Genomic DNA, 144,179 nt, shown 5'->3' on the forward strand with positions numbered 1-144,179 from the left:
TTTTATATTACATTTTTATTATGATACCGGTGCAAATGTAATGGCTCCGATAACAGACAAGTGCTTGCTAGTTGTACTTGTAGAAATAAATGATCCCCAGATCCACGAGGCTTGCCAACTGACTGCCACCAAGTTTGCACCCTCATAGGTATCTAGTACTTTTGCTGCTTTTTATTAGCCGGTGTTAGTTGCTATGAAGTATAGCTAACTGTAGCCAAAACTGGATGCTTAGCCTCTAGTTATAAGGATTACCTGCTGCTGCTTTTGCTACCTCTTATGCTCCCTGAATGAAAGGTTATGCTTCTATCTAGCATTTGGCTTCTGTTTCTCGATTTCTTGGACAATGTTTTTCTCTCTTTTGAGAATCATCAAATTTCACAAAGGTTGCTTGTGTTGTCAAATATGAACTATTTATTAGGATCCATTTCTGTACTACTAATGTCTATTGCCTTCTCCATGCATCCAGCAGTGTACAGGACGTCCTCCTCCTCAAAGCGTCCATCCATGACGAGCTCCCTTCGCTGCAGGAGGAGCAGCAAGTCCAGCACCTGCTTGTCTCCTGTGTCCTATAGCGCGTGGACAAGCTCACCAATGGATGCGTCTTCCTTCCCTCCTACCGTGGTGAGCTTATCCCCTCTCCCCACTTTAACCCTAAATCTGGATGACACTTGCAATCTGAATACAAATCATGTTTTGCTTCAGTTTAGAGGTGGATTCAGTTTCTGAGATGAACGTCTGAGCTTGATTAGTTGTGATGGTTTTGTGGGTCTGATTCTCTTGCACTATTACACATAATTTAATTAGGGCAAGCTAATGCTAATCCAGATAATATGACGTTACACTCACAGGAGCTCTACTCTCGTGATTTTTATTTCCTTTGATGTGATCCTGCAGAAAAAGAATGCATCTATGCATAGTAAATATTCAGTATGATTTTTTAAAGCCTTGGATGTATAACAGGCCAAAGCAAGGAGTGTGCCGGATTGAGCAGTGTAATGGAATCGTAACTCCAAGCTGTTGACTGTTGTGGCATGTCATCTGCCTTCAAACCAATATTATGTGAGCATGCCTTGTTCCACACAGTCCTCTTAATCTGCACTGATTTGATTCAACTGTGTGTATAAAAAATAGACCTTGTTGTTTTCCTGACTATTTTTGTTTCAAATTTGCTAGACTAAATACGTGCGCAAATATCAATGCTAGACTTGCCCAGATTGTTTTATGATAACTGCATACCAATAGATTATGATCTTGAGCTGTTAGTTATTTGTTAAAGGTCGGGGCAATCACATCTGTAACTTACTATGAGCACTAGCGGCTCACCGCAGGTAACCAGGCTGCATTCTTGGCCTTAGTTACTTGCAGAATATGTGGTGCAGTGATCTTAGTTATGAGGTTGTGAGATGTTAAACAAGATTAGCAACATCAGCCGTGAGTATCGCTGCATTTGCGATAAATTGGCTCTGTCATGTAAAATAATACACCCTACTCTTGTAACTTTCAATAGAATGGAAACTATATAAGAACTACATAAAGTGTTTTCAATTCAGAGTGCTCTAATGACAATGTTTCTCCTAATTCAATCTGTGGATATGAAGAAGAATAATGATTTATCAGTAAAAAAAAGTTGGCAATGCTCCTAAAATGTATTTGTCCCCGTTGCAACACATGTGCAATTACCTAGTTAAGATGAAAAAGAGTTTATTTCCTTTCTGTTTTGATGTTTGCCTTCATTACCAGAATAAAAAGTATTGCTTATGTTATTTATTTCTTATAGTGGGTACAAAAGCGCCTTCTCTTGACTTTCCTTTCATACTTTTCCAGAGTTTCACATACTTTATATTTCGCAGCACCTGAGAGACTGCATCGTAGGAAATTTCAGAATGTTTTCATAGCATGATTCAGATTTAGTGTAGTGATAGCCTGGAACTTCATGTCAAATAAGCACAGTGGAGTATACTACCAACTCCATTGACATATGTATGCTCATCATTCCTTTTTGTTACCATCAGTTGTTTCTTTTCACACGATTGATTTTGTTGCACTATTGCATCGTGGGAGTGAAAAAAAAATATAGGACTTGATAATGTGTACTCCCTTCCTTCCTAAATGTAAGGCTTTTTAGAAATTTTTATATGGACCACATACGGAGCAAAATGAGTGAATCTACACTTTAAAATACAGCTATATTCGTTCGTATGTAGTCCATATTCGAATCTCTAAAAAGACTTATATTTAGGAACGAAGGGAGTAGTAAGTTACTTCTAGTTTAACCTACTGGCTGTAATATTTTATATCGTGACATATTTTTCATCATGTGGCAGATATTGTTTTATGGCAGCATCTTCAACAACGAAGACATGTGTTCTAAAGACTTTGGTGTGGATGGGTGGATCTAACGGCCAGGAATGTGGGATGACCCGTGATTCATGTCCGACGAGCATTGGGCCTTGCTTGATGGGGGCGGTGCTGATTATAGAGTAGCATAGTGTTCTTCGAGATATGCTTGTAAAATAAAAAAATTTGTCATTTTTGTTTTGCTCATGCACATGTATTTTCTAGTGTGTTTACGTATTTTTGTTTTGAATGACATGAGTATATATTTTCTATCAAATTATTATTTGCTTAAATTTTCATGGACAAGAGAAACGTTAGGTGGACTAATCTCCTGGATTGAAATTAGTGGGTTGTACCTAAATGGGCCTAAATTCTCATAATTGGGTTAATTATTATATGTGCCAACACTCTTGGACGGGGCAGAAGTTTAATGGGCCAACAAATTTGATGGGCTGATTACTACATGGGCTGCCACGTCGGTTCCATGTTAGATTATGATGTGGTAGACAAGTTAACGCCGTCATGTGCAAGTCAGTTAACTGCCATCCATGACGGCTAAGAACCGTCATGGGTCGTGATGGTTTAGGATGGTCTGTCATGGAGCGTGCAGTGGTCAAATTATGACGCGATATACATGACGGATTTCAATTCCGTCACGTATGCCTCTGCATGATAGTTTTGTGCAGGTCGGTGACGGATTGGAACTGTCACGTATTAACAGATTTCTTGTAGTGCATATTGGCTCCTACATATTCTACGAAGATCTTTATCGGTCAGACCGCATAACAACATACGTTGTTCCCTTTGTCATCGATATGTTACTTGCCCGAGATTCGATCGTCGGTATCCAATACCTAGTTCAATCTCGTTACCGGAAAGTCTCTTTACTCGTTCCGTAATACATCATCCCGCAACTAACTCATTAGTTGCAATGCTTGCAAGGCTTAAGTGATGTGCATTACCGAGAGGGCCCTGAGATACCTCTCCGACGATCGGAGTGACAAATCCTAATCTCGAAATACGTCAACCCAACATGTACCTTTGGAGACACCTGTAGAGCACCTTTATAATCACCCAGTTACGTTGTGACGTTTGGGTGCACACAAAGTGTTCCTCCGGCACACGGGAGTTACATAATCTCATAGTCATAGGAACATGTATAAGTCATGAAGAAAGCAATAGCAACATACTAAACGATCGGGTGCTAAGCTAATGGAATGGGTCATGTCAATCAGATCATTCAACTAATGATGTGATCCCATTAATCAAATGACAACTCTTTGTCCATGGTTAGGAAACATAACCATCTTTGATTAACGAGCTAGTCAAGTAGAGGCATACTAGTGACACTCTGTTTGTCTATGTATTCACACATGTATTATGTTTTCGGTTAATACAATTCTAGCATGAATAATAAACTTTTATCATGATATAAGGAAATAAATAATAACTTTATTATTGCCTCTAGGGCATATTTCCTTCAGTCTCCCACTTGCACTAGAGTCAATAATCTAGATTACATAGTAATGATTATAACACCCATGGAGCTTTGGTGTTGATCATGTTTTGCCCGTGGAAGAGGCTTAGTCAACGGGTCTGCTACATTCAGCTCCGTATGTATCTTGCAAATCTCTATGTCTCCCACCTGGACTAGATCCCGGATGGAATTGAAGCGTCTTTTGATGTGCTTGGTTCTTTTATGAAACCTGGAGTCCTTCGCCAAGGCAATTGCACCAGTATTGTCACAAAAGATTTTCATTGGACCCGATGCACTAGGTATGACACCTAGATTGGATATGAACTCCTTCATCCAGACTCCTTCGTTTGCTGCTTTCGAAGCAGCTATGTACTCCGCTTCACATGTAGATCCCGCCACGATGCTTTGTTTAGAACTGCACCAACTGACAGCTCCACCGTTTAATGTAAACACGTATTCGGTTTGCGATTTAGAATCGTCCGGATCAGTGTCAAAGCTTGCATCAACGTAACCGTTTACGATGAGCTCTTTGTCACCTCCATATACGAGAAACATATCCTTAGTCCTTTTCAGGTACTTCGGGATGTTCTTGACCGCTGTCCAGTGATCCACTCCTGGATTACTTTGGTACCTCCCTGCTAAACTTATAGCAAGGCACACATCAGGTCTGGTACACAGCATTGCATACATGATAGAGCCTATGGCTGAAGCATAGGGAACATCTTTCATTTTCTCTCTATCTTCTGTAGTGGTCGGGCATTGAGTCTGACTCAACTTCACACCTTGTAACACAGGCAAGAACCCTTTCTTTGCTTGATCCATTTTGAACTTCTTCAAAATCTTGTCAAGGTATGTGCTTTGTGAAAGTCCAATTAAGCGTCTTGATCTATCTCTATAGATCTTTATGCCTAATATGTAAGCAGCTTCACCGAGGTCTTTCATTGAAAAACTCTTATTCAAGTATCCTTTTATGCTATCCAGAAATTATATATTATTTCCAATTAGTAATATGTCATCCACATATAATATCAGAAATGCTACAGAGCTCCCACTCACTTTCTTGTAAATACAGGCTTCTCTGAAAGTCTGTATAAAACCAAATGCTTTGATCACACTATCAAAGCATTTATTCCAACTCCGAGAGGCTTGCACCATTCCATAAATGGATCGCTGGAGCTTGCACACTTTATTAGCTCCCTTTGGATCGACAAAACCTTCCGGTTGCATCATATACAACTCTTCTTCCAGAAATCCATTCAGGAATGTAGTTTTGACATCCATCTGCCAAATTTCATAATCATAAAATGCGGCAATTGCTAACATGATTCGGACAGACTTAAGCATCGCTACGGGTGAGAAGGTCTCATCGTAGTCAACCCCTTGAACTTGCCGAAACCCTTTTGCGACAAGTCGAGCTTTGTAGACAGTAATATTACCGTCAGCGTTAGTCTTCTTCTTGAAGATCCATTTATTCTCAATTGCTTGCCGATCATCGGGCAAGTCAACCAAAGTCCATACTTTGTTCTCATACATGGATCCCATCTCAGATTTCATGGCTTCAAGCCATTTTGCGGAATCTGGGCTCACCATCGCTTCTTCATAGTTCGTAGGTTCATCATGATCTAGCAGCATGACCTCCAGAAGAGGATTACCGTACCACTCTGGCGCGGATCTCACTCTGGTTGATCTACGAGGTTCAGTAGTATCTTGTCCTGAAGTTTCATGATCATTATCATTAGCTTCCTCACTAATTGGTGTAGGTGTCTCGGAAACAGGTTTCTATGATGTACTACTTTCCAATAAGGGAGCAGGTACAGTTACCTCGTCAAGTTCTACTTTCCTCCCACTCACATCTTTCGAGAGAAACTCCTTCTCCAGAAAGTTTCCGAACTTAGCAACAAAAGTCTTGCCTTCGGATCTGTGATAGAAGGTGTATCCAATAGTTTCCTTTGGATATCCTATGAAGACACATTTCTCCGATTTGGGTTCGAGCTTATCAGGTTGAAGCTTTTTCACATAAGCATCGCAGCCCCAAACTTTCAGAAATGACAACTTTGGTTTCTTGCCAAACCATAGTTCATAAGGCGTCGTCTCAACGGATTTTGATGGTGTCCTATTTAACGTGAATGCGGCCGTCTCTAAAGCATAACCCCAAAACGATAGCGGTAAATCAGTAAGAGACATCATAGATCGCACCATATCTAGTAAAGTACGATTACGACGTTCAGACACACCATTATGCTGTGGTGTTCTGGGTGGCGTGAGTTGCGAAACTATTCCACATTGTTTCAAATGTACACCAAACTCGTAACTCAAATATTCTCCTCCACGATCAGATCATAGAAACTTTATTTTCTTGTTACGATGATTTTCAACTTCACTCTGAAATTCTTTGAACTTTTCAAATGTTTCAGACTTATGTTTCATTAAGTAGATATACCTATATCTGCTTAAGTCATCTGTGAAGGTGAGAAAATAACGATATCCGCCACGAGCCTCAATATTCATCGGACCACATACATCTGTATGTATGATTTCCAACAAATCTGTTGCTCTCTCCATAGTACCGGAGTACGGTGTTTTAGTCATCTTGCCCATGAGGCACGGTTCGCAAGTACCAAGTGATTCATAATCAAGTGGTTCCAAAAGTCCATCAGTATGGAGTTTCTTCATGCGCTTTACACCAATATGACCTAAACGGCAGTGCTACAAATAAGTTGCACCATCATTATCAACTCTGCATCTTTTGGCTTCAACATTATGAATATGTGTGTCACTACTATCGAGATTCAATAAGAATAGACCACTCTTCAAGGGTGCATGACCATAAAAGATATTACTCATATAAATAGAACAACCATTATTCTCTGATTTAAATGAATAACCGTCTCGCATTAAACAAGATCCAGATATAATGTTCATGCTCAACGCTGGCACCAAATAACAATTATTTAGGTCTAATACTAATCCCGAAGGTAGATGTAGAGGTAGCGTGCCGACCGCGATCACATCGACTTTGGAACCGTTTCCCACGCGCATCGTCACCTCGTCCTTAGCCAATCTTCGCTTAATCCGTAGTCCCTGTTTCGAGTTGCAAATATTAGCAACAGAACCAGTATCAAATACCCAGGTGCTACTGCGAGCATTAGTAAGGTACACATCAATAACATGTATATCACATATACCTTTATTCACCTTGCCATCCTTCTTATCCGCCAAATACTTGGGGCAGTTCCGCTTCCAGTGACCAGTCTGCTTGCAGTAGAAGCACTCAGTTTCAGGCTTAGGTCCAGACTTGGGTTTCTTCTCTTGAGCAACAACTTGCTTGTTGTTCTTCTTGAAGTTCCCCTTCTTCTTCCCTTTGCCCTTTTTCTTGAAACTAGTGGTCTTGTTAACCATCAACACTTGATGCTCCTTTTTGATTTCTACCTCCGCAGCTTTCAGCATTGCGAAGAGCTCGGGAATAGTCTTATTCATCCCTTGCATATTATAGTTCATCACGAAGATCTTGTAGCTTGGTGGCAGTGATTGGAGAATTCTGTCAATGACGCAATCATCTGGAAGATTAACTCCCATCTGAATCAAGTGATTATTATACCCAGACATTTTGAGTATATGCTCACTGACAGAACTGTTCTCCTCCATCTTGCAGCTATAGAACTTATTGGAGACTTCATATCTCTCAATCCGGGCATTTGCTTGAAATATTAACTTCAACTCCTGGAACATCTCATATGCTCCATGACGTTCAAAACGTCGTTGAAGTCCCGATTCTAAGCCGTAAATCATGGCACACTGAACTATCGAGTAGTCATCAGCTTTGCTCTGCCAGACGTTCATAACATCTGGTGTTGCTCCAGCAGCAGGCCTGGCACCCAGCGGTGCTTCCAGGACGTAATTCTTCTGTGCAGCAATGAGGATAATCCTCAAGTTATGGACCCAGTCCGTGTAATTGCTACCATCATCTTTCAACTTTGCTTTCTCAAGGAACGCATTAAAATTCAACGGAACAACAGCACGGGCCATCTATCTACAATCAAACATACATAAGCAAGATACTATCAGGTACTAAGTTCATGATAACTTTAAGTTCAATTAATCAAATTACTTAAAGAACTCCCACTTAGATAGACATCCCTCTAATCCTCTAAGTGATCATGTGATCCAAATCAACTAAAACATGTCCGATCATCACGTGAGATGGAGTAGTTTCATTGGTGAACATCACTATGTTGATCATATCTACTATATGATTCACGCTCGACCTTTCGGTCTCCGTGTTCCGAGGCCATATCTGCATATGCTTGGCTCGTCAAGTATAACCTGAGTATTCCGCGTGTGCAACTGTTTTGCACCCGTTGTATTTGAATGTAGAGCCTATCACACCCGATCATCACGTGGTGTCTCAGCACGAAGAACTTTTGCAACGGTGCATACTCAGGGAGAACACTTCTTGATAATTAGTGAGAGATCATCTTAAAATGCTACCGTCAATCAAAGTAAGATAAGATGCATAAAAGATAAACATCACATGCAATCAATATAAGTGATATGATATGGCCATCATCATCTTGTGCTTGTGATCTCCATCTCCGAAGCACCGTCGTGATCACCATCGTCACCGGTGCGACACCTTGATCTCCATCGTAGCATCGTTGTCGTCTCGCCAATCTTATGCTTCCACGACTATCGCTACCGCTTAGTGATAAAGTAAAGCATTACAGCGCGATTGCATTGCATACAATAAAGCGACAACCATATGGCTCCTGCCAGTTGCCGATAACTCGGTTGCAAAACATGATCATCTCATACAATAAAATTTAGCATCATGTCTTGACCATATCACATCACAACATGCCCTGCAAAAACAAGTTAGACGTCCTCTACTTTGTTGTTGCAAGTTTTACGTGGTTGCTATGGGCTTAAGCAAGAACCAATCTTACCTACGCATCAAAACCACAACGATAGTTTGTCAAGTTGGTGTTGTTTTAACCTTCGCAAGGACCGGGCGTAGTCACACTCGGTTCAACTAAAGTTGGAGCAACTGTCACCCGCAAGCCACCTATGTGCAAAGCACATCGGGAGAACCGGTCTCGCGCAAGCATACGCGTAATGTCGGTCCGGGCCGCTTCGTCCAACAATACCGCCGAACCAAAGTATGACATGCTGGTAAGCAGTATGACTTATATTGCCCACAACTCACTTGTGTTCTACTCGTGCATATAACATCAACACATAAAACCAAGGCTCTGATACCACTGTTGGGGAACGTAGTAATTTCAAAAAAATTCCTACGCACACGCAAGATCATGGTGATGTATAGCAACGAGAGGGGAGAGTGTGATCTACGTACCCTTGTAGATCGACAACGGAAGCGTTTGGTTGATGTAGTCGTACGTCTCCATGGCCCGACCGATCAAGCACCAAAACTACGACACCTCCGAGTTCTAGCACACGTTCAGCTTGATGACGATCGCCGGACTCCGATCTAGCAAAGTGTCAGGGAAGAGTTCCGTCAGCACGACGGCGTGGTGACGATCTTGATGTACCACCGTTGCAGGGCTTCGCCTAAGCACCGCTACAATATTATCGAGGACTATGGTGGAAGGGGGCGCCGCACACGGCTAAGAATATGATCACGTGGATCAACTTGTATGTCTCTGGGGTGCCCCTGCCTCCATATATAAAGGTTCAAGGGGGGAGGCCGGCCGGCCATCATAGGGCGCGCCAGGAGGAGTCCTACTCCCTCCGGGAGTAGGACTTCTCCCCCAATCCTAGTTGGAATAGGATTCGCGAGGTGGAAAAGAGAGAGAGAGAAGGAGGGGGGCGCCGGCCCCCTCTCTCCTTGTCCTATTCGGACTAGGGGGGAGGGGCGCGCGGCCCAGCCCTAGCCGCCTCTCCTCTTCTTCCATTAAGGCCCACTAAGGCCCATATAGCTCCCGGGGGGTTCCGGTAACCTCCCGGTACTTCGGTAAAATCCCGATTTCACCCGGAACACTTCCGATATCCAAACATAGGCTTCCAATATATCAATCTTTATGTCTCGACCATTTCGAGACTCCTCATCATGTCCGTGATCTCATCCGGGACTCCGAACAACCTTCGGTACATCAAAACATATAAACTCATAATATAACTATCATCGAAACCTTAAGCGTGCGGACCCTACGGGTTCGAGAACAATGTAGACATGACCGAGATACGTCTCCGGTCAATAACGAATAGCGGGACCTAGATGCCCATATTGGCTCCTACATATTCTACGAAGATCTTTATCGATCAGACCGCATAACAACATACGTTGTTCCCTTTGTCATCGGTATGTTACTGGCCCGAGATTCGATCGTCGGTATCCAATACCTAGTTCAATCTCGTTACCGGCAAGTCCCTTTACTCGTTCTGTAATACATCATCCCGCAACTAACTCATTAGTTGCAATGCTTGCAAGGCTTAAGTGATGTGCATTACCGAGAGGGCCCAGAGATACCTCTCCGACGATCGGAGTGACAGACCCTAATCTCGAAATATGTCAACCCAACATGTACCTTTGGAGACACCTGTAGAGCACCTTTATAATCACCCAGTTACATTGTGAAGTTTGGTTGCACACAAAGTGTTCCTCCGGCACACGGGAGGTACATAATCTCATAGTCATAGGAACATGTATAAGTCATGAAGAAAGCAATAGCAACATACTAAACGATCGGGTGCTAAGCTAATGGAATGGGTCATGTCAATCAGATCATTCAACTAATGATGTGATCCCGTTAATCAAATGACAACTCTTTGTCCATGGTTAGGAAACATAACCATCTTTGATTAACGAGCTAGTCAAGTAGAGGCATACCAGTGACACTCTATTTGTCTATGTATTCACACATGTATTATGTTTCCGATTAATACAATTCTAGCATGAATAATAAACTTTTATCATGATATAAGGAAATAAATAATAACTTTATTATTGCCTCTAGGGCATATTTCCTTCAGTCTTCACGCCGATCGCGGACATCGTCCTCTCCGCCGTCGCCATAGGTGTCCTTCGTCGCCAAGTTAGGGCACGGAAGATCGAACTGCTCGGCCTCCTCTTCCACTCCGTCTAGCAGTTCTTAGTGTGGTAAATAAAACCTCCTTTTTACGGCCCCTTTGATCCTATGGCTTTGTCACTTTCTACCACAAGCAGTTTCTATTCACACAAGTTGGATCTCTTTCATACTGCATCTCATAACATGCCTAGTATATTCACTTATGCTTCACAAAGTAGTTAGATTCCTCACTTGTACTGATCTCTGGATTCGTACAAATCTGGAACCAACTCCTTGTCTATGAGTGAATGTCTTCGCACGATGAGGTCAATGTCTTCTAAACTGATTTATCTTCAAAATCTTCTGAGAATGCATATGACCTCTTCCCCTTCCCTCGCACCTTAATGCTGTCACAGGTACATGTCCATGGGAGAATCCCTTGGTTCTCATAGTCTGCATTCATTTGCAGAATTCTTACAGCATCATATAAATTGTCCCGAAGCCAGTTCCTGTTTGTCCAGCAAGCGAAAACCTTTGAAGCCTTTGGACATGTTGAAGCCATTCAGTTTGAAGTTCATGGCTGCAGAGAAATCAGTAAGGAGGGGTGGCAGACAGCGTCATGGGGGAACATCAAGAGATTTGCCTGATGACCTCTCAGAGCTTTACAAGACAGATCCTGAAGAGGATTACAATCAGCGCAAGACCCGAATCCAATGGATTCGAAGATATTGGGCAGAACAATGGTTCAAATACCGGTTTGTGACCCAGGAATATGCTGAGAAAAATGCCATCAAGCGACCGTGGGGAGACATCCTATACAAGAATCTTCAACCCAGGTCCAGAGAAGAAGCCATTGAACAAGGCTTCTATCCCTGCATGGTCCGTGGGCCACAGCCTGCAGATGCACACCCATCGTCACTAGTATGGTGTCGTGACGACAATCTGTTCAAGTGCAACTTCTAGTTTGCCAATAACTCAGCGAAGCAGAACAAGAAGTCTTTGGGATTAGACTTCAACCCTGGTCCTTCTGCTCCAAGGGCTGATGGCACACACGATGCAGAACCCAATGTCGTCGGTCCTTTCTACAACCTTGAAGGTCTCATCACCCATATCTTGGTTCAAGGGACAGCCGTGAATGAGCCTGCAGCTGACACTGAGTCAGATGAAGCGCCTGCAGTGTCGAAGCCAAAGAAGTTGAAGTAGCCTAAAGCTTCAAAGCCTGCCTCTTCACCAAAAATCTCACGGGCGAAGACAGTGTGCAGTCTGAAGATTTGTCACGCATCTCCAAGCCCCAGAAGGTCAAGATGCCTCTGCCACACACCGGCCAAGAGCTAACAGCTGCTGCCATTCTGCGCAATGATGCCATTGATCTGTCAAGTGATGAAGATCTTGCAGATGATGCTCTTGAGCAACTAATCAAGAGCAAAGAAGAAGCAGAAATCTTCAATGATTTGCCTCTCTTTGATGTAACAATCATCCACAACTTCATTGATGAGTGGTTTGACACACCAAACATCAGCTTTGAAGATCTACAACTACCCATTGGCCTTAGTGTCGCCTTCCATGGCGCCATTGCCTCAGAGTTAGCTATCGCCCAACGCATTGTTGAACTGAAGCAGAAGATTGACTTTGAGAAATCTCAGTTCAAGAAGCATATGGCCAAGCTCAGCATGCAAGACGTGAAGAACTTCAAGGTTATGCTGCACGAGCTCAAGGAAGCCTTTCTCCAGAAACATGCCAAAGCTCAGGGTTCTCGTGAGCGCATGAAGGTCCTGGCTGACAGATGTGTGCAAGCCTACAATGAGGCTGAGAAGCGCAAGGCCCTTGGGCGTCCTGGCATCGACCCCAGGATGGCTGCCAAGAAGAAGAAGAAGCCCGCTATGGCTGAACCCGACGCACCAAGGAAGGAAGCAGATCCCATTGTCTTCCCAACTAGCATAACTGGCCCGAAGCCAAAGGCCAGGTCAACCGCTTCAGAACTGAAGAAGACCAGGACTGCTGAGGCTAAAGCAAGGAAGAGGAAACATCCTGAAGCCTCTGCTACTGCCCCCTCCAAGAAGAAAAGAAAGACCAAGAAGGAACGGGCTGCTCCCACAAAGCCCTTGATTGTTGAACCCATTTCCATGATTCACCCTGACGCTGAACCACAAGAACGTCAACTGACTGTCCATGAGCCTGCTTTCACAGAGGCTCATGAAGCTGAAGACTTTCCACCAGCTGATCCCATCGCTGCTGAAGACATTGGTCACAATGACCATGTTGAAGATGATGCAGTCCTTCCTCAGCTAGAGCACCAACAGGTATCATCGCCAGTGCTAACGCACAGCGAACTCATCAGCATTGGTCGTCCACTGACGCCAATTGCTCAGGATGCTTCATGGGCTGATCGCCCACAAGAGGAAGAAGACTTTGAGGCCCAGCCAACACCAACTCCACAGGCGTCGCCCGCGTTGCGTAGGCTTCGCAAAGGTCCAAGGCCTCAAGTCTCTGCGTCTGAAGCTAAAACTGCTAAAGACATTCCGGCTGCATCAACCGATGAAGAAGAAGTCCCACAAGCTGCTACTCCCCTGTCCCACCAAGAAGCGGTTCTCGAGGAGAACGTGATTGTGACCGACCCTCTAGCTCGTCAAGTGGAGGTTGAAAATCTTGAGGTTGCCACCACCAACACCACTGAAGCCACTGATGCTGTCATGGCTGAAGCTAATGTGGAGCCCTCACCAACAAAAGCACCAGAAGTCAGCGAAGCCACTGATCCCGCTGCTTCTGTTCCTACGTCTGTTGCCGGTCCTCAGTTCGACTATCATGTTGAGCACATGCCTCAGGTCTATCCCAAGATTGCCCAGGTTCCCAGGTCCGGCATCAGCACCTGGCTCCTTCAATATCAATGGCTTCAGAGCAGACAACACATTCTTCAATAGCTCCAGGAACCCCTACTCAAGGGAAAGAATATCATCTGATCGGTTCTGGAGCTATCCGCAGCGAAGCTATTACTCCTGCATTCTTTACAACCAAGGTCGCATTTTCCCACACAAGCGTCTTGACATTGAAGCAATAGCTGGTCTGCCCTGTCTGGAAGAAGCTCTGGATTGCTTCAAAGAGGTTGGACTGCTGCCGTTCGTCACCGATCAAGAGCATTGGAATGAAGAGTTGCTGCTCCAATTCTATGCCACACTTCACATCCGCGGGTATAACAGAGATCCGAAGACTTGGGTCCTGGAGTGGATGACAGGAAACGTTCATCATGAAGCCAAAGCCTTTGACATCATTGAGCTCACTGGTTTGCCCACTCTTGGCGATCTCTACGAACATGGCTGTCAGCTTCATAGTGAAGCTGTTGAGAGCATCTTTCAGAAGACTGAACCTAACCTGAGTCAGATGCTCAGTATGATGAAGCCATTGCCCCAAGATGCTGCATATCCCACGGAGTTCTTCGTTGACGACCTAGAGTATCTGCCAAGGACTATTTATCACATCATAAGGTGAACTCTCTGGCCCATCAAAGGGCACTCTCCACATGCCAAGCTGGAAGGTGCAATGAAGACTTTGGTCTTCTATATTCTTCATGGAAAATGCTTCAATACACAGGATTTCTTCATTCGCCAACTTGCTGCATCAGGCTCTGATCTGTTTGGCTTGAAGTTCTATGCCCCTTGGGTGATGCGGCTGATCAAACTTCACTCTGCTATCTCATATCAGCCATCTGCCCGCAATCATCGGATCTTTTTGCCTGATGTGGATATGTCTATTGAAGCCATCTATCCTAAGCCTGCCAAGGAACCTCTAAGTCTTCAGAATGCAGAGCATCAAAGTTTTTATCAGAATGTTGAAGGTGTTGAAGCAGTAACTCATGTGTATCCTTTGGTTGACACTACACGTGCACCGCATCCTGCTCTCACTGAAGCCACTGATAGCACCATTGCCCAATGACCCAAGAAGCGCACTCGTGTTCTCAATGACTGAGAGCTTCTGGTGGCTCTTCATCAGAAACATGATAGGCATCATGACTGGCTGAAGCGTCAAATGCAAAGCCTCTTGGTGGATGTTAATCGCATTCGCAATCTTGCCACCAAGAATGCCTTTGTTGCTCATGAAACCTCTCGACGCACATGGAAAGGGCTGACGCTGCTGTGTTCTGAAGATGATCTTCAAGAGGATGGCTTCTCTGAGCGCTTCAAGTTTGACTCCACACCTCCTCGAAGGGCAGTGCTGCAACGAACGCCATCTCTTGAAGACTCTGAGTTCTCTTCCTCTGCTGCAACTATGAATGCCAGAGTGATCGAGGATGAGGACGATGCTACTTCGCCACCACCTCCGTCAGCACGCTTCGACACTGCTCCAAGTTCCTCTGCACCGCCGAACACCAATGACGACCCTACTGCTTCACCTACTCTTCATGGGAACGAGTAGAGGCTCTATGTCTTCGAACCTTTTTGGTCCTTACTGACAAAAGGGGGAGAAGCATACGAGTTTGATAGTCTTCAAGCGGGTCCATATGGGCGGGTGCTTTATATTTTGCTTCGTGTTTACAACTCTCATTTTGATACATTTGGTTCTTTGCGGGTGCATGTCATTATCCATTTTGACCCATATGGACGTCCATTTTCCATTATGCATGTCATTATCTTCACATACCTTCACATGCATAGTGGATTGTCATCATAAGTTGAAGTGGATCTCCACAAGCGCAACCTGCCATGTGCATTTGCATTCCAAAAGCAAATTACTTATATGCACATCTTCAGGGGGAGCCCTTGCAACTTATAAAGACAATTCCTTATCCTTTACAATTTCACATATTATATTCCCCGTTGAAAACTTCAACTAGTTTGTCATCAATCACCAAAAGGGGGAGATTGTAAGTGCATCTAGTGCCACCCCTGGTTGGTTTTGGAGTATTGACGACAAACCTAGTTGAGGGACTAATGTGTTTGTGAGAATTGCAGGATAACACAGGTAGAAGTCCCTCAGTGATTCGGTTTTCCTACCAGAGATGACCCCTAAAAATGTATGAAGACATTGATGTCAAAGGTGGTATATGAAGATATTCACATTGAAGAGTATGACAAGAGAAGACACCGCATGAAGCCTATGGAGCTCGAAGACTTAGATCTTTCGTAGTTCTTTTTCTTCTTTGATTGAGTCATAGGAACCACCGTACTGTTAAGTGGGGTCCAAGAGAACTAGTCAGAATGACTGAAGTGATGCTTAAACAAAACCTATGTCTTCGAGTGAAGACTATGAGAGCGAATCTTGTCCAGAGTCGGACAAGTCAGCTTTGCTTGTAGCCCAAGTAAAGTTGTCGTGTGAGTTTGAAATCTGACCGTTGGAACACGTGTCAGTTCCTTAGTGACCCAGGGTCATTTCAGACAAATCAGGTCGGGTTGCCTAGTGGCTATAAATAGCCCACCCCCTACAACCATAAATGGTTGGCTGCTCAGATTCAGAGTACGGCTTTTGTTGTTTGAGAGCAACCCACCTCGAAGCCTTTGAGAGAGAATTCCTTGCGAGGATAAAGCCCTAACCACCCAGAGCCAAAGAGAATTAGGCATCACTTAAGTCTTCTTGTCTGTGTGATCTGAAGACTTATTACACTTGAGGACTGTGCATCCTCCAGCCGGTTAGGCGTCGCGTTCTGAGCATCCAAGAGACATTGTGGATTGCCGGTGAACGAAGTCTGTGAAGGTTTGGGAGTCTACCTTGAAGACTTACCAGAGTGATTGGGCGAGGTTTGTGTGACCTTAGCTCAAGGGGAATATGGTGAGGACTGGGTGTCCTGAGCTGCGTGTTCAGGACTGGGTGTCCGGGACTGTGTGTCCTAAGGTTTAAATACCTAGCCGCCCTAACCAGACGTATAGTTGTCACAGCAACTGGAACTGGTCCAACAAATCATTGTCTTCAATGAGTCACTAGTTTCATCCTTCCCTTCCCTTTACTTACTGTTACTCCTTGTGAAGTCATTGTATGTTTGCACTATCTTTTGTCTTCACTGAGTGACTGCAAGTTCTGTGTGGCTTCATAATATCTTCCTACCTGATCCTTACTACATTGCTGCTATTACTCATTATGCTCTCACTTCATTGAATACTTGACTATGGTTTGCCTAGTGTAGTCTATCTTCCGCTGCATGGTAATAGGTTTATTTCTATCGCTTGTCTTTGAAACTTCCACATTTTGAAGTCTTTCATAAAAATCGCCTATTCACCCCCCCCTCTAGTCGATATAACGCACTTTCACCTCAAGTGGATGACCTAAGGTTTATAAATCCGTAGGAGGCGTAGGATGAAGGTGGTCTCTCTCAAGCAACCCTACAACCAAATAACAAAGAGTCTCTTGTGTCCCCAACACACCCAATACAATGGTAAATTGTATAGGTGCACTAGTTCGGCGAAGAGATGGTGATACAAGTGGTATATGGATGGTAGATAAAGGTATTTGTAATCTGAAAATATAAAAACAGCAAGATAACTAATGATAAAAGTGAGCGTAAACGGTATTGCAATGATAGGAAATAAGGCCTAGGGTTCATACTTTCACTAGTGCAAGTTCTCTCAACAATAATAACATAGATAGAACATATGACAAGCCCTCAACATGCGACAAAGAGTCACTCCAAAGCCACTAATAGCGGAGAACAAACATAGAGATTATGGTCGGGTACGAAACCACCTCAAAGTTATTGTTTCAAATCAATCCGTTGGGCTATTCCTATAAGTGTCACAAACAACCCTGGAGTTTTTACTAGAATAACACCTTAAGATACAAATCAACCAAAACCCTAATGCCACCTAGATACTCCATTGTCACCTCAAGTGTCCGTGGGCATGATTATATGATATGCATCACACAATCTCAGATTTATCCAACCAACATAAAAGTACTTCAAAGAGCGCCCCAAAGTTTGTACCGGAGAATCAAGAATGTGTGTCAACCCCTATGCATAGGTTCCCAATGTCACAAACCCGCAAGTTGATCACGAAGACATACATCAAGTGTTCTCATAAAGACTCAATCCGATAAGATAACTTCAAAAGGGGAAACTCAATTCATCACAAAGGAGTAGAGGGGGAGAAACATCATAAGATCCAACTACAATAGCAAAGCTTGGGATACATCAAGATCGTGCCATAGAGGAACACGAGAGAGAGAGAGAGAGAGAGAGAGATCAAACACATAGCTACTGGTACATACCCTCAGCCCCGAGGGAAAACTACTCCCTCCTCGTCATGGAGAGCGCCAGGATGATGAAGATGGCCACCGGTGATGGATCCCCCCTCCGGCAGGGTACCGGAAAGGGGTCCCGATTGGTTTTTGGTGGTTCTGCAGGCTTGCGGCGGCGGAACTCCCGATCTATGTTGCTCTCTGATGTTTTTAGGGTATATGGAGATATATAGGCGGAAGAAGCACGTCGGTGGAGCTCCGAGGGGCCCACGAGGCAGGGGGCGCGCCCAGGGGGGGCGCGCCCTGCACCCTCGTGACCTCCCCGGAAACTTCTTGGAGTAGGGTCCAAGTCTCCTGGATCATGTTCGGTGAGAAGATCACGTTCCCGAAGGTTTCATTCCGTTTGGACTCCGTTTGATATTCTGTTTCCTCGAAATACTGAAATAGGCAAAAAACAACAATTTTGGGCTGGGCCTCCGTTTAATAGGTTAGTCCCGAAAATAATATGAAAGTGGAAAATAAAGCCCAATATAGTCCAAAACAGTAGATAAAGTAACATGGAGCAATCAAAAATTATAGATACGTTGAAGACGTATCAGTCTTGGACGCCACCTTTGCTACGGATAGACGAGCTGCGCGTTTCTCGCGAGTTTTGATAGACGGGGGCAGCAGCATTAATATCCTGTACAAGGACACCATGGAGAAATTAGGAATCAAGCAAAGACAACTTCAGAACAGCCGGACTGTGTTCCACGACATTGTTCCTGGGCTTTCCTGCTCGCCGATCGACAAGATCCTGATGGACATTCTCTTTGGAGACAAAGATCACTTCCACCGAGAGTCTGTTTGGTTTGAGGTGGTGGACCTCGAGAGCCCATACCATGCGCTACTCGGTCGACCCGCCTTGGCCAAGTTCATGGCGGTCCCCCACTACGCCTACCTCAAGATGAAGATGCCCAGTTCCAGGGGAATTCTGACTGTGGCCGGCGACTACCGAAAGTCGTCTGCCTGCGCGGCTGAGAGCAGCCGGCTGGCCGAGTCCCTGGTAATCGCGGCCGAGAAGCGACTCCTTGAGCGAGTTGTGGCGATGGCCAGCAAGCAGCCAGAGGTATCGCCCAACCCGAAGGAGTCGGAGGCTGAAGGTTCGTTCAAACCGGCCAAAGAGACAAAGAAGATACCCTTGGACCCGGAGCACCCAGAGAGGTACGCTGTCGTAGGTGCAAACCTCGACAGCAAATAGGAAGGCGAGCTCGTCGATTTCCTCCGTGAGAATTGGGACATCTTCGCATAGTCCCCCAAAGACATGCCAGGTGTACCGACGGAATTCGCCGAGCACAAGTTACACGTCCGATCTGACACAAAGCCGGTCAGGCAGCCCCTGATCCGCCTATCAGAAGAGAAGAGAAGAGTTGTCAGAGAAGAGATAGCCCAACTCCTCGCAGCCGGCTTCATTATGGAAGTATTTTTTCCGGAATGGCTAGCGAATCCAGTCCTGGTGCTGAAGAAGAACAAGCAGTGGCGAATGTGTATTGACTACACGAACCTCAACAAAGCCTGCCCCAAGGACCCATTTGCTCTACCAAGAATCGACCAGGTGATAGACTCCACAGCCGGATGCGAGTTGTTGAGTTTTTTGGATGCATACTCAGGATATCACCAGATCAAGCTGAACCCGGATGACAGACTGAAGACCGCCTTCATCATGCCGTTTGGAGCCTTCTGCTACCTCACCATGACGTTCGGCTTAAGGAATCCCGGCGCCACCTTTCAGCGTTGCATGCAGAAGTGCCTCCTCAAGCAGCTCGGCAGGAACGCCCACGTCTACGTGGACGACGTGGTGGTGAAGACGGAAAAGCATGGAACACTGCTGGAAGACCTTAAGGAGACTTTTGAGAACCTGCGCCGATTCCAGATCAAGCTCAACCCTGAGAAGTGTGTCTTCGGAGTACCAGCCGGCCAGCTCCTTGGCTTCCTGGTCTCTGAACGCGGCATAGAATGCAACCCAGTAAAGATCAAGGCCATTGAGAGAATGGAGGTACCCAGCAGACTGCTAGATGTGCAAAAGTTCACCGGCTGCTTGGCGTCCATCAGCCGATTCATCAGTCGGCTGGGTGAGAAGGCTCTCCCCTTATACCAACTCATGAAGAAGACCACTTTTTTGAGTGGAACCATAAGGCGGACGAAGCTTTTCTCCAGTTGAAGAAGATGCTGACTACTCCACCCGTCCTGGCGGCTCCGACTCCCAAGGAACCTATGCTCCTGTACATCGCCGCCACCAGCCGGGTAGTCAGCACGGTCATTGTAGTGGAACGCAAGGAGGAAGGCAAGGCGCTACCTATCCAGAGACCGGCATATTACCTGAGTGAGGTACTGCCGACCTCCAAGTAGAACTACCCCCACTACCAGAAGATGTGCTATGGCGTACACTTTGCTGCCAAGAAATTGAAGCCTTACTTTCAAGAGCATCCAATCACGGTGGTCTGCACGGCCCCACTTGCCGAGATCATTGGTAGCCGAGATGCTTCTGGCCGAGTGGCCAAGTGGGCCATAGAGCTGGCTCCCTACACCATCCATTACCAGCCCCGCACCGCTATCAAGTCACAAGCACTGGCCGACTTCCTCGTCGACTGGGCCGAGACCCAGTACCTACCTCCAGCGCCTGACTCCACCCATTGGCGGATGCATTTCGATGGCTCCAATATGCGCACCGGCTTGGGAGCCGGCGTCGTCCTCATCTCTCCTAAAGGCGACAAGATCAAATACACACTGCAAATCCATTTTGCCGCCTCCAACAATGTCGCCGAGTACGAGGCGCTCATTCACGGGCTCCGGCTTGCCAAAGAACTTGGCATCCGCCGGATCTTGTGTTATGGCGACTCGGACTTAGTGGTCCAGCAGTCATCTAGCGACTGGGACACGAAAGATGCAAACATGGCGAGTTACCGTTTCCTCGTGCAGCAACTCAGCGGGTATTTCGAAGGGTGCGAGTTCCTCCATGTGCCAAGAAACGACAATGACCAGACAGACGCCTTGGCACGAATCGGCTCTACTCGCCAAGCAATACCATCTGGCGTCGCCCTTCAACGCCTCCTCAAGCCGTCCGTCAAGCCCTCACCAGAATCAGACTCCATCTTTGTGCCGGCTCCTCCCGAAGACGTCGGATCCGACTCCAGAGCCCTGGCAGACGGTACGGGGATTTTGGCAGTTGGCTCTAAAGCTGCCACAATCGGACCCGGCCCGGAGACTGCGGTGGCGGACTCGAAGACTCCAGAACTTGGCCCAAGGGCCGCGCCAGTCGTCCTGGGGACTTCATTAACCCAGCAAGCGGTTGTTGACTCCAACCCGCCGCCTCCCAGCCCAACCGCCCTCGTCCAAGTCGCAGTTCTGGCAGTCGAAGAAATAGCAGCACCCTCATGGGCCCAGCCCATCCTCAAATTCCTAGTGAGCAAAGAGCTGCCGACTGATGAGACCTCAGCTCGGCAAATACAACGTCGGGCGGCAGCCTACACCATAGTCAACAGAGAGCTGGTCAGGCGCAGCGTCACTGGTGTCTACCAGCGCTGCGTAGAGCCAGAGCAAGGCCAAGCGATTCTCAAAGACATCCATCAAGGCGAGTGCGGCCACCATGCGGCTTCAAGAGCACTCGTCGCCAAAGACTTTCGACACGGTTTCTTCTAGCCAACTGCCTTGGAAGAGGCCAAGGAGTTGGTCCAAAAATGCAAAGGGTGCCAGAAGTTCAGCTCCAAGCCGCACCAGCCGGCTTCTGCAATCAAGACCATCCCCATTGCGTGGCCTCTCGCAGTTTGGGGTCTAGACATGGTGGGACCATTCAAGACAACACGAGGTGGCTTAACTCACTTACTTGTCACAGTGGACAAGTTCACCAAGTGGATAGAAGCGAAGCCAATCAAGAAGCTGAACGGTCCGACTGCCGTGACTTTCATCTCCGATATCACAATTCGGTACGGCATACCACACAACATCATCACCGACAACGGCACAAATTTCTCCAAAGGCGCCTTGGCCTGTTTCTGCGCAACACAGGGCATCCGACTGGACCTAGCGTCCGTCGCCCATCCACAGTCAAACGGCCAGGTGGAGCGAGCAAACAGCCTCATCCTGTCTGGCATCAAGCCCTGGCTGATCGAGCCTCTGGAGTGCTCGGCTGGCTGCTGGCTCGATGAGCTACCAGCCGTCCTCTGGAGTCTGCGCACGACTCCAAACAAGTCAACCGGCTTCACGCCTTTCTTCCTCGTCTACAGTGCCGAAGCCGTCATCCTAACAGACATAGAGTTTGACTCCCCACGAGTCACCATGTACATCGAGGAGGAAGCGGAAGAAGCACGACAAGACGGCGTTGATCTGCTGGAAGAGGTACGGCTGTTGGCACTCAGCCGGTCTAGCATCTACCAGCAAAGCCTGCGCCGGTACCACAACAGGAAGGTCAAGCCAAGATCTTTCCAAGAAGGCGACCTTGTGCTTCGGCTGATCCAGCGAACAGCTGGCCAGCACAAGCTGTCAGCGCCTTGGGAAGGCCCTTTCATCATCAGCAAAGTACTGGGCAACGACTCCTACTACCTGATTGATGCTCAGAAGCCCCGAGCACGCAAGAGGGACGACTCTCGCAAGGAGACAGAGCGGCCATGGAATGCAAATCTCCTCCGAAGATTTTACAGTTAATGCAGTATGTACCACGTTACCTTTTATATTAAAGTACCAAGACTTCGGGCCCCCCGAGACGAGCTCGGGGACTGCCCTCTTTTGTCTGTATGATAAAAGTTATGCCTACAAGTATGTTGCTCTTTGTCATGCCGCTTGGCACCGGGCTCGATAAGTCGGCCCGGGGACTTGCCGCCTTGCACTATGAAATGCTTCTTGCAGTCGGACAAGTAGTGTGTAACACCTAAACCGTCTTCTGTCAGAAGCCGCAGCTCGCAGAGCGACTGTACGGTGGGCAGAGGTAAGGTAGAATGGGCGTTCGCATGAAAAATGGTTAAGGACTCAAAGCATGAAACATAGCTCAAGACGGTTTCCAGTCTTTTTCGCAAACCGACTCTCGAATAGTCGGATTGCCGCCTTCTATTCAACTTGCTCAAAAACTCTTAAAAACGGCTAAGTACTTGCCTTCCCAAAGTAGCCAAGCATTTGATCCAGCGACAGTCCGTAGAGCGGCTGTCCGATTGGCAAGGCAGGCAACTAAGAGAAAGCGACAAAGGAAAAAAGCCAAAAGAGCAATGAGCAAGAAAAGATAGAACTCGGATAAATATATTTACATAACATAGGCCCTTGGCCGAATCTTCGAGCAGAAGTTCAAAATACACCCCGCAGGTGGAATTGTGCGAATTAACAAGTTCTTCAAAGACTACTGAAGCGGATAAAATAAAGATAAAGCGGCAGCTTAGGAAGCAGAAGATGGATTCGGAGGGTCGGAGGAGGCGACATCGTCAGGCGTCGGGGCGGCCGGCTAGGTAGTCTCGGCTTGATCGCCTCCGGCGGCAGTCGACTCGGTCGCACGCGGCTTGTTGCTAGAGGCGCGGTCGAGCTGAGGTTGGCCGTCTGCTCCGTCTTCTGGTGCCTCCGCCTTGCCTCCGTCCTCCGCCTCGCCCTCCTCCTCGATGCTGGAGCCAAACCACTCCGTCGAGTCCTTGCCGTAGTCTGGGTTCATCCCAAACCACTCCGGCGGTACCTCCTCGCCGTCTTCAGACCGCTCAGGGACGAAGATGCTGGTGTCGGTGTACTCGGCGATCGCCGCAGCATGCTTGACAAGGGCGTCTTCCGCAGCTGCCAGCTCCGGCTAGGCCTCCGACCGAAGCGTGGCCAGCCGGTCTAGATCCAGCCCCGGATACCATGCCTTGACGAACTCCAAGGCCCGGCGCGCTCCAGCACGGGCCGAAGAGCCCTTCCAGGCCTCAAGACGACTAGCCGCGACCTCTAGCCAGTTGGCCATCAGGCTGGGGGTGCGTGGAGCCTGCATGTCCGGCCACAGGGCGGCAATCGCCTGGGCACCAACACGCTAAAGCCGGCGCAGCATCTGATGAGCCGGCCGAAGGCGAGCCTCGATGCTTAGGATGTGCTCGTCAAGAGTTCGGGGGGTGTCGGCGGCAATCTCTGCGCCCTCCAACCTCCGACCTTCACGGTCGGCCTTGATGGCTTGGATGGCGGCCTGCGAGTGCCTAGGAAAGAAGTCTGCCAAGATGGTAGAAACGAAGAAGCAAGTCAAAAACCAGGAGTCGGCACGACTTAAATCGGCAACTCGAAGAAAGAAAGTAAAGAAACTCACCATCAACGATGTCTTCAATCTCATGGAAGCCGGAGGCCAGCATCGCCTCCTTGTCAGACCAGGAGGAGCGCTCGCTCGCGAACTCGGCCAGGAGGGCGGTTTCCGTCTCCTCCGCCTCCCTCTGCGTCTTCGCAAGCAGCTCCTTCTGCTCTGCCAATTGAGTGGCCAGCAGATCGTGCTCCGCGGCGAGCTTGCTGCACTCCTCCTCTTTGGCGCGCAAAGCAGAGTTGGCGTCGCTCAGCTGCTGTTGAAGAGCAGCGTTGGGTCCTGAAAAGAAGGAAGAAAGAAGGCGTTAAGTCATCAGGTAAAGAAGGTCGCCGGGGAGATCCGGCCCGACTGCTCAGCAGTCAGCCCGAATCTCAGGGACTACAGCCCGCGGGTGCGCCAGCGCGCCCCCGTAAAGAAGGAAAAGGACTTACTCCGGCTCTCCGACAAATCGGCGGTCCGCTTGCCCAGCTCTTCAACATTACGGTTGAAGGCAGTAACACGGAGGTTGTGGTAGTCCTACGACAAACGTTTCAGACAAAAAGTTAATACCCAGAGTTCATCAATTGGAGTTCCGGGCCGCCTGCTCAGCAGCCAGTCCGAAACTCGGGGACTACACCCAGTGGGTGCGCTGGCGCGCCCCCACAGAGAGGAACAAGAAAACAAAGACCAAAGGAAAAAACATACCCGGACGGCTGCCCGCGACGCCAGGAACGCCTTGGTGCAACTCTGGAGAGTGTTGCCCTCAGCACGAAGCTTCGCCTGGACGTCCAGGAGCGCCTGGTTCAGCGGCCCTGTGCCGCCTCCTCGCACCCACCCAATGGGCGCGGCGCTCATCGCTTTGGCGTCTGGGATCGCCGAGCTGGTGGTGCCGGCTTCCAGGGGGCGGGGTGCCGAAGTCGCCTTCTCCAGACGGCGGCGTGTTGGCGAGCCGACTTGGAGGAGTAGCCTCGCCACAGCCTCGTCTTCGGTCGGCGGCACCAGAGGGCCCGTTGGCTGCTTGCCTTGCGCACTCTCAGACGGCGGCGGAGGCGGCGGCAGAATGATCACGTCCGGCGTAGAGGGGTCGCCGCCTTCCCTCTCCACTACGGGGTTCTCCCTGCCGGTTTCTCCAGTCTGCCCCGTGAACTCCGGAGGCGGCGGCGCAGAGTTGAACGGGGTGACGAACACCGTCGATTGGCGGTGCGCGGCTTCCTCAGCTTGCCGCTTCGTCGCGGCGGCGGCTTCGGCCTCCGCCAGTTTTTTCTTGGCGGAGGCCTCCGCCCTATCGGCCTCCGCCTTCTCCAGGCGAACGGCCTCTTCTTCGTTGCGCTTCTCCTGCGCATTCCGCTCTGTCGCCTCCCGGAGGTCAGTAGCGGGGTCAATCCGCCGAGTGGTGGCGGACGTCTCCGCTGACCCCATGACGGAGGCGGCGGTGACCCTCTCAAGAGTGAGGGGAGCCCTGAAACAAGGGGAGCAAACAAAGACTCAGACAAAGCCACAAAGAAAGAATAAAGCATTGAGACAGAATACTCACGCGGAGACCAATGGCGTCTTCTTCACTTCCTTACGGAAGCGGATGGCCTTCGCAGCCGCCTCGTCCCGCCGGGTCACCGCAGCCGAACCCTTGGGTTTCTTCGGCCGACTGCCGAACAAGGTCGGCACGGCCCTGCGCTTCTTCCCTCCGCCTGGAGCACCCGGCGCGGCAGAAGAGGACGATGGCGGGGGGCGACTTCCCCCTCGGCGTTGTCGTCAGGCCAGTCGGCGAAAGTGGCCGAAGGCCTGAACTCGCCTGCTATTCCTCCTCCTCCCTCGGCGTCGTCCTCCAGAGCCGCCGCCCCCAGATCGGGGTCGTCGACGTCGCTCTCCGCCCGGTCGGCAAGGAACTCGCGGGCCGGCCCCGAGGTGCCTGCTGGCGGGTGAAGGAGGGGACTCTGACCAAAGCCGACTGGTCAAAACAAATTCGGCGAGAAAGAAGACAATCCAAAGAAAGAGAGGAAAGGCAACTCACCACGGGCGGGGGGTTGGCGCGGGAGTACGGCTCCTTGCCGAACCGCCAATCCTCCAGGAGCTTGCTGTCCGAGAGGTAGTTCACCATGAAGGCCACCTCTTCGTGAGGCATGTCCTTGGTGCACATCCGACTCGGGTCGCGGTGCCCGCTCATCTGGCATATCATATGGGGGAGGCCTTGGAGTGGGAGAACTCGGCGCGCCACGAAGGCGGCCAGCAGGTCTGGACCAGTCAAACCCTCCAACTGCGTCAGCACTTGGAGTCGCGCGATGGTGCCAGCTCTCGCGGGCATCGGCGACTTGGCCCGGTACGACCAGTTGGGCAGTCTCCCAGCCGGCGGGCCGACTTCAAAGGCCGGCAGGTTGACCCAGTCCCCCCTCGCGGAGACGCTCCTGACGTAAAAGTAGGATCTCTGCCATATCTTCACCGACTTTATCAGCGAGATGGAGGGGAAACATTGCAAAGAGTCTAAAAGAGGTGAAAGAGCTATAAAGAACTAAGGAAGAAGCCGGCAATCCATTCCACTTAAAAACATTATCCATGAAAGCATGAGAGACTGATTGTACTGTATAAGGGTGAGCAAGGGGAATGAAATGAGAATATTTAGTGAACCTGTCCACCACAAAGTCGGGGTAGCTAGTCACTCCGTTACTGAGGAAAGAGAGGATGGCATTTCCATAAGTCCAGGCGGTAATGATAGTATCTTGTACCTGAACCGGTGGCTCACTTTTTCTAAGTAATGGGGAAGAGGACTGAAACATGCCACTGAAAGACTCTACTGAGACAAAAAGATGGGCTGTCAAAAAGGTAGAGGAGGTAGGAGGGGTTGTCGGCCCCCGACCTTCGCACGGCGATGATAGCGCCGCATTGAGCCGGCACGCCTGCGGCCTGGGTGCCGAGCTTGGAGAAGAAGAACTCCCCCCAGAGCTCGAGGGTGGGGAGGACTCCGAGGAAGCCTTCACACAAGGCCACGAAGGCGGACAGCGGCACCACTATGTTGGGGGTGAGGTGGTGCGGCTGGAGGCCGTAGAACTCTAGGAAGGATCAGAAGAAACTGCTCGCCGGCAGCCCCAACCCGCGCAAGCACTGCGAGCGGAAGATGACCCGCTCGCCCTCCTGCGGCGCGGGGGAAATCTCCCCCTTCGGCGCAAGGCGCACCCACACGTGATCCTCGCCGGGGAGCCGACGAGTCATGCGGAGGAACTCGATGTGGTCGTCGTGAACTTCGGAACCGTCCCAAGTGCCGGAGCGCACCGGGGGAGGCGCGGCGGCAGAGCAAGAACTCATCGCGAGCTGATCGCAGCGGCGTTCGCCGGAGCTTGGGCGCGCGGCGGAGCGGAGAAGAAGAAGAAGAAGGAGGAGAGCGAGGAGCAGTGAGAAGTAGGAGAGCGAGGAGCGGTGAGAAGGAAGAGAGCGAGGAGTGGTGGGAAGGAGGGGCGCGCGTGCCCCCCTCTTCCCCCTACTTATAGCCTCGTGGGCTGCGAAGCCGAGGGGGCGGTCATGGGGATTTACTGCGCCCACGGCCCCATGACCCCCACGTTCCACGATAAAGTTACTACGCAGTAACTCCACGGGAATCCCAACCGTCCGCCGGGGCCACGGCGGATCCGCTCGGGCGCCGAGGCGCAGTAGTGGCGGGCCTCGCCTATGGGCCTGTCCCGTCGCGCGCGTAGGCTGGCAGGACGGCCCAGCCACGTGTCATCGCATGACAGGCCTAGAACGGGCAGCGGCCTGGAGGCTTAGCTAGCACGCTACTTGGATCCCGCCGCGACGTTTGAAATATTGTGCGAGTCGGAATTGAGTGAGTCCGAATTAAGCGAGTCCGACTCCTTCTAGTCGGCCCGACAGAAGTCAATCAAAGACCATGTGTTGAGCACCCGGAAAGAGAAACTGTTGAGGCTTCTCGGCCGAACGCCCGCGGCGCCTCACCAGCTTCGGGGACTACTGCCGGAGTAATGGGCCACGGGTAGGCCAACTCGAGCCCCAGAACCTTTCAAGACATCGGGGCAGGTTGCGCCCCTCAAGACCCCAGGACGAAGAGCTGCCTTCAAGAAGTCAACGACAAGATGGCCGACTGACCACTCACGGCCGAGTCCTAGGGACGACTTCAGGGAAAGCCGACTCCTGATTGGCGACTTCCAGAGAAGCCGGCTTTGGGGAGTCGGCCTGCGAATCCAACACCCCCCACGACCTCATCAAGTGGGACAGGGCAGGGGAGTGGCAACAATGAAGCCCGCTCCTGCCCCTTACCAAGGGCAGGCATGGCCACAGCACGTCGTACCCCGGAAGATCTCCGTGCGGCGTGGCACTGTTGCCATGCCGGCCCTGACATCAGCACCGCAGGACCGAATCCTGCACCCATGACGGCTTGTCTATACGGCCCAGAGGCAGCGGGACCCACCAGTCAGTGAGACCCCAGGAGACGGCAAGAGGACCACCAGTCAGGCCCGTCAGGAGTCGGCCCCTGGGAGTCGGCCGAGCCCTCCCCCGGGGCCCACGCGCCATTAATCAAGATGTGATGGAGAGTGGCAACAGTGGTCGCCCGCCATGCGGCGGGGCTGTTGCCACGACCTCATGATCAAGCCCGCGTCATCAGAAGCACGACTATAGTAATCAGTAGCCAGCAAGACCCGCCCGCGGCAGACGCGGCCTGTCGGCTCCATACCAGGCCAGTCGGCGGGGCCCGCCAGTCGGCGGGCCCCAGCGGTCGGCAGGGAAGACGGAGGTCAGAGGCGCTGACGGCTGGGCCCGCGTCCAGCCGGATTACCATTGTACCCCTGGGGGGTAGGCCTATATAAACCCCCCAGGGCACCCATGCAAAGGGTTGGAACCCATTAGCTCTAGACCAGATCATATAGGAGGGAGAGAGCCAGCCTCGCCCTCTCCTACCTCCAGGAAACAGCTCAAGGAGCAACCGTGTAGACACTTTGCCATAGTGATCATGCGGAGACCCCGCAGAGCAGCAGTAGGGGTATTATCTCCTCGGAGAGCCCTGAAGCTGGGTAAGATTCGCCGGTGTGCATGTCTTTGCCTCATCCCGTTTCCAGGCACCGGCGACGTTCTACTCGCCCCCACCATGATAAGCCATCCTTTGGCATATGTCGCACCTAACCCCCGACAGACACCGAAAACGCATTTTTCCGGATTGAGCTTAATGTTATACACGCGAAGGTTGTCGAATGTGAGACGTAAATCGTCTATTAGTGTTTCAACGTGCCTAGTTTTGATGATGATGTCGTCCACATAAGCTTCAACTGTTTTGCCAATCTGTTTCTCTAGGCATGTTTGAATCATGCGTTGGTATGTGGCGCCAGCGTTCTTGAGCCCGAAGGGCATGGTGTTGAAGCAGAATGGCCCATATGGGGTGACGAATGCTGTCGCAGCTTGGTCGGATTCCTTCATTTTGATTTGATGGTATCCGGAATATGCGTAAAGCAAACATAGTGAGTCGTGTCCTACGGTGGCGTCAATGATTTGATCGATGCAGGGGAGGGGGAAGGGATCCTTGGGGCATGCCTTGTTGAGGTCTTTGAAATCGACGCACAGGCGCCAGGATTTGTCCTTCTTTGGTACCATCACCAAATTTGCTAGCTAGTCTGGATGTTTTATTTCTCTAATGAATCCGGCCTCGATTAACTTGGCTAGATCTTCCCCCATAGCTTGGTGTTTGGGTTCAGAAAAGCGCCACAATGTTTGCTTGACCGGCTTGTGTCCCTTCAATGTATTGAGGCTATGTTTGGCCAACTCGCATGGGATTCCTGGCATATCGGAAGGGTGCCAGGCGAATATATCCCAATTCTCATGCAGGAACTCTCGTAGAGCGGCGTCAACCGTCGGGTCTAGTTGTGCTCTGATGGATGCTGTCTTCTTGGGGTCCGTTGGATGGACTTGGAATTTGACTATTTCTTCTCCGGTTTGAATGAGGTGGCTTTGGGTCGTTTGTCTAGGACCACATCATATTTTTCCACCGTGGAGCGCAGCGTGGTTAACTCTTCGGCCGCGAGGGCTTTAGATAATGCCTCGAGGGCCAGGAACGCGGTTTTATTCTCGGTGCAGAGTGCTATGTCCGCATCACTAACTAGAGTGATTATACCGTTGGGCCCGGGCATCTTAAGCTTCATCTACCCGTAATGGGGTATTGCTTGAAAGCGTGTAAATGCATCTCGCCCTAAGAGGGCGTGATATCCGCTGTTGAAGGGGACCACCTGGAAGGTTATCTCTTCGGACCGATAGTTCTCCGACGTGTCGAATACCACGTCGAGCGTGATTTTTCCCGCACACCGTGCCTCCCGACTGGGAATGATTCCTCGGAAGGTCGTGCTGCTTTGCTCGATGCGGCTCCTATCTATTTCCATTTTTTGTATTGTATCCTCATAGATGAGGTTTAGTCCGCTGCCGATGTCCATGAGAACCTTGGTGAGCCGAAAGCCATCCACAATTGGGCTGAGGACCAAGGCGGCTGGTGTTCGGACTGTCCTATGTTTTGGTTCATCGCCAGCATTAAAGATTATCGATGTGTCGTTCCAAGAGTTTATTGTTGCGATCTGGCAGACTTCGGCGAGTTCGCGGAGTGCTCTTTTGCGCCTATTTTTGAAGTGAATGTCTCAAAGACTGTCAGGACTCTGGGTTTGTCGTCTTCTGGAGGGTGTTTCTCTGGGGTGTCTTTGGTGAGGATGTCCTCGTCGTTTTTGGCTACCTGCCAGAGTATCCAACATGCTCTAAGGTTGTGGGTTGGTATGGTATCCGGTGTGGTGTGTATTTTGCATGGGACATCAAGCCATCCCTCCAGAATGGTTCTGCGCCGCGTAATGGGTTCACATTTTTTGGCTATTGGTCTGGGCGCGTTATAGGGGTGCACGCTTTTTGCCTGGACCAGTGGTTGAGTTGGGACCGATAGCCCACAGATTGTCTGATCTCTCCAGGCACTCTCCATTGCGTTGACTTCTATACAATAGTTGCCAAGTCGGTGAAGTGTAGTATGCGATGGTGATTAATGGTGTTAAGGATTCCTTCGTTCGTGCAATTGTTGCGGAATGCTGCTATTGCGTCCTTGTCGCGGCAATCTTTGACCTTGTCCTTGACAAGAAGGAATCTGGCCCAAAAGTGGTGGACCGTTTCCTGGGGCTGCTGTTGGATGCTCGTGAGAGCACTTATGCCTGGGTGGGTGGGTGGAGTTGGATCCGAACCCTGACCCGATCGATGATCCGGAGCCTGAGGTTTTTCCGGACTGAACAGTCCAGGCTCCGGAGTATCTTCTGATTTTTGAAGCCCGCCGTCCGACTCCAAGTTTGGAGGATGAGGCATGTCTTTCTGCCGGTAGGTGTCTGGCTTCTCGAGCTCGGAGATCCAAACGTAATTCGGCCTCGGTATAGAGGAAGGGTTATCTTGCTCCTTGACTACCGCTATTTAGTGGGTGATCGGTGGAGAATTAATCTCTCTCTGGTCGGGTTTAAGCCCAATCCGATCGTAGTCTAGCGACTCCCAAGGCGCCGATGCGATCTAGGAGTTCATTCAAAGACGATAACTCCTTCGGATCCATTCGTTCGGTGTATTCAGAATCAACGCAGATGCGTTTTTCGATGACTCGGGAGGTCATCCTCGTCGGCTTAGAGGCCGAGCGGTCGATCATGGTAAAACCGCCCAGCCGGAGGGTTTGGCCCGAGGCCAGATCTCCTCCTGAGGTGATATTTTCCTTGACGGTAAGTCGGGCCATCAAACTCAGCAACAGCAACACAGCAGAACTCTCAATGAAAGCACCAATGCCGGTGTCAAAACCGGCAGATCTCGGGTAGGGGGTCCCGAACTGTGCGTCTAAGGTTGATGGTAACAGGAGACGGGGGACATGAAGTTTTACCCAGGTTCAGGCCCTCTTGATGGAGGTAATACCCTACGTCCTGCTTGATTGATATTGATGAATATGAGTATTACAAGAGTTGATCTACCACGAGATCGTAATGGCTAAACCCTAGAAGTCTAGCCTGTATGACTAAGGTATTGAGTATATCCTTTCTGGACTACACCCTCCAATTTATATAGACACTGGGGGGATCTAGGGTTACATAAAGTCAGTTACATAAGAGCGCCAAGCTTGCCTTCCACGTCAAGGAGAGTCTCATCCGGACACGGGTACAGTCTTCGGTCTTCATATCTTCACAGCCCATCAGCCTAGCCCATAGATAACAGGCCGAACGCCCGAGGACCCCTTAGTCCAGGACTCCCTCAGTGGCACCTGTGGAAGTCCAGTTTTGTCCAAAGGAGAATCCCGGGGTATCCATGTGATTTTTCCTATGGTCCGCCACCCAGGCTCAAAGGGATCACTATGTTATTCATGCTGGAAACTTCCGCGTGCAGCCACAGGCCACTATGGGCTCTGGCATAGTTGAGTAAGTTGTGGGAAACCTTTCCATGATGGGCTAGCAGATGTAGGGGATTGTAGGTGTACCGGCCTATCTATCGGTTAAGGGGACCTCTTCGGAAAGACTGTGTCTTGGTCATCCTTTCTCAAACCTCATGCAGTGCGAGAAATTCAATGGAGGAGATTGAGTCTTGTGGGGAAAAGTGCGCAAACCTCTACAGAGTGTATAAACTAATCATGGTTAGCCGTGTCCCCGGTTATGGACATCTTGAGTATCTAGTGCTTGAATTACAATGTCGATCTCATCACTTTACTTAATTAATATGTGGGGTCAATGATTATTAATTTGGTATTGAGATGGGGTTACCATTCTCAATGTTTTTCAACAAAGTTTGTAGTTAAATAAAATATATTCCTTTGTTGTAGGGAAAAACTAGCTTTCTGCAAAAATAACCATAGAGCCTCCACCAGCCATATATGCATATAGTTATAGTTGTTACTTGTTCATTGCTCTTTTGTGTTATCTTGACAGCGTATTCCACGTGCTAACCTACACAGTCTGCAATGTATTATGTTGCAAAATTTTCAGACGAAGAGTAAGGTGCGCTAGGTCGTTGTCATGCACTCAGCTATGCTGTTGGAGTTGATGGACTCATTTACCTTTGAAGCTTCCGTTGTTATCTTTTTAGATGGCCTTCAGCCATATTATTGTAATAAGTACTCTCTTTTGAGGCATTCGATGTAATAAGTGTGTGATTGAACTCTATTATAAATCCTCGAGTACTGTGTGTGTCAGCATTACCGATCTAGGGATGACACTTATACACAGAGATTTGACCGTTTGAGGTCGGATCGCTACATGATTTGAGTGGAAAACAACTTGGGGAAGGCTAGAGATCAAGATTCTTGTGGTTGGAATGGTATATCTTGGTCTCAACACATGAGTAGGTGGTTCTTTCTCAGAAAATGTATGCTGGAAGTGTACGCACATTCTGATGGCTTTCACCATGAATGGAGGATGGGTGGAGGGGTATATATAGCCACCACACAAAATCTAGCCATTACACACAATTTACCAAACTCGGTGGGACCGAATTATGAAACCCGGTCAGACCGCTTTAGTTCAAAATGTGAATGTTAGGATTTTTGGTGGGACCGATATGATCAACTCGGTCGGACCGATGTGCTAGGGTTAGGGTAAAACCTCAACTCGGTTTGACCGATTACACAAACTCGGTGGGACCGATTTTGGTAATAAGAAAAACAGAGAGTTGGTCAAGTAAACTCGGTGGGACCAATTGCATATCTCGGTGTGACCGAGATAATTGCAATAGAAAACATAGTGTTTGCAAGCCCATCTCGGTGAAACCGAGATCCCATCAGTGAGACTGAACTGATTAGGGTTTCTGGCAGTGGCTATGTCAAGTGAACTTGGTGGCGCTGGATAGATCAAATCAGTGGGGCCAAGTTTGACTTTTGGTTTGGGACATATGTGGAAATGAGAAAGTGGTTGAGGGATTTGGATCATATCACTAAGCACTTTGAGCAAGCAAGACATTAAGCAACACCTCATCCCCTTTAATAGTATTGGCTTTCCTATGGACTAAATGTGATATTGGATCACTAAAATAAAAATATAGAGTTTTGAGCTTTTGAGCTTTTGCCAATCTTCTGTCCTTAGAATTTTGAAGGGGTTCCACATCCTCTTGTCCAAGCCACTCCACTGTTGAACGCATCTGAAATATACTAGATAGAAGTATTAGTCCAACAAGAGATATGTTGACATTAATTACCAAAATCACCCAGGGAGCACTTGTGCTTTCAGTTATCACAACCCAATTTTATTTTTGTTTTTACTTTCTTGTTCCTGTTTTTCAATAAATTTTTCATCTAGCCTGTGGTTAGATGTGTTTCTATGTTTAATTTAGTGTTTGGGCCAAGTAAGACCTTTGGGATGGCTTACGGTGATAGTTGATTTGATCTTGCTGAAAAACAGAAACTTTTGCACCCAGTAAAGTATTTTTCATTTTTAACAGAAGCACGCTAAAATATTGATTCCTTTTTGGAGAGATTTATATAAAAATTTCCTCTGTTGTCCTAAGTTTTCAGAATTTTTTGAGTTACAGAAGTATTCGAAGTTTACAGATTACTACAGATTGTTCTGTTTCTGACAGATTCTGTTTTCTATGTGTTGTTTGCTTATTTTGATGAATCTATGGGTAGTATCTGGGGGTATGAACCATGGAGAAGTTGGAATGCAGTAGATATTACACCAATATAAATAAAGAATGAGTTCACAATAGTACAAAAGTGATGATTTTATTTTCTTATACTAATGGATCTCATGAGTTTTCTGTTGAGTTTTGTGTTGTGAAGTTTTCAAACTTTGGGTAAAGATTTGATGGACTATGGAATAAGGAGTGGCAAGAGCCTAAGCTTGGGGATGCCCAAGGCACCCCAAGGTAATATTCAAGGACAACCAATTGCCTAAGCTAGAGGGTCTTCAATCCATCGGTAAATTTACTTGAGGCTATATTTTTATTCACCACATGATATGTTTTTTGCTTGGAGCATCTTGTATGATATGATTCTTTGATTTTTAATTTGCCACAATCATCCTTGCTGTACACACCTTTTGATAGGGACACACATGAATCGTGATTTATTAGAATACTCTATGTGCTTCACTTACATCTTTTGAGCTAGGCAATTTTGCTCTAGTGCTTCACTTATATCTTTTTAGAGCACGACGGTGGTTTTATTTTATAGAAATTGTTGAACTCTCTTGCTTCACTTATATTATTTTGAGAGTCTCTCTAAACAGCATGGCAAATTGCATTGGTTATGAATTTAGTCCTAGTATGATGGGCATCCAAGAGGGATATAATAAAAACTTTCATATAAAGTGCATTGAATACCATGAGAAGTTTGATTCCTTATGATTGTTTTGAGATATAAAGATGGTAGTATTAGAGTCATGCTAGTGAGTAATTGTGGATTGGTAGAAATACTTGTGTTAAAGTTTGTGATTCCCGTAGCATGCACGTATGGTGAACCGTTATGTGATGAAGTCGGAGCATAACTTATTTATTGATTGTCTTCCTTACGAGTGGCGGTTGGGGACGAGTGATGGTCTTTTCCTACCGATATATCCCCCTAGGAGCATGCGTCTATTACTTCGTTTCGATAACTAATAAATTTTTGCAATAAGTATGTGAGTTCTTTATGACTAATGTTGAGTCCATGGATTATACACACTCTCACACTTCCACCATTGCAAACAATATGTACATCATCAAGAGATCATCATGCACATGAGTGTGATGCATATAGTTACCTTGTGGTCTTGAGCTGGCTTTGGAAGAGATGAACCGGAGTAAACAAGGTTAGATAACACAGAAACATCTACTAAACAGAGCAAGAACAGCAAATCACAAGAGTACCAAGATTGGGATGACATGTAGAGAATGAGTACTAGGTACTCTATTGGATATAGACATGTCCCCAAAGAGTAAAGATGTGCAATGAATTCGAAGATTTCCTCCCCTCAGATGTCTTTCTCCCCCTGAATCTTATAAGGAAAAGGGGAGAAGATAGGGAAAAGAAAATCAGAGCAAAACATAACAACACAGTCATAACACATACTAACATGCCTTTCCCCCTCTTAAAGACATGTGACTTCTCTCCTCTTTGAATACCAAGCATCTGGGGTCTCTCTCCCTTTGATGTGATTAAGCACTCTTCCCCTTTGATGTGATTAAGCTTTGATGTGATCTCTCTCTCCCCCTTTGACATCAATTTCCAAGAAGGGATCTTCTGGAGTGTGAGTCGAAAAGGTTTGGTACTTGAGTCACATGACAGAGCAACATATAGAATATGATGCAAGTAGAGGACAAGAATCATTGAGTGGAGCTGGAATGAGTATGCAGGATGCAAATGGCAAATTGTTTTCTCAGCATTGAAATCGGTAACACCGAGTTGTTTTCTTCGGTGGCACCGAAGTAGTTCGATTAGACTGAAAAAGACAAACCGGTGAGGCTGAGTTCAATATAGAGAGAAAACAATTGTCATCTCAGCTCACTTGGCAAATAAGATCTCACAAAGATTTGCAAGGAATTAACTAAAGATTTGCAATGAATTGGATGCAGGGAATGCCGAAACGAACGGAGAAATTAAAGAAATCTAGATGAAGTTTTCTTTATTAAATAAGGGGAACAAATATGCAAGAGACAAATGCAAGAACTCAGAGAAACACTAGAGAACTTCATCTAGAATTGGTCGGCGACAAAGTCACCTATGTTAGAGTATATTGACTGAGGAGTCAAGTGAGAACACTTGATCGTAGGTCATACTCATCGTTTTAAGCTCAAAATGGGATTACCATTTTTGTTTAAGCATTTTGATGTATTCACATCTTGTTGAGGCTTTGACCCATGACTTGGGGTAAAGCTTCTCTAAGATGGAATAACATACCTTGGGTGGTGGTGTTGATCTTGATCATGTAGTTGAACTTGTGTGGGATGCTCAAGGTTGATGTAGCTCATCAAGAGTTGGCGGCACCACTTGTAGTTTTAAGTTCATCTACCTATATGGGTTAGTATTGCAAGGAAGAGCACTTGTGTATCCAAAATGACAATCATGAAATTTGATATATAAAAAAATATCAAAGGATATGTTGAAGGATTTCATGCTTCCTTGTCTTCAACCACCATATTGTAGAGACTTGGTGATGTAGAGATTGCTCAAGATGTGAGTGTTTTGCAATCTTATAGATTTAGATTCATCCAAGTACCTACAAGGGTTAGATAGCATGCAAGGGTGCAAATATATCCAAGACATATGATCATCATCATAAGAGAAATATCAGGGATTGGTCAAAGGCTCATGCCTTGCATGTATCCACATGGAGTTTCTACTCCAAGTTTAAGGCATCAATGATGTTCAATTCACCTCTCAAATGGCAAAATACATTCTCATCAAGCGGTTTGGTGAATATATTCGCCAATTGCTTATCGGTACGAACATGCTTAAGGTCAATGTCCCCTTTGGCAACATGATCTCGAATGAAATGATGACGAACTTCAATATGCTCAGTTCAAGAATGTTGCACGGGATTATGAGCAATCTTAATAGAACTTTCATTCTCACAAAGCAATGGAACATGTTTCACATAGATGACATAATCTTTAAGAGTTTCGGTCATCCAAAGTAATTGAGCACAACATGAACCAGCAGCAATGTATTCCGCTTCGGCGGTAGATAAGGATACCGGGTTTTGTTTCCTGGAGAACCAAGACACAAGAGATCTACCAAGAAATTGACAAGTAATCGAAGTGGACTTTCTATCAACCTTGTCTCCGGCATAGTCCGAGTTGGAATAGCCAACAAGATCAAAAGAAGACCTCTTAGGATACCAAATGCCAAAATTTGGTGTATGAATTAAGTATCTCACTATCCTTTTTACAGCCTTAAGATGACATTCTTTGGGGGCCGCTTGATATCGTGCACACATGCATACACTTAGCATAATAGCGGGACGGGAGGCACATAGATATAACAATGAACCAATCATAGAGCGATAAACCTTTTGGTCAACCGGCTCGCCATCCTTGGTCAAGTTAAGATGTCCACTAGTAGGCATGGGTGTATTCATACCTTTGCATTCTTGCATGTTGAACTTCTTGAATAAGTACTTGGTATACTTTGTTTGAGAAACAAAGGTACCCTCCTTAGTTTGCTTGATTTGCAAACCAAGAAAGAACTTGAGTTCACTCATAATAGACATCTCAAGCTTCTCCGACATTAGCGTTCCAAACTTTCACTAAAATGAGGGTTAGTTGAACCAAATATGATATCATCAACATAAATTTGGCACACAAATAATTCACCATTAACCCTTTTAGTAAAAAGAGTAGAATCTATCCTTCCAATCTCAAAGCCTTTTTCAATAAGGAACTTGGTCAAGCATTTATACCATGCTCTAGGAGCTTGTTTAAGACCATAAAGAGCTTTGTGAAGTTTGTAAACATGGTCGGATTTCTTAGGATTAACAAAGCCGGGAGGTTGTTTATCATAAACTTCCTCCTCAATTTCACCATTTAGAAAAGCACTTTTAATGTCCATTTGGTACAAGGTAATATCATGGTGATTAGCATAGGCAAGTAAGATGTGGATGGACTCAAGTCTACCAACGGGGGCATATGTCTCGCCATAGTCCATACCTTCGACTTGAGTGTAGCCTTGGGTAACGAGACGTGCTTTGTTGTGAACGACTTGTCCATCTTCGTCTTGCTTGTTGTGAAACACCCATTTGGTACCGATGATGTTGTGGTTGTTGTCGGGCTTCTCGACCAATGTCCACACTTGGTTCCTCTCAAAGTTGTGTAGCTCTTCATGCATGGCATTTATCCCATTCGGATCATCCAATGCTTCTTCAACCTTCATAGGTTCAATGCTAGAGATGAATGAATAATGTTCACAAAAATTTTCCAAACGAGTTTTAGAGCGAGTGATTCTCCCGGTTTGGATATCATTGAAGATTTGCTCGACGGGATGGTCTCGTGAAACTCGTGGGAGCTTTTGTTTGGGTCGGGTTGGAACATGTTCTTCATCATCTTGTTCTTCTTCTTGGCCTTCTTCATTGTTGACGTTGTCGTTCTCTTGTTGAGGTGGAGAAGGATGTTGATGAGGTTCACTTGGTGTACTTCCTTGTTTTCTTCATCTTGGTGTGTCCCACTTGTAGATGCTTCCATGTCAACTCTTGGTTCACCTTGTCATGAGGTAGAAGCTTCACTTGGATGGAAGAGGTACTCTCCTTCACCTCCGTTGGACAAATCTTGCCAATAGATAAGTCTTGGATTGCTTCCGAGGGGTCTTTGTCTCCTAAATCAATTGGCAATTGCTCTACTTGTGAGCCGTTAGATTCATCAAACTTCACATCTACCGTCTCTTCAACCTTTCGGGTGAAATTGTTGTAGACACGATAAGTGTGAGAGTTTGAGACATAACCAAGTAGGAAACCCTCATGAGATTTAGGAACAAATTTAGAACGATGATGCTTATCAAGAATATAGCACTTTGAGCCGAATACTCGAAAGTATCCAACTTGGGGTTTGTTACCAGTGAGATGCTCGTATGCCGTCTTGCCGAGTATCTTGTGAAGATATAAGCGATTTGTTGCATGACAAGCTGTCTCAACTGCTTCCGGCCAAAAGTGTTTTGGCATCTTGTACTCATCAAGCATCGTTCTTGCCATCTCAATAAGAGTCCGGTTCTTCCTCTCAACAACTCCATTTTGTTGAGGCGTGTACATAGCCGAGAACTCATGTGAAATCCCTTCTTCGTCAAGAAAGGTATCCGCATTTGCATTCTTGAACTCCATTATGTTGTCGCTGCGAGCCTTCTTGATCTTCACTACAAATTCATTTTGGGCCTTCCTAGTGAAGTTCTTGAAGATCTTTTGGACTTGTGATTTATCATCAAGAAAGAACACCCACGTAAATCCTAAAAAACCATCTACTATGACTAGACCAAACGAGTTTCCACCGAGACTTTTATAGGCATTGGGACCGAAGAGATACATATGAAGTAGCTCGAGTGATCTTCTCGTGGTCATGATGTTCTTCACGAGGTGACTTCCTCCAACCTATTTTCCTGCTTGACAAGCACTGCACAATCTATCCTTGTCAAATATAACATCTTTCACTCCAAGGATATGATCACATTTAATAAGCTTATCTAGATTTTGCATGCCCACATGACCTAACCTTCTATGCCACAACCAACCTTTAGAAGATTTAGCAATTAAGCAAGTTCAAGGTTGAGCCCTTTTAGTGAAATCAACAATGTATAGATCACCTCTATGTATACCAATAAACACCATATTATGGTTATCTCTACGAAACACTTGGCAATCTACTTCAGTAAATAGGACATTGAAACCAAAATCAGCAAGTCTAGATACGGAAAGTAGATTATAGCCAAGAGATTCGTGAGCATAACATTTTGTATGGAGCTATCATGTGAGATGGCCACCTTACCAAGGCCAACCACCTTACCCTTTGAGTTATCACCAAAGGTGACATACTTTTGAGGGTCGTCGTTTTCAGCTAGCTCACGGAACATATCCTTGCCTCCGGTCATGTGATCGGTACATCCACTATCAAGAACCCATTGCTTTCCTCCAACCATGTAGCCACAAAGATTAGCCATAAGACCAAAGTGTCTCATAGACTCATCGAGATCAAAGTCACTATCATCATCCTTGTCGGTGTCAAAACCGGCGGATCTCGGGTAGGGGGTCCCGAACTGTGCGTCTAGGATCGATGGTAACAGGAGGCAGGGGACACGATGTTTTACCCAGGTTCGGGCCCTCTTGATGGAGGTAAAACCCTACGTCCTTCTTGATTAATATTGATGATATGGGTAGTACAAGAGTAGATCTACCACGAGATTAGAGAGGCTAAACCCTAGAAGCTAGCCTATGGTATGATTGTTTGTATATATGATCTATCGACTAGCCTGGCCCTGGTTTATATAATGCACCAGAGGCCTAGGTTAACAAGAGTCCTAGCCGAATACGTCGGTGGGGAGAAGTCCTTATCTTGATCGCCAAGTCTTGTGGAATCTTCCTTGTATGCGGCAGTTGTCCGAACTGGCCCATGAGTATACGGCCACGGGGGTCCTCGGCCCAATCTATCAGATTGGGGAGATGACGTGTTGAGTACCCCCTAGTCCAGGACACCGTCAGTAGCCCCCTGAACCGGTCTTCAAGTTAGGGACGCTCCTCGATTCTTCCGAACTGTTCTTCATCTTCAGTCGTCGGTCTTGAAAACTGGTTCAACAAATCTTCTTTATCTTCGATCTTGAGGATCACCGAAATGCATTCGACGGGTTTACACGTCGGGTATCCGAGGAGCCCCTTTAAGTTTCCGGCCTTTATCAATGCCTTGTTATTTTTATGCCACACCTCGGGTTTGAAGTTGTTCCCGGGAGGCAGTGTCCTCTTGCGTTCGAGCTCCAACGCTGGACTCCATTAGAGGTATCTTTTGCAGCCGAGCACCAACGCCGGACTGCTTTCCGAGCTCCAACGCCGGAATGTATCCGAGCTCCAACGTCGGACTGTGTCCAAGCTCCAACGCCGGACTATATCCGAGGCGTCATATCACCTTGGTTCAAAAAAGTTGAAGGAGTTTAGCCGAGCTTAATGCCGTAAATGCCCTCTATGGAGCCAGCCACTAGCGCCCGAGCTTTATGCCGGACTGCTTCCGAGGTGGTGCACCACCCCGACTATGGGCCGATTTTTTGTCAATATTTTTTATTGCTGCAATTTATTCTCTGCCGAGATATATAGCCAGTAGCCCTCAAGGTGTGTATCGGTCTAAAACCCGAGATGCACATGAAGGATGACGTAAGACCGCTGATCCCAGTAGCCGCTGAGACTCAGGCTGGTTTGCAAAATCGGCCTGAGGATCAAGTCCTAGCTCGGCAGAATACTTCAGGACACTAAAAGCGGCGTGCTCAGTCCTCGAGACTCAGGTTGGGTGCGGCCGACCAACCTGAGGATCAAAATCTCCTTGGAAACTATATTGCACATAAAATTTTCTGCATTGGACAAGCAATGCAGTAGCCCCCGAGACACTGGTCGGGTGGCAACACCAGATCAGGGGATCGATGTGCCCCTTTAATATTTGTAAATAATAAGCCTGAAGCCCAGTAGCCCCCGAGCCTTAATGCGGGCACGGGTGGCCGAATTAAGGATCAATATTCATAGTAAAATCACAAATTATGTGTAATGACTCTATGTATCCAAGTACTTTACGTCATTAATGCTCGGATCCGCATTGTACAAAACTTTGTTGACCGACCATCGGCTTCCACCTCCTCGGCCAGTAGCCGAGGAGTGTTTGTCCTACTTTATAAAGCCTTTATGAGGGCAAAGATTTACAACAAGCAAGGCAATCTGGCCATACGGTTTTATAAACAAAGGTACGCAGAGAGATATGTTATATTACTATTTAACAGAAGAAATGTCTTCCAAAGAAAATAGTCCTGCTATCGGTTCCTTTCTTTGGCTTGTCATGCTAAGCATGATCATTAAACCTCAGCTCTAATGTAAGAGCAAAATATCGAGGATTTAGTTTGGGAGGCCAGTTAATAGCCCCTGGTAGTGTTCGGCGACAGTCGGGGTCAAGCCGTAAACACTTCGTCCAATGTTATGAACGGCCCGTCTTTTAACATAGTCATCGGATCGCTGACCAGTTTACGCTTATTGTGATAGTCAGTTTTCGGCTTTCTCCACTAAGGTGCTTAACCATGTGAGCTGGAAGCACAATCGCAGTGGTTCTCCCTTTGCACGCCTAGCCGAACAAAACGGAACGTAGGAAGCAAGTGCAGGAGCCGGGCAACCCAACTATTGACCGAAGACACAATTCGAAACCGATGCATATATAGCAATATCTGAGAATGTTTTTGCCGAATCCCTAAAGGTGTCCGGCGTTGCACCGCGAGACTAATGCTGGAAAAGCACAAATAGTTTAAAAGTGCCAAAAAGCTTGGAAAACCAAGAAACGTCAGTAAAAGCATGACGTCCGAACAAGATCAAGTGTTCGGTGCCAATCCGAAAATTGGTCTTAAAAAGGAAGTGCTTCTGTCGTGCTTTAACATGATACATCCTATCTCAAGACTTCAAGCGGGTCAGCCTACGGCTTCAACCTCCTATCCCGAGGGCGGAGTACTTCTCATTAGGCCAGTTTAGCAAACTAAACTCTAGCGGCTTTGAGAGAGAAATTAGGCTCCCCGGCTAGTGATCGCACACTCACGTCGAAAAAGGAGTGATAAATAATAATAATAAAACTTTGCAACGACTAAGAAGAAGAACACTTATTATAAAACGGCTCAAATAAACTTAAGAGCCCCCAAGTGACTTGGGTAGAAGAATGATTGCATGTACCGAAGTACTTATATCATATCTATGTTCAACCGAACTTTAAACGCGTCTTAACCGACCGTCGGCTTCTCCCTCTTCGGTCAAGGACCGAAAAGTGTTATGTACTCCATCTGTCGAGAGTATTGACGGTGTTTCCAACAACCAGGCAATCAGGTCATAAGGCTGTAACAGACAAAGCGCGCTCAAGGAACTTATGCTATATTACCGCGAAGTGTAAGAAGCATCTTCGAAGAAAATAGTACCCCCACCGATACCTTTCTTCGGTGCTCATTGTTATTATGAGACTTGCAATAGATTTTTTGTACTCATGAGTTCCGTTGTGTGCCGACCATCATTGAAAACTATAAGAGCGCTAGCTTTCGGCTTCACCCAGTCTAAGGTCCGGCTCGGGCGACCCGATCGTGACAATCGTAGAGGTGCTCCCTTTACTCCCTAGCCGAACAATCGGGAATGTAGGGGCAAACACAGGAGCGAGGCAACCCAACTTGCAAATCGCTTAAGTCAATATGGTGCATATTGTGGCGTAATACACGAACAAGGAATGAAGTCGTACAAGTATAATCATATGCAACAGGGAAAGCTTCATAAAGGAAGCCCCCAAGTAAACGGGGTATTTGAATTTATGCGTCACAAACAAAGTTTGGACACGGAAATTTTTTACAAGCAACTTTTTTCCAAAAAAGTATAATGCTTGGTCGAACCGAACACAAGTTAGAAATTAAAGCTTTGAGCGTGAAAGCGACTTAGCTGGTTAATGTGTTCGGTATTGATGACGCGGTCCGAGCTTGATGCGGGGCAAGGTTCCATCCCCCAAGCTGGTCCCGAGGTGGCGGAGCGGAGAGCTCGACACGCCGAAGTTGTGACATAGCACGGTCGATGCAGACCGGCAGAGTGACGCCGAAGTCCCCGGATCATTTTCCTGTGCACAAAAATAGTGCAAACGGGAGATAATAGTAATGATGATAATTAAAAAAATCGTTGCATAATAAAAAATTTATGCAAAGTGAGTAATAAAAGAAATATGGCCTGGTGTCAAAGTCAATGTCCATGCAGGGTGTCGGCGTGATGCGGTAAAGGCGTGGCAAAGCCTGAATTCGCAGGTCGGTCCGAGCTCCGGATGCGGCGTTCGCCGGACTATGTACGGAAACTGACGGAACAACCATGCGACTGTCGTTAATGCGGCCACCATTTGATAGACCTGTGTACATATGATGGACAAACCAGAGTAATAATTCCTTGGGAAAAATGAACCCAAACAAGCAAAAAATACTAGGATTAATATCACCTGGTTTATTTGTTGTAGCAATCCGAAGGAAGGTGATTCCCAAAATTGGGACTCGCTCGGCACACCCATTGCCTGATGGGCGATAAAACGACGGCATGGCAATGCTGGTAAAGGTTGGCTCGCCGAGGCAAAGCTCTCGGCCCAGCTAACGTGACGGAGCTGGATGGCTAGTGACGCCGAAGTGTCCGGAGTAGGTTGATGAAGAGATGGCGAAGCCCCCGGTCCAGCCGAGATGTTGAAGCCTCGATGTCAGTCGATGAGTCGAAGTAGGTCGGCATGATGGACACCAGCTTGAAGAAGCAATAGTGCGGCCCTGTCGATGCAGGTCGTGACGTGGTCGATGCCGGCTTGATGAAGCGACCGTGCGGCGATGCCGGTATGCCCGCTACGTGTAATCCGTGGGGCGGCGATGTTGGTGATGATTTATCCTTCGCGATGGCGGACTCTTGTTCGGCTTGCCGAGATGATGATCCGAAGAAGTTGAGCTCGGATCAACAAAGTGACGCCGCGTCTAGCGCAGGTCGGCAGCCGTGGAGTAATATTACCGGACCGGTTTGACACCAGCATGATGTTGAAGATCATGTTCAAAAGATCTTAAAGTTCGTGGGATGTGTTTGGGAACAAAACACAATACCCCATACAAAACTTCCTTCAAAAGGGGTGCCCGAAACCCCGTTCATAAAAAAAGATGAACTCGGGTCGGATTCGTTTTCGCGCAGAAAACAGATCCGAAAAGTGATGCACTAATCGGAAGGTTCCCGGAGTTTGGACGGTCGGATCGAGCTGAAATTTTGAGAGGAGGTAGATATAGGAATTCCGCAGCCGATCAACAGTTGGATCTTCCAAAGGACGTCCGAGCTAGAAGCTGGACACCACGCCCTAAACTCATCCAAATTCCCGTCCAGATTTGACAGGGCTTCGGTATATCGTGGATTGCCAGAGATTCCTCCTTCAGAACTCGACGAAATTTTCCAGGGTTGTTATAGACTCAATTCCGCACAATTCCACCAAAGCGATACTCGAGGAGGTGGTGGCGGCAGATACGAGTTCGCTGTCCAAAAAAATAGCACGGTCGCTTGAGGGCAATGTTGGCGTTGAGCCCCCGAGCTCCATAGATGATTCCTCCGTGATCTTGCTAGAGATCGGAGTTGATGTTTGATGAAGGCCCTCGTCCGAACATGGTGATCCAAACACGGGGCGCAATTCTTGGTCGAACCAAGGTGACCAGTCGAGCTGGTGACGAAGATGCCGAAGTCGTAGTTGATCTACAGACGAGCCATCGATCCTTTTGTCGATCACATAGCGGAACTCTCAATGAAAGCACCAATGTCAGTGTCAAAACCGGCGGATCTCGGGTAGGGGGTCCTGAACTGTGCGTCTAGGATCGATGGTAACAGGAGGCAGGGGACATGATGTTTTACCCAGGTTCGGGCCCTCTTGATGGAGGTAAAAACCTACGTCTTGCTTGATTAATATTGATGATATGGGTAGTACAAGAGTAGATCTACCACGAGATCAGAGAGGCTAAACCCTAGAAGCTAGCCTATGGTATGATTGTTTGTATATATGATCTATCGACTAGCCTGGCCCTGGTTTATATAATGCACAAGAGGCCTAGGTTAACAAGAGTCCTAGCCGAATACGCCGGTGGGGAGAAGTCCTTGTCTTGATCGCCAAGTCTTGTGGAATCTTCCTTGTATGCGGCAGTTGTCCGAACTGGCCCATGAGTATACGGCCACGGGGGTCCTCGGCCCAATCTATCAGATTGGGAGATGACGTGTTGAGTACCCCCTAGTCCAGGACACCGTCAATCCTCATCATAGTATCCATGTTCAAGATCGTCTTGTGATTGATCAATTCCTAGAGAGAGTGATTCATTAGATAGGTCATCATCACAATGTTCATCTTTATGAATTCTAATGGCTTCGGAGAAGATATTGCTAATGATTCCAACATCTCCTTTGGCATGCATGAGGTTACTAAGCTCAAATAAACAATCACCAAACTTAGGATCATTGGAATTCATCTTACTCAAAGCAATAGACTTATGAAGAATCTCATCTAAGTTTTACAAGGAATAGTTTGGAAATCGTTCCTCAAGAAATCTCCATATGGTGTAAGCACAATCAAGAGCAGTCAAGCTAGCAATCAAGTTTCTAGGTAATCTTCTAGTGATTAAGTTGACAGTTCCAAGATTACGAATCATGTCAATAGACTCATCAAGGGTAGGATGAAAGGGGTCAACAAGGCGCGCACAAGGAATAGTAATGTACTTGTTCAAGTGACATTCATTGAAAATCTCAACCATCTCAATTTTCCACTCATGAAAGTACTCTCCATCAAGTATAGGTACTCTACGTCTAAGACTCCCCAACGTAGACTCATCCATCTTCCTCCAATGGTGATTAAACCAAAGCAATGGAGACCAATGCTCTGATACAAATTGTAGGATCGAGAAGAGGTGTCTAGAGGGGGGCTGATTAGACCCTCAACAAAGAAAAGTAGCAGTTTTTAAACTTTTTAAATTAAGATGGAGTTTTAGCACAAGTTTAAACATTCACAATACATTTCAAGCAATCATGGCAAGAGTATATGAGTAGCAGAAAGTAAAGCATGCAACTTGCAAGAAAGTAAAGGGATGGGATTGGAGTGTGCAAACTCAATTGGAGGCACGAACATTTTTGACGTGGTTAGCTGGTGCTATCGTACATCCACATTGATGGAGACTTCAACCCACGAAGGGTCATGGTTGCGCGAGTCCATGGAGGGCTCCACCCACGAAGGGTCCACGAAGAAGCAACCTTGTCTATCCCACCATGGCCATTGCCCACGAAAGACTTGCCTCACTTGGGTATATCTTCACGAAGTAGGCGATCTCCTTGCCCTTACAAACTCCTTGGTACAACTCCACAATCATGTCGGAGGCTCCCAAGTGACACCTAACCAATCTAGGAGACAAGACTCTCCAAAAGGTAATAGATGGTGTGTTGGTGATGAACTCCTTGCTCTTGTGCTTCAAATGATCGTCTCCCCAACACTCAAATCTCTTTCACAGATTTGGATTTGGTGGAAAGATGATTTGAGTGGAAAGCAACTTGGGGAAGGCTAGAGATCAAGATTCTTGTGGTTGGAATGGTATATCTTGGTCTCAACACATGAGTAGGTGGTTCTTTCTCAAAAAATGTATGCTGGAAGTGTAGGCACGTTCTTATGGCTTTCACCATGAATGGAGGATGGGTGGAGGGGTATATATAGCCTCCACAAAAAATCTAGCTGTTACACACAATTTGCCAAACTTGGTGGGACCAAAATATGAAACTCGGTCGGACCGATTTAGTTCAAAATGTGAACGTTAGGATTTTCGGTGGGACCGATATGATCAACTCGGTGGGACCGATGTGCTAGGGTTAGGGTAAAACCTCAACTCGATTTGACCGATTATACAAACTCGGTGGGACCGACTTTGGTAATAAGCAAAACAGAGAGTTGGTCAAGCAAACTCGGTGGGACTGATTGCATATCTCGGTGTGACCGAGATAATTGCAATAGACAATAGAGTGTTTGCAAGCCCATCTCAGTGAGACCGAGATCCCATCGGTGAGACCGAACTGATTAGGGTTTCTGGCAGTGGCTCTGTCAAGTGAACTCGGTGGCGCCAGATAGATCAAATCAGTGGGGCCGAGTTTGACTTTTGGTTTGGGACATATATGGAAATGAGAAAGTGGTTGAGGGCTTTGGAGCATATCACTAAGAACTTTGAGCAAGCAAGCCATTAAGCAACACCTCATCCCCTTCTAATAGTATTGGCTTTCCTATGGACTCAATGTGATCTTGGATCACTAAAATGAAAATGTAGAGTCTTGAGATTTTTAGATTTTGCCAATCTTCTGTCCTTAGAATTTTGAAGGGGTTCCACATCCTCTTGTCCAAGCCACTCCACTGTTGAACTCATCTGAAATATACTAGATAGAAGTATTAGTCCAACAAGAGATATGTTGACATTAGTTACCAAAATCACCCAGGGAGCACTTGTGCTTTCAGTTATCACAACCCAATTTTATTTTTGTTTTTACTTTCTTGTTCCTGTTTTTCAATAAATTATTCTTCTAGTCTCTGGTTAGATGTGTTTCTATGTTTAATTTAGTGTTTGGGCCAAGTAAGACCTTTGGGATGGCTTACGGTGATAGTTGATTTGATCTTGCTAAAAAACAGAAACTTTTGCACCCAATAAAGTAATTTTCATTTTTAACAGAAGCACGCTAAAATACGGATTCCTTTTGGGAAAGATTGATATAAAAATTGCCTCTATTGCCCTAATGTTTCAGAATTTTTTGAGTTACAGAAGTATTCGAAGTTTACAGATTACTACAGATTGTTCTGTTTTTGACAGATTCTGTTTTCTATGTGTTGTTTGCTTATTTTGATGAATCTATGGGTAGTATCGGGGGGTATGAACCATGGAGAAATTGGAATGCAGTAGATATTACACCAACATAAATAAAGAATGAGTTCACAATAGTACCAAAAGTGCTGATTTTATTTTCTTATACTAACGGATCTGATGAGTTTTTTGTTGAGTTTTGTGTTGTGAAGTTTTCAAATTTTGGGTAAAGATTTGATTGACTATGGAATAAGGAGTGGCAAGAGCCTAAGCTTGGGGATACCCAAGGCACCCAAAGGTAATTGTAGCGACCCGACCTTAAACGGTCAAGTCTCTGTGCTTCAGTGTCATCCCTGGATCGATAATGCTGACACACACAGTACTCGAAGGATTTATAACAGAGTAGCAATCACAGACTTACTACATAGTATGTCTCAAAAGAGGACTTATTACAATAAATATGGCTTAAGGCCATCTAATACGATAACAGCGGAAGGCTTGGAAGATGAAGTGAGTCCATCAACTCCAACAGCATAGCTGAGCTGCACGACAACGACATAACGAACCTTACTCCTTGTCTGAAAAGTCTGCAACATAATACGTTGCAGCCCGAAAATGGGTCAGCACATGGAATATGCTGGCAAAATAACACAGTAGAGCAAGAACAGAATAATGCTATCACTACATGCATATTTGGCTGGTGGAAAGCTCTATGGTTACAGTTTTTCGAAAAGCCAATTTTTCCTACAACAAAGGAATAGATTTTATTTAACTATCATGGTAGTTGAAACACCATTGAGAAGGTTCCTCCAACTCAATCCCAATTAAAAGTAGTTATCAACCCCACAATATTAATTTAGAGTGATGATATACATATGATAATCTAAGTAATAGATACTCAAGATGTCCATAACCGGGGACACGGCTACTCCAGTTCCCCTTGAGCCTGGGTGGCGGACCTTAGGATTATCACACGGGTACTCCGGGATATCCTAGGACAACACCGGATTCTCTAGGTGCCCGACAAGCAATCCACCCAGATGTGTATTAAAGTTGCCACCTTAAGTTGAACTGTTAATTAACAATCTCACATCTGTCATGGATTCACTCACCCAAACCACGTCTACGAGCATAGCATGGCAATATAAGCAATAGGTAGAAGTAACTCCCAAGGGTTTGATAATAACAGGGCAATAGGTTCTACCTCATCAACTACTTCCCAATCCCACATGTTATCAAGTCCTAACCATGCAATGTTTGAGAGTTGAAACTAATGCATAAAAATTGGGTGATAAAGGGATATGATCAAAGTGTTACTTGCCTTGCTGATGATCCACAAAACCTAGAGACTCGTAGTAGCACGCTTCGCACTCCGGGTGTTCTATCGCAAACAAACAATAGCATACATAAGCAATCAAGCAAATACACACGGGTAAAACACGAATAAGAAGATCTAACCAGAAAGTTCAACTTAAGAACTCCGGTTTGCAAAAAAGAATCAAATCAAACGGAGCAACGAAACTCAAACTGCGAAAGAAACAAGATCTGATTACTAATCTGGACTAAAGTCAAATTTTACTGTATCAAAATCTCGTTCAAGTTGGTTAAATGGGAAGAGGGCTTCGAGACAAAGATCTAGGCGCTTGAATCACCTGATTCTGATAAACGAGCGAAAAGATAAACTAAAACGAAAATCGGATTAGAAATCGCGATCGAAAATAATCACGAAAAAATCCAAAAAAAGAAAAAACTGACGAACAGGCTAACGAACGAACGTTCGCTGTCTGTGGCTAACGAGTGAACATCGTTCATTAAAATGAACATACGGACGAACGTCCGCTAAGTAACTAAACCGAGAAAACCAGCGAACCGTTCTAAAAAAACGAAACTAGGGTTTTTAAAAAAACAAGGATTTTTATCTAAACCGGAAAAGAACCGAACGGCGAGATCGTGAACTCCGGCGCGGCTTAGGCGGCTTCCGGCGAGCGGGGCGGTGGCGCGGGCGATGGCGGGGTGCGGCTTGGGGCGGCGGTGGGCGGCGCGGGGCGGCTCGGCGGCGGCGCAGCAGCAGCGGCGAGCGGCGGTGTGCGGTGGCAGCAGCGGCGAGCGGCGGCGGGGCGGCTTGCGGCGACGGCGGGTGCGGCTTGGGGCTCCAAGGGGCCCGGGTCGGCTTTTAAAGGGGGGAGGGGTGGCTTGCGGGAGGGGGCAGGGAGGCGTGGCCGACTTGGCCACGGAGAGCGGCGGCGGCTCGGGCGCGGTCTCCGCGAGGGAGACGGCGGCGCGGCGGTGGCTGGGCCGACTGGGCCTCGGCCCAGTTCGGTGCGACGGGCTTCTCCTTTAAAAAAAATGTTCGATGATAATAAATTCTAGAAAAATAAATAAAAATCTAAAAATGCCAAAACAAATTTTCACCGTCTAAATAAAATATTTAGAACAAGATGAACATTTTCTTGGCCCTAAAATGCAATTTTGAAAATATGCAATTTTTCTAATGCAACTAAAATTGCAATAAAATCCGAATAAAAGCAAATATTTGATTTCAATATTTTTCCTCCAATATTTCATTTCTTTTGGAGAAGTCATATTATCTCCTCTCATATATTTTAACATGAAATATTTTCGGAGAGAAAAATAATTAAAACCAAAAATCCATGTTTCAATATTTGATAAAATTCAAATTTGAAAACTGTGAAATCCCCAACTCTCTCTCTGATGGTCCTTGAGTTGCTTAGGATTTCGAGGATCAAGCCAAAATGCAATAGAATATGATATGCAATGATGACCTAATGTATAACATTCCAAATTGAAAATTTGGGATGTTACAAACCTACCCACCTTAAGATGAATCTCGCCCTCGAGATTCGGGTTGGCTAGAAAATAGGTGTGGGTGGTCTTTGCGAAGATCATCCTCTCGTTCCGAGGTGGCTTCGTCCTCGGTATGGTGGCTCCACTGAACCTTGCAAAACTTAATAACCTTGCCACGGGTAACCCGACTGGCAAACTCGAGAATCTTGACTGGTTTCTCCTCATAAGTCAAATCATTGTCCAACTGAATCGCTTCCAGCGGTACTGTATCTCTTAGAGGAATGTCAGCCATCTCTGCGTGGCACTTCTTCAACTGAGAAACGTGGAACACATTGTGAACTCCTGACAATCCTTCGGGTAATTCCAACTTATAAGCAACTTCTCCCATACGTTCCAAAACTCTGTATGGTCCCACAAAACTTGGCGCTAACTTTCCCTTAACTCCAAAGTGCTTAACTCCTCGGAGTGGTGATACTCGTAGATACACTCTGTCTCCAATTTGATAGACTACCTCCTTGCGTTTTGAATCTGCATAACTCTTCTGTCGGGACTGAGCTACTTTCAGTCTATCTCTAATCAATTTAACCTTCTCTTCTGATTCCTTAATCAAATCTGGTCCAAACAACTGATGGTCTCCAACTTCATCCCACAACAACGGTGTCCTACACCTCCTTCCGTACAAGGCTTCGAAAGGTGCCATCTTCAAACTGGCCTGGTAACTATTGTTGTATGAGAACTCTGTGTAGGGCAAGTTGTCATCCCAACTAGATCCATAATCTAGTGCACAAGCTCTCAACATATCCCCTAGAATTTGGTTGACTCTCTCGGTGTGTCCATCTGTTTGTGGGTGAAAAGTTGTACTGAACTCCAGTCTAGTTCCCAAAGTTTCATGCAACTGATTCCAAAACTTTGAGGTAAACTGGGTTCCTCTATCTGATACAATGGTCCTTGGAACTCCATGCAAACATACGATCCTAGTCATGTATATCTTGGCCAACTTGGCACTTGTATAGGTGGTTTTCACTGGGATAAAGTGAGCTACTTTGGTCAAGCGATCAACTACTACCCATATAATCCATGCCAAGCTTATCCCACTTCCATTCGGGTATCGGCATAGGCTGTAACAATCCGGCTGGCTTTTGATGTTCTGCCTTCACTCTCTGACATACATCACATATGGCTACATACTCGGCAATATCCTTCTTCATACCAGTCCACAAGAAACATTCTTTTAAATCCACATACATCTTGGTGTTTCCGGGGTGTATCGAGTATGGTGAGTCATGAGCCTCCTGAAGTATTAACTTCCTGATCTCTGTGTTATTGGGCACATAAACACGGTCCTCAAACCACAAGGTGTCGTGTTCATCCTCACGAAAACCTTTGGCCTTTCCTTTGCTCATTCTCTCTTTTATCTCGGCGATCTCTTTGTCATCCTTCTGAGCTTCTCGAATCTTTCCTAACAATGTATACTGAACTTCCATTGTTTCAACAAACCTCTAGGGACAATCTCCAATCGAAGTTCCCTGAGATCCTCTGCCAACTCCTTTGGCAACCCTACGCTTATGAGTGTGTTGGCATAACTCTTCCGGCTCAAAGCGTCTGCTACGACGTTGGCCTTGCCTGGATGATAGTGAAGCTTCATGTCATAATCCTCTATAAGCTCCAACCATCTCCTCTGCCTAAGGTTCAGCTCTTTCTGTGTGAAAATGTACTTCAAACTCTTATGGTCAGTGTACACATCGCAATGGTTTCCAATAAGATAATGTCTCCAAGTCTTCAACGCATGCACTACGGCAGCCAACTCCAAATCATGCATGGCATAATTTAACTCGTGCAGTTTTAGTTGTCGCGAGGCATACGAAACAACTCTTCCGTCCTACATCAGTACTCCTCCAAGTCCTAAGCGAGAGGCGTCGCAATACACTTGGAAAACCTTGCGTATATCCGGCAGAATCAGTACGGGGGCTGTAGTCAGATGTTTCTTTAACTCCTGAAAACTCGCTTCACATTCTTCCGTCCATTTAAATTTGGTATCCTTCTTCAATAGCTCTGTCATTGGCTTCGCAATCTTGGAAAAATTCTCAACGAATCTCGCTAATTGAAGTGGGTGCCAACCATTCAGTGACTGACTGAACCTTGGTGGGGTCTACTGCTATACCTTCTCCTGATATAACATGTCCAAGGAACCCAACTTCTTTCAACCAAAACTCACATTTGCTGAACTTGGCATACAACTGATGTTCCCTGAGTTTCTCGAGAACTAAACGCAAATGCTCCTTGTGCTCCTCTTCATTCTTCGAGTATACCATTATATCATCAATGAACACCGCAACAAACTTATCCAAATATTCCATGAACACCTTGTTCATCATGCTCATGAAATAGGCAGGGGCGTTAGTCAGTCCAAATGACATGACTGTATACTCATATAACCGGTAACTTGTGGTAAATGCGGTTTTAGGTATATCCTTCTCCCGAATCTTTAGGTGGTGATATCCTTAGATCGATCTTCGAAAACACCTTAGCTCCTTGCAACTGGTCAAACAAATCATTGATCATCGGCAGTGGGTATTTGTTCTTGATTGTCACCTCACTCAATGCATGATAATCAACACCTATCCTTAGAGACTTATCCTTCTTCTCAACCAAAAGCACGGGGGCTCCCCATGGTGATGAACTCCGTCGGATGTAACCTTTCTCCAATAACTACTTGATCTGCTTCTTAATCTCCTCCAGATCATTTGCGGGCATCCGGTAGGGTCTCTTTGATATTGGCCATGTACCTGGCAATAGCTCTATCAAAAACTTGATGTCCCAATCCGGTGGTATGCCTGATAACTCCTCTGGAAAAACATCTGGGTAATCCTTCACTATAGGCACTTCCTCCTGAACAACTCCCGTGAGGGTATTTACTTGGCTCCTCCTAGGCGCATGCCTAGATACATAATTGATCCTTTTTCCCTCCGGGGTGGTGAGATAAATCGACTTACCAGCACAGGCAATGCTTCATCCATACTTTGACATCCAGTCCATGCCTAATATCACATCCAATCCTTGTGACTCCAAAATTATCAGGTCTGACAGAAAAACATGGCTACCAATGGTTAAGGGTATCCGGTCGCACCATCGGCTAGCCATATACTCTGCTCCAGGTGAACTTACTAACAGAGGGGTCCTAAGGGCTTGGGTTGGTAGTTTAAACTTATCCATGAATCTCCTTGATATGTATGAATGTGATGCACCAGTATCAAAAAGAACAAGGGCGGTAAAAGACTTAACCAAAAACTTACCGATAACTGCGTCTGGCTGCCCTTCAACCTCCTCCACGTTAACGTGGTTCACTTGTCCTTTGTTGAATGGATTGGGCTTCTTCCCAGCGCTCCCATTACCGTTTCCATTCTTCGCTTCAGGGCACTCCGTGGCATAGTGTCCAGTCTTCCCGCACTTGAAGCAAGTAATGTGACTTAGGTCTCTCTTGGCGGGTGTGGCTGGATTGGTGCGGTTCTGATTGTTGCTTACTTTGTTCCTAGTCCCATTCTTGGAACCATTGTGGTTATGCGAACTTCCTCCATTGTGGTTATGACCTCCATGGTTATGAACAAGTCCTCCCGAGTTTGGGGTTAGACGAGGCTTCTGCTGAACTCCTGAGTTGTACCTTCCTTGTCCATACTTCCTTTTGCGGCTCTTAATTTGTTGCTGCTTCCCTTCAATCATAAGAGCCTTGTCTACCAACTCCTGGTAGTTGTTAAAGGTTGACACCATCAATTGCATGCTCATCTCATCGTTCGGCCCTTCCATAAACTTCTCCTACTTCGCAGCATCTGTGGCCACATCGTCAAGGGCATAACGAGACAGCTTACTAAATTCATCCACGTACTGCCCCACAGTATGGTTCCCTTGGTGCAAGTTACGAAACTCACGCTTCTTCATGCTCATAGCTCCCGTTGAGACATGGGCGGTGCGGAATGCTTGCTGAAACTTATCCCATGTAACAGTGGCTATAGGGTAGGTGACTGTGTAATTCTCCCACCATGAGGCTGCTGGTCCATCCAACTGATGTGCGGCAGAACGCACTTTCTCAGCATATGTACATCCTGTAGTGGTTAACTCCCTTCCAATCCTGCAGAGCCAATCATCTGCCACTATCAGCTCGGTGCTACTGGAAAACACCGGCGGCTGCAACCTCAGAAAGCGGGCTAAGTTGTCAACTGGTGGTGATGGTGGGTTGTTGTTGCCTTGGTTCTAAACTAACAACTGCATTAGTGTATTCTGCTGTTGTATCAACTGAGTGAGCTCCGGTGGGAAGGTAAATCCGGGGTCACGTCTCAGAGGCATCTGAGGGGTTAGAGGGAAGAGAATAGAATAGAATGAGGTCTAGTGAGAAAAACACTACCCATATGCACATGAGACAAACACAATCATATCACTCACTCAATCAAGCAAGGGCATACAATCGATCTAACTATCGTTACAGAAGTGCTCGGACTATACTATATACATGGTGGAATACTACTACTGATGTGGTGGTCTACTAGAAATATTGATCGGTCGAAGACTCCATGATGTCCGCTCCAGCTTCATCAACATAGTCCTCATCGCTATTGTTGGGGTCCGAGTCGGTGTCGTCGATGAAAGCTGTGATTGATCTATCCTTCCTGGTGCTGATCATCTCGCATTGCTCAACTCGGCGCCCACAAATCTGATAGATAGTATCCTTAAGCTCCTTATGGTAAACTTCTCCAATGCGTCCCATGGTAATGTGAGCTGCCATACTCTTTTCTAGACTCCAGGTTGGTGCATCAAAGGAAAACTCTATGGGTTTAGTGACTGGCGCGAATGTCCTTCCTGGAACTTGAACTTGAATCATCCATCGATCTTCTTCTGGTAAAGTGGCGTTGTATGTCCCGGTGAAGCTTGGTATTCCAATGTTCAGGTACTTAGTGACTTCCTTCAAGTGTCGTCCAAAAGGTGCTTCTTCATCCGGTTGTGCAAACTTGTTCCATGCGTCCGCCATCCTAAAGAGTAGAAAATGGAGAGGAGTCAGAAGTGAGAAGAGAGTAGTGATCTAGGGCTTTAGCTTAGTGGTTGTGTCCTACACTCAGCGTGTCCTCTGATACCCTCTTGTAGCGACCCGACCTCAAACGGTCAAGTCTCTGTGCTTCAGTGTCATCCCTGGATCGGTAATGCTGACACACACAATACTCGAAGGATTTATAACAGAGTAGCAATCACAGACTTATTACATAGTATGTCTCAAAAGAGAACTTATTACAATAAATATGGCTTAAGGCCATCTAATACGATAACAACGGAAGGCTTGGAAGATAAAGTGAGTCCATCAACTCCAATGGCATAGCTGAGCTGCACGGCAACGACCTAACGAACCTTACTCCTCGTCTGAAAAGTCTGCAACATAATATGTTGCAGCCCGAAAACGGGCCAGCACATGAAATATGCTGGCAAAATAACACAGTAGAGCAAGAACAGAATAATGCTATCACTACATGCATATTTGGCTGGTGGAAAGCTCTATGGTTACAGTTTTGCGAAAAGCCAATTTTTTCCTACAACAAAGGAATAGATTTTATTTCACTATCATGGTAGTTGAAACACCATTGAGAAGGTTCCTCCAACTCAATCCCAATTAAAGTAATTATCAACCCCACAATATTAATTTAGAGTGATGATATACATATGATAATCCAAGTACTAGATACTCAAGATGTCCATAACCGGGGACACGGCTAACCATGATTAGTTTGTACACTCTTCAGATGTTTGTGCACTTTTCCCCACAAGACTCGATCTCCTCCGTTGGATTTCTCACACTACCTGGTGTTTGAGAAACAGATGACCGAGACACAGTCTTTCAGAAGCATTAGCTCTAACCCCGGGTAGACAGTACCAACCTACATCCCTCTATATCTGCTAGCCTACAACTGGAAGAGGTCATGCAACTTACTCAACTATGCTAGAGCCCATAATAGCTTGTGGCTGCACACGGAAGTTTCTAGCATGAAATACCGCAGTTCCCTTTGAGCCTGGGTGGCGGACCTTAGGATTATCACACGGGTACTCCGGGATATCCTAGGACAACACTGGATTCTCCAGGTGCCCGGCAAGCAATCCACCCAGATGTGTATTAAAGTTGCCACCTTAAGTTGAACCATTAATTAACAATCTCACATCTGTCATGGATTCACTCACCCAAACCACATCTACGAGCATAGCATGGCAATATAAGCAATACGCAGAAGTAACACCCAAGGGTTTGATAATAACAGGGCAATAGGTTCTACCTCATCAACTACTTCCCAATCCCACATGTTATCAAGTCCTAACCATGCAATGTTTGAGGGTTGAAACTAATGCATAAAAACTGGGTGATAAAGGGATATGATCAAAGTGTTACTTGCCTTGCTGCTGATCCGCAAAACCTAGAGACTCGTAGTAGCATGCTTCGCACTCCGGGTGTTCTATCGCAAACAAACAATAGCATACATAAGCAATCAAGCAAATACGCACGGGTAAAACATGAATAAGAAGATCTAACCAGAAAGTTCAACTTAAGAACTCCAGTTTGCAAAAAGAATCAAATCAAATGGAGCAACGAAACTCAAACTGCGAAAGAAACAAGATCTGATTACTAATCTGGACTAAAGTCAAATTTTACTGTATCAAAATCTCGTTCAAGTTGGTTAAACAGGAAGAGGGCTTCGATACGAAGATCTAGGCGCTTGAATCGCGATCGAAAATAATCACGGAAAAATCCAAAAAAAGAAAAAACTGACGAACAGGCTAACGAACGAACGTTCGCTGTCTGTGGCTAACGAGTGAACACTGTTCGTTAAAACGAACGTACGGACGAACGTCCGCTAAGTAACTAAACCGAGAAAACCGGCGAACTGTTCAAAAAAACCGAAACTAGGGTTTTTTTTAAAAAACCAACAGTTTTTACCTAAACCAGAAAAAAACGGACGGCGAGATCGCGAACTCCGGCGTGGCTCCGGCGGCTTCCGGCGAGCGGGGCGGCTCGGCGGCGGCAGCAGCGGCGAGCGGCAACGGGGCGGCTAGCGGCGGCGGCGGCGGCAGCAGCGGCGAGCGGCGGCGGGGCGGCTTGCGACGGCGGCGGCGGCTTGGGGCTCCAGGGGGGGCCGGGTCGGCTTTTAAAGGGGGGAGGGGTGGCTTGCGGGAGGGGGCGGGGAGGCGTGGCCGACTCGGCCACAGCGAGCGGCGACGGCTCGGGCGCGGTCTCCGCGACGGAGACGGCGGCGCGGCGGCGGCTCGGCCGACTGGGCCTCGGCCCAGTTCGGTCCGGCGGGCTTCTCCTTTTAAAAAAACGTTCCGACGAAAATAAATCCTAGAAAAATAAATAAAACTGTAAAAATTCCAAAACAAATTTTCACCGTCTAAATAAAATATTTAGAACAAGATGAACATTTTCTTGGCCCTAAAATGCAATTTTGAAAACGTGCAATTTTTCTAATGCAACTAAAATTGCAATAAAATCTGAATAAAAGCAAATATTTTATTTTAATATTTTCCCTCCAATATTTCATTTCTTTTGGAGAAGTCATATTATCTCCTCTCATATATTTTAGCATGAAATATTTTCGGAGAGAAAAATAATTAAAACCAAAAATCCTCGTTTCAATATTTGATAAAATTCAAATATGAAAACAGTGAAATCCCCAACTCTCTCTCTCTCTCCGAGGGTCCTTGAGTTGCTTAGGATTTCGAGGATCAAGCCAAAATGCAATAGAATATGATATGCAATGATGACCTAATGTATAACATTCCAAATTGAAAATTTGGGATGTTACAGTAATATTCTAGGACAACCAAGAGCCTAAGCTTGGGGATGCCCCGGAAGGCATCCCCTCTTTCATCTTCAATCCATCGGTAAATTTACTTGAGGCTATATTTTTATTCACCACATGATATGTCTTTTGCTTGGAGCGTCTTGTATGATATGATTCTTTGATTTTTAATTTGCCACAATCATCCTTGCTGTACACACCTTTTGAGAGGGACACACATGAATCGTGATCTATTAGAATACTCTATGTGCTTCACTTACATATTTTGAGCTAGGCAATTTTGCTCTAGTGCTTCACTTATATCTTTTTAGAGCACGGCGGTGGTTTTATTTTATAGAAATTGTTGAACTCTCTTGCTTCACTTTTATTATTTTGAGAGTCTCTCTAAACAGCATGGTAAATTGCTTTGGTTATGAATTTAGTCCTAATATGATGGGCATCCAAGAGGGATATAATAAAAAATTCATATAAAGTGCATTGAATACCATGAGAAGTTTGATTCCTTATGATTGTTTTGAGATACAAAGATGGTAATATTAGAGTCATGCTAGTGAGTAATTGTGGATTGGTAGAAATACTTGTGTTAAAGTTTGTGATTCCCGTAGCATGCACGTATGGTGAACCGTTATGTGATGAAGTCGGAGCATAATTTAGTTATTGATTGTCTTCCTTATGAGTGGTGGTTGGGGACGAGCGATGGTCTTTTCCTACCAATCTATCCCCCGAGGAGCATGCGTCTATTACTTCGTTTCGATAACTAATAAATTTTTGCAATAAGTATGTGAGTTCTTTATGACTAATGTTGAGTCCATGGATTATAAGCACTCTCACCCTTCCACCATTGCTAGCCTCTCTAGTAATGCGCAACTTTCGCTGGTGCATTAAACCCTCCATCACCTTCCTCAAAACAGTCACCATACCTACCTATTATGGCATTTCCATAGTCATTCCGAGATATATTGCCATGCAACTTCCACCATTCCGTTTATTATGACACGCTTCATCATTGTCATATTGCTTTGCATGATCATGTAGTTGACATCGTATTTGTGCCAAAGCCACCATTCATATTTTTTATACATGTCACTCTTGAGTCATTGCACATCCTGGTACACCGCCGAAGGCATTCATATAGAGTCATATATTTGTTCTAGTATCGAGTTGTAATTCTTGAGTTGTAAGTAAATAAAAGTGTGATGATCATCATTATTAGAGCATTGTCCCATGTGAGGAAAGGGTGAAGGAATCTATGATTCCCTCACAAGTTGGGATGAGTCTTCAGACTTTATAAAAAAAATAAAAGAGGCCAAAGAAGCCCACCAAAAAATGAGAGAAAAGAGAGAATGGACAACGCTACTATCATTTTTCCACACTTGTGCTTCAAAGTAGTACCATGATCTTCATGATAGAGCGTCTCCTATGTTATCACTTTTATATACTAGTGGGAAATTTTCATTATAGAACTTGGCTTGTATATTCCAATGATGGGCTTCCTCAAATTGTCATAGGTCTTCGTGAGCAAGCGAGTTGGATGCACACCCACTTAGTTTCTTTTTTAGCTTTCATACACTTATAGCTCTAGTGCACCCGTTGCATGGCAATCCCTACTCACTCGCATTGATATCTATTGTCGGGCATCTGCATAGCCCGTTAATACGCCTAGTTGATGTGAGACTATCTCCTTCTTTTTTGTCTTCTCCACAACCACCATATTCTATTCCACCTATAGTGCTATATCCATGGCGCATGCTCATGTATTGCGTGAAAGTTGAAAAAGTTTGAGAACATCAAAAGTATGAAACAATTGCTTGGCTTGTCATCGGGGTTGTGCATGATTTAATACTTTGTGTGATGAATATGGAGCATAGCCAGACTACGTGATTTTGTAGGGATAACTTTCTTTGGCCATGTTATTTTGAGAAGACATGATTGCTTTGTTAGTATGCTTGAAGTATTATTTTTTTAAGTCAATATTAAACTTTTGTTCTGAATCTTATGGATTTGAATATTCATGCCACAATAAAGGAAATTACATGGATAAATATGTTAGGTAGCATTCAACATCAAAAATTCTGTTTTTATCATTTACCTACTCGAGGACGAGCAAGAATTAAGTTTGGAGATGCTTGATACGTCTCCAACATATCTATAATTTTTGATTGTTCCATGCTATTATATTATCTGTTTTGGATGTTTTATATGCATTAATATGCTATTTTATATTATTTTTGGGACTAACTTATTAACCTAGAGTCCAGTGCCAGTTTCTTGTTTTCCTTGTTTTTGAGTTTCGCAGAAAAGGAATATCAAACGGAATAAAATTTTTGCAATGATTTTTCTTGGACCAGAAGACACCTACGAGACTTGGAGATGAGAAGACCCACGAGGCGACGAAAAACCGTAGGGGCGCGCCCTAGGTGGGACACGCCCCCTGGCTTGTGGCCCCCTTAGGAGTCCCCTGACCTCCTACCTTGGCCTATAAATTCAGATATATACCCAAACCCTCAAAAGCATCCACAAAAATACTTTTCCGCCACCGCAACCTTCTGTTCCCGTGAGATCTCATCTTGGGACCTTTTTCGGCGATCTATCGGAGGGGGATTCGATCACGGAGGGCATCTACATCAACCCTATTGCCCTTCCGATGAAGCGTGAGTAGTTTACCTGAGACCTACGGGTCCATAGCTACTAGGATTCTTCTCTCTCTTTGATATTCAATACCATGTTCTCCTTGATGTTCTTTTTTGACTGTACACAGTAGGGAAAAGCCCCACTACAATTTTTATTAATGGTAAATAAAGAGCAGTCTCACAAGGCTTGAGATAAGCCAAAAGAAAAAAAAAAGAGACTAAAGCTAAAAAGAAAGAAGAGGAAAAAGAAGACAAAGAAAAGCTAAAAAAACTATACAAGGTTGTCTAGCCAGGCATTGAACCAAGAAGCATGCTTCTGCTTGATCCTATATCTGAGCCATTTCAACTCCTCAAAGAAGATGTGTCTCCAATTCTAAAATGATGGTTAGACTTGTTGAAAGATCAGATTGTTTCTTGAGATCCAAATTGCCCATGTAGCGTGAATAATGATATCCATAAAGAAAGGTACCCTGAGCTTTACTCGCATATCATCAACTGCCTCCAACACTGAAGTAGGATTGTCTCTGGAAGGACAGACAAAGTTCCAACATCTTTCAGTAAAAGGGCAGCCCCCAAAAAGGTGGAAGGCAGTTTCCTCATGTTGGCAAGGCATGAGTGCATAATTATAAGTTTCCAGGTAAAAAAATTCCTCCTTAGAAGATTTCTGGTATTCACTCTATCATGGAGAAGCATCCAGAAGAAAATTTGTGCTTTGGTTGGCAGGAGGAATTCCAAATCCATTGAAATTGCTGAGGTACAACTTTAATCCCAATCATCACTCTGTAGTCTTTTTCAGCACTAAATTTATGAGACCCCCAAATATAGGACCATGTGTCAGTGTGATTGTTGTATCCTGAGCTTCTGAGATCCTCACATATCACCTCAAGTTGTAAGAATTGATCATGGGCTTGCACTGAAAGTGGTAGGTGAAAGAGGTCCTCTAAATATTCAGCTTGAAGGGCCTCATAAACTCGATGTTCTTGGAGTTTTATCCGATGTAATCTTCTTTTGCGGTGTGTTTGTCGAGATCTGATGAATTGTGGATTTATGATCAGATTATCTATGAATATTATTTGAATCTTCTCTAAATTCTTATAAGCATGATTTGATATCTTTGTATTTCTCTTCGAATTATCGGTTTGTTTTGGACAACTAGATTGGTGTTTCTTGCAATGGGAGAGGTGCTTAGTTTTAGGTTCAATCTTGCGGTGTCCTCACCCAGTGACAAAGTAGGGTTAGCGAGGCACGTATTGTATTGTTGTCATCAAGGATAAAAAGATGGGGTTTTCATCATATTGCTTGAGTTTATCCATCTACATCATGTCATCTTACTTAAGGCGTTACTCCGTTCTTTATAAACTTAATACTCTAGATGCATGCTGGATAGCGGTCGGTGTGTGGAGTAATAGTAGTACATATAGGCAAGAGTCAGTCTACTTGACACGGACGTGATGCCTATATGCATAATCACTGCCTTGAAATTTCAGCATTTTTATTTATTCCAAAATAATTCTCCATGAAATTTCAGCTCATTTGGAGATGTGCATAATAGGTATCTCTGACATAGCCTTTTCAGATCCATAATTCCAGCTGCCGGCAAACTCCCTCTTCATGTAAATCTTGCAAATTAAGAGAGAAAAGGCATTAGAATTGCTACACAAAGTGTTATATTGATTAAAAATATCATAAATAACAATAGGAAAACATGATGCAAAATTGAAGTATCGCGTTGCACCACAATCTGCTTTCGAGCAGAAGCCGGGCGAACATCTTGATCTTCCCTAGAGCCCACACTTTCCAGATTAATTGATCGAAGCACGTTGCCATCCTCCCTGGAATTGCGTCAGATAGGCTGATTTGGAAGAGTATCTCCCTGAACTCTCTCCAGTCCAGGTGATGGCGTCCGGTGTGCCCTCCAACAGAGTCTCGAGCACCCCTCTCAGTGCTCGGTGCATGACCGTGAACTCCTGCAGCAGTTCTTGGGTGCTGTTGTGGGCGAGGTCCTTGATCCATGTGTCTTCATTGAGTGTGTCCCGAACCGATCTATTCTTCCTCGGCGAGTGCCTGAAGAGCGACCGGAATTGCTGAGCTAGGCTTCCGTGTCTGATACAGGAAGAGTGCCAGAAGGAGGCCAACGCCCCGTCACCGATGGCCACGCTGGTCGATGTCGTGAACAGTGTCGTGTCCTCCGTGTTGCAGGGCAACTCCGTGCCCACCCAGGGTCGCTCTGGGTGGTGCCAGGCGATCAACATCCAGCGTAGGCGAAGGGCCCTGCCGAAGCGCTGGAGCTCATGGACGCCCAGGCCCCCGTACTCCGTCAGCGAGCACACCGCCGACCAGTTTACTTTGCAGTCGGCTCTCGAGATCTCTTCATCTTGCCGCCACAAAATACGTCGCCTGCACTTGTCTACCTCTCTAAGCAGCTTCTTCGGCACTCGCGAGACGGTGAGGTGAACGTAGCCATTGCACTAAGCACGCATCGGACAAGCACCCGACGGCCCACGAGCGGCAACAACTTGCCCTTCCATTCGGCCAACAACGCCTTTATCCCGTCGATGATGAACTGGAGGTGCACGACGCGTAGGCGGCCTATGAAGACTGGCAGCCCTAGGTACTTTACCGGGAAAGGTGTAGTCGAGCCGCCAAACCCTTGCAACGCGTCGGGGATGTTCTTGTCCTCGCACTGGATCAGCGAGACCGTGGATTTGGCCGAGTTGATGCAGAGGCCAGTCGCACACCCGAAATCATTGAGGATGCGCAATAGGGAGTCCACCTCCTGCCGTTCTGGGTTGATGAAGATCACGGCGTCATCGGCGTAGAGGCTAACCCTAAGCGTCAGGTCACGCCCCGGGAGGCGCTGAAGAAGCTGCTGCTCGACCGTCGCCGCGATTAGTTGATGTAGAGGGTCTATGGCCAGGATGAAGAGAAAAGGTGACAGTGGGTCGCCCTGCCGCAGCCCGCGGCATGGATGATTCGCGCGCCCGCCGTGCCATTCAGCGAGACCGTCGAGGAGGTCATGGCGAGTAGCAGGGCCACCTAGCCGCGCCACTGCGCGCTAAATCCTAGATTCTGGAGAAGTTCGAGGAGGTACTCCCATGAGACTGTGTCGAACGCCTTCGCACTATCTATTTTCATCAACAGACATGACGTTCTACGGCGATGGAGTGCGCGCATGGTGTTCTGCACGAAGAGGATACTATCGTGGATGCACTTGGTTTTCAGAAAGGCTGTCTGCGCTGGTGAGATGATGGAGTGGATGATGGCCGCTAATCTGATGGAAAGGACCTTGAAGATGAAACTTTTCACACTCTCGTCTTGCACTCCGATTGCCCCACGTTGATCAAGAAGGTGAGTGCTCCGTATAGGGGTCGCTCGTTCACAAGTCCTGGTGCTGCTGATATCAAATATTTAGCGAGCAACTTTGTTTTATTTTTCATTTATTCATGCAAGCCGTTGTGCTAATAAGGTATACTCAGGGATGGATCTAGGGGGAGGGGGGGCGAAGGGGGACGAGACATCCCCCCAATGATCGTGACTTCCTTCGATAGCTCTCAGTTATTCTCTAATTCCCCACCCCACTCCCACCCCCACCCCCCCCCCCCCCCCCCCCCCCCCCCCCACCCCCGCGTGCATTAGGCCTTTGTAATTGACGTTTTTTTTTTTTGCGTGAAGCCGCAACCCATGTACAGCCCATTGCAGGCTAAAAGCACAATATTCAGGAAAGAAAATGCAAGCAGCCCATCAAAAGAGATAAATTGGCCTGTTAGTGGCAGCACTCAGCCACGACTTTGTCGACGCACGCACGTACCGGTAATCTCTTCGTTTCCAAGCCGCCGCCGCGAGCTGTGATCGAATCTTTTAGGGCAGTTTAGCCTGGCAAGTCGCAACTTCTAGCCTCAAGACCAAGACTGCCGAAGGCGCAAACGCGATCCAGAGGTTGCGCGGAAGCACGGCCGGCCGCCACAACTAGCACGATCGGCAACGAAGGAAGAGAAAACCAAAAAAGGACTAGGTTACTCTTCTTTCTCATTTTCATTACTTCATCCTTGGCTTCACTTTCACAATTAGACTAACCCATTCATTTACAACTAAAGAATTAGAACAACAGAATCTGCATACATAAATTATAGTTAGGGCATATTCGTGACATGTCAGACAAGGTTTTGCATTGTTTATCCCCCTCCGGTAGTAGATTTTTTTTAGATAAAAGGTAGTCGAAATTTTTAGATCATTAACCTGTGAATTGCTTTTGCATTTGCTTTATCACAACTTTTAGTTAAAAGTGAATTGTTCAAAGTCGGCACCAGTTCCTTCCTTTGATGAGGATTTTCGTTCATTAACCTTAGCTACAAACGTATATAGACTATTTTTCTTCCAGTCAGACTCCACACAAGAGGCAAAATCTCGCCCCTCCCCCTATGTTTGAATCCTGGCTCCGTCTCTGTGTATACTCATTTGTTAGCAAGCGTGAGCGAGCTTGTTGCTTACTCAGCCTTCCAACAGTTTACTCCCGGTTGCATCCAGAATGTCGTAAACTCTGAATAATAATATGTTTGTGTTAACAAGTGAACCAAACTTTGATATATATATATATATATATATATATATATATATATATATATATATATATATATATATATATATAGAAAAATGGGTTAGTACTCCTATGAGTATGTACTCCCACCTCCGTCCACCCTCCCTCTTATCCAAACCATTTTATAATTTTAATAATTAGACTGAATTATCTATGGATAATCACGTGGTAGTTGAAAATCCCTTAAACAGAATCCTTGTTTTTAGGGATTCCAAACTACACCCCACTTGCCGTGGAAAAACACATCGTCATTGTTACATACCAAAAGTTGGACGGCTCTCTCGTCGAGCTCCGCCACGGCCGACGACTACGAATGATGGTGACGATCATCCCCGTGTATACCCAGCGTGTCTCTCGCATCTAGATCAAGCACTCCCATTTGGGTCTACTGCACCTATCAGACTTGACCAGATCTAAAACCAGGTACGCTGAACTCACGTCCAAGTATCACCATTAATTTCCCCGAACAGGTAATTGGAGGAAGGGCATGGAACTATGAAGTTAGCAGGACGGCTCAACGAGGAAGAAGACATGAGGCCAGCCGGCGACTCAGCAGGACGGCTACACCATGCATGCAGATGAGATGCGTCCAGAAATGGCTCGATGACGTACATTAGATGCATCAGGCGACGGCTTGACAACGTTTTCCATGACAACTCATTGTAATTAGCGTGTCAGCCGCGCGTAGTTAAGCTTTCATCCATGGTCTGGCTATAGATCCAATTGGACATGGATGTACTGAGCATAGTCGAGCTTTCTTTGCACCAGTGTTCTGCGGATCCAGCATGCGCAAACGTGTGTTGTATATACTTTCTTATGGATACCATGTACTTCTTTTTTGGAAGTATATACTTCTTTGATCCGTACAATATACACTTAATGCCGAAGATTTGAAGTACAAACTCCATAAAAAAACACGTACGTACATGCTCTTAATGTATGTAAATGACGCCTCTAAAAAATGCCTCATTTTTTGATGCTTGGCACATACTACCACTTAAATAAGAAAAAAGTATACACGAAGAAAAAGCAGTATATACTACCTATAAGAAATCAGTACATACATACCCTTCATTAAAGATGTAGATACTAATTTGGATGCTTAGGTTATATACCACCCAAAAATCAGTATATATTACTTAATAATAGGCAGTATTATATACCGCACATACTACAAGAAAGAAGTTTATATACTAGTTTGAATATTTGGATGAGTAACTAAAGTAGTGGTGTATACAGGATGAAAAGCAGTATATATATACACTAAAACGTATTATGCCCTAAATTAACAATATCTACAAATGAAAAAAATCCGCATGTGCGTACATACTACTAAAATAATTCAGAAGTGTATACCACAATTATGACACCAAGTAGCTGGTTAAAAAAAGACCCAAATGGTATTTACATATACTTATTCCAACATGCTTCACTTAGTTTCAGTATACATAATTTCTTGCCGTATACTTATCCTTGTTGATGAAGTATACATACTACAGGACGGCGAAACATATATTATTGCTTGGTAAGGGAACATCGTATGGAAGATAAACCTCTGTGCTATACTCCTTGTGCAAAAAGTAGTATATCTCATTTTTTTTGTTTTGCATCGAGTAGTATACCTAATTTAAAAAAAGAACCATATACTCCTTTCCAACAATCAGTTATCAGTATATACTGATCAATATTGCATGCATCATACGAATGATACTCCAGTATAAACATATGGTAGTATATACTCTGAAAATAGTAGTATATACCCCATTAAAAAATCAGTATATGTACATACTCCTTTGAAACAATCAGCATGCAAACGTTTTTACATAACCCACGTCCAGATACCATTAATTTAAACTCTAATTATATGGTTTAATCTAATCTATAGTTAGCTCCGCATGCATGGGGGAGTTCCGGCGGGCTGGTTGTTAGATCTGTTCGGCCACCATTTAAGAAATCGGATATAATGAATGGATAACTCAGTTTTCCACTCTACTACTAATGGTGGGAGTAATTCTAAAAAAAATTAATGGTGGGAGTACATACATCCGGGAGTATAAAAGAGGAGTCATATATATATATATATATATATATATATATATATATATATATATATGGAAAATCCTTTCTACCACCTAATGGTAGTTACCCCCACATTTTCTACCACTGGATTCGTTGAGATGTGTGCTTTTCTAAACGGGTTTCCAAGCTAGCGTCTATTTACCAACCCGTTTGGCCGTAACAAACACTACTATTTTCCTGCCCTTTGAAATCATGAGTATTTTAATTAGCTTGTCGCATGGCCGCCGCCAAGCTGCACTTTTGGATCTTGAGCGGCTTGGCAGATTTCTTTCTGGTGAAATATCCAATACTAATCAGTTTTTGTATCTACGTACATGATCTAGATAATGGGGGATTTGGAATTAATGGCATCTCTTTCTCCATGGATTTGATTACCAATTTTGATCGTGCTACCACCCGGGATCATAGGCATCTGACGAGGGACAACAACGGTGGTTGGGCGATAGACTCGACGGAGATCCGCCGGCGATTGCACGGAACGTGCGGTAGTGCCGAGGACGGCGCCGTAGCAACACGCATGAATGTCTGATGCATGTGGCCACGATCAATGCTTGCTAACTCCCCGTGATGCATGCGTACCATGACATATGCATCAAATTTGTATATCGAATGTCTCAACTCGTTGTACTCGATGCAAGTACCATTCTTCTTACAGTTTCCAAAACAAAGTATATAAACTTTTACTCCTTCCCCGAAAGACGACTATATATTCTATATACTCCGGACGAGCTACAAATATATGCTCAGGCGATGCTTCAGAATTATGTACATAGATGCACACACTTAATATTTAGGTCGAAAGAAAAGTATATATACATGTTTCTTTCAGAAGAAAATGTTATATACTGCCATTTTGAAAAGGATGTATACAGACTCCATACTACAACTTGTAAATATACTCCCCTCAATTTTTGTGTGTGAATGTACTCCATACTACAAGGAAGAGTATCTACATGTGTTGCATACCTAAAAAAATGAACTGCACTACATACTCCGTACTCAATACACGGATACACCATACTCCATACACCATACACCATTCTCCATGTTTCTTTTATGTTAATACTCCATACTCACTTTTTTTGCGATGAATACTCCATACTCAGTTAATATTTAGGTCCAAAGAAAAGTATATATATACATGTTTCTTTTCAGAAGAAAAATGTTATATGCTGCCATCTAAAAAAGGATATAGACATACTACATACTACAACTTGTAAATATATTCCCCTCATTTTTTTTGTAAATATAGTCCATACTACGAGGAACAGTATCTACATGTGTTCCATATGTAAAGAATGAACTATACTACATACTACATACTCCATACACCATACACCATACTCCATATTTCTTTTATGTTAATACTCCATACTCCAGATTTATGTTAACATGACATACTCAAACAATACATGAGTATACTATATACTCCATACTACCTATTTCTAAAAAGAACTGAGCTAAAAAGTAAGTTATAAATGTTACACTATATACTCCATACTACCTATTTCTAACAAAAAAAAGTATGTACGTACCTAGACTAGTTTTTTGTATTCACACATTCATGTGCTTATCTAACAAGCAGTTTGTTGGATGTACGTTGGCAAAAAATAAGGAGGCAGTTCCACGTACCTTGCCGGATTATTATATTACAAAAATTAAATTAGTTGCTAGCTATTGGATTCCACGCACCCGTTAACCCATATTCCACTTCGTGGTCGACCTGATGGTACAGTGGAGGACACGTGGAGGGCAAATAGCTAGGGGGTAACTACCAGTATATATATATATATATTTTTAAAACTCATGTCCAGTCTCCTCCTGTTTTCCATGTGGCAGGACGAACGGTCAAATCCACTCAACTTACTGTGAAGCCAAGCCACGACTGCGGCATTGCTGCACCTGCAAATCTTGCCGCCGCCTGTGGCACTGGCATATAGAGACGGCAGAATTCAAGAACCGCCCTCTGCTGCCTGCATGGCTGCATGCATTCAAGTACGTACGCACACACACACACGCATAATCCTGCCAAATCCAGCATTCATGCATCGCAGAGAAGCAGCCAATCCGATCCCCAACTAATCCCCCATTCGCCTCAGGGTCGCACATGGGCTATGTATGATGACCAGTTCAGCCGGCCGGCCTGCAAATGCTACAGAAACACTTCGTATTGCATAATAAACCACAAGAGGCCATAGTTCATTCAAAAAACAGTAATCACAAGCGGCCAGAGAAATCAATTCGGTCCGGCCGCAGCTCGTCTGCAGCGTGCTACGAGCTGCAACCATGCATGCAATCATTGTCCCCTGACAGGCTGAGTCTCTTGGAAACATGCGGGCACGACCATGACGACGCCATGGCCGTGGGGTGTGCGCTCGCCTCATATTTCGCCTCATCTCATTTCACCATGGACACCATGGAGGACCGACTGACTGGAGATAGTTCAACGGTAGGAAAAGATAACCATTACATCACACAGGTTCACAGCACCAGAGGGAGAAGATCGACCGAGATCCCGGTCTCATGTCTGCGGGGAGGGAGATGGCGAGCCTCATCCCATGAAGTTGTCCAAGAAACTGGTAAAAAACAAGGAGCAGCACAAAGTTTTGTACATCTAGCATCATCCTGGCGAGGCAGAGAGGAGATAGAGACCATCCAACGGCCACGATCATCATCATCACCGTCCTGACGGTCTTGTCTCCCGGGGTTCACTCGCCTACATCGCGTTCTGGAGACCGGCGCAGTGCAGGAGCACGGCCTTAATTTCCTCCGGCAGGAGCCCAGGGCCGTCCCTGCATTGCTGGACACCCAGAACAACAGAACGGATCAGACCAGACCATAAAGGTGGTGAACAGCAAGCAACGGTAAGGTTTCATCTGATCGAAATGGGCACTGTCACCGACAGGATCAGCATGCATCGCCACAGCTGCACAGTGGAGCAGAGGAGAGGGTTTTTTGGGCGGGAATTACAAACGAACCTCGGCGCGGAAGACGTCCATGGCGAAGCCGTCGAAGCAGCTGATGACGGCCTGCTCGATGTCGAGGCCGAGGCTGTCCAGCGCCCTCATGGTGGACAGCAGGATGCCCGGCCTGCGCGCGCAGAACATGTGGATGTTCACCGCCTGCCCTTCCCTCATCCTCACCTCAACCTGAACACACACACACAACCAATCAAACAGACTTGAGTTCCACTGCTCGGTTCATACACAATGAATGACACAATGGAAAAGGAGCATCAAGCTCCATGGCATGGCAGAAAGAAATGAACTGACCGTCGCCTGCTGGCCGCTGGGGCTAGGGAACGGGGCCGGCGGGCACCGCTCCTCCTTGATGCGGCCGGGGAACGGCTGCAGGGTGGGCGTCGACGGGAGGAAGCTATTAGCTGTCGATGGTCCACCCAGTGCAGCAGAGCTGGGAGCAGACTCGAGCTCGGAGTGGAGATCACTGATCCTCTGCAGGAGCTCCTTCAGGTAGTCAATTGCGTCACCAAGGATTGAAGCCCTGTCCATCTGATGACACAGGAGAAGGAAACAGGTGATGAGCTGCTGATCAACCACTACAAATCATCATGCAACAGTGCAAAGACTGTTAGAATTAACAGCATTTTTACACATAATAACTACGTTCTGTCGATATGCTAGGAAAATTGTTGGATTGCACAGGAAAACAGAAGTGGTCATGAGCTGCCGATCAACTACTACAAATTACTACCTCTGTTATAACTATGCAAACACTGTTGTATTTAGAAACAGAGGATGTAGCATACAACCATGCAAACACTGTTAGAAACTTAGAATTAGTAACATCTTGACATAATCATGTTCTGCTGATACACTAGGAAAATGGCTAGACTGTAACATGTCATATGCACCATGAGATTTACTTCAGAGAAGATCCTTGTTTACTGTTCAAAACTATCCTGATGATTGCGAAGAAAAGTAAGCTGATTACATGGAACAACTGCAGGAAAATGCACTTTACACGCCAAAACATGCAGAAATTGGACTTTTCCAAGGAAACAAACAAAAACAGAAACCTCCAACGCTTGAACAACTGTCAAGTACACAAGGGGAAAAAAGGAGCTTTGTGGGTTATCCAGTGGCAGGTGGCTTTAGATAACACCTTGTGCATGGCACTGTGTTCAGTTTGCACCATTAAGCAAACATCAAAAGAAAAAATCACCAAGAAACACACTTGGCTGGTAGTAGGTTCAGTACTGAAATCTACCAAGGCAGAACAGTAAGACAAACATTTAACAAGATGAGAAGGGATTCATGGTGCTAAATTTCCATGAATTTGTCATGACAAAAAAAAATGTTTTGCAACGCATGAATTTCAAGGAGCCTAAAGATTATTTAGATAATGGAAGGGTTTTATTGCTCCCCGTTTCACGTGAACAAGTTCAACAAGAAAATTCCCGCGCTCCGAACGGGGCCAAGAGATTTTGCGGACGATGGAATAGTTTTATCGCTCCCATTTCACGTGAATAAGTTCAATTCCTGCAAGGCATAAGAAAATTTCCCGCGCTCGAAACACCGCTATAGATTTTCTTTTCAGATAATGTACAAGTTTTATTACTTCCTGGACATGGTACTAGATAAGAACCAACATGACACTAAGAGTGACATAGATCTACAACTAAAAATGGGTACTTTTGTGACATAAATTCATCCCAATTCAAGAATTCAGCACCAAAATTCACCATCAAGTGCAGTAACAATCCATCCTACTATACTCACATCATGAACTAGAACTTGTAAATTGACAATAATATGTATAGGAACAAGTAGGTGATTAATTTCCACAGAAATGACGGCGGGGGCATTCCTCACCTTGCTGATCTTGGGCACCACGGAGCGCAGCATGTAGAGGCGGTCGTTGAGCTTCTTCCTGCGCCGCCGCTCCGCCATCAGGTTCTTGGCCGGCATCCCCTTCTTCTTGCCCTTGCCGTTGCCGCCGCCGCCGCCACCGCCACCTCCCCCCGGCGCGCCGACCACGGCATTCTCCAGCGAGGCCGAGACCCCCAAGGAGGAGGCGTCCACGCTCTGCTGATCCAGCTCGTCCTCGTCGTCCCACCCCATGCCGTCGCCGAACGCCGACAGCGGGGGCGCCAAGAACCCCCCTTTCTGCCCTCCCGGCGCCGCCGTCAGCGGCGGCGGGGGCTCAAGAAGGAACGGCGGGGCGTCGACGTTGAAGGGGTTGCCGCCGGAGCCGAAGTCGTGGTAGGCCGGGGGCGCGGCGGCGGCGGAGGACGACGACGACGGGAAGGCCGCGTTGTAGTCGAACAGCGCGGCGTGCTCCATGGACATGAGCAGCGACGCCGAGGTCGGCGCGGGCGTGACGCCGCCCCTGGCGCCGCAGGGGAACCCGAACGCCGGGAACCCGGCCGTCGCCATCGCCTCCGACGTGAGGTACCCCCAGTCGCCCCCGCCGCCGCCTCCCACCAGCTCGTCCTCCTTCTCCACCCCCACCGCCGCCGCCGAGTTCTCCATCACGCCCTCCCCTCCCACGGATTCTTGGCAAGTTCGCACGGTCAGTTACTACAACTTATCTCTGCAACTCCAACCCTCCTTGGGTACTGGGTTCGGGCTGCTACCTTCCCTTCTTATAGGCACGCAGAGGCCAGTGGCAGCGTGTACAGCTAAAATATGTTACATCCAGACGCTTTTGGAAATCATGGCCGTCCGATGCACCGTCGCACGAATCTCAAAGGCACATCCGACCGTCAAGGCAACCGGTGAAAACAAGTATGCCTCCTTAACACATTTCTACGTTTAAAAGAGATAAAATGAGGAAATTTTGCGAGGAGGCATACTTCGTGAAACTCGCAAAATTCCTCATTGTTAAATGCATTTTGGCGCGAAATTTGAACCGTGGTGACTAGGGCCATTGCCTCCTCCCCAACTCCGCCACTCCACCGGTAACCTGAGGTGTGATTTATTTTTAGTTTTGCAAGTATAGCCCGTTTTTCTTGCGGAGAAGTATGGTTCTTCTTGGAAGAGTGATATATGGACCATAGCCAAGAATATGTTTGTCGATGGCTAGGCACACGTATATATGTGACATGTAAAAGTAGCGGAAGATTCGGCGGACACGAAAAGCATGAGAATTCTGTGTGCCCTGCGCCATGGTTTCTTACATGGAGATGGAGTGCGTGTATGCATCACTTGGGAACAGTAAGCTTTTGTCTTCTTCAACATAAAAAAAACATGAGTTTTGTTTTTACGCAACGTTTGCGCCGTCTTGTAGCAAATGAAAGTTGTTGCACCTAATCGAAGGATCAAATAGTGAGTTGGCATGAAGGTTTCCTGTGGGTGAGCTAAGATGGAAGGACGGGAGGAGATTAAACATCGCAAGTTTTTACAAGAAAGGTTTTGCTGGCAGGGCGACACGTGTGCGGTGCCACGGATGGAGAATGAGCTGACCTTTTTGTTTCTCATTATCTTTGAAGGGTGTTGTGCAAAAAATCAAATGCTCTCTGTTGGTTTTTCTTGTAGTGTTTGCCCACAAGATAACCTTCAAACAAAAAAAAAAAGAGAAGCGTACTGCAAACAAAAAAGAGAGGCTTACTTCGAACCACGAAAAGAAGCAAGAAATGCTTTGCCACTCACTTTGCAAAACTAACTTGTCTCGGCTTTGGCTAAATTGTGTAACAAAAATTTGTTTCAATTTTGTGTATGGCACGAAAGTCGGTTAACAGAACGTATTTATGTGGTGTTCCAGACGTATATCATCACCAACTCGATAGGTATAGTTGTTGCCGCATAACTACGAAAAATGTAGTTCCTGGCCTCCACCTATTCAACATAAATCCAACTCTAGCTTTCCTCTAAGTGCGGCTGCCGCCGGATATGATATATTAGCCATAGTTTGGGTTGTTTGCTTGCATTATCTTTATTCACATGATAGTTCAATGGTTGCATGCTTCTCTAAAAAAATGTGGTAAAAAAGGGAGATCATTCTGTTCACGGTTTGAGAATGAGGGAAGGGTACATGATTGAATTCCTCCTCAGCCCCTCGAGTGTGTGAGTGAGTGTGTATGTGCACAATGCCAATTACAAGCTCTCCCATGCATCTTGTGACCCTGCCGGAGCTGAGAAAGAGAACATCATCGGATGCAACACAATGGAATGGAATTATTGGAGAGAAAAACTCAAAAAGGTTTGCCCTCCCCGCCAGGACTCACATGTGTGCAAAGCGAGAGGAAGGGAGTTCAATTTTTCTTGTCGTTCGCCGGCCTAATTTGATGTGGACACTATGCGAGCTACTACCATCGGAGAAATTACGCGATGCCAAGTTGGTTGTGTGCATCGTACCTCCAGAGACCACGAGTTTATCTTCCATTGTTTAAAATAAATATCAATCTGATGCGACTACTTGATATATGATTGAAGAACTAAATCACAAGCCGACAAGTTCACACACTAAAGCAGCTCATTGTTAATCGGTCCGCTGCGACAACTTGTGATACGGTATAAGTGAATTTACGAGTTCAACTATCGTAAAGCAATTTGTTGTCGTACGATAAGTTGCAAGTTGATTGGATACTTATCATGCATAGGTGGTCATTTTCTAGAGCACACACGAGACGCCAATTCGATTAGCTGTTATGTATGACCAAGTCACAAGTTCATTGGATTCCTATCGTGAGAAATGTTTGGACACGCCCAAATTGTACCTTTTTTGTCATATGATGGCTAATAGTATTATTACCTCTTAGACAGGTATGGCAGGATAGGGTTCATGTAAAAAACTCTATAGGTTAATAAATCTTCGTTGCAAAAATAAAATTCTTTGAGGTTTGTCTAAACAAAGAAAAAATAGAAGTCAGTAAAGACAGGATAAACAAGGAGACTATTATTTGTGCAGATTACTACCTCCCTTACAAAATATTAGGTGCAGTTTTAATACTAATATTCATATTTTTGGAGTACTTTCTTTAGAACAAATTAATGTTGTTTTAGTAGGAACGTACCTCCCTCAGATAGAAGTACAAATGAATGCGCCACTGAATTAGTTAATGCGATTCAGCCGTTGAAGGGGCATGAATGTGATCGCCGCTGTTTAAACTCCCTGTACATCTCAGATACGTGCCGCTGAAAGGTCGGTTGCAACTTTGTACAGCTACAGCTAGCAAGATTTGATTAGATCGAAACCATTGATTGGTTTGAGAGGGCCACTTGTAGCTGCAACTTGGAGGAGCCAGCTGCATACAAGCAGTAGAACTGTCGTCCATCGTCTATACCCTGGAGTACGTACCATCATCATTCAGAAGTCAGAACTACATCAACATCTACGCAATGCACATCATCATACATAGATACATGCCATGCCGAGGCCATCGTGCGCAAGTATACATAACACATAAAGAAGCAGATAAATATATGTCGTGGTATATCCAGGAGGCAGGCATGCATGCGGTATCATGATCAGTTATTCTGCGTGCGCTCGACGGACGAGAAATGATGTTTGGTTCTTCATGCATGCATGCAAGCAAGCATGCATGCATGTATTTTTCCCTGCACGTACGCACGCATACAGTGTAGATACATAGCTCTACCTAACTGCGGTCTAAGGTATAGTAGAAAGCACTGGCTGGCTAGCTAGCAAGCAGTGGCGAACGCCAACCGTATGAGACGGCGACGGTACGACAGCGAGGCCCGATCGATCGGTCGATGGATCGCTGGCTGGCTGGCTGGCTTTAACGTGTAGGCGAGGGAATGAGCGTCCACGGCCACCATGGATGGACGAATGAATGCCCAGGGGCGCGAGGTATGAAAGGGAGTGGGGAATAAATAGGAGGCAGCAAAGGCGAGCGCCGGAGAGCGGCAGCGCGTCCCAGGCTTCCCGTGAAGCCCCTAAACCATTCTTGACCCTCCACCCCCCAAAAAGAAGAAGAGATGGATGCGTCCAGCGATCGATGGATGGATCGACAAGGCGATCAATTCCCAGCGCGTATGGTGTGGACCGGACCGGACCGTCCGTCATCCACGCCAATCGCCGCCGGCCAGCGACGCGCCGCGGGCTCTGCCCTCGTTGCCAGGAAACCGGTGGAGAACCACCCGCCACTCCACCCCGACGAAGCACGCCGTCGAGGAGAATCCGTCGCGGTCGTGGTGTGTGTAGACAGGGTCTTTGGTAATCATGACGGAGAAACAAGCAAACACGATAAGAGCCTCGACCGAAAACGTACTGGGTTTCGCAATGTGGCGTCCGTGCAGGACGAGTTTGAGTTGGGCTCTGTCCATTCCAGGGGTGTATGGAAATCGCAGGTCATGTGACTAGCGAGAGGGACGGACGGTGAGACAGCAGAGCGGAACGTAGCTTTCTTTCTTCCTTTTGACGACGCGCCCGTCCAACCGTCTCCGTAGCATGGACTGCAAATAGTCGCGTTCCCATCTCAACTTCATACCCTGCATCAATCCGCGGAGAAAGTCAGCTCACTGTGCATCGAAGAAGGATTCAGATTTCATGATAAGGCCAGTCTTTACCACACAGATCACAGCTGAAGCTCCGCAGGACAAGTGGATAACCAACGCTAGTTTAACAGGTGGCCCATCTCTTTTTTTTCTCTCTCGGTGAAGCACGTACACAAGATAGCTTGCACTTTTTTCATCAGTTCAGTTCGTGAGGCCAGGTAGCTGAGTAAGCATGGGAGACGGAGTAATCACAGAAATTCACAATTACCAGCTGAGGTGAGGTCATCATCGTCTTTGCCAGGACAAAGCCAATTACACATTTCACGGAACTAATGCAACAAAGAGATAAAATCGGCTACACAAACATCTTCGGAATCTGGACAAAGTCCATTGCTCGACGCTGTAGGACTGACGCATCGCTGCGTGCTCGGAGACTCATTCGATTTGATGGTATACCAAGGGCCTGAAGACCTGCTGGGAACCGGAGCTCCCGTTTGTCCAAAACTGGGATGATACACTAGCATAGACAATCGATCATGAATTCATGACGCGTGCCCTCCCTATTCGTCCCCCATCGCCGCTGAGGCTGCTTCGTCGATGTCTGCACGCGTGCCCTCCCACAACTGCTGCTCTATGCCCAACTTCCTGAGCTCCGTCAGACCTCGCTCCACTGCAGTGACAAGGCTCACATTGTTCAGTAAAACAGAGAATGGAAATCATGGCATATATTTATTGACCCAGAAAAGTTGGATGGCATGCATGAAACCAGCTACAAATCAATAGAAAAATACAACAGTCGGAGAACATATAATACAGCAGGGAACGCTGAAAATGCTTCTGTACAGGAAACTTATCTGGTTTATGCATAAATAAAATTACAACATTCTTTTGGTTCCCTTCAAATCACTACTGAAATCATGAAATGGCTTCTAAGAACAATCTAATTAAATATTGAGATAAACTAAGCGTTTAACACAGGTACCTGCCAATGGTTAGTTTTTCAACAGTAATAGGGAACAAGCATCATACCATCTATAGCATCATGAGAATTTGGAGCAACCGCGTTGCGAGCAATCCAAAACTGAAGCCGTTCGTCAGCAATATCTTCCTCGATACCATGAGTTTTGGCTCTTCTCCAGAAGTATATAAGCCATGCCTGCATTTGGTGGTATGGAGTCCATAAATAACAAGTAATATTTGGAAGACAAAAAAAAGTCGACAATTCACATTACTGAAGGCTTACATGCTTGAAGCTAACATCCTCCGCCTCCTCGTTGCTAAGGTCTGCAATATGTCAAGTAGTTTCAGTTTAACGGAATTAAAATCAAGTTAAATGTATACATATAATACAATGTCAAACTGTAAAAGGAAAGTTCAGAAAGATAATCTATAAGAAAAAAGAAGGATGTATTACCAAATGCCTCCAAGAATTTAGGTTCGCCAGGTGATTTATAATCTGAAAAGGAATTTTAACTTGCTTAGTTCGAATGCAAGCAAGGACACGTAATTGCATTTGAATTGACTCACTGGGAAATCATTATTTCCTACGGAAAAAATATAGTGCATGCACCTGCAGATGATTCCCCTACAATCAACACTTCTTTGTTTCATGTAATGAGTAATGACCACTACCAAGTCTGGATATTAGTGAAACAGTTATTGGAAAGACCATTGATTATGTGAGGGATGTGTAATGTTTCAAATGGACACCACATTATAGGACATGGAAATCTCAAACTTCGGCACGAGACACTATTGATTGTTAATAAGGTGTTTTCCCTTTTAATCATACCGTACAAAGTTTTGCTGATGAGCCTTAAAAATAGTTATGTTAAAAAAATTAAGCGTCACAGGTCACCCTGCCACTACAGTGTAGACTTAAAAGCAGATAAAGGAAGAAGCAAATAAATTGGATTACAATTTGTTAATTAAAGTCAAGCCTAATAATAAAGCTGTACCACCACCATGCATAGTAAGGAAGCAGTTCTGCATGATTGAACTAATCGGAAAAAAAAAAAGCAAACCTGATGTGAATTGCCGAACTATGCTAGGTCTCCGGTGCTGACCAAGTGCAACCACAACAGCATCTTCCACCTACATGACAATAACTAAAATGAGGACCACATTGACGGCTAAGCAAAGCCAGTGAGCAGTTGCAGAAAGGAGAGGAACTGTACGGTTATAAAAGAGCAAAAGTGCACATATGGCCTGTGTCATTTGTACAATAGTTGAAAGAGTCCCCATACAAATGATACTTTTGAGCCCCACGGTTGCATTAGAATTCCCATCGATCCCTTCCTACTTTTGGCAGAAGGAAAATTCTGCCAACAAACTAGATTATGTTTCCGCATTCCATTGTGCTAAATCAGGAGAGGCTAAGATAAACTTCGCAGAATATTAGAAGAGCTATTAACTGCCTAGCGAGCATAATTAGTTTGCCCAATAACGTGCAAGCCAGCTAATGCCCCGCCAGTTTTGCTGCAGAAGCTTGTTCCTACATTTTAAGTTTGCAAGTGTACAACTGCAGTTTGGCAATTGAGAAATCTAGAAAATACAAAATAGAAAGTTAACATAAGTTGGTACAAGAGAAGACGGGTACCTTCAAAGATGAAAGCTCCCTAAGTCCCATTTCAACTGAGAGCATGCTCTCGATGTTGCCTTCTCCCATTACATCACTCATATCTCGCACAAGCCTATTTCTCCTCTGAGCATCATCCTCACCTGCTTGAATGAATTCTAAGAAAAGTTCATTGGAGTGTGCATGGAATAAACTGGGATCTACAACTTATACAGTATAAAAGTGCAGACTTACCTTGCTTACGAGGCTCCTCCTTAATAGCCTTTTGACCAGCAGAGAGAACAACCTCGAGAGGAAGAGGGGCTAAAGATGACCAATGTTCATGCTTTGACACCGCGATCTCGGGATAAACTCCTTCAAGTTTATAAGGAGGCCATCAGATAACCAAAAACCAGGATAGGAATAGAAATACATGCAAAAAATAGCCTTGCTTGCTCCGTTGCTCGTGTGAACTAGACTTAAGCATTTTTCCAGGCAGAGCCTTTGCCAGGTCATGTTCCTTTCGGTCCCCTAATATAAGGCATAGATCCAGCCCTACACATAGTTGGGCTGGCCTGGACTGGTTGGCAATTGGCTGGTTAGCTCCACTAGTCTAATGTGACTACCCTACTGACACCACAGATTATTAGTATCCACAGGCAAACTATAATCTATGACCACTTTTGCACTTAAAAAATAGATAGCACAAAATTACAAAGTCCTTATAACTAATTAGCTCTCATTTGATCCTACCACAGTCCACATGACACTTAATCTTTTGTCAGCCATGGAGCAAGGTGCAAAAGAGTCTCTAGGACATCAGGCCAGCCTAACAAGGCTAAAACATCAACCATGCAGTCAAAATACCTGCTGAATATCCATGGAAGCTAGCTATCTAAGGAAGCATCCCATCCATGTAAAATTGCCTCTATATTCCTCTTCGGCGCCCTTCCTGTTGGTGCTTAGCTTATTTTACTTTCCTTTATTTTATTCTGTAACAGGGTGATATCCTATGCATTCCTACTGTTTTCAAGACTTTGTTTTGTAATCTATAGCTCCATTGGCATTGTGGTAAATCATGGCAATCGTGTTTGGTTGAGCTGCTTGTAGATACGTGAGGGCGTTTGGATAACTGTTCTTTTTTTCATCAGTTGCAGAGAGACATATTGTTGTGTTCCAAAATATACGAGATAAGATGTGAGAGCAAAACCATTGGATATAAATTTATCCAACTTTAACTAGATTTGGCTTTTCACGATAGTTATAAAATATGCACATTTTTAGCTTAGCCCCCCCCCCCCCCCCCCCCCAACACAAACACACAAAAAGACTCTTGTGCATTTGTATCATCAATGTATTGATAATTTAGTGTCAAGGCCTCCCCTACAGTTCTCAGTTTAATAAGCCAAGCCAGTCAACATCATTTCAAGAGAGGGCAGTAGGTAACATTTCTCCAGAGATTATTCGCATCATGAATGCACATAATCTTTGATTTCAGTAAATGCCTAGGGAGCATCATTAGAGAATAGATCATACTGGGCAACTGGACAATGGCATCATGTTGAACAATATTCCACTAAAATGGTTTCTTAGGCAACTTACCATATTGAACCGCTAAGCCCCAATAACGTGCAAGCCAGCACCTTTTCAGGACGACCTCTTCCTAGCATAAAGTTCCAAATAGATCAAAATCCATGTCAAAAACAAACAAAGTGATTACGATCATACATAAATCAGACCAACCATTTCTTCTTGGGTTAAGATCATTCTCTGAGTCATGGATCGGAGGGCCTTTGTTTCGGACTCTGCCTCCTTTAGCTGGTCCATAACAGCTGCAACCTCCTCTTTGGCAGACTGTTTAATGCATGGATGAACACAAATGAGTTAAATATAAGACCATATACAAACCAACAAAAGCTGCCGGATGTTGAGTATCATTACCTCAAGTTCATGCTTTATTGTTGATACTTCTCCATTTCTACCATCATTTGATTCCCTTGCAGCCTTTAGTGCAGCCTATGGACACATATATACAAATAAAATACAGAAGATCACTCAAGTGTTGACCAACTCTTCAACTGTTAAATGCATACAGAAGATCACTCATTCGGCAAAATTTTGGAGTAAGGATCTAGCATGGCGATATGCATTTCGACACAACAACAACTATGAAACGATAGCATGGGAGTTCTGCAGAGGATTTGTCCTCTTGTTTGAATAATAGACGATATTTTAGAGGCAATTTCACCATACACATCAAGATCCTGGCTAAATAAACGAATGAAAAGGTGACTTGGCAGCAACCCATGAGTAGAACACAAGAATAACTAACCTCCCGCTGTTTAAGTGCCGCTTCCTTCCTGCCAGCATTCATGTAAATGTTATGCTATGACCAGTTCTGGACTTGTGAAATTGGCATATTGAGGCATGAAACAAACCTGCTCAAGAGGCGAGCTTCTAAGGATACCCCGTCTCCAAGAGCAGCTACCTTCGTATATTAATAAATTATGATATTAGCGAACATAAGGTGCGTAGAGCTCATTTTTGCAAGGAACACGAGCATTCTCTTGACTCAAAATACGTTTCACAAATGAGCAAACATGTCAAAATATAAAACATATCAGGAGATTTTTTTGACTAGTGGATCCTAATTTCACCTGTTTCTCAAGCTCCTTGGCCCTAGCTTCAGCTTCCTCGCATTTTTCTTCAGCACGCCGTAACTGTTGTTCCAGATTCAGAATAAGCTCAGATAAGCCCGTCATAGAAAATATTAGTGCATCGCACTATAATGATGGTGTTTGTCATTACCTTGTCTAGAACACTTTCATTCTCCTCTTGTAGCATATCAAGCTGTAAGACATCAGTGCATTAGTCTTCATATAGCTTATGCACTTTTCAACTATTCAGTTCTCTAGTAAAAAAAATCTAACAGCTAAACCAGAAACTATGAATAAATTCAAATACTACTTCCTCTGTTCCCCAAAACATGCCATTCCAGCTTTCAAATTTGTTCCTAGAAACATGAGATTGCACAATATCAATGTGACCTTCTGTACCATCTCTTTTCCCTGGGATGCCCCTCATCTTCATTGTCTAAATTGTTATTCCGAAGTCATTTACTACTACAGACTAGTAACCCAGACGAGAATAGGTGTCCTAATGAATGTCTTGAGTGAGAAATAGGGATATTTGCATATGTTCCTTGGTTTCTGTGCAAAAGAATTAGAATGTATCTGGTTAGAAACGGATGGAGTAGTTTCCATAGAAAAAAGAAAACCTCGTCTTGAAGCGTAGATGACTCTCTCCGTGGCGCTGATTCTCTAGAGTTAATTGGCGCTGTATCAAACCTGGAGCAGGAAAGGTCAAAACATGTACATGTTGCTCTTTCAATTAGGATATATAGAAAAGGGGTGCAGGGAAACTCAAGCTAGAAAAAGAATTTAATAATGTGGTAATTCAAAAATTTCGATGCGCAAATGCAACAAGAAATGCAGTGCCCATGGTAACATACAGAAAATGTAGGAGTGAATTTCACATGATGTTGAATTATTTAAATCTCCCTAATAATAAAGCACGGATTGACTTTGTCGGGTTCACCGTCACAATACGCTTCTTCCCATGAATTTACGCTTTCAGTTTTTTCACCTATATTATTTTCTACATCCGAGGTGGTACTGCATTTCAAATGATGTGATGCCTGTAGATGTATTAACTAATCGGTAACCTCCATTTTAGGGCGTCAAAACCAATGATTTGCTATAACTGGTAATACTTCCGGCAACTAAATAGATTATGCAGCACGAGTCAGCAAAGCACAGTAATGTCTTACTGCACACGAGGCATACTACTCACATAGCCATGATGTTGACCTAATCTAAAATCAGATTCACAATTTGGATGAGATGTTTTTTTTCATTTCAGTCACATCAGTAACCACTGCAACACCTAGTAGGCTAGCATGCATGCATAACTGGACTCAATGCTTCAATTTATTAGGTAGAAGAAGATCAAAAGCTCTCTGCTGTAACAGATGTTCCAACTTATGATACTGATGTGGCAATGACATCATTTACAAATAACATCCCAGAAGCTTACCTGTTGGTTAACGGACACATAAGGGTTGGATCATATGTTAATGCTACATTTAATTGTTACATCATCATGCTGGGTAATATTAAATAAACATTGGCCATACCAGAACTTCATTAACTACAACATGTAAAAAGACCTAATGACAAGTCAACTCAAATTAAGGCCATAGGAAGAGTTGATTAATTCAGTAAGCTAGTATCATCACTTATTCTAATATAAGTGGCACAAGGAAGTAAAATTCACTCGCTATTGCTCGGACGCACACTGGTATCATGTGTTCATTATGTAAAAGCTCCAGCATACATGCACATTCTGCAGATCAGAGGGTATGTCACTGCATGTACCTTTTCTGTCGAGGGCGCTCCACTGGAGACTCCACAGCCACAGGCGGAATAGGAGATGGGGTTCGGATCGTAGTGCTGGTTTTGATCGGTGGAACCACTGTGGCGGTCGGTCGTGATGCGACGGCAGCTGTCCTCCCGGCTGATGCTGAGCGGACTGTAGGAGGCGGCTCTACAATGTTCCGACCTAACTAATGAAAACACGAGGAGATCAAATTAGCAGAAGGCCACACACAGAGCAAGCAAATTGAGCAGATCAGAGACACCAATTCAAAAATCGTAATCACTCATCAGTCTGCCGAACACTCCCGATGAAAAGGGACTAGAAATACGCATGGCATTAGACAATGGGAACTAGCTTCATTCGCAAATTCAACTAATGACGCATGCTCTGACACCGATTTGACCACGATTTGACCAGCCATGACTAAATTCACCCATAGCTCGAGCTCAAAACAGCCGAATCCGAAGCAGGGACGCAGGCTCTAGCGAGACCAGTGAGAGATCCGGGGAGCAGAATTACCGCAGGGGAGGGAGATCTCGCGGTGCGGCCGAGCAGGGAGACGCCGTTGCTGCCGTGCCCCGCGCGGGCGCCGCTGCCGAACCTGGCGGGGGGCGGGGGCGGGTGGTCGTTGGCGTAGTCGTCCTCTTCGTCGTCGTCCCCGGCGGCCGCGGCGGCGCTCTGGGAGGCCATGACCTGCGCGAGCCTGGCGGCCGCGGCGCGCGCGGCGACGTTCTGCGTGCGTCGCACGTTGGAGATGCCCCCGACGCCGCCGGCGGCGCCGCCCGGGAGGGAGGCCGCGGAGGAGGTGGAGGAGGAGCGGTGGTGCGAGGGGGAGACGCCGCCCGGGGAGGTGGAGCCCGTGCTGCTCCCGCTGCGCTGCCGCCCGTAGACGGGGCTCCCCGCCCGGAGACGGTCCATGGCGGGCCCGGGCTCGCCGGAGCGGGGAGGGATCTGGGCCGCCGGGAGCGCGCGGTACGGGGGGAGGCCGCGCGGCAGCACGACGCGGAGATGGCGAGGCGGGCAGGGGCAGGGGCGGCAAGTGGTGGAAGGTAGTAGTGGGGCAGAGTACGCTCGCGATTCCGGTAGAGTTTTTCGGTTTTTGCCTTCTCGCATTTTAGCCCCTCGTCTTAGTCATTTTTAGCAGCTGCGCATGTTTCAAAATAAGGTTTTGCAAGGTCATTTATCTTTTTGGGTGATCTTCAACAGTGAGTTTATAATGAGTTTATAATGTGAGACATTATATAATTGCATGTGATTGCTTTTTTGATAAATATAAGAGCTTGTTTTACATATAATATTCCAAGTGAGGCCAAACGCACCTCATAGAGTATTATACTCACGTGAGATGGCGGCACTAGCAGGAAACCTTGCGCGAGGGGAATGGGTAATCTTTTGAAGTTACAAGAAGTGATACATTAAAACGAGATAACCAAGGGGTTGTTATAGAAAAATTGTGGCTGGTTGGCCCCACGAGCTACACGTAGGTTCGCCAATCACCACTGCACACGTGTAGAATCACCCTCGAGGGAACCTCCACATGTCCTTGCGTGACACCTGAGGACCAGGTCAGCACACATGAGGCGTTATATATGAGGTGCTATGTCCGCCGTTGATTAGTACCAATCACACCTACAACTAGAAACATGTGACGATCCCACCAGCATAGTAAAGAGACGTCACTTGAAAAGAGGTTCCTCTTTTTACCCGAAGAGGATATGAGGAGGTTGAAGACAAAGTCGAAGCATTCGGTAAAAAAACATGCCCTTTAAAATAGGCAAAAGACGCCGAGAAAGCTCCGAACTCCATGTCTCCACAATTACCTGCCTAGCCCGGGACCTGAGACGAGGCCTCCAATGGAGGTTGAAGTGGAGTTGAAGCATGAAAGAATGGCACATGGTCAATAGCTCTAAGGGTACCTTGGTTTGGTGCATAAAATTAGAAAGTGGAACATAGCCCCCGAAAAAGTGAAACAGTACCGAAACATGAGATGAAAAGCACCTCGATCCCGAATGACAAGTTCGTATCATCAGACACCTTGATCTAAAGGAACTAGATCTAGCGAATAATGGAAAGGCCGGCCCGAACGAACACTTGTTGGCAACCATGTTTTTCATCGAAAAAGCAACTATAATTTGCGTGCATTGCGTACATACGGCATATAAATAATGTGCAAACAGAAAGAGCCTAGCCTTCTTTCTATCAACTGTATCCACATGTGATATACACATCTGAAAACAAAAGCACAAACATTCTACAGCCGAATAGTGCAAGGAAACTAATAAACAAATACCATGAAAGGTCAGGGGGTATCGTGCAAAGTGAAACGGGGTGCAACAATCGCGGAGCGAATTTCCAGTCTGGTTTTCCACATCTCTAGCCGCAGGGGCCGAGAGCGATGTTCTCGGTGCGCGCTGGCGCCGCGTGCGCCCCGATCGATCCGCTGCGCGGCGCGCTCGAACGGAACAGATCTGTTTGTCCCTCTTCCACCGTTGGTTGCCTGAGCCGGTCTGATCCGACGGACCGTACGTCGCCTCCGCATGGGGCTTGAGCACGCGGCCGCGCGGCAGATCCGCAGGTGCTTGAGGAATATCGGCATCCCGTCAGGATTGCTGCGGGAGGACACAAAACTAACGGACTGAAGAAAGCGGGCTCCATGGTGTACCTCAGAGGGAGAGCAATGTCGATGATGAGCATCGGTGGCGTAGGGAAGACCACACCCCTAGTTACCCAGAGAAGTCTCATCAGTGGATAAAAGAAAACGAAGTTTCAGTGCTACACACGGTAGCATCACTAGGAGTCTAGGACTCAATGTCTCAATTTGCGGTTACCCAATTATGTCTTGTTATGCGTATTTTAAAAAATCGGATATGATGGCTAGCATTGTGATATAGTATCATGATTATCATCGTTTGCCTAATTATGAAAACTACGATTTTTCCTTCATTAAGGTGTGAAGCTCCATATTTGAAGCGGGTTGACGTCTGTGCTTCTCTCATGGTACAATCCTCTTCCTGCCAAGCCCCCTTTCTCCTCGGTCCACAAAGAAAAAAATGTAGGACCGGTGCCGAGGGCTTCTTTCCACAACAACGAAACACACTTAGCGAAAAGATGACATTTTCAAGTACTCTCTCTGATTCATATTACTTCGTTGAAATGAATGTATCTAGTGGGTTATATGGATCGAAAGGAGTAGTTGAAACTTCTAGTGACAAAATTGAGTAGTGTCATACAACTAAGGGCATCTCCAATACCAATCCTCAAACCGCCCATATCCGTCCGGATGCAGCTGTTCGAGTCCCGCAAGCCATCCAACACTGACCCCTGTCCTTCCGGGGAGCAGTCTGGGCCATAATTTTTCCACAAAACGGAACCAAACCTGAGGGGGCTTTGAGGGAGTTCGGACATGAGCCATGTAGGACTCAACATCCTAGGCCCACCCAAAACTAAGACACAGCTCGCGCTTTTTGTAGCTGGCCGCACTGTTTCGGCAACAAAATCCCGCACTCTCTTCTTCCCTCCCGCCGATGTCCACCCAGTTCCCGCCCTTTTCCCCCACCCTCTTCCCTCCCACCGCCGACGCATGGAACCGGATGAGACCCTACCGAAAGACGGAGGTGGTAGAGGATCCAAGCATCACGCTTGTCCGGAAGATCAACTCGGCAACACGGCAAAAATCGTTGCGTCAAAGCGAAGGCCGCAAAAGGCGAAAACACTGATAAAGCAAAAGGTCGGCGAAGGGCGTGCTGGTGGCAGACGTGGTGGTGGGCGTGCTGGTCGCAGACGTGGTGAAGGTCAGGGCCTGGGGCGCGGTGCCCCGCGGCTGTTGCCGACCGTGCAGACGCCGCCATGGCTGGAGCATTACAAGGCTCCGTACTTTTACGCCGCCAAGTAGCTCGGTAGGTAGTCCACGGCAACCGCCATCGGGCAAGTGCATTTCATCGTCGACATCAACGCGGCGCCGCTACTTTTCTCGAAGAGTTCATCACCGCAGCTTGTCTGGACGAGGACGACGGGCATGGAGCAGATGGGTGCCCGCTCGCTGCTCGCTGGTATGCCTAAAGCGGGAGATCCCACGTACGATGACGAGGATAGGGAGATGTACGAGATTAGCCATGAGGGGGCGGATGAGGAGGTTGCTATGAGGGGGGGCAAGTGGATGACTCGGAGCCCACCCAGTCAGACACCTACACCCATCCGGGCACGCAACAGGGCTACACCCATTCCGGCACCTACACCCAGTCGGGCACGTAGCAGGACCAGTTTGGCACCTACACCCATCTGGGCGCAGATACACAACAACAGTATTGGGCCACCGGACAACAGGGGAAGAAGGAGGACGACGACGAGGACGATGATCCGAATGATTTCGGTGGCGATCCAAAGAAAAGGGGTATAGGAGAAAGTTTTAACATGTGAGAGGACGAGCTGTTGTGCGATGCAGCCCCGATCCGACCCATGTCACTGAGCAAAAGGTTTTGGGCCCACATTCACACTTGGCTCCATGAGCACAAGCATTTCACGCCCTACTCCGACGCGATCATTCGCAACCATGAATCAAAGTCTCTCAACCATCGATGGTACACCATCCAAAAGGCCGTATCGAAGTATTGCAGGCACTTAAGGCAACTCGTCGCATGGTGCCATAGTGGTGCGCAAATCACTGAGCGAGTAAGTTGTTAATGTGTGTACATCACTTGCTAGATATTCATTGTCGTGTAGATCATTTGTAGCTGGATATGCATTGTTTTATTGATAATTTGTAGCCGGATATGCATGCATTATTATGTAGATCATTTGTAGCAGGATTTGCATTGTTTTGTAGCCGAGCATGCATAGTTGTGTAGATTACTTGCCGAATATGCATAGTTTTGTATCGGGGCATGTATGCAAATTTTCGTAGCCGGATTTGTATAGTTTTCTAGTTGAATATGTATAGTTTGTAGCTGGATATCATAGTTTTGTTGCCGGATACACATTATTGACAATGTTTTATTTTGTAGCCTCCTTAGAGCATCTTCAACATTCGTCCAACGCGCGGCGCGCTAAAAATCAGAATACAGCGCCGGATGAGCCAGCTTTTGCGTGCAGCGGTGCGCTGGCTCTAGCGGCTGCCGCAAAATAAAGCGCGTCCGAGCCGCTCCAGCAGACGCGCTATATTTCATCTTTTTTTTTCTTGACGCCTACTATGTAAACTACGATTTGATACACATTTGATTCCGATAGTACAACTATGAGATAGTTCGTCACATAGCCTGCTTCTACGATATAAAATAGTGCATAAATAGTTCATAGTCTTCTCCTATGATAGATAGATAAAACGAAAAGCTACTACTACTCATCATTCTTCGACTCGGACTCTGCCTCGGTGATGCCCTCCTCCGACGTCTGAGCGTAGGCTTCAAGGAACTGCTCGTCGTTGGAGTCCCAGGAAGACGCATCTCCTAGCGCGATGTTCAATTTAGCGACCGCCTTCCGCGTTCGCTTGTCCTCGCGATAGGCAGCTCGCTCCTCCCTCCTCTCCTCCCTCTCCGCTCTCCTCTCGACGAAGAACTGTTCCTTGTTGATGATGTCTTGCGGGAAGCGTTGGTTCCACAGCGCCATGGCTTCCTCGTCCATCTTGGCCAAATTGAGACGGCGCTCCCGCCTCCGGTTCTCGCGACGATCCTCGTCGGTGATAATCCGCGGGGGAGGCGCCAACTCCTGTGCCTACTCCTGCGTTGCCACGTCTATGAAGTTCATGTCCCAACGGGACCGCCGGAGGCGCCACGCCGCAGCGTCGTACGTCCGAGGCCGAGGCGCATGTCGCCCGACCAAATCTCGGCGGAGTAGATGTCGGACGGACGCACGTGGACGCCGCGGTAGCCCGAAGCTCCCCGGCGGCGAGGCGGCATGGTGGTGCGGTGGTGGCGTGTCGGCAGCGAGTAGAGAAAGCGGCAGAGGGCGCTGCAATTTTATAGGCGCGCCGGATGCGGTGCGCCAAATCTAGCACGCGAGTTGCCGCCTTTTCCCGCGTGCTAGTTTCCCGCCTCCGCTGAAGCGCACGAAAACGTCCCGCGCGCGCTAAAATGCCAGTTTACCGCGCACACGCGTCTTTTGGCGCGGCTGTTGGAGATGTTTTTATTCATGTAGTGTGTTTAAGAAGTTGGAGAAGAAAAACTTCACCCTCACGCATTGTTGGTTGAAGTTGAATGGACAACCCAAGTGAAACATATATATTGTTAAGACTGTCGCCCAAGGCACTAAGGTAGAAACCAGTTACCCAACCGACCCAACAAAAGAACTGCACAATAAGGTTAGAAGAGGGTTCTGGGGAAACAAGTGTGAGGAGGAGAGGGCAAAGAGAGAAGGTGTGGTGGCCAAAATGACAGAGAGGTTCAATGATGAAGTAGTTATCAAAGGACCGAACACCATGGTAGTGATGATCGAAGACATTTTTGTGCATTTGAATGCGCCAACAAAAATTGTCAGTGAAGAGGGCTTTGGGGGCAAAGTTGTCGTCCATCAACGTCAAGTGGTCGTGCACCCTGTTGCGGTTGAGCACTCGATGACCCTTGATCGATCCTTTGAAACTGAGAACTTGCTCCTCTGCACGCTCCGCATCTGTAAGGACCGCCTGCATCATCATCGTCTCATCCGTGTAGTCCTCCTTGTCGGATGAGCCGTCGGGCGATTCAACATAGTGCTCGTATATGTACTTCATATCTGAATCTATTGCTTCAACGAAGAAGGGGCAATTTTTTCAGCACTGACATTTCACTGATTAGTTGCCAGGCGTGGTGAGTATCGTAGGAGCTGATGGTACATGTGCGGTGGTCGAGTGAGAGATGTGGAACGGCGGCGGAGGAGAAGCGGCTTGGAGCCCGGGTGTACCATTGGAGGTGGCAGACACATCGAGTTTCGGAAGGGGTGTGGTGTGGCGGGCGTGGTGATGGAGCGGCAGCGAAGACAAGAGAGAAAATGGGAAGGAGAGAAAATGCGAAGATGGAAGCACGGGGTCTAAGAGGGATTTTGGTGGGTTTTTGGACGGGTCTAGGGTGTCGGAGTCCTATGTGTGTGCTGTCCGGACTCTCACAAAGGCCCTAAGTTTGTCTTGGTTTTGTGGAAAAAGGCGCATCCATATCGCTCGGCAGATTGATACAGGACCGCGTTGGATGACGAAACACGTCTGAATCATGCAGCCCAGATGATTACGAATGGTTTGAGGGTCCATTTTGGAGATGCACTTAGGGCGTGTTTGGTTGCTGGCATGAGGCCCAACCAGACCCGCGCGGGAAAGGAACGGGCTGTTTGGTTGCCTGGTTTTCCTGTTGGGCCTGCATAGCATGAAACTTAAAGCACCTATGGGCCTGGCTCACTGGAAACCAAGGAATCGGCAGTTTCTCGCGAGCCAGGCCAAGGCGAGCGCAAGCCGGTGGGCCCTTGCACGAGTGGAGACGGGAGGGATGCGAGGTGATTACTTGAGTTCTTCTTCAACCTCCAGTAAGCTCCTGACTAATCTCCTCCCTCTGATCTACACTATGTTGGGTTTCGTAGTAATTTCAAAAAAATTCCTACGCTCACGCAAGATCATGGTGATGCATAGCAACGAGAGGGGAGAGTATGATCTACGTACCCTTGTAGATCGACAACGGAAGCATTTGTTTGATGTAGTCGTACGTCTTCACGGCCCGACCGATCAAGCACCGAATCTACGGCACCTCCGAGTTCTAGCACACGTTTAGCTCGATGACGATCCTCGGACTCCGATCCAGCAAAGTGTCGGGGAAGAGTTCCGTCAGCACGACGGCGTCGTGATGATCTTGATGTACTACTGCAGCAGGGCTTCGCCTAAGCACTGCTACAATATTATCGAGGACTATGGTGGAAGGGGGCACCGCACACGGGTAAGGATATGATCACGTGGATCAACTTGTGTTTCTCTGGGGTGCCCCTGCCTCCATATATAAAGGCTCAAAGGGGGGGTGCGGCCGGCCTAGGAGAGGCGCGCCAGGAGGAGTCCTACTCCCTCTAGGAGTAGGATTCCCCCCCCCCCAATCCTAGTTGGAATAGGATTCGCGGAGGGGGGAAAAGAGAGAGGGGGGCCGGCCCCCTCTCCTTGTCCTATTCAGACCAATGGAGGGGAGGGGCGCTCGGCCCATCTTGGGCTGCCCCTCCTCTTTTCCACTAAGGCCCACATAGGCCCATATAGCTCCCGGGGGGTTCCGGTAACCTCCCGGTACTCTGGTAAAATCCCGATTTCACCCGGAACACTTCCGATATCCAAACATAGGCTTCCAATATACCAATCTTTATGTCTCGACCATTTCGAGACTCCTCATCATGTCCGTGATCACATCCGGGACTCCGAACAACCTTTGGTATATCAAAATGTATAAACTCATAATATAACTGTCATCGTAACCTTAAGCGTGCGGACCCTACGGGTTCGAGAACAATGTAGACATGACCGAGACACGTCTCCGGTCAATAACCAATAGCGGAACCTGGATGCTCATATTGGCTCCTACATATTCTATGAAGATCTTTTATTGGTCAGACCGCATAACAACATACGTTGTTCCCTTTGTCATCGGTATGTTACTTGCCCGAGATTCGATCGTCGGTATCCTATACCTATTTCAATCTCGTTACCGGCAAGTCTCTTTACTCATTCTGTAATACATCGTCCCGCAACTAACTCATTAGTTACTATGCTTGCAAGGCTTAAGTGATGTGCATTACCGAGAGGGCCCAGAGATACGTCTCCGACAATCGGAGTGACAAATCCTAATCTCGAAATACGCCAACCCAACATGTACCTTTGGAGACACCTATAGAGCTCCTTTATAATCACCCAGTTACATTGTGACGTTTGGTAGCACACAAAGTGTTCCTCTGGCAAACGGGAGTTGCATAATCTCATAGTCATAGGAACATGTATAAGTCTTGTAGAAAGCAATAGCAACATACTAAACGATCGGGTGCTAAGCTAATGGAATGGGTCATGTCAATCAGATCATTCAACTAATGATGTGATCCTGTTAATCAAATGAACTCTTTGTCTATGGTTAGGAAACATAACCATCTTTGATTAACAAGCTAGTCTAGTAGAGGCATACTAGTGACACTCTGTTTGTCTATGTATTCACACATGTATTATGTTTCCGGTTAATACAATTCTAGCATGAATAATAAACTTTTATCATGATATAAGGAAATAAATAATAACTTTATTATTGCCTCTAGGGCATATTTCCTTCAGTCTCCCACTTGCACTAGAGTCAATAATCTAGATTACACAGTAATGATTCTAACACCCATGGAGCCTTGGTGCTGATCATGTTTTGCTCGTGGAAGAGGCTTAGTCAACGGGTCTGTAACATTCAGATCCGTATGTATCTTGCAAATCTCTATGTCTCCCACCTGGACTAGATCCCGGATGGAATTGAAGCGTCTCTTGATGTGCTTGGTTCTCTTGTGAAATCTGGATTCCCTCGCCAAGTCAATTGCACCAGTATTGTCACAAAAGATTTTCATTGGACCCGATGCACTAGGTACGACACCTAGATCGGATATGAACTCCTTCATCCAGACTCCTTCATTTGCTGCTTCCGAAGCAGCTATGTATTCCGCTTCACACGTAGATCCCGCCACGACGCTTTGTTTAGAACTGCACCAACTGACAGCTCCACCGTTTAATGTAAACACGTATCTGGTTTGCGATTTAGAATCGTCCGGATCAGTGTCAAAGCTTGCATCAATGTAACCGTTTACGATGAGCTCTTTGTCACCTCCATATACGAGAAACATATCCTTAGTCCTTTTCAGGTACTTCAGGATGTTCTTGACCGCTGTCCAGTGATCCACTCCTAGATTACTTTGGTACCTCCCTGCTAGACTTATAGCAAGGCACACATTAGGTCTGGTACACAGCATTGCATACATGATAGAGCCTATGGCTGAAGCATAGGGAACATCTTTCATCTTCTCTCTATCTTCTGTAGTGGTCGGGCATTGAGTCCGACTCAACTTCACACCTTGTAACACAGGCAAGAACCCTTTCTTTGCTTGATCCATTTTGAACTTCTTCAAAATCTTGTCAAGGTATGTGCTTTGTGAAAGTCCAATTAAACGTCTTGATCTATCTCTATAGATCTTTATGCCTAATATGTAAGCAGCTTCACCGGGGTCTTTCATTGAAAAACTTTTATTCAAGTATCCCTTTATGCTATCCAGAAATTCTATATCATTTCCGATAAGTAATATGTCATCCACATATAATATCAGAAATGCTACAGAGCTCCCACTCACTTTCTTGTAAATACAGGCTTCTCCAAAAGTCTGTATAAAACCAAATGCTTTGATCACACTATCAAAGCGTTTATTCCAACTCCAAGAGGCTTGCACCAGTCCATAAATGGATCGCTGGAGCTTGCACACTTTGTTAGCTCCCTTTGGATCGACAAAACCCTCCGGTTGCATCATATACAACTCTTCTTCCAGAAATCCATTCAGGAATGCAGTTTTGACATCCATCTGCCAAATTTCATAATCATAAAATGCGGCAATTGCTAACATGATTCGGACAGACTTAAGCATCACTACGGGTGAGAAGGTCTCATCATAGTCAATCCCTTGAACTTGCCGAAACCCTTTTGCGACAAGTCGAGCTTTGTAGACAGTAATATTACCGTCGGCGTCAGTCTTCTTCTTGAAGATCCATTTATTCTCAATTGCTTGCCGATCATTGGGCAAGTCAACCAAAGTCCACACTTTGTTCTCATACATGGATCCCATCTCAGATTTCATGGCTTCAAGCCATTTTGCGGAATCTGGGCTCACCATCGCTTCTTCATAGTTCGTAGGTTCATCATGATCTAGTAGCATGACTTCCAGAACAGGATTACCGTACCACTCTGGTGCGGATCTTACTCTGGTTGATCTACGAGGTTCAGTGGTATCTTGTTCTGAAGTTTCATGATCATTATCATTAGCTTCCTCACTAATTGGTGTAGGTGTCACAGAAACAGTTTTCTGTGATGCACTACTTTCCAATAAGGGAGCAGGTACAGTTACCTCGTCAAGTTCTACTTTCCTCCCACTCACTTCTTTCGAGAGAAACTCCTTCTCTAGAAAGTTTCCGAACTTAGCAACAAAAGTCTTGCCTTCGGATCTGTGATAGAAGGTGTATCCAATAGTCTCCTTTGGATATCCTATGAAGACACATTTCTCCGATTTGGGTTCGAGCTTATTAGGTTGAAGCTTTTTCACATAAGCATCGCAGCCCCAAACTTTCAGAAACGACAACTTTGGTTTCTTGCCAAACCATAGTTCATAAGGCGTCGTCTCAACGGATTTTGATGGTGCCCTATTTAACGTGAATGCGGCCGTCTCCAAAGCATAACCCCAAAACGATAGCGGTAAATCAGTAAGAGACATCATAGATCGCACCATATCTAGTAAAGTACGATTATGACGTTCGGACGCACCATTACGCTGTGGTGTTCCGGGTGGCGTGAGTTGCGAAACTATTCCACATTGTTTCAAATGTACACCAAACTCGTAACTCAAATATTCTCCTCCACGATCAGATCGTAGAAACTTTATTTTCTTGTTACGATGATTTTCAACTTCACTCTGAAATTCTTAGAACTTTTCAAATGTCTTAGACTTATGTTTCATTAAGTAGATATACCCAAATCTGCTTAAGTCATCTGTGAAGGTGAGAAAATAACGATATCCGCCACGAGCCTCAGTATTCATCGGACCACATACATCTGTATGTATGATTTCCAACAAATCTGTTGCTCTCTCCATAGTACCGGAGAATGGTGTTTTAGTCATCTTGCCCATGAGGCACGGTTCGCAAGTACCAAGTGATTCATAATCAAGTGGTTCCAAAAGTCCATCAGTATGGAGTTTCTTCATCCGCTTTACACGATATGACCTAAACGGCAGTGCCACAAATAAGTTGCACTATCATTATCAACTCTACATCTTTTGGTTTCAACATTATGAATATGTGTGTTACTACTATCGAGATTCAATAAGAATAGACCACTCTTCAAGGGTGCATGACCATAAAAGATATTACTCATATAAATAGAACAACCATTATTCTCTGATTTAAATGAATAACCGTCTCGCATCAAACAAGATCCAGATATAATGTTCATGCTTAGCGCTGGCACCAAATAATAATTATTTAGGTTTAATATTAATCCTGAAGGTAGATGTAGAGGTAGCGTGCCGACTGCGATCACATCGACTTTGGAACCGTTTCCCACGCGCATCGTCACCTCGTCCTTAGCCAATCTTCGCTTAATCCGTAGTCCCTTTGTTCACCTTGCCATCCTTCTTATCCGCCAAATACTTGGGGCAGTTCCGCTTCCAGTGACCAGTCTGCTTGCAGTAGAAGCACTCAGTTTCAGGCTTAGGTCTAGACTTGGGTTTCTTCTCTTGAGCAGCAACTTGCTTGTTGTTCTTCTTGAAGTTCCCCTTTTTCTTCCCTTTGCCCTTTTTCTTGAAACTAGTGGTCTTGTTGACCATCAACACTTGATGCTCCTTTTTGATTTCTATCTCCGCAGCTTTCAGCATTGCGAAGAGTTCGGAATAGTCTTATTCATCCCTTGCATATTATAGTTCATCACGAAGCTCTTGTAGCTTGGTGGCAGTGATTGGAGAATTCTGTCAATGACGCAATCATCTGGAAGATTAACTCCCATTTGAATCAAGTGATTATTATACCCAGACATTTTGAGTATATGCTCACTGACAGAACTGTTCTCCTCCATCTTGCAGCTATAGAACTTATTGGAGACCTCATATCTCTCAATCCGGGCATTTGCTTGAAATATTAACTTCAACTCCTGGAACATCTCATATGCTCCATGACGTTCAAAACGTCGTTGAAGTCCCGGTTCTAAGCCGTAAAGCATGGCACACTGAACTATCGAATAGTCATCAGCTTTGCTCTGCCAGACGTTCACAACATCTGGTGTTGCTCCAGCAGCAGGCCTGGCACCCAGCGGTGCTTCCAGGACGTAGTTCTTCTGTGCAGCAGTGAGGATAATCATCAAGTTATGGACCCAGTCCGTGTAATTGCTACCATCATCTTTCAACTTTGCTTTCTCAAGGAACGCATTAAAATTCAACAGAACAACAGCACGGGCCATTTATCTACAATCATACATAAACAAGCAAGATACTATTAGGTACTAAGTTCATGATAAATTTAGGTTCAATTAATCATATTACTTAAAGAACTCCCACTTAGATAGATATCCCTCTAATCCTCTAAGTGATTACGTGATCCAAATCAACTAAACCATGTCCGATCATCACGTGAGATGGAGTAGTTTCATTGGTGAACATCACTATGTTGATCATATCTACTATATGATTCACGCTCGACCTTTCGGTCTCCATGTTCCGAGGCCATATCTGTATATGCTTGGCTCGTCAAGTATAACCTGAGTATTCCGCGTGTGCAACTGTTTTGCACCTTGTATTTGAACGTAGAGCCTATCACACCCGATCATCACGTAGTGTCTCAGCACGAAGAACTTTCGCAATGGTGCATACTCAGGGAGAATACTTCTTGATAATTTAGTGAGAGATCATCTTATAATGCTACCGTCAATCAAAGCAAGATAAGATGCATAAAAGATAAACATCACATGCAATCAATATAAGTGATATGATATGGCCATCATCATCTTGTGCTTGTGATCTCCATCTCCGAAGCACCGTCATGATCATCATCGTCACCGGCGCGACACCTTGATCTCCATCGTAGCATTGTTGTCGTCTCGCCAATCTTATGCTTCTACGACTATCGCTACCGCTTAGTGACAAAGTAAAGCATTACAGCGCGATTGCATTGCATACAATAAAGCGACAACCATATGGCTCCTACCGGTTGCCGATAACTCGGTTACAAAACATGATCATCTCATACAATAAAATTTAGCATCATGTCTTGACCATATCACATCACAACATGCCCTGCAAAAACAAGTTAGATGTCCTCTACTTTGTTGTTGCATGTTTTACGTGGCTGCTACGGGCTTAAGCAAGAAACAATCTTACCTACGCATCAAAAACCACAACGATAGTTTGTCAAGTTGGTGCTGTTTTAACCTTCGCAAGGACCGGGTGTAGCCACACTCAGTTCAACTAAAGTTGGACAAACTGTCACCCGCAAGCCACCTATGTGCAAAGCACGTCGGAAGAACCGGTCTCGTGTAAGCGTACGCGTAATGTCGGTCCGAGCCGCTTCGTCCAACAATACCGCCGAACCAAAGTAGGACATGCTGGTAAGCAGTATGACTTATATCGCCCACAACTCACTTGTGTTCTACTCGTGCATATAACATCAACATATAAAACCTAGGCTCGGATGCCACTGTTGGGTTTCGTAGTAATTTTAAAAAATTTCCTACGCTCACGCAAGATCATGGTGATGCATAGCAACGAGAGGGGAGAGTATGACCTACGTACCCTTGTAGATCGACAACGGAAGCGTTTAGTTAATGTAGTCGTACGTCTTCACGGCCCGACCATCAAGCACCGAATCTACGACACCTCCGAGTTCTAGCACACGTTCAGGTCGATGACGATCCCCGGACTCCGATCCAGCAAAGTGTCGGGGAAGAGTTCCGTCAGCACGACGGCGTGGTGACGATCTTGATGTACTACTGCAGCAGGGCTTCGCCTAAGCACCGCTACAATATTATCGAGGACTATGGTGAAAGGGGGCACCGCACACGGCTAAGAATATGATCATGTGGATCAACTTGTGTTCTTCTGGGGTGCCCCTGCCTCCATATATAAAGGCTCAAGGGGGGGTGCGGCCGGCCTAGGAGAGGCGCGCCAGGAGGAGTCCTACTCCCTCTGGGAGTAGGATTCCCCCCCCCCCAATCCTAGTTGGAATAGGATTCGCGGAGGGGGGAAAAGAGAGAGGGGGGCCGGCCCCCTCTCCTTGTCCTATTCGGACCAAGGGAGGGGAGGGGCGCGCGGCCCATCTAGGGCTGCCCCTTCTCTTTTCCACTAAGGCCCACTTAGGCCCATATAGCTCCCGGGGGGTTCCGGTAACCTCCCGGTACTCCGGTAAAATCCCGATTTCATCCGGAACACTTCCGATATCCAAACATAGGCTTCCAATATATCAATCTTTATGTCTCGACCATTTCGAGACTCCTCGTCATGTCCGTGATCACATCTGGGACTCCGAACAACCTTCGGTATATCAAAATGTATAAACTCATAATATAACTGTCATCGTAACCTTAAGCGTGCGGACCCTACGGGTTCGAGAACAATGTAGACATGACTGATACACGTCTCCGGTCAATAACCAATAGCGAAACCTGGATGCTCATATTGGCTCCTACATATTCTACGAAGATCTTTTATCGATCAGACCGCATAACAACATACGTTGTTCCCTTTGTCATCGGTATGTTACTTGCCCGAGATTCGATCGTCGGTATCCCATACCTAGTTCAATCTCGTTACCGGCAAGTCTCTTTACTCGTTCTGTAATACATCATCCCGCAACTAACTCATTAGTTGCAATGCTTGCAAGGCTTAAGTGATGTGCATTACCGAGAGGGCCCAGAGATACCTCTCCGGCAATCAAAGTGACAAATCCTAATCTCGAAATACGCCAACCCAACATGTACCTTTGGATACACCTGTAGAGCTCCTTTATAATCACCCAGTTATGTTGTGACGTTTGGTAGCACACAAAGTGTTCCTCTGGCAAACGGGAGTTGCATAATCTCATAGTCATAGGAACATGTATAAGTCATGAAGAAAGCAATAGCAACATACTAAACGATCGGGTGCTAAGCTAATGGAATGGGTCATGTCAACCAGATCATTCAACTAATGATGTGATCCTGTTAATCAAATGACAACTCTTTGTCTATGGTTAGGAAACATAACCATCTTTGATTAGCAAGCTAGTCTAGTAGAGGCATACTAGTGACACTCTGTTTGTCTATGTATTCACACATGTATTATGTTTCCGGTTAATACAATTCTAGCATGAATAATAAACTTTTATCATGATATAAGGAAATAAATAATAACTTTATTATTGCCTCTAGGGCATATTTCCTTCACACTACGGTGCTTCGATTCGAGGTAAGCTCTACACGAAAAAGATGCACCTCGATGCTATGGTTCCATTCAGGCGATCGGTTCGTAGTTTCGTCGGCCGTAAGTTCTTAATCTCGTGTTCCCTTTTGGAGCTATTCTGGACGAATTTTGTCAGATTCGTCGCGGACGATCGATCATTTGAAATTTCCTTTGACGAGCAGCATAATCTCGCAGTCCCTCACAACATTCGTGTTTTAAGTTTTTGGTTTCGACGATCGTAGCTTAATCTCTCTTTCAACAGCAGTCTATTGCACTGACGCCGCCATGTCAAGCTCCTCTGTCCTCTGCCCCGAGCCCTCCTATTCGTACCTCTCGACGCCAAAGCCCTTCCCCTTGATCTCCTTGCCCGCGTGCTACTACAGTAGAGTCGTTTCCGACGTCGCTCATCTCGGCCTACTCTCTGTCGTCCTCCTACTGCACTGACGCTGCAATGGCGCGCACACTGCTTTCTTGTGTCCTCTGCCTTCGCGCACACCGCAGTTCACCGCGCCGCCGACGGGGTCGATCATCTTCGCCTCCTCTCTCTCGCCCTACTACATTGGAGTCATTTCCGGCGTCGATCATCTCGGCCTCCTCTCTCGTCGACTGCACTGACGATACCATGGCTCGAGCACTGCATTCTCCTTCTTTGCCCACTGTCTTTGCGCGAGCACCGCAACTAGTTCACCGACGGTGTCGCTAGCCGTGCCGCCGGCGGGGTCGCTCGTCCATGACTCCATGCTCGTCATGTCGGACACGGCGCCACGGCCACTATCCACCGCAGTCGCCGAAGTCGATATATACAGGTAACCATCACAGGGCCGGTCACACCGTCTGTCAGCCTCCGTGCAATAGTTTGGTATCCATGTGATGCGCGCACACAGCCTTTTTGACCGGCAACGTGCAGTTGTAGTACTGCTTTGCAATTGGCATGTCTGCTGCTTTGCTTTGATCTGAGCAATCGCCCTCTCTCTCTCCTAGTAGATTATATATTTGCTCAGTCTCCTGCCTAGCTTGATTTTGCCTTCATCAACGCCAGGGACAGGCATGCATGCATGGCACATGCAGCAACATGCACTGGCAGACCCCTCAGCTTATACTAATGCACACTTAGTAACTGATGGCAAGTACAGTAACTAGCAAACCATCTTGCTTGACGTACGTGCCGTCCACTCACGAAAAGCAGCTAGCAAGCTAGCTAGCTAGCTCATGTTGCCCAACAGTAACCTACATAGAAAAGTGAGTCAGGGAATGCTACGTACAGAGGAACATATGAATGTTCAACCATGGGCTAGGGGGCTAACAAACAGATGTACTACGTGTCTGTCTATGACTGGGCCATCTTCTTCCACGGAGGAAAAAAGGGGCACATGGGCAGGATCTATTTGCGTCCATTTAAAATGGAACCACATCGATCAGAGTGTGTGTGGTGTGTGCCAAGGCTCAAGGCAGCAGCTGCCGGAGCGTGTGAGTGCCAAGGCTCAAGGCGGCTATATAGCTGGAGTGTGACTGTGAGTCTGAGTGAGGCAGATCAGATTCAGATCCATCTACATTCATAATTTTGCTTGGGTGAGAGTGCGTGAGGGAGATCGCCCCAGCTTCGATCTGCCAGTTGCAAAGTTCATCATAGGCTGCGGACCATCGGTATGAAGCTCCTGTTCCAGTGCCCCTGCTGCGCGTGCTTCTGCTTCGTCAGGGCCAAGAAGAGCAGCCAAGGCAAGCAGGGAGGAGCTGGAGATGACGGGGGCAAATTCCAAGGGACAACCACGGCCATGTAGCTCTGGTTTTGCTTCTTAAATCTGCCACTGGTTGAGCCAGTTCTTATATATCTTCAGGTCTTTCAGCATGACTAGCTTTGCTGTTCTACATGCTCATGTTAGTTGCTTCCTTGTAGCACGTCCTTCATCATCTGTCTCTTCAATTCGCTATGTAGCTACTGTCTTTGTAATTCATGACTTGTCAATCAGAATGTTTCGTGCCTTCGTATTTTGATTGTGTGTGTGGTCTGGTCCATAAAGGGCATAGTAATTATGTAATTTGGTGGACTCCCCCTTTGTTAGTTTGCCTTTTCAGGTTAAATTTTATCCTCAGATTTGGTAAGCAGCAGCCTTCCCAGCTAGTATTGTTTCTTGTGCTGATTTGCCAGTACTTGCATGGGGGTTTGGGGAGTTGCACAACCAAGCTCTACTCGAGTGGTTAGTGGAGTTTTTCTTAGCTCTACGCCGGATGTTTTGACATTCTATTTATCTTGTTAAAAACAGATTATTCTTTCAATGACACGCAGTGTATCTATGGACAACGAGACGTCTATGATAATTTCGTCAATCTTTGAACTTAACCATTTCAATCTTTAGTAGAGTAGTACACATGTGTTGCATGACCGCGGATGTGGTGGTGCGGTGTTGCACTTGGTGTTACACAAACATCCAGAACAACGAGAATTAACAGTGATAGATAGTGGTGTTTAATTTCCAGCAAATCCACCATGCTATTTAATTCCCATGCCAGGAGGATCTGCAGGGCATGAGACTTCATCATTAACCTTAAGTGGGTCTAGTTGTTTTTTGTGAATACTTAAAAAGGTCTAGTTGTTGCCACGTGGACATGGTGTGGCCACTCTTTCTATTTTCATATTTTTTTCTGACAACCTTCCTATTTTCACATGCCAGTTACACTGCCTTTGAATTTTTTTGTAGGCGGTCAGTTACACTACCCTACAAAAGTGGGTAATTAGTTCCACTACCCTAAAAAAGTGAGATGTTTAGCCTCGAAGCAAGAGAGAAATCCATGTGCTGCTGCAAGTATATAAGAAGCCCCCTCCCTCCTCTATATCCATCTTTCATACAATCCATCTTGAAGGTCTTAAACTGTCATACAATCCTCTTAGTCTTTCATAAGAAATCTCATGGATCTGTCCATGAAAGTTGTTTGTGGTCGTTCTCCTGCTTCTTGTGACCACATGCATCTAGAGAGGAGGGTTTAACGATGCGGGGTTACTTACCGGTGGGTTGGGATTTCAAAGTGTGAGTTTTCATACCACCGGTCCAACGTAATTCCTCAACTCAATATCCTCAAGAATCAATTAAAGTATTCCTCAACTCGGCAGCCTCAAGTATCAATGGTTGGCCTCCTTTCTTCAAACTATCGTGTATACACCACCTCATTAGATGCATCAACCATCCTGGACTTGAAAACTTGAAATAAGAGGAGGTCTAAAGGTTGGGGAGGAAGGGGACTGAGGAGAGATTGGATTGCAACACAAATGGAACACCGAGGTCAAGGACGAGAGTCTCTAGGGCATGGAGAGGCAACATGGGAGGAAAACGGGACGATGGGGTAGAGAGGGTTCTTTTGTAAAGAGGCGTGCATGTGCAATATTCATGGGGGCTTCATCAGGGATTCCGTCTGATGGCTACAGCTACATAACACACAGATTCAATGGGCGATTTCGTTAAATTTTCTAATTAGCGTGGGAATTTTGGCTGAGAATCATACAGGCTAATCTCCATGCAGTAAATCGGTCCCAATAGATGAATGACTCTTCATTTTTTATTAACATGAGAATTTCTAGGGAATCTCTAGTTAGTATAAGCATACATAGATATAGAATAGATAGATAGATATGGATATTAATAGGTATAGATATAGATAGAGATAGAGATAGAGATAGAGATAGATAGATAGATGTGTTGCGTGAGCGCATAGTGGTGGTGGTGTGTTGGACTCGGTGTCACCAACAACCAAATTGACAAGAGAATCAACAACGAATTCACCGTGCTATTTAATTCCCAGCAAATTCACCATGTTATTTAATATTCATGCCAAAAGGACTTGCAGGGCATCAGAGTTCATCATTAACCTTAAGTGGGTCTACTTGCTGCCACGTGGACATGGTGTGGCCACTCTTTCTATTTTCACATGTTTTTTTTGACAACCTTCCTATTTCCACATGTTAGTTACACCGCCCTTGATTTTTCTTTTGGACGGTCAGTTACACTACCCTACAAAAGTGGGCAATTTGTCGCGCTACTATACAAAAATTGGTAATTAGTTACACTACCCTACAAAAATATGTTCGCTTAGGCTGGAAGCAAGAGAGAAAATTATGTGTTTGCTGCAAGTATATAACAAGTCCCCCTCCCTCCTCTACATCCACCTGTCAATACAATCCATCTTGAAGGTCTTAATCTGTCATACAACCCTCTTAGACTTTCATACGAAATCTCATGGATCTCTCCATGAAGGTTGTTGTGGTTGTTCTCCTGCTTCTTGTGACCGCAGGCACGTATGCTATTATTTGAGATAATTAACAATACTGCTAAAATTATATGTGTGAGATTACTGATTTGCTTTATTAATTTTGCCCCGTGTAGAGGACCAGGGACCAGTGCAGCTAGCTTTGGCGAGGGACTGTCAGTCAAAGAGCTTCAAGTTCAAGGGGATGTGTGTGCGCGATGATAACTGTGCAAGTGTTTGCCTGGTCGAGGGTTTCACCGGAGGCAGGTGCAAGGGCTTTTGGCACCGTTGTTACTGCACCAAGGACTGCTAGATGGCCCTGATTTGTCTATTGCATGTATGCTTCCGTGTAATAACTAATAACAGAATAATAGATCTATATCTATGTATCTATGCATGCCTCTGTGAGTGATGCTCGTCTGAGATTCGTGAACTAATACAAGTAAACGAGCACGCCTAGGATGCCTCTCGAGCTAACTACGATAGAGATGTCGCACGGATAGAATGAGCCATGAAAGAGCGGAATATAGTGCGGGGAACCCAAAAGAAGACAAGGCTTAGCTGGCAAGCCATTACATCGTATAATAATCAGAACAAAGCTTGACGGATATATGATCTGAAGAAAGGTAGAGACTTGAGGGATCCATATTAGATCATCTCAATGTAGATAGATAATCTATAATTATTTCGCTCAACTCCTTCCTTTATATCAACAACCAACGACCTTCGAACAACTAGCTTTGATACCACTTGTTAGAATAATCTTAGTTGCATCGTCGATCATCTGAGGACCAAGCAATTATACGTGACACAACACCAAGATTTGTTAACGAGTTTCACCAAACATGGTTACACCCGGGACATGAGTACATGCGCTCCTCACTGTGACACCGTCACAATACCGCACACCAGCCACCCGGTGCCGGCACCCCCCCCCCCCTGCGTGCATGTGCTATTATATTGACATAGATTATATCGTGTGTCTACCTCCACATATACATTATATAAGAGGCATAGAATAGAAATGTCCTATTAGAACACAACTCAATACCCTATCTATACACCATACGACTTAGAGTCCAACTGTAACCTACCTTGTATAAAATATTTGACACAACTCTAACAAGTATAAGTATAGATGGATATAAATATATAAATGTAGATATAGATAGATATAAATATAGAAGTATAGATATAGATATGGATATGGATATGGATATGGATATGAATATAGATATAGATATAGATAGATACATGTGTTATGTGAGCGCATATGTAGTTGTGGGGTGTTACGGCAACATTCAAAACAATCGAGAATCAACAACGAATTCACCATGCTATTTAATTCCCATGCCAAGAGGACTTGAAGAGCATGAGAGTTCATCATTAACCTTAAGTGGGTCCTGTTGCTGCCACGTGGGCATGGCATGGCCACTCTTTCTATTTTCACATATTTTTTCTTGCGAGCAGTCAGTTACACTACCCTACAAAAGTCGGTAATTTGTTAGGCTACCATACAAAAATTGGTGATTAGTTACACTGCCCTACAAAACTCTGCTCGCTTAGACTCGAAGTAAGAGAGAAATCTATGTGTTGATGAAAGTATATAACAAGCCCCCTCCCTCCTGTACATCCAGCTATTATACAATTCGTCTTGAAGGTCTTAAATCTGTCATACCATCCTCTTAGTCCTCCATAAGAAATCTCATGGATCTCTCCATGAAAGTCTTTGTGGTCGTCCTCCTACTTCTTGTGGCTATTGGTATGTATGTTATTGTTTGAGATAATTCACAATACTGCTAAAATTACATATGTGAGATGACTGATTTGCTTTATTAATTTTGCCCCGTGCATGTAGAGGACCAGGGACCAGTGCAAGTAGCTTTGGCGAGGGACTGCAAGTCACAGAGCTACAAGTTCAAGGGGATGTGCGTGCGCAATGACAATTGTGCAAGTGTTTGCCTGACCGAGGGTTTCCCCAGAGGCAAGTGCAAGGGCTTTGCATGTTCCTGCTACAAGGATTGCTAGATGGCCCTGATTTGTCTATTGCGTACATGCTTTTGTGTAATAAAAATTGAATAAATAATAGTAGATCTATATCCATGTATGTGTATATGCAAGCATATGCATTTGTGACTGATGCTCGTCTGAGATTCATGAACGGTTACAAGTAAATGAGCACGCCAGGAAACCTCTCAAGCTACCCACAATCGAGAAGTCGCGCGGATAGAACAAGCAATGAAAGAGAGAAATACCCCCGCAAAAAAAAATGAAAGAGAGAAATACAGTGTGGGGAACCCAGAAGAAAAAAACCCGAGGCTTAGCTAGAAGGTCATTACATCATATAATAATCGACACAAATCTTGACGGATATATGATCTGAATAAGAGCAGCTCCATTACATGATACAAATTTGGAGATGTAAAACTAGGAAATGTAAAATTTACATCACCAAAAAGTGCATTTTACATCTCCAAAAAAAGAGGCAACTCCAACAGGTGATGTATATTAGAGATGTAAAAGAGCAACTCCAATAGATGATGCAAAATGGAGATGTAAAAACTAGTGGGCGGCGGCAGTGGGGACGGCGGTGGCACAACATGATTCCGGGCGGCGGCGGCTGTGTGTGTGTGTGGGGGGGGGGGGGGGGGGGGGCGATGGATGAGCGTCAGAGGGGCGGCGGGGCTGGCGAATCAGGGCGGCGGTGCAGCTGCAGAGGAGCGGTGATTCAAGGCGGAGAGAGGATGAGCGGCGTAGGGGCGACGGAAGAGCGTCAGAGGGGCGGCGGGGATGGCGAATCAGGGCGGCAGCGAAGCAGCAGCGATTCAAGGCGAAAAGAGAAGGAGGAGCGGTGACGGGGCGGCGGGGGTGGCAAATCGGGGCTGCGGGGTGGCAGGCGGTGCATCGGCGGAGGAGCGGCGATTCGAGACAGATAGAGGAGGAGGAGCGGCAGAGGGACGGAGGAGGGGCAGCGGTGGCGGGTGGGCGGGCGGCGGAGGAGTTCTGAGGGCGAATGGGGCGGCGGCTATGCGGCGGGTGGGGGTCGGGCGGGCAGAAGCAAAGTGAAGGTAGTTGAGCGGTTGGCGCGCGGCTGGGATTTTTTTTCAAAACTATCATGTTTTTTGTAGCAATTTCGGAAACTATAGGACGTAATGCAAAAAAACCAAAACTAGTAGCCCGTCGGCCATTCTTTGGCCGAAGTAGTACTTTTCGGCCACAGCTAGGCCGAAATAGTACTTTTCGGCCACAGCTAGGCCGAAGCAGTACTTTTCGGCCAGAGCTAGGCCGAAGTAGTACTTTTCGGCCACACTTAGACCGAAATAGACTTTTTGGTCAAGTCTAGGCCGAAAAGTCACTTTTTGGTTATCCCTAGGCCGAAGTTGCATGGCTCATGCTGAATTGTATTTTGTTGCCACCCGTTTCCCGCCCACCCCTTCCCGCCACCCGTTTCCCGCCAACCCCTTCCCGCCTTATTTTCCCGCCAATCCGTTCCCGCCTTATTTTCCCGCCAATCCCTTCCCGCCTTATTTGCCCGCCAATCCCTTCCCGCCAACCCTTTCCCGCCATACCGCATTTATTCTTTCCCGCCATTTTCTCCTCTGTATCTATAAAACCCCCTTCCGGCGGAGGTGGATAAGCATTCCAGTGTAGTGTAGTCGAGATGTCCCATTATCCATTCAATCGTACTTTTCACCCTGAGATGAGCAGCACTCTGCTGAGTCTAGCTACCGATTTCAGGATGGACAATAGGATAGTTCCATGGGACGAACTCACCGGTAGTGACACCATAATGAATGAGTTGGCTCACCAACTACGTAGGTCTGGGTGGCCTGAAAGGACCTATGAGGAGTCTGGGCAGACTCCTCATAGGTCCTTTCAGGCCACCCAGACCTACGTAGTTGGTGAGCCAACTCATTCATTATGGTGTCACTACCGGTGAGTTCGTCCCATGGAACTATCCTATTGTCCATCCTGAAATCGGTAGCTAGACTCAGCAGAGTGCTGCTCATCTCAGGGTGAAAAGTACAATCGAATGGATAATGGGACATCTCGACTACACTACACTGGAATGCTTATCCACCTCCGCCTGAAGGGGTTTTTATAGATACAGAGGAGAAAATGGCGGGAAAGAATAACTGCGGTATGGCGGGAAAGGGTTGGCGGGAAGGGATTGGCGGGCAAATAAGGTGGGAAGGGATTGGCGGGAAAATAAGGCGGGAACGGATTGGCGGGAAAATAAGGCGGGAAGGGGTGGGCGGGAAACGGGTGGCAACAAAATACAATTCAGCATGAGCCATGCAACTTCGGCCTAGGGATGACCAAAAAGTGACTTTTCGGCCTAGACTTGACCAAAAAGTCTATTTCGGTCTAAGTGTGGCCGAAAAGTACTACTTTGGCCTAGCTCTGGCCAAAAAGTACTACTTCGGCCTAGCTCTGGCCGAAAAGTACTGCTTCGGCCTAGCTGTGGCCGAAAAGTACTATTTCGGCCTAGCTGTGGCCGAAAAGTACTACTTCGGCCAAAGAATGGCCGACGGGCTACTAGTTTTGGTTTTTTTGCACTACGTCCTATAGTTTCCGAAATTGCTACAAAAAACATGATAGTTTTGAAAAAGATGCAAATTTGTATCTTCAAGTGTTGTATTTTACATCTTTTCTAGTTGGAGATGTAATTATTTTTGCATCTACATCATCTGTTGGAGATGGATTTAGGGTCTCGGTGATGCAAAAATTAGTCATTTTTGTATCCACATCATCTATTGAAGATGTTCTAAAGGCAGAGACTTAAGGGATTCATATTTGGTCATCTCAATGTAGATCGATAATCTATATTTTTCAAAGAGCCAAAGAGGAAACCAAAATGGATGTACAACAGAAGAGGCGTAAGCACCGGATGGAGTTAGCTGCCTAAATCGCGGAACATTGAGCGAGAACACAAGAAAGTGATGGGGATACCTTGAGCTTCAGGACAACAAGGAGACAAATGGGCAGAATAGTAGCGACGGCACAACACCTGCGAGGTGTGCGGCGCCCGGCGCCCGCGGGGCCTTCGCTTGGCGATTTCATCACCTTCGCGCAGGCCGAGGGGAGCGGAGCCGCTGGGGCGCGTCGCCGTTTTGCTCCGGGTGGCCGGGGGCCGCGTGCCGTCGCTGCCCGCACATGGTAGCCCTCGTCGTCTCCAGGCAGGGGCTCGACGACACCTGGCGGGGCAGCGGTGGTGATTAGGGCGCAAGTGGCGGCTACGCTCATCGCCTCGGGCGGTCTGACGGTCTCTGCGGAGGAGTGGCCGTGCCTACCCGCGCTGGAGTCAGGCCGGTTGGTGGCATTGGTGGTGGCGCTGGGCGCGGAGGCTGGATCCGCCACGATGGAGCTGATGGATATATGCCCTAGAGGCAATAATAAATTTATTATTTATTTCCTTATATCATGATAAATGTTTATTGTTCATGCTAGAATTGTATTAACCGGAAACTTAGTACGTGTGTGAATACATAGACAAACAGAGTGTCACTAATATGCCTCTACTTGACTAGCTCGTTGAATCAAAGATGGTTAAGTTTCCTAGCCATAGACATGAGCTGTCATTTGATTAACGGGATCACATCATTAGAGAATGATGTGATTGACTCGACCCATTCCGTTAGCTTAGCATTTGATTGTTTAGTATATTGCTATTGTTTTCTTCATGACTTATACACGTTCCTATGACTATGAGATTATGCAACTCCCGAATATCGGAGGAACACTTTGTGTGCTACCAAACGTCACAACGTAACTGAGTGATTATAAAGGTGCTCTCACTACAAAAAAGACACATCCGTGACATTTTGGGCCGAACGAATTTTTTTCCTGTCATACATATGACACTTCTACGACGATAATTGTGACAAAACCCGGTATCATCATAGATGTGGTGGGCTCCTACTTCTATGACAAAAAAATATGATAAAAAATGGGCTTTTCGTCCTGGACGGGCCGGAGACGCAGCTGCATGACATTCTTTGGGCCGTCCATGACGGAAAAAAATCGTGGTAGAAGCGAGGGGGAGGAAAATTTCGGGGAGTTCCCGGTTACGGTGAGAGGTCGGGGGCCGAGCGATGCGCGTTTCTCTTGTACACGTACGCGCGTGTGTGCGAGGCATTGACTCTAACTGAAACCGAGCGAGGCGTTGGGCTCTAACTGAACCCGAGCGCAGGCTACGCGTTACTGAACCCGAGCGATCGATCAATGGCTGTTAACTGAACCCGATCGAGCGATTCCTTCGCTACTGCTGCTAACTGAAGCCGATCGATTGGATGAACAGTGAGCGTTGCGGGGGGGGGGGGGGGGTTGGATGAACAGTGAGCGGTGGCGTTGCCTCTGGATGAACAAGACCCCATGGTGTGGTGGAGGGCTGGATGAACAGTAGACGGTGGAGGGATGCCTGTGGAGGGGTGGTTGAACATGACCCCATGGTGTGGAGGGCTGGATGAACAGTAGACGGTGGAGGGGTGCCCGTGGAGGGTGGTTGAACAGTAGCCGGTGGAGTAGCGCGCGGTGGAGGCTGGATGAACAGGAGCCCGTGAAGGCTGGAGGAGGTCGACGGTAGCCCATGGAGGCTGGAGGAGGTCGACGGTGGAGATGAACAGTATCCCGTGGAGTCCTGTTTTGCAGTACGCCACACCCCTCCCGATGAACATGACCCCGTTTCGACCGTAGCGCTCCAACACAAGTCCATTTCGTCCGTTTTGCGATACGCCACACCCCTCCCGATCAATAGGACCCCCATTTCGACCGTAGGAGGCCCGTTTTGTCCGTTTTGCGGTACGCCACACCCCTCCCGATCAACATGACCCCGTTCCGAATGTAGGAGGTCTGTTTCCTCCATTGTGCGATATGCCAGACCTCGTTTCCATCGCCTGTTCCGTCTAAGCCTTCCCGATGAACACGACCACGCATTCCGTTCCGACCCAGCCGGTTGGTTCCCACGCGTTCCGTTGCCTCCCGATGAACACGACGCATTCCGTTGCCTCCCCATGAACACAACGCATTCCGTTGCCTCCCCATGAACACGACGACGACGTTGTTTCTCCGTTCCGACCCAGCCATGTACACGAGCCCTGGTCGTACGTATGCGCGAGTAGGCGTTCGAGACCCCGCCCGTATGTACACATACGTGGCCGTGTTTTCTTTCTTGCACCCTGGCCGCTGTACGTACGTGTACATGCTACATGCGCGCCTCTAGTACGACACGTACGTGACTCTACTACGACACGTGCGCGCCTCTACATCCACCAGTATATATGTACGTACACGTTCGCAACCAGAATGACAACGCTACGTACGCTTCGACCAGGTGGGTCCCGACTGTCAGGCACTTCCTTGTGTGCGAAGATGTAGCTGGTGGGTCCCAGCAGTCAGGGGGGAAACGTTTTTTTCGTGAAATATGGTGGCCCGTCCGGTGGGTCCCCGCTGTCAAGTGGAAGACGCGGCAGTGGATGCCCACGCGTAGATGAGTACGAGGGTTCACTGGTTCGCTGCGGTGTGAGGCTGCCATCACCGTAGAATAACAAGGGGTGTGGGTGAGTAGAGGGATGACCTGGCCAACGGTGGGAGTAGTAGGGGGCGGTGAGGCCTCCGCCGCATCGCAGCCGGCCACGGGAGGCAGGAGCACGAGGCACGACCGGCGCTGGTTTTGGCGGCTGGAGCAAGAAGACCAGAGGTTGAAGAAGCACTATGGCCGTTGGATGGACATAGTACGGTCACTGGAGTTAGAATCGTGCATATTGACTAAGTTGACAAAGCCCTCCGTCCCCGTCAACTTAGTAGGCCCACAAGTCAGCCTGGCACTATACTGGGTCCCAGCTAATAGGGGGAGTATTCATTTTTTGTGCATAATAAGGAGGCACTTCCTTGCGTGCGAAGATATAGCTGGTGGGTCCGAGTTGTCAGCGGTGGTAACGTTTTTTTCGCGAAATACAGAGGCCCTTTCGGTGGGTCTCTGATGTCAGGTGGAGGAATCATTATTTTGCGCGTAATAAGGAGGCATTTCCTTGCGTGCGGCCGTGGACCCAGATGTCGGCCTCTCCACGTACAGTCCACTTCAGATGCATGTCGGTCGTTGACCATGTTGACCAGGCCGCGCCGAGAGCACCAGGGTGATGGGCGACGGCGTGGCCTAGGAAGGGAACGACACGGAGGCAGGGAAGACTCGACAGTTGTTTCCCACGCGGAGGGGAGTACGACTATACGAGGGTTTACTGGTTCGTCTGCCGTCGCCGGAGAATAACAACAGGTGTGGGTGAGTAGAGGGATGGCTAGGCCAGCGATGGGAGTACGGTGGGGCGGTGAGGCCTGCGCGGCAGCAGAGCCGGCCGCGGGGAGGAGGGAGCAGGCAGTCCCGCCGGTGCTTGTTTGAGCGGCTGGAGCAGGAAGAGCAGAGATTGAAGAAGCACGACGGCCATTGGATGGACATCTTACGGTCACTGGAGCTAGAATCGTTCATATTGACTAAGTTGACAAAGCCATCCGTCCCCGTCAACTTAGTAGGCCTACAAGTCAGCCTCCCACCATGGTGGGTCCCACCTAGCAGGGGAGTATTCATTTTTCTGTGCGTAATAAGGAGGCACTTCCGGTGGGTCCGAGCTGACAGCGGGGGGAACATTTTTTTTTCGAAATACGGTGGTCCGTCCGGTGGATCCCAGTAGTCAGGGGCAAACATTTTTTTCATGAAATACAGTGGCCCGTCCGGTGGGTCCCAGCAGTTAGGGGGGAAACGTTGTTTCCGCGAAATACTGGTGGCCCGTCCGGTGGGTCCCTACTGTCAGGTGGAGGAATAATTATTTTGCGCGCAATAAGGAGGCATTTCCTTGCGGCTGCCGTGGACCCAGCCGTCAGCCTCTCCACCTACAGTACTCTTCCGATGGAAGTCGGTCGTTGACCACATTGACCACGCCGCGCCGAGAGCACCACGGCGGTGGACGACGGTGAGGCCTAGGAAGGGGACGACGCGGAGTCGGGGAAGACGCGGCAGTGGATGACCACGCGGAGAGGAGTATGAGGGTTCACTGATTCGGCTGCGGTGTGAGGCTGCCGTCGCCGCAGAATAACAGGGGGAGTGGGTGAGTGGAGGGATGACCTGGCCAGCGGTGGGAGTAGTATGGGGACGGTGAGGCCTCTGCGGCAGCACAGCCGGCCACGGGAGGCAGGAGCATGTGGCACGACCGGCACTGCTTTGGGCGGCTGGGGCAAGAAGACGAGAGGTTGAAGCACTACAGCCGTTGGATGGACATCGTTGACCACGCCGCGCCGAGAGCACCAGGGCCGTGGACGACGGCGAGGCCTACGAAGGGAATGACACGGAGCCGGGGAAGACACGGCAGTGGCTGCCCACGCGGTGGAGAGTACGAGGGTTGACTGGTTCGGCTGCCGTCGCCGGAAAATAACAGGAGGTGTAGGTGAGTAGAGGGATAGATAGGCCAGGGATGCAAGTATGATGGGGCCGTGAGGCCTGCCCGGCAGCACTGCCAGCCACGGGAGGCGGGAGCAGGTGGTTCCGACGACGCTGATTTGGGCGGCTGGGGCAGGAAGATTAGAGACTGAAGAAGCACGGTTACCGTTAGATTGACATCTAACGATGTGACGCTGGTAGAGTCGATTGTTGACTAAGTTTCCTTTTTGAGAAACCTTATGTACGCATGAACTTAGTAGGCCCATAAGTCAGCCTCTAAATCTGTGGCAGACAACATAATGCCCATTTGCTATTTTTTATAATTTGCAGCCCATTTACTAATTTTTAAGTAATTTATTACAACCCATTTTCTGCCTAGGACCATGGTCAAAAAGTTCAACCTTATTTTGCATATTTTGGTGGAGTCCAAACTGTTGTAATCCCGAAATGATAAACATTTTTTTAAGAACTTATTGATTTGCCAAAAAATCATTTTGTTTTTGTAAGTAAATAAGACGTGGGACAATTGAATTGGTTTAAGGGAAAATCGATGGTAAAAAAATCAGCGCTGGGTGAAAAAAAACAACAAAAATAAAGATGTAAATATGAAAAGGAAATTTTATGTGTTTTCAATATAATAATACGTGTATATAAACTAGTAAAACTATATATAGAGATTAGAAAATGAATGTAGGACATGTGTTTCAAGAGGATAATAGAACTGGGCTGTGTGTTTGATTTAGTAAAAAAACTGCCTACGGATGTTGTAAGACAAAATATAACTAACACTGGCGGGCCAGAGGCCAGTAGATACCTGCTGAATCTTTGTGCCCCATTGTCGTCATGGGCTGGCCCTGTTAAAAACAAAATCAACCCCGGGCAGTCTACAGCCCAGTTGAAACTTGCTCGACCTGAAAATAATAATATATGTGCTCAATAAACGAGAGAATTCTGCAAGTACAGACTGATAACTGGGATGCAGCACGGATATTGTTTTTTTTATCGTGATAATAAGTGCATGCACTTGTTTCGAAAAAATTGGAGAACTGGGAATTCGAACGGTGGGTGCTTATGCTACCCATCAAATAAAAATCAGGTGCCTGAAAATTTGTTTCGAAACAAATGATTCAGCTTTATATCCATGTCAACCCTCGGCATGATGGTTGGAAGCAAATGCAAGTTCATACCAAAAGATCGTTAACAACAATACCAACTTATGAACGACAAGGTAGTACAACTACCAATACTAAACTAACTTATAATCTTTTTACTCCTGGCCCTAGTGTTCGTCTGGTAGAAAACTTGTAGAGGACCAGCTCCCGCTCCTTCTCTTGCTCCAGATCCGCGAGGTGGTACTGGTGCATCACCCAGTTGGTCCTCTGCTGGTCGAAGTTCTTGTTGGTGTGCAGCACCAGAACCTTTTTTGCTGCCCGTCTGCCGGCCGTTGACCATCACCGGCAAGGTATTGCCGGTCTTGTGCCACATCGCGTGCATGCCGCACTCCGACTGTATGATGCGACGCATCCACGTGCCCCTTTTGAACGGTCTGGAATTGCGCTGGAAGAAATGCTTCCTTAGGTCACTCAATGTGATACCTGCAGTATCGTGGAATACAGGTTTTAGTGTACCTAGTTGGCATTTTCATAACATCTTTGGCATGTTGCAGTCACTTGTTTCACTTTTTATTAACTGTCAAATTTTAATTGTTTCACTAGGTCTGCGTCTAAAAAGAAAAAATAGAGCTATAATTAAAGGAATATATTTGTGCAAGTAGACGGACGATCGGTGTCTTACCTGGAAGTTTCTCAGGTTGGGTGTAGCATATGCCGTGCTCGCTGTCGATGGTTGGTATGAGCAAATCGATAAGAGACTGAAATCTCGCACTGTCAGCACTCACTTTGGCCTCAAGGTGCTCGATCAGCTCCTGATCCGTGGGATCGAACTTGACGCCAGCCGGCAGCATCGGCCAATCCTTCTTCGACTTGCATCAGTAATTCCAGTTATATGGTATTCAATGTATGATCAATCGACTGTTTTAAGTGAATGATGAAAGATTTCGACAGATAAGTGGTACTCCAAATCTGAAGTCCAGAATACCCGAACATGCCGTCGGGATTCTTGTGTCACCTCATGCGCAGCGTGTTGTCATGTCAATTCAATGTGTGGACATGATGAATAATTTGACTGACGTATACTAGTACTGCTACCATACTACTTACTAGTCGTATTTAGTGTCACAATATATATATATATATATATAACAGCATCTCCGTTATCATTATCAGTACATCCTATGTAGGTGAGTTAGGATGCACTTGATCCCAGGAAGGTATCTATCCTTCAAACCAGAGGAGTGCTTCAAACTAACAACAGTACATAATATCCAACAAAAGAGGGTCGTGCTACAGCAGCAGAATACATGGCTCAGTCTAGATATCAGCACGAATCAAGTTGTACATATTTGCTGTTGGCATGAACCACATCGCTGCATGTCGGGTTTGCAAAAACCATCCATCGCATGGAAGCTTGATGCCTTTCACACACTGAAGATTATCTGGCAACAAGCTGTGTCGACGAATCTCTGGATATGATGATTCATGAAACCCATGGTATGATGTGTAAGCATAGCCCCCTCGCGAATGGAAGTTGCATAGCACAGTAATCATCGCTGGTGATATGATCGATGATTGGTTGGATGATCGGATAATTGAGCCCGAGGAACAAGGAGTGGTTGCCGAGGCTGTAAATCCGCCTCCAGTTGAATACGCCTGGCCCAATGGAGCTGGGATCTTTCTCGAACACGAAGCAGCCATAGCCATCAATGTCACGAATGCCCCACGCATTGTACTGCATGTGGTTTGATGTAATGGTTTGGTCAATTTGGTACGTGCGAATGAGTATCAAATGACCGCCGTCAGCTGAACGAGCGATAAACCACCACCCATCGGCTGGTATGATTCCAGGTCCAGGAATCATGAAGGCCAGCGCATTTGCGTCTACTGCAACAATTCAAACTGGAGACCAAAAGGACAAAAATAAACAATCATGTTCAGAGTATGTGTGGAATTAAGATTATTATAATAGTGACACATATCATAGACAGAGAATTGCAATGCCGTGGTCATAATCATACCCCAAGTTAAAAATATAAGCCAATGACTTTCATATTCTAGTAATATGTCATGGTGCAAATATCATGTAACAATGAGAGGAAAACAGCTATGACATCGCCTACTCATATTCTACCATAGCACTTACTACTACTGTTCTCATATCAACTCTAAGCAATAACATGCGTTGTTATAAAAATCTTGTAAACGAGAGTAATATATAGCAATCATGATGTTATGCTCATAATATGTATTCTAACAATCATTAGATGCCAATTGTTCTCATATCAACTCTAACAATAACATGTGTGGTCATAAAAAATCTAGGAAATGAGAGGAACATATAGCAATGATGTGGTTATAGACATGCTATGCATTCTAAATTTGTAACAAATGAACAGGCAATCATATTCATAAGGTAAAGATGAGATGAGATAGAACAATTACACGATGATAGATTCCACTAGTATAGGCAGCCAATCTGTGCATCGACCGCATAAACGATGCCATCATGCACTATAGCATCAGACAGAAATGTTGCCTCAACAGGATTGATGATGAGCCATCACCATGTATGGCGACCGGATTCCAGATAGACTACCATGTTGAATAAGGCAATGAGCTTGTAATCCATGTAGTCTTCTGATGGTGTGGGCACTTCGCAGATTACAACTTTATGCAAATAGAGGTCGAGCCAAAAGCTTGACGCGTCTCATGCGTAGTAGGCAGGAGTGTCCGGCGGGCCGCGAGGCTCGATGGCGGCGGTATCCGACGATGGAAGGGTGATCTCTCGCTGGGTGTAGATATCCAGGAGACGCCACGGACTACCGGTGTGGTGGATGAGGACGATCCAGTTGGCCTTCATGCCCGCCCAGTAGTGGCCGCACATGAAGGACATGTGGACGGGTAGTGGTAGCATGTCGAGGGGCACCATGACAACCTCCGTAGAATCGTCAAGTCAGTGTCTGGGCCACCTGCGAGGATCGGGCATCAGCAAGCAGGGTGTCTTGAAAAGAGCCGGCCGGTTGCAGACGACTAGACGGTACAAAGACACCGAGCATGCGGCCAGACGGACAGTGCTGAGTAGGTCCATACGACTACAGATCTGCTCCAAGAGAACATCGGGGAGGGAATTCCAATCATGGCTCTGCGTGTCAGTTGGTTCTGCCATTGGGGTTTTCGGTGCCTACGAGCCAGCGGGGAAGTGGATTCGGGCGGGTGAGCGAAGAAGCTTCTTCTCGTGTGGCCGAGCAGTTAGCGGGGGGATATGGTACGCGCGAGCTACCAAGGAAGATGGCGCGGGCGGGTGAGCAGTGAGCGGGGGTAAATGGTGTGCGGCCGATGATGGGGAAGAGAGGAGGAAGAAGAAGAGAGGAGGAAGAAGAAGAGATGGCAGTACTGGGTAAGGCTGATTTAGTAACACCAACACGCTGGTTCAGCTTATTAATTACGTGTCCCATCTGCTACAGCGTGTATTGTCACTTCATTGCGAAGACTAGTTGAATAGTTCTCTCTGACCAAGATGGGGAATAATGGATCGCGAGGACTTCCTTTCTACAGTATCCCTATGCCTCTATGCTCACTTCACTCATTTTGCTCCGTACCTAGTCACTTGTTGAAATCTGTAGAAAGATAAATACTCCGTATTTGAGAATAGAGGGAGGCTTTTACTCCGTACTATTTGGGAACAGAGGGAGTATCACCATATGGAGGGAACAGAGGAAGCTTGAAATATGAACATGTCAATGGGAGGGAGTAAGCCCCATGCATGCATGCAACATGCAACACTCACAAGTACACATGGACACACGTAACACTCACGCACCCATGCGGCACACAACACACGACGCAACACACACGCTCACGCTCAAGTGCTCAACCTACTCCCTACGTCCGTGAAAAACTGTACATTTAGAGATTTACACATTGACCAGGGCATAATTAACGCCCAAAAGTAGCAGACTTATGTGTGCATGCGACCATTGAGATAAGAAGATTAAATGAAGGCCGTTGCATGCTGTAATTAAGGATAGACATGTAACCTATACCTACAGCACAAGTTGGTGCATTAGTCAATCAATATCGATTTAGATTAAAGGCTAAATGCATTGGAAGTGTAGATGTACATCATGTACTACACTCTTTGTTTTATAGCCGATGTACACTCTTTGTTGGAAGACCGAGGGAGGACACGTGCATGCACTCACATACACAGCCAGGGCGGTTCGCGCGCAAGGGTTGGACTCGTGTCGCGCCTGCGTAAAGTTTTATTTAACTGATTTCTTTGCTCTGCGAACTGACAGGTGGGACCCAGAAACCAGGTGACAATTTAACCAGTCAACAAAGTGCCACGTCGACTATGTGGCCGGTCAGTAGGGTGCAATAAGGTGCTCTACGATGAGCTAGTGATCGTATAATCGTCGCAAAACTATATATAATGACCGTAAAGAGCGTATTGTTACATACGTTGACCGCTAGTGTATTTTTCTCGTTTCAAATTAAGCCATATTAATCGGCAAGGACACAGTATGGACTACTACTACTACTAGTAATACTGCTTTGATGTGTCCCGTCAACTCGCCGAATGAGGAGAAGCTTGCTTACTACGCCTCTCCCCCGCCCACGCGCGCGGTGGTTCGCAGGACGAGGAGAGGGTTTTGACTACAGCGCCCTCTCACTCTCCCTCTCCCTCTCCCTCGCCCTCGCCCTCGCCCTCGCCCTCGCGGTGGACGTGCAACAGTTCAATCGGTGTCAGATTGCCAGAAGCATATTGTACTGTAGTATCATCATTGTTGGACCTTCCGAAGAGGCGAAGAGCCAAGTGCAAGGTTCACACGAGTACGAACTGTTGAACCTCCCGAAGAGGCAAAGAGCCAAGCGCAAGGTTTTATAGAAGTTGTCGTCCTAGTAGGAGTGTACTACAACTATAGCGAATGATGCTACTGTATGATGCCGCCACGTCACGTATATCCAAAACTGTGCCACTTTTTTTTCTCAAAGAGCGTGTTGGAGCCCGTGCAACAACCACACAAGTTGCACGTACACATAACACATTTACTAGTAATAAATTCTAAAGGACAAATGCCAGTATGCCACACAAGTTCATCTCCAATTCATGTGATTAATTTGTGCATGACTAGTCTACATATATTCACAGCGCTACCGTTCACAATTACCGTACTCCACTTACACGTTATAGATGGGCTACATGTACTCCTCCAGGTTCCAGTCCCAAGTGTTCTTCATGGATGACACGATCCATAGTGGTGGGCAACATGATTCATTGTCACAGCTTTCTAGTCCGGTTCCACATGATGGAGACTCATCCAAGCTGAAGCCGCATAAATCAGGGATAGCGTGTCCCAGCATGTCGTTCATCCAGCGGTGCGCACTGAAGACACAACCATGCTTCATGAACGGCAGGCCTTCCATGTCGTGCACGGAAGGTGGCATCCGCTTCACAATGGGATAGCTGTCCCCGATGAAAAGCGAGTACTCTCCAAGAGTGTTCCTCGGCACCCACGTAGCATCACGGGGGTCGAACTCGGCACCGTTCATCTGGTACATGCGGCATCCCAGATCTGGACACATGGTGACGTACATAGTCAAGGTCCATGCATAATAATGTTGTGCTCAAATATGGCGGTCAGTAATACTGTGCAACAAATAGTACTACTCCGGTATAGAGGAAGTAAAATAACCGGCTTATTATATATAGCCACTCTTGGCTACATGGATGAGATAGTAAGACATGGAAAAAAATGGTGGCAGCTAGTGGGTTCAAGTCTTCAAGGGACTAGCTAGCTATACGCGTCCTCCAAGGTAAAAAGTACTCCTACCAGTACTACAAAGTATACTAATAGTACAACAATGAAAGAGAAGGCGAGAGAGTTAAAAAATGGAATACCTGGGTCGATGGTGACGGTCCGATCATGGTAGATTGTGTGACCATGTTGCACATCAGTGGTACCATGGGTAACGACTGCTAAGATAGTTGATCCCAATATGCCAAAGTCAGCTACAAGGTTCCATGTTAGACCGAATCGCGGATGCAAATGCACATCCAGGATCGGCGATCTTATTTTGACCGGGGGATGACTGGTCCCTGCAAAATAATGGAGTACTGTTACGGATGCAAATGATGGTTTGTGCATTCCATTTGTAATCTCCCGTACTGTAGGATGGCAACTAGATGAAACAAGTCCCCTGGCTTGTCACTGCGAAGACGCGGCCTAGATGGCGCACGGCGTCTTCGAACATGTAGGGGTACAAATCTGCCGCCGCCAACATGCGCCAGCCTCTGCCATTACTGCCTCTTGCATTGATGGAAATCCTTATGTCGAACACTGTGATGCGATAGTAATCGTCGTAGCCGCGTCACTTTGTCAGCGGGTCCGCAATTGCTATCTTCTTCAATCTCATGTAGGCATCATCATACGTATTCAAGCCCAGCCAGTCCGGAAGGCCGACCCCAATGGTGGAGAAGGGGTCTACCAGAACGGCCGCACTGCTGTGGATGTTGTGTAAAATGATGGTGGTATCCGGCCGGAGGTATGCACGCCAATCTTTGTTGGCACCGACCCAGACCTATATATAAGACGGTGGGCAGTGGAGAAATTACGGGATGGAAATGGAATAACTAAGTACTACATGATCAAACTCCATTACTGACCTGCTCATCGGACAAAATCCGACTACCTCTCAATGTCGGCAACTCTAGCGGAGTCAACGCGCAACCATGACCAGGGAGCGGTGGACTGTTCGAAGGATTGTCCCATAGAAGAACCTTCACCTCGAGGACGCATGGAAGACCAACAAGCATGGCCTGTTTAAGCAGCATCTTGAAAAAGTTGGTGCAGGAAGCACCAAGTCTTGCGGCGGTGAGGACGTCGGAGCGGCGTGCGATTTCTCCCACAGGATCGTCGTCCAAGGTCTCCCAGCCCCGACGAGGAGGAGAACCATCTGGCGAATCCATGAGAGCAGCGACGAACTGCCTTCTCTTCGGGTGGAGGGGAACTGGCGAGGAGGAGATAAGAGCATAGTAACCGCAGGGCCTTGTCCCTTCCAACTGTAGATCGTTCCTCAGCGAAGGGGTGAGGCTATTATTTACTACTAGTACTCCCTCCGTCCAGGTGCATAGGGCACCTAAGAAATGGCACCATGAACTAGGCATATGTTGATTGGACGCTCATCACGTTTTTCTCTCCCTCTAGTTAATCCCGCATTAAGTGTAATGAAGGTAGGACTAACCATGCATAGGCTAACGGATTGTTTCACACAATTCTTGTAGCGACCAGACCTCAAACAGTCTGTTCTCTGTGCTCCGGTGTCATCCCTGGATCAGTAATGCTGACACCACACAGTACTCGGAGGATTTATAACAGAGTAGCAATCACACACTTATTTCATCGAGTGTCTCAAAAGAGAACTTATTACAATAAGTATGGCTTAAGGCCATCTAATAACGATAACAGCGGAAGGCTTGGAAGATAAGTGAGTCCATCAACTCCAACGGCATCACTGAGTATAGAACCACAACCTAAAAACTCCTTAATCGTTGTCTGAAAAGTCTGCAACATTAACGTTGCAGCCCGAAACGGGTCAGCACATGGAATATGCTGGCAAGGTAACACATAGAGAGTAATGGAATGAAACAACTATACTATATGCATATTTGGCTGGTGGAAAGCTCTATGGTTACAGTTTTGCGTAAAGCCAAATTTTCCCTATTTCAAAGGAATAAAATTTAATTACTATCATGGTGGTTGTTAAACATTGAGAATGGTCGACAGCATTCTCAATCCCAATTAAGCATCATCATTAAACATAACCCAACAAAATTAATTTAGGGTAACATGTTGAGATTCACATGAAAATCCAAGTACTAGATACTCAAGATGTCCATAACCGGGGACACGGCTAACCATGATTAGTTTATTACACTCTGCAGAGGTTTGCGCACTTTTCCCCACAAGACTCGACCGCCTCCGTTTGGTTTCTCGCACTACATGGTGTTTGAGAAGACGGATGACCGAGACATAGTCTTTCAGAAGCGCTAGCACCTTACGATCGGGTAGACCGTACCACCTACATCCCCTACATCTGCTAGTCTACCACTGTAAGAGTTCGCACAACTTACTCAACTATGCTAGAGCCCATAATAGCTTGTGGCTGCACACGGAAGTTTCTAGAATGAATAGTCTCATGATCCCTTTGACCCTGGGTGGCGATCCAAAAGAAAAACAGGCAAGTCCTGGAATACCCAGGTGCCTCAATCCACCCAGATGTGTGTTTAAGTGGCCACCTTAGATAAACCATTAATTAACAAAACTCACATCTGTCATGGATATCACTCACCCAATCCACGTCTACTAGCATAGCATGGCATAATGGCAAACGTAGAAGTAACTCCCAAAGGTTTGAAAATAAACAGGTAATAGGTACTACCTCATCCACTTCCCATCCCACAATTTAATTAGATCCTAGTCATGCAATGTGTGAGGATTGATCTAATGCAATAAAACTGGGTAGTAGAAAAGGTATGATCAAAGTGTTACTTGCCTTGCTGATGATCCGCGAAACCTAACGATTCGAAGTAACAGGCGACGCACTCCGGGTATTCTATCGCAGACAAACAAACAAGCATACAATAAGTACTCATCCAATGCACAGGTAAAACTCAAATAAGAGATCTAACCAGAAGGTTCAACTTAAGAACTCTGGTTGGCAAAAAGAATCAAATCGAACAAAGCAACGAAAATCAAACGACGAAATAAAACAACTCCGTTATAGTAATCTGGATCTAGGGTAAATTTTACAGTAGCAAAATCTTGTTTAAGTTGGTTAAATGAAAAGAGGGTTTCGAGACGAAACTCTAGGCGCTTGAATCACCTGATTCCGATAAACGAGCGAAAAGTTAAACTAAAACGAAAATTGAATCAGGAATCGCGATCAGAAAAATCACGGATTTAATCCGAGAAAAAGAAAAACGACGAACGCCGAATTTTTTTTTCGGCACGGAAAACGAGGCACGACGAACCTCGGGCGGCAGGATCGTCGGTGGCGGCGGCGGCGCCCGCGGATCAAGGCGGGGCTGATGGGCTGGGGCGGCTCGGGGCGGCGCTATTTAAAGGCTGCCCCCGGGCGGTGTCCCGCTCGGGTACGGCCCGAAGTCGGTTCGTTTTTTTATTATTCCGCTCGGAAGAAAAATAAAAAGAAATACTAAACGGACTCCAAAAATTCCGAAATAAATTTTCATGGGCTTCTAAAATCAAGCCGCACAAGGTGAACATTTATTTGGGCCCTAAATGCAATTTTGAAAAACGCACATTTTTCCTAAATTCAAATAGAACACCGAAAAACTCCGAAATAAAATCTTATTTGATTTTTTATTAAATCCTCAATATTTCTTTATTTTGGGAAAGTCATTTTATTCCCTCTCTCATATTTTTTAATAGAAATAATTGATGATAAAATAAATAAAATCAAATGATCCTATTCTCAAAATTTGAGAGAACTCAAATATGAAAATAACGAAATCCCCAACTCTCTCCGTGGGTCATTGAGTTGTGTAGAATTTCTAGGATCAACCAAAATGCAAAATAAAATATGATATGCATGATGATCTAGTGTATAACATTCCAAATTGAAAATTTGGGATGTTACAATTCTTTGGGTCCAGCTTGCTTGCATGCAAAGAAAAAGTAAATGGTAGAGGCGGCTGATTGGTTTGCATATGGAAGGGAGATAAATGTGAAGCTGAAAACGCTAAGTGCATTGGGGGTAGGCATACGAGTCATTAGTGCTAACTAATGAAGGGCGACTAATATACTTGAAAATCCTAAATTCTCTTAGGTGCCTTATGCACCTGGACAAAGGGAGTACTAGCATTATGGAACGTTATGGGATTGCATTATACTGTAAATAATAGCACTAGTAAGAAATTTTTGGCACTAGGTAGTAGTTTTTGGCATGGATTAAGAAATTTTGGGTATGTTTTTGCCATTTTTTGTACACGCCAACTAGTGTCAAAAAACATCTTACATTATGTGACGGAGGAGTACGTACTCATACTGTAGCAGTACTAGTACTATTTTTCTCAACTAGTAGTGCGATGTACTGTACTTCTAGTCTAGTCTAGTATAGTGCACCAGTTTTGAACTCTTGAATCTCAGAGCCAAGGAGCTACAGTTGGAAGTGGAGGGTACTACTGTTCTCTAGAACCATCGCTGTACTATCAATGCAGGGGAAGTACACCTGCGTAGTGGCCTAGTGGGTACTCTCGGTGCTCTATTCAGCTGCTCCTCTCACGTAGCTGGCCTACTCAGCCGCTCCTCTCACGCACACACTAGCAACCTATTTATCAGCGACGGTTACTGTGGGGGCAGACCATTTGAGTAATTTGATACAGCGAGACTAGACTTTTCGCTTCCATTTGTGGAGGTGTAATGGATCTTGTCGAACTTTGTTAGTAGTTCCTTCTTTATGAATGAGATGAAGCAAAGCTTTTGCCTCCGTTTAAAAAACACATCATGAGGAATTTCTTTTATAATAGAGCCGATAATGGAGTGAAGTCCATGTGTGCAACGTCACAAGCTATAGAGTAGTAGTAGAGCACTTTACGTACAGAGCCATATTGCACAGTTCCCAATGCCCCGCCAGACTTTTCTGGCTCCTCAGACTTAATTAGGAGGCGCTAGTTTAAATATGCTACTAGCTAATGAGAAAGGTGCAAGCGAGGTGCGGCTAGGGCGAGCACGCGAGCCACGGGATGCTGGAAAGAAAAACCCGTTCACGTGGCTAGGCTGTCCAGTGCACCCAGATTGTGAGGCCGCACGTCCGTTTGACTTCAAAACTCAAACTATCCATGTAAAATATTAGCTCGGAGCGAAGTGTAGTAGTACTATTTTAAAAAAAAGGCCACCGTGTGTTCGGCCGGGATCGAACCCACAAAACGAGGTATACACTCCCGCGACCACTAGTAGTACTCGTTGGAGTACAATGCAACCTAGAATCGCCTTTTGTTTCTAGTAGTACATACATTGTTCCTTACAAGAAGCCCCTATCATCTGCTGCTGGCTATAAGCCAGTGCCATGTCATCTACAGCCCATCTTATAGCCAACATGTACAATAATAGATCAAAAGAGTGTACTACTTTTTTATTATATGGCCCACTTCTCATTCTCACAAAGTTCCTAGGAGCACGTGCTAGAGCTAGCTCTTCACGAAGAGCCCGCTTACCTTCTCTCTCCTCTTCTCTTTCCTCCAACTAAGCAGAAATATACTAGTTTATTTCTTATAGCCCGCTGACTCAGCTCTATTGTACTTGCTCTAATAATGCAAGAAACCACTAAAATGCCAAGAAACTACTACCACTTGCATACGTGGCAGACTTAAGATAAGACTACCTTATCAACCATTGTACATGCTCTTACCAACAAAAATCCTCGAGTGACCTCCTACCTCCGGCCCGTCCACCTAGTCATCCTCGGCCATGGGACGCAGCTACCGCCGCCGGCAGAAGGCCAGGTCAAAACCGCCGGCGGTGCGGAGCCCATGTTGCGAAAGCCCGGATGCCAGCTCTTTCCGGCGCTCGCGGCCACTAGCTAGCCAAGATAGCTTCGTCCAGCTGCTTGTCTGCAAGGTTTGCTAGCTAGATTGGCACGGCAGCGCGGCGGCTTGCTCGCACGCGCCGCGCTAAGGCAAGCCATCTGTCTTGAGCGCCAACACGGCGGCTTGCTCGCTCGTGAGTCACGCTCGGGCCAGCCTGCCAACCCGTGCGGAGGCCAGCGCGGCGTCCGGCCCGTCCGGTGGAGCGGCGGCCAACTCGCTCATCACTAGCGCCACCGACGAACACACATCAATACTGTTTGAAGTAATGTTCAGGAAAAATAATGATTTAAGGGGGAATAACAGGATAGAAGGTCAGATGTGGGTCCCTCGTGTCAACGATCAAACAAAATGTGTTGGTTTAAGCTGCCTCGTCAGCACGGACGTGTGGGCCAACCCTATCATAAATGGGTTTAAATGAACCTAATCGGTAGGAGTACTAGGTAGTTTTTAGCGTGGATTAGGAAAATTTGGGTATGTTTTTGTTATTTTTTGTACAATAAATTCTTCCTAGGGCTGGTTGAAAGTGGTAGTTTTTTTGTTAAATACTCTACATATTGTAAGTAGGAGTGAAAGTTAAGCTTTGGAAGCCAATAAGCAAGGCTAGTTACATAGTGCATATGTGTACATGATTGAAAGTAAATATCAACCATGAGTGAATAATATCTTGATGAAAAGCTCGAAACTATGGAATACTAGGAAAAAAATGCATGGTTGGAAATACTAGCAATGTTCATGTCCGTTGTAACGAATCATAATTAGAATAACTAGTCATCATCTCGTGCATATGCACGGGCTAGGGATTTTTACATAGTTTCAACATTATGGTGTTGTCCGAATATATAGTGCGGAAAGAAACATTTGAAATCAAAATATTACAAAAGGTGTCATATATTTCAATATTTTTCCTCATCAGTATCACATGATTCTTTGTTTCAAATAGAAAAGACAGTGAAGTTTATATCAGCACCAAAGTTTTTTTTATCAAACTTGGAATACGAACAATAAATCTCAATAGATTTGAAATAGTGACCATTATCTGAATTTGAACCAAACCATTGATTAATACGCAGAGTTTTAATGCTCCATTGCTTATTTCTTTAGTTTTACATTCCAATTCGTAAATGAAGAATATATACCATCAGGCTAATATATATTTGCAAGGAAGGATCACTTTGTTAACAAAATAGGTATATACAATTATAATAATTCTCATATAAAGGCAAGAAATAGAATAAAGTGTACACCTACTCATTTTTTTACTAAGTTGGCTTTCTTTTTTCTTCTCGGATGCATTTTGATTTGTAATCTATCAGGAAAAACACCAAAACAATTTAGTACAAAATTACTCACCAAAATAACAGTGTGAACTCATTTAATCATGTAGAAGCATCTAAACTCATGGTTAACATTGCACGTATATGCATGCAATAATGTTGATGGGGTTGATGTAGTGGACGATAGAGCCTTGCCGCTGGCATAGTGAAAGGAAAAATTCCATGACCAATTGATTCATACAGTCCTACAAATACTAACTTGGCCTGCTCAAAACAAAATGATTTCTTCTTTCAGAGATTCTATCAATCAGTTTTATACATGTAACTAAAAAAATATTAGTAAAAAGGAGAACATCTTGCGAACTTTCTCAAGAACACATCCTTAAGATGGTGAGGTTAAGCTCATCTTGCTGCTGCTGCTTGGATGAACCATGCATGGAGGTGCTGCACGAACTTGAAGCTTTCAAGATTCAAAGGTTTGAGAGGAAGTGATCTAGGAGAAGCTGGATGGATCTTGTTTTTTTTGTGGGTAAAGAGAGAGGGTCATGGATTTTCTTCACATAATCCAGCGTCAATGGAGCTTAGAAGTTTAGGATGGCATGGATGATGCAAATATGCTGAGGAGGAGGAGGAGGAGGAAGAGGAGCGCTAGGGTTCTGTTGCTCGGTGGACGGGATTGACAGAGGAAGAAGTCTGCAATGCAAGGAATTTTTTTACTTTATTTGCTAAAAGAGTTGCACGTGGAACAACGGCCGAGTTTTTTTGGCTTAAAGAGATACATGTGGGATAACAACCTAGGACTCTTAAAGTAGCTTATCCAATGGCTGTAGATAAGAAAATATAAATCAGAAACAAAAAATTATCATGAGATTGATACAACTGAAAGTTGAGGATCATTTGGTTTCAGATGCATCTAATAGCTGAAATTATGTGTGACATTAGAAAGATAGTTGCAATAACAATCACACCCATATAAGCAAGTGGGCAGAATGATTTTCTAGTACTAGTCATTCTTGTGCAAATATATTAAAACTGATCAGTTCAAATGTAAAATACCTTATAGCAGTATGCAGCCAGTGGCAATATGGGATGAACATGCGAGAGGTAATGCTAGTCCACCACAAAAATACCATAAGATCAACCCATCTTTTAATATAAATGACAATCCATATTTTCATCAACCACTTAATAAAGTATTGGGAGTTCAAAAATTAAGCAAACCATGTAACTACGGAATTATTGGAGAATTAGTGTATATAAGTCCCAACTTCAGAGGTATCCTAAAGAATTTGTCAATTGAAAGATCTAGATTAACTTCCATTTTATTGACAGAGTAGTGTTACCTTATCCATGCAAAAAAGGGTACCCGCAAAAAAAGGGAGATGTTACCTACAACTTTGTGGTCCTAAATGTGAGTATGTAGAACTAATTTTTTTTGCCAATCGAATAAGGTTGAACTTGTAACTTAGCATAAGTTTGTTAGTTATTGTGGAGTTCTGCTGTTGGCGTGCATGTCGCACACATAAGCCGGACAATATTTTCAGGTAGACACATTCTTTGAAATTGAAAGAAACAACAGAATCTGTGTGTTGAAAATACAACACAATAGATGTTTTCGTCGATATTTGCTGGTATATATTCCTTTTTATTCTATTTTATGGAATAGCGAGAACTCCATAGATCCACAAATATTCTTTATTATTTAGCAGACTACATGTGAATAATCCTGCAAGAGGAAATTAGTAATTAAAAGGAAAGCAAATTAAACAACTTGATCCACACCACACCGTATCATCCTTGAGATTACAAATCTGAGTTAGATGCATCATATCAAATGCATTCATAATTTTATTGCGTCTACCGAGAAGCAGAAAATCAGAGTCGAACACAAACTAATTAAACTGGTAGCTGCATGTTGTATATTTGTTTCATGTAGCTACTAAATTAGTGTTTCTGGTTCCAGTACGTATACCTGCTGGGTAGGGCCATGTTGTAATTAGGTGTTCCCCTCAACGACATTGTCAAGCTTGTCTTGGAACTAAACCTCTCCCTCAGCGATCTCCCTGGCATCTTGATTCCCAATGATGACCATCTTCCTGCACACAGATATAATCCCTCATCATAGTGCACCTCTGCACATGGTCCCTGATCTATCTGTAGCAACCTGGTGCTCACGTTCCCTACTTCTTCACCATCTTGACAACCTCTCTCTCACCAGACTTCAGCAGGATGCATGCGGTACGCCCTGGTTCCATGACGGAAGGGCCGTTGGTACTCTCCCTCCAGCCTCTAGCGCAGCCCCATCTTCTCAGTCTCCATCATGTGAGCCTCATCAGCCTAGACCAATAGGAAATCACCCACGTAGAGAACTCCCTCGTCCGGGTAGCCGGCACCGGGGCATGTTCGCTGGAACAAAAAGGCAATCAGAGGTTGGGCATGGGGATTTTGGTTGTCGAGTCACCGAGGGAGTAGTTCATGGAGATATCTTAGGGGTAAGTTATGGGATTGTATTTGTGAATAATTACGTGAGATTCCAACATCCCCACGTTTCGTGAGATACAGTTTTCCACATTGATTTCTTTCCCTTTTTGTTAGCCTTTTTCATTTTTCTTTCTGGAGACAACAGATCAAAGTTTTTTTTGTATACAACTACCTTGAACGTGTCAGATGCCTTTTTTGGACGTACGGAACAATCTATGTTATGTAAGTTTTTCTTTTATCCTGGACATAAGTTTTTCTTTTATAAAACACTTGTTGTGATTGACCCTTGCGAGAGTAATCCCATGTGTAAAAACTAATGATATCTCGAGAAATATGAGATAAGGTGAAGAGGAGTGTGGTGTGGTGGTGGTTGGACTGAGCGGAGGCATGAGGATTGACGATGCTGACAGCGGCCACCAGGCCAGTTTGTTCCAGAGGCTTCCTTTCTTAATTGCTCAACAATGAGGTTTGTTGGAGATAAGCATGAATGAGGGAAGGCCTTGTCTGCAAATGTGGAGAGGGGTGCGGGTATCTTTTAGTTTAATTTCCATCCGTCATATATAGATCGGACGGTCTATATTGCAAGATGGCACACGTACCATCATCACCAACTCAGTTTTTTATAAGAGAAGAAATATAAGTATGGAGATACAAACGTATTATCGATACTTGCTTCCGTAAACTAGCATCTACATTCTATTCAACGCCTCGGCACGTGGGGCCTTAGCACAATGACTTCTCGACTGTGTAAAACAAAGATTTTCCCGTCGCCGACAAGGAGGGGGTGACGGCGGCGCGCTTTTTGGCTTGCTCTAGTCCTAGTAGTCATACTAGGTGGTCTAAGCACGTGTAGATTTATTCTTTTTCACGTCTCGTGTTTGCCGTACTGCCACGACTGTTGATGAATAGACGGTAAGTTATTCATGGGGAAACCCTTGTTGAGCGTGTTTGCGAGAGAGAGAGAGTGTGCGTGTGTGATATGTTAGAGACTGAGGCAATGATAATAGATTCTTTGTGTCTATGTGTGTGGAGGATAGAGAGACATGTACATGGGGCTTTGTGTTGTGTAACATGGAGACACATATACATAATTAAAGAGTGAGTGTGTGAGATACACATGCGGACATGAGGAGAGATGAGGATCCAGATAAATGGGTGTTTGTGCGTGTTTGTGTGTGTTTGTGCACGCGTTTGTGTGTGAGAGGGAGAGAGTTTATGTGGAGTAGAGAGACCACTGATGATGTAAACCTAGTATAAGGGAAGGGGAATGGTGTGACATGTGTAGTAGTGAGATACGGGTGCGGGCGGGGGGAGCAGACTATTTGGAAGAGACATCGAGTGTGTGTGTGGGAGAGGGGTGTGAGAGCGAGAGAAAGAGAGAGCTAGCAACGGAGAGAGAGAGAGAGAGAGGAAGAGAGGGGGCGAGAGGGGTCGTTTGTGTTCATAAATGGCGTATAGATAGGGAGACAATGTTGATGTTGTCCAGAATTGGCCTATGAACGGAGACGCAAGGGAAGCGAGTCATCGTGTGTGTGATAGGGACTTCATGAGAGATCTAGAATAGATGGTGTAGAGAACAATGTGCGAAATCGAGAACGATTATACATTAGGGAGCTATGCAAAGAGTCACGACATATATGTATACAGGGAAGGTGGTGGGGCGGGTCCGCATGTGGGAGAGATAGAAAGAGGAGAGTGGTGCGCAAGGAGACAAAGTGTGCTTGTTTGCAGTGGGGGTGGTGTGTGAGGTGAGTGCGCGAGAACCACATAACTAGGGAGATAGACGTTTGGGGGCGACGTTTTGTGTGTACGGGAAATATACACTCTACATAGTGTGTGTGCTTGGGTAAGAGAGATAGCGGGAGACCTAGAGAGTGAGGGAAGAGATGTGTGCATGCCCGAGAGACAAAGTGATAGAGACCTATGTTGGGGTCCGGACTTTAAAGAGAGAGGGGTGTTAATGTGCTCGTGTGTTGGTGTTTGAGGGAGAGAACGACTTCTCTCTATGTGTGTGTGTGTGGTGGTGGTGGGGGGGGGATCTTGACTTCAGATAAAGAGTGAGGTGTCTATATTTGAGGGACTTTAGCGTAATTGAGATATTGTGTACTCATGGTTGATCAATTTGTTTCACAGTTTGTACTATGAGATAACGATACTTTTGAACATGCGTGATACACCTTGATGTACCAGAATTACAAACCTAAGATTGGAATTTTGGAATTCGACTCCATCATTAGCTTTTGTAATTCATTTAAACGAAGGTACATTTTTTAAGCCGAGATTTCGTGATTTCAAATTCATATATCAAACCTAGAGATATACACATACGGGCATGTTCAAACTTTATAATCATCCACTTTATTCATACACATACACATTTTTGCTTTTGTCATCATATTTAGGATAAACACATTTGGAATTTCATTTGAATTGGACCATATGATGGTATTTGCTTATAGTAGCTCAATGATCCATATTTGAATTGAATGAACAATCTAAGTTTCAAGTTGGAGACATTGATTTTCAAAACTTGCACATTTTTTGCGTGCAAAACAAACAAATTGTCGGCCATGATATCATAGTCGGCCGTACGAGAGCAGAATACTTATAATTTTAGGCGCCAAAAGCTTTCAAACTTCCCGCTCACATCGAAATATCATGCGCCCGAAAGTTTAGCCCTACAATATTCCTGTTTTACCCCTGCCACCTAAACGGAAAAGGTCTGCTTTGGTAACTCCATTGTTTTCCCCTCTTTGCCCCCAACATTCTTCCCCAGAGCCCCTCCCCTTCCCCTTCCCGATCCCCAACAACGGCAAGCCGCCGAATCTAGTCCTCCACCGCAGCGGTGGACCTCACACCCCACCGGATCTACCTTTCGCACCTTGGAACCCCCAACTGCCAACTCACCACTTCACCGGAGCCGCTTCAGCGAATGGCTTGTCCACCGCTCCAGATCTCCTTGACCGCCATCATGGTCCACCGCACCGGATCTTCTTAACCGGCACCCTCGTCCACCACAGCGTAGGCCCTTCACTAACTCCCTCGTCCACCCCTTCGATGGCCCTTCATACAAGCCCTTGTCTGCCGCAACAGATCCACCTCACCGAAAGCACTGTACAACGCGCCCGCCGAAGCCTTCGTCCACTGCACCGGACCCACTCCACGGACGCCATATTCAACTCCACCGGCCCTGCTTTACCGATGCCGTAGCCTCATTAGGTTATTTTGATTTGTACTCCTTCGGTTTTTCTCTTTATCGTGCAACTGTTCACTTACCACAGATGAGCTTTCTGGTATGTCGACAGGCGCCGCAACCGTAGCATCGGAGCCGCTTCAGCGACGGCGACAGCCGGCCCAAACTCAACCGCAACACGAGCACCATCGACGATCCTTAGCTATCAAGTATGACAACGATACACATACGCCGCCGAGAATCAGGTACTATTATCCAACGATCGGTGCCTACATTCACTTTCCTAGCATAAGCACCGCATCTTTGAATTTCTTCAGGGCATCATTCAGTTTTTCATGAGACGCGTTATTCTGCTTGCACCTGTAGGGCCATACTTCTGGCAGTGAACGTGTTACATGTGCTAAATTACATACCAGTGCACATATAGTTAATATGCTTTAGTTTTGTTCTGATGCCACCTGTTGGTTCCATCAGTCTGCTTAATGTTCTCTATGCTTACTTACACATCAACAAACTAGCATGTGGTTCCACTGCTTTTTGTTCGTTTTACCCTACATTTTCTGATGCTAGCTATTACATCACTGCTCCGAGCCTCTGTTCATTACTTGTTTGTGTGTTCTTGATCTTCCCAAGTTGCATGACTAATTTGATGCTTCTATTAATTATGGAGTTGCCAACCCCATCAAGCAAAATATTTTAATCTTTTGGGGCTGGCACCTCAAACAAGCATAAAAATAGAGGGAAGCAAATATATTGTCGTGTATGCACACACCCTTCTTTCATTAGTTTAGATGAACCATTGATGATCAATTCAGACCAGTGCATGCGATTAAATTTAATTTTACCTAAATAGATGGTGTAGAATAAACTACAACAACTAGATTTGCAACCACGGGATGCTGACGATATCTTCAAATAACATTGCAACAACAGCTAGGCTTCGCATCAACATATGGTAAGCCAGTGTGTTTTAGTACATGTGAAATGTAATGCGAGTGTGCTGCTTTCTTGGCTTGTGCCCTCAACGTGTAATCCTACCGAATTACAAATAGTTCAGTTGTCTGCTTTGCTGTATTGCTTGATTCGAATGCTTATTTGTTGTTATGCTATACCTGAGTTGGCCAATATGTCAGCAGTGCCTGCTGTACTATCGTAATGAAATGCGTGCCTATTTCATTTGAGTCCTTAACTTTTCCTCTCAGCTTCATCACAAGACTGTCTTCGTAGTTTATATGAGGCCACACTGTTAAGTGCTTTCTCAGATTATTTCAACTGCTTAGATGCCTTGGCAACTTAAATATAGCGGCTGTACACTCCCTTTCAACTAGGGATGTCAACTGGGTCCTGTTTAATCCCGATTAAAGTCCACTAGTGGTATGATAGTTCAAAAGAGTTTTTGTTTTTTGAGGAAAATGAACTAGGGAGGTAGCAAAAACTAACTAGATCGGACTGGCGGATGTCGTTTATTTGCCACTTACATCCCTAGTTTCATCTTACCATTTTAATTTCTTTTTGGCTGATGCTACTTCGAACCATTTAAATATAGTTTGCCATGCTCGGCAATAATTCGTCCATCGTTTACCATGTAAGCTTACTGCATGGATCATACGATAACTATCTCTTACTGATGTCTAGCGGAAACCTTTCAGGATGCCGTTCACACTAGGACACAATGTACAACCCCAGAATCTATTTGTGGAAGCTGTGCGCCATCCATGTTACCAGATGGTAGCAGTTCAGAGGCAACACCGCCGGAGAGCAGTCTAAGCACAAATATTATAGTGCTTGATGCTCTACTAGAGGAAGAAAGAGATGGTGTGGCTGCCATGAATGAGGTAATCTTTATCTTGAGGCTGGAAATTACGGAATTAGTGGCACACATTATGCAAGCAACCCAAGAATTGGAGGAAGTAAGAATGTTGCATTTGAAGACGGAGGAGGTCCTGCTATTTCTGCTATCTGAAGCCCAAGGTAATCCCGGTTCTTCTTTAGATACCAGTTGAAATTGTCATTAGATTATTGTACTTGCATGTTGTGTCATGTCTCTGAATGGATTATGTTGCAAGACCCCCTATGTTGTCCATGTGTTGTAATGATCCGAATTTTTGAGGCGAGGTAATCCTCATTACTTGTATGATTGACATAAGGTGAACTATTTTTTGTGTGAGCATATTGTATTGGATGAAATAACTGTTTGACTCAGAGTGTATCCAACCTACTGAATTTGAAGATCACGTCATTTCTAAATCATAATCATATATAAAGGTGGAATAAATCTTTGTTGTGGTTTTGAAGAAATAAATAACAAAATGTATAATTATCTATGGATATTCGTAATCGAATACAAATTGTATTTGAATTTAGTTTGCCAGGTCCCGGGCAAACAAGAATGCTAATTCTCCCAAGTTTTGAACGAAGCGGCTAAACACCCACTATAATTTGGGCTGCCCGAAGCAAGTGTTTGCGAGATGGAAATTACTATCTACCCCTGACACTTGACATCATTATCGACCAGATTTACACTGCTGTCGATAGGGGTAGACTAGTAACTTCAATCAGACGTGACACGACGGCGTTTGAGCCCATTCAGACACGGTGGGCGCCAAACATGGGCGGCAAAACACATTTGATTCAAGCTCGTCTGAAAGACATGTGTCTCTTCCTCCATTTCCCCATTCATACACGGTGGGCGGCAAAACAAACTCTCCTCATCCAAATTCGATGTAGGCTAATATTTTAAATAGGGGCAGATGTGTAACTTCCATCAGATGTGACACAACCGCCCTACCTGTCAGCCCCATTCATACACCGTGGGCGCCAACCGTGGGCGGCAAAACACCCCCTCCTCGCCCGAAATAGTTACCGACAAATATTTGGGAGATGCGAGATTACCGTCCTATCCCCAACCGACGCGATGTCTGAAATTTTAAACGGGGGATAAGTTCGTAACTTTCCCCCATTTCAGAGAAGCGTGTCCCAAAGTTTGAGATCCCCCCTCCCCTCCATTTCCCCATTCATACACCATCGGCGGCATGACAACCGCCGCACTGCGGCCAGCCTCCTCCGTCCGCCACCCCATCCTCCACTTTGTTGGAGCCGCTACCCCTACCCCATCGTCCACTGCAAGAGATGGATGTCTCTCATCCACGGTGCTGGAGCAGGATCCTTTCATCGCCTCCTCTCGCTTCATCGACGCCGTTGTCCACCTTGCCGTTGCCGCTCCTACGACCGCCTTGTCCACGACAACAGGATATATCCCCCGACCCGGCCGTCTGCCGTCTAAAGTCTTCTTCCCCTCCCCCGACAGCCATTGCACCCGCAGCACCCTCAACGTATCAGCATAGGCCTACACGGCGTCGCAAGAGATGTGGTAGTCTTCCATATGTGCTTAAGTTATTGATCTCACCCGGAAAATAGATCGTAATTTGTTTACTGTACTTTTCTTGTCCGTACCAAATCGTAGTGGCTAGTTGAAAGCAAACATTGCTTGCGAAGTAGCTTTGTCCGGTTTGCACCTTCAGATCCGCCATGGCACGGGCACTATACTCATAAAGCTTATGGTTTCCCCCCTTTATATTGACTACCATCATCGTAGGTGCTTCGTGTCGTGCTAGCACTGCTCCTCAAGACCTCAACCCAAAGCTTACGTGTTGAAATACGAATCTGATATGATGCTCATATCACTAAAACAGAGAACGTTTAATTGGTCACCTAATGTTCCTATATTCGTTTCGAAAAGCATGTGCGCCACCCACTGGTCCAGCTAGTTCCACTTTCCTGAATTTTCTCTTGATGCTTAGGGTTTTCCCCTTTTATGTACTCTACTATGATCTGCGTAGGTGCTTTCTGTCGTACTAGCATTACTCCACCCTTCAAGCTAAACAACACAACACTCAGAATTCGAAAGCTTAGTTGTTCAAATATGATTGTGATATGATACTGATATTAGTTAACCGACACATTTAATTGGTTAGCTAAAGGTCCCACTTGAGTTTCCAAATGCATGTCGCGACATATAGAGAGACAGCATAATTGCATTTCTTTGTCACTTGTTGACTGTACTTTCTTGTCCATACCAAATCTTAGTTGTTATTTCAAAGAAAACATCGGTTGCTAACTACCCTTTGCGCGGTTTGCAACTTCAGATCTGCCATCCCACTGCCACGGTCAATACTGTACTCATCATGCTTATGTTTTCCCCATTTTATGATGACCACAATCAGCCTACATGGTTCGTGTCGTAATAGCACTGCTCCACCCATCGATCTAAACAAGCTTAGTTGCACAAATTCATATATGATATTATTGCTGATATTAGTAAAACTGAGAGATGTTTAATTGGTTAGCTAAATGTTCCTACGTTAGTTTCGAAATGCATGTGAGCCACATATGGAGAGACCGGAAAGAATAGTATTTCTCTGTGCGCTCTGGTTCATCATGGGTGGCCAACCGACATTGTATTGAAAGACCTGTAATATCTTCAATCTGCTTGCTCTTCTGCTCTTCTTTAAGATGATACTCTTCTCTTGTAGTCGACTGGTCAGGTCGAGTTGTTCTCCCTTAGTATATTTTGAATCTGTTAGGTCAGGTTGACTTGTTCTTCTTTACTATATGTTGAAGCTATCATCTGCGAAGTGTCATCACTTCTGGAGCTCTCATATTTTGAGTAGTAGGCCACATTATATTAATGCACACAACAAATTACAGAGTAGGCCACATCATGTTTTGTTGAAGTTATCGACAACTGGCAGAAGCCTTATGGTTGTCTCTTTATTGCATAAGATGCAAGCGCCAAATAATTGCTTTATTTTATCGCTATGCGATAGCAATAGTTGCAAAAGCAATAGCTGGTGAGACGACCATGTGACGACACGTTGATAAAAAATCAATATGATGGAGATCATGGTGTCATGCCGGTAATAATGGAGATCATGACAGTACTTTGGAGATGGAGATCAAAGGTGCAAGATGACCATGGCCATATCATGTCACATATTTTTTGATTGCATGCGATGTTTATCCTCTGTGCATCTTATTTTTCTTAGTTTGGCGGTAGCATTATAAGATGATCTCTCACTACATTTCAAGGTACAAGTGTTCTCCCTGAGTATGCACCGTTGCAAAAGTTCGTCGTGCCGAGATACCACGTGATGATCGGGTGTGATAAGCTCAACGTTCTTATACAACGGGTGCAAGCCAGTTTTGCACACGCAGAATACTTAGGTTAAACTTGAAGAGCCTAGCATATACAGATAAGGCTTCGGAACACTGAGACCGAAAGGTCGAGCATGAATCATATAGTAGATATGATCAACATAGTGATGTTCACCATTGAAAACTACTCCATTTCATGTGATGATCGGTTATGGTTTAGTTGATTTGGATCACGTGATCACTTAGATGATTAGAGGGATATCTATCTAAGTGGGAGTTCTTAAGTAATATGATTAATTGAACTTTAATTTATCATAAACTTATTACCTGAAAGTATTTGCATATCTATGTTGTAGATCAATTGCTCACGTATAGCTTCCCCGTTTTGTTTTGATATGTTCCTAGAGAAAAACTAAGTTGAAAGATGATAGTAGCAATGATGCGGACTAGGTCCGTGATCTGAGGATTATCCTCATTGCTACACAGAAGAATTATGTCCTTGATGCACCGCTAGGTGACAGGCCTATTGCAGGAGCAGACAGAGACGTTATGAACGTTTGGCAAAGCTCAGTATGATGACTACGTGATAGTTTAGTGCACCATGCTTTACGGCTTAGAACTGGGACTTAAAAAATGTTTTGAAATGTCACGGAACATATAATATGTTCTAAGAGTTGAAATTGGTATTTCATACTCATGCCCGTGTCGAGAGGTAGGAGACCTCTAACAATACTTTGCCTACAAAGATGGAGGAGAATAACTCAACCAGTGAGCACGTGCTCAGATTGTCTGGGTACTGCAATTGCTTAAATCAAGTGGGAGTTAATCTTCCAGATAAGATAGCAATTGACAAAGTTCTCTAGTCACTATCACCAAGTTACTAGAACTTTGTGATGAATTATAATATGCAAGGGATAACGGAAACGATTCCCAAGCTCTTCGTGATGCTAAAATCGACGAAGGTAGAAATCAAGAAAAGCATCAACTGTTGATGGTTGACAAGATCACTAGTTCCAAGAAAAGGGCAAAGGAAAGAAGGGGAACTTCAAGAAGAACAGCAAGCAAGTTGCTGCTCAAGTGGAGAAGCCCAAGTCTAGACCTAAACCTGAGACTAAGTGCTTCTACTGCAAAGGGACTGGTCACTGGAAGCAGAACTGCCCCAAGTATTTGGCGGATAAGAAGGATGGCAATGTTAACAAAGGTATATTAGATATACATGTTATTAATGTGTACTTTACTAGTGTTTATAGCAACCCCTCAGTATTTGATACTAGTTCAGTTGTTGAGATTAGTAACTTGAAACGGGAGTTGCACAATGAACAGAGACTAGTTAAGGGTGAAGTGACGATGTGTGTTGGAAGTGGTTCCAAGATTTATATGATCATCATTGCACACTCCCTATACTTTCGGGATTAGTGTTGAACCTAAATAAATGTTATTTGGTGTTTGCGTTAAGCATGAATATGATTTGATCATGTTTATTGCAATACATTTATTCATTTAAAGTCAGAGAATAATTTTTGTTCTGTTTACATGAATAAAACCTTGAATGGTCATACACCCAAGGTGAATGGTTTATTGAATCTCGATCATAGTGATACACATATTCATAATATTGAAGCCAAAATATGCAAAGTTAATAATTATAGTGCAACTTATTTGTGGCACTACCGTTTAGGTCATATTGGTGTAAAGCGCATGAAGAAAATCCATGCTGATGGGATTTTGGAATCACTTGATTATGAATTTGTTGATGCTTGCAAACCATGCCTCATGGGCAAGATGACTAAAACTCCATTCTCCGGAACAATGGAGTGAGCAACAGACTTGTTGGAAATAATACATACTGATGTATGCAGTCCGATGTGTTGAGGCTTGCGGCAGGTATCGTTATTTTCTGACCTTCACCGATGATTTGAGTAACATATGAGTATATCTTCTTGATGAGACATAAATCTGAAACATTTGAAAAGTTCAAATAATTTCAGAGTGAAGTGGAAAATCATCGTAACAAGAAAATAAAGTTTCTACTATCTGTCGTGGAGGAGAATATTTGAGTTACAAGTTTGGTATTCATTTGAAATAATGCGGAATAGTTTCGCAACTCACTCCACCTGGAACACCATAGCATAATGGTGTGTCCGAACATCGTAACCATACTTTATTAGATATGGTGCAATCTATGATGTCTCTTACCGATTTACCACAATCGTTTTGGGGTTATGCATTAGAGACAGCTGCATTCACGTTAAATAGGGCACCATCTAAATCCGTTGAGACGACGCCATATGAACTGTGGTTTGGCAAGAAACCGAAGTTGTTGTTTCTTAAAGTTTGGGGTTGCGATGCTTATGTGAAAAAGTTTCATCCTGATAAGCTCAAACCCAAATCGGAGAAATGAGTCTTCATAGGATACCCAAAGGAGATAGTTGGGTACACCTTCTATCACAGATCCAAAGGCAAGACATTTGTTGCTTAGAATGGATCCTTTCTAGAGAAGGAATTTCTCTCGAAAGAAGTGAGTGGGAGGAAAGTAGAACTTGATGAGGTAACTATATCTTCTCCCTTATTGGAGAGTAGTTCATCACAGAAACCGGTTCCTGTGACACCTACACTAATTAGTGAGGAAGCTAATGATGATGATCATGAAACTTCAGATCATGTTACTACCAAACCTCGTAGGTCAACTAGAGTGAGATCCGCACCAGAGTGGTACGGTAATCCTGTTCTGGATGTCATGTTACTTGACCATGACGAACCTATGAACTATGAGGAAGCAATGATGAGCCCAGATTCCGCGAAATGGCTTGAGGCCATGAAATCTGAGATGGGATCCATGTATGAGAACAAAGTATGGACTTTGATTGACTTGCCCGATGATCGGTGAGTCATTAAGAATAAATGGATCTTCAAGAGGAAGACGAACGCTTATAGTAGTGTTACTATCTACAAAGCTCGAATTGTCACAAAATGTTTTCGACAAGTTCAAGGTGTTGACTACGATGAGATTTTCTCACTCGTATCGATGCTTAAAAGTCTGTCCGAATCATGTTAGCAGTTGCCGCATTTTATGAAATCTGACAAATGGATGTCAAAACTGTATTCCTTCATGGCTTTGTTAAAAAAGAGTTGTATATGATGCAACCAGAAGGTTTTGTCAATCCTAAAATGTGCTAACAAAGTGAGCAAGCTCCAGCGATCCATTTATGGACTGGTGGAAGCATCTTGGAGTTGGAATATATGCTTTGATAAAGTGATCAAAGCATATGGTTTTATACAGACTTGCGGTGAAGCCTGTATTTACAAGAAAGTGAGTGGGAGCACTACAACATTTCTGATAAGTATATGTGAATGACATATTGTTGATCGGAAATAATGTAGAACTTTCTAGAAAGCATAAAGGAGTGTTTGAAAGGAGTTTTTTCAAAGAAAGACCTCAGTGAAGCTACTTACATATTGAGCATCAGGATCTATAGAGATAGATCAAGACGCTTGATATATTTTCAATGAGTACATATCTTGACAAGATTTTGAAGTAGCTCAAAATGGAACAGTCAAAGAAGGAGTTCTTGCCTGTGTTGCAAGGTGTGAAGTTGAGTAAAGACTCAAAACCCGACCACAGCAGGAAATAGAAAGAGAATGAAAAGTCATTCCCTATGCCTCAGTCATAGGTTCTATAAAGTATGCCATGCTGTGTACCTCACCACAAGTTTGGCAAGAGGGTACAATAGTGATCTAGGAGTAGATCACCGGACAACGGTCAAAATTATCCTGAGAGGACTAAGGAAATATTTCTCAGTTATGGAGGTGATAAAAGAGTTCATCATAAAGAGTTACATCGATGCAAGTTTTTTTCCAATCTAGATGACTCTAAGTCTCGATCTAGATACATATTGAAAGTGGGAGCAATTAGCTAGAGTAGCTCCGTGCAGAGCATTATAGACATAGAAATTTGTGAAATACATACGGATTTGAATGTTGTAGACCCGTATACTAAACTTC

General features: G+C 45.7%; 3 protein-coding genes and 2 long non-coding RNA genes across 7 annotated transcripts in view; 3 read left to right on the forward strand and 2 right to left on the reverse strand.

Annotated features, from left to right (window-relative positions):
* LOC123059075 (uncharacterized) overlaps nt 1-2,598 on the forward strand; it is a 3,116-nt gene extending 518 nt beyond the window's left edge. Inside the window, exons 2-4 of one of the 2 annotated variants that reach the window (XR_006427364.1) lie at nt 467-621; nt 961-1,059; nt 2,325-2,598. This is a non-coding gene — a long non-coding RNA (uncharacterized lncRNA). The remainder of the gene's footprint in view (nt 1-466; nt 622-960; nt 1,060-2,324) is intronic. The other variant, XR_006427363.1, reaches the window with a different exon arrangement.
* A 68,982-nt stretch (nt 2,599-71,580) lies between these two features.
* On the reverse strand, nt 71,581-74,711 carry LOC123063201 (transcription factor ICE1). Its single transcript, XM_044486935.1, has 4 exons — nt 73,984-74,711; nt 72,424-72,660; nt 72,130-72,300; nt 71,581-71,951 (listed from the first exon to the last, which is right to left on the reverse strand). The coding sequence occupies exons 1-4, from the start codon at nt 74,641-74,643 to the stop codon at nt 71,868-71,870; spliced, it is 1,152 nt and encodes a 383-aa protein (XP_044342870.1). The 5' UTR covers nt 74,644-74,711; the 3' UTR covers nt 71,581-71,867.
* Nucleotides 74,712-78,815: 4,104 nt separating this feature from the next.
* On the reverse strand, nt 78,816-86,618 carry LOC123063202 (coiled-coil domain-containing protein SCD2). Of its 2 annotated transcripts, none has more exons than XM_044486936.1 (17): nt 86,084-86,618; nt 85,564-85,751; nt 84,405-84,474; nt 83,936-83,977; nt 83,785-83,847; nt 83,566-83,615; nt 83,460-83,487; nt 83,069-83,143; nt 82,871-82,981; nt 82,730-82,790; nt 81,383-81,502; nt 81,170-81,306; nt 80,595-80,664; nt 79,985-80,026; nt 79,814-79,854; nt 79,600-79,726; nt 78,816-79,240 (listed from the first exon to the last, which is right to left on the reverse strand). In XM_044486936.1, exons 1-17 carry the CDS (start codon nt 86,480-86,482, stop codon nt 79,131-79,133), a joined length of 1,734 nt encoding a protein of 577 aa, XP_044342871.1. In that variant the 5' UTR covers nt 86,483-86,618; the 3' UTR covers nt 78,816-79,130. The 2 variants fall into 2 exon arrangements, with proteins under 2 accessions (XP_044342871.1, XP_044342872.1); XM_044486937.1 differs by having other exon boundaries at nt 81,170-81,291; nt 86,084-86,617.
* Nucleotides 86,619-104,539: 17,921 nt separating this feature from the next.
* On the forward strand, nt 104,540-106,316 carry LOC123063203 (uncharacterized). The gene is made up of 2 exons (XR_006430181.1): nt 104,540-104,712; nt 106,063-106,316. It is a non-coding gene; the product is annotated as an uncharacterized lncRNA (long non-coding RNA).
* Nucleotides 106,317-107,239: 923 nt separating this feature from the next.
* Nucleotides 107,240-108,028, forward strand: LOC123063204 (defensin Tk-AMP-D3-like). Its single transcript, XM_044486938.1, has 2 exons — nt 107,240-107,687; nt 107,784-108,028. The coding sequence occupies exons 1-2, from the start codon at nt 107,633-107,635 to the stop codon at nt 107,951-107,953; spliced, it is 225 nt and encodes a 74-aa protein (XP_044342873.1). The 5' UTR covers nt 107,240-107,632; the 3' UTR covers nt 107,954-108,028.
* The last annotated feature ends 36,151 nt before the right edge of the window (nt 108,029-144,179 follow it).

This window comes from Triticum aestivum, chromosome 3A, assembly GCF_018294505.1.
Source record: "Triticum aestivum cultivar Chinese Spring chromosome 3A, IWGSC CS RefSeq v2.1, whole genome shotgun sequence".
NCBI classification, from domain to species: domain Eukaryota; kingdom Viridiplantae; phylum Streptophyta; class Magnoliopsida; order Poales; family Poaceae; genus Triticum; species Triticum aestivum.

What these genes read in the sequence shown, in the direction of transcription:
- LOC123063201 (XM_044486935.1), bottom strand. Translation starts at nt 74,643, where the DNA reads ATGGAGAACTCGGCGGCGGCGGTGGGGGTGGAGAAGGAGGACGAGCTG. An exon ending in CCAGCGGCCAGCAGGCGACG is followed by an intron (nt 72,301 to 72,423) that starts GTCAGTTCATTT and finishes GTGTGTGTTCAG; the next exon opens with GTTGAGGTGAGGATGAGGGA. An exon ending in TGGACGTCTTCCGCGCCGAG is followed by an intron (nt 71,952 to 72,129) that starts GTTCGTTTGTAA and finishes CTGGGTGTCCAG; the next exon opens with CAATGCAGGGACGGCCCTGG.
- LOC123063202 (XM_044486936.1), bottom strand. Translation starts at nt 86,482, where the DNA reads ATGGACCGTCTCCGGGCGGGGAGCCCCGTCTACGGGCGGCAGCGCAGC. An exon ending in GGGCTTAGCGGTTCAATATG is followed by an intron (nt 81,503 to 82,729) that starts GTAAGTTGCCTA and finishes ATAAACTTGAAG; the next exon opens with GAGTTTATCCCGAGATCGCG. An exon ending in TTCTCATGATGCTATAGATG is followed by an intron (nt 79,241 to 79,599) that starts GTATGATGCTTG and finishes TTGTCACTGCAG; the next exon opens with TGGAGCGAGGTCTGACGGAG.
- LOC123063204 (XM_044486938.1), top strand. Translation starts at nt 107,633, where the DNA reads ATGGATCTCTCCATGAAAGTCTTTGTGGTCGTCCTCCTACTTCTTGTG. An exon ending in CCTACTTCTTGTGGCTATTG is followed by an intron (nt 107,688 to 107,783) that starts GTATGTATGTTA and finishes CCGTGCATGTAG; the next exon opens with AGGACCAGGGACCAGTGCAA.